We start from the raw sequence: 124,546 nt of genomic DNA on the forward strand, positions 1-124,546 counted from the left end.
TCTCTATGTATGTGTGTATGTATGTGTGTGTATGTGTTTGTGTGTATGTGTGTGTGTGTGTATGTATGTCGGTTTTTTGTATGTCTTTATGTGTATGTCTGCGTGTCTGTATGTATGTGTGTATGTACGTGTGTGCATGTGTTTGTGTGCATGTATGTGTGTGTGTATGTATGTGTGTGTATGTGTTTCTGTGTATGTATGCGTGTGCATGTATGTGTGTTATGTGTGTGTCTGTGTGTCTGCATGTATGTGTGTGTGTATTGTGTATGTGTTTGTGTGTATGTATGTGTGTTTTTGTGTGTATGTGTTTGTCTCTGTGTATGTATGTGTGTATGTGTTTGTGTGTATGTGTTTGTGTGTATGTCTGTGTGTGTATGTATGTGGGTGTATGTGTTTCTGTGTATGTATGTGTGTGTATATATGTGTGTTATGTGTGTCTCTGTGTGTCTGCATGTATGTCTGTGTGTATTGTGTATGTGTTTGTGTGTATGTATGTGTGTGTTTGTGTGTATGTGTATGTCTGTGTGTATGTATGTGTGTGTATGTATGTGTGTGTATGTGTGTGTATGTATGTGTGTGTATGTGTTTGTATGTGTTTGTGTGTTTACGCTCGCATTACACAAATGTGTTACAGGTCTAAGGCGTTCCTCGCACAGCATTGCCGCTTTATTATTGCAGTCGTTTACTGCCGTGCGCACCCTGAAAGTCGTGTGTGTCTGCAGCAAGCGCGTGTATGTGTACCTATGGACGCGCGCGCGTGTGTTGTGTAGGGGGAACGGTAGTGTAGTGCTTAGCGTGCTGTCTGTGTGTGTGTGTCTGTGTGTGTTTCTGTGTGTGTGCGTGTGTGGTGTGTGGGGAGCGGTAGTGTAGTGGTTAGCGTGCTGTATGTGTGTCTGTGTGTGTCTGTGTGTGTGTCTGTCTGTGTGTGTCTGCGTGTGTCTGTGTGTGTGTCTGTGCGTGTGTGGTGTGTGAGGAGCGGTGGGTGTAGTGGTTAACGCTACGCTGCGCTACAAACCCGGCGAACCGAGTTCCATTCCCGCTCACGGCCACCACCGGTGACGATTATTTGAACCTCCCCTAGGTCGACTCAGCCTCAAACGAGTAACTGGTGTGGCGTATTAACATCGCCACTGGGGAGACAAAGGCGGCCGTGCGTGAGTGGTGAGGGAGGGAGAGTGGTGAGGGAGGGACAGTGGTGAGGGAGGGAGAGTGGTGAGGGAGGCAGAGTGGTAAGGGAGGGACTCAGCCGCACAACGAGTAACTGGTGTGGCGTATTAGCATCGCCACTGGGGAGACAAAGGCGGCCGGCCGTGGTGGATACAAGTCCCGGGCGAAGCCGGGTAGTACAGCTAGTACAATAATATAAATATTAATTTTTTTATTGTTTTATACTTATATATTTATATTATTTTATTTTTTCCCTTCTACGTGACTTTACCGAAAGAACCAAGAATAACAACGACAACAACAAAACTCAACACAGTCGTCAATAACACTGTGGTCATAGACGGAAAAATATATCAGAGGCGACGTTTCAGGCAAAAATGGGTCCTGCTTCATGGCACACGAACAGAGAAGGCCCCATTGCCTGAAACGTTGCCTCTGATGGATCCATTTCCTTTTAAGGCCACGGTCTTATCGGTTATCGACGACTGTGCCGAGCGTATTTTTTCTTTTGTTTGCGAATCTGGTCGCGGACACAAAAGACATAGATCCCCCGTATAGCCTTAACAGACTTGGGGCAAGTGCTGTTAGCGATCACCTATGAAGGCCGGCACGTCACACGAGGCGGCCAGCACCACGCCCGGCCGCCTTTGTCTCCCGAGTGGCGACGTTTACTACACACCGCACCAGGTACACACACACGCGTGCATGCACGCACGCATGCACGCCTACCGGACTCTTGCTTGAAAATAAGAGGACGGGGGAAAGTGTGTTGTATAACCCAGAGGGTATGGTGGTGCTGTACTTTTGACGTCCAACAGTTCTCAAGCGTGCTCTCCGCGAGGGGCAATGCTCAAACGCGAGGTGGTACGTGGAGGGGTGAGAGCTGTTATCTGCAGAAACCCGGCGGCTGCTGAATGTGATTGAAAGTAAAATTGTGCGTACAATAAAAAAAACGGGATTGTCGAAGTGTGATTTTTTTTTTTAGAGGCATGTGAATGTTTGAGATGGGGAGTTTTTGTTCACAGTCAAACTCCTACTTTTTTCTCCGTTCAATTCTGTTCGTCGACTGGTTTTTGCACACACACACACAGAGAGAGAGAGACCGGCAAACATGGAACTTTTCTCCAACGTTATGCCAACGTTTGCGCCAACGATTCTAACCATTTTCCACCGTTGGCCCGGCGTTGGCATGTTGACTAGGAACTAGGGTTGTGGTATTTTTTTTCAAGGCGGCAGGGATTATCAATGCGTGTAGTTTTATGCGACTGACTAATTGTAAGTAGAAACCTTGCCTTAACCAGCTCCTTCTCTCACATCTCCTCCTTCCGAACTCCACCAATGAAGTATCCTAACGCATTACACGTGTGTAACACAGCGCGTACTGTTGAATACACAATACAAGATAATCATGAACATTGTTGAACCATAAACTATTTAGAACAATTTTTTTAACCAGGTAAGGCCTTTTTCAGAAGCGTCCTGGCCATCACAAATGACAGCTCAACGAAGTTGGCTTATCATCATCATCACGTGGAAATTTGTCGCAGCCAAATACGTGGCTTCGAAATGTGGAGAGAAAAATCGGAGGACCCGGAGAAAAATCCACGGAACCACGGCGAGAACATGCAAACTCCAAATACATAGATATCAGGGTCCACGACCTTTTGTATACCAGGCGAGGGAGTTCACATCTCGCCACCGAGCTGATTTATTTTCATTGATTTTGTACCTACGTGACTTTACCAAAAGAGCCAAAGAGTATGGATTCCTGCAGTCACGAAAGCTTCAATTCAAGACTATACGTGTCTCTCTACAAAAAGAAGTGTTTTTGGCACATCCTATCGACGAACAACTGTTGTATAGATTTGTTAACGTGCAGTTCTCCCAAAACAATCTAAACGAAACGTGAAATTCCACACACATTCGTCAATAACACTGCCTTAACAGGGAAAACAATGTTAATCACAGGTGACATTTCAGAAAATGGCCCTCATGCATAGCACATGAAACATGAGCCATTGCCCACAACGTCGCATATTATAAACTTCTCATTTGAAGGCCAGCGTTGTTATTATTATTGGTGATGAATGTGGTGAGTTTGCTTTTTTATTGTGTGTGTGTGTGTAACGCTGCCAACGCAAAAGCAACAGCATCACCAAATAATCTGTTAATTGAAACGTGAAAAATATTTGCAACGTCTCCACTTGCGTAAGCATTACCGTTCAGTCTGAATCGAGTGACATTCGAGCGTATGAATGCCGGTTATCCAATGAGCCGCGTGTTGTTTGACGTCCGATGTTTTCACTCCACGTGCTGGGAACTTCTTCAGGAGCAGAATTGAATTCTGAAGAAGCTCCCCAGCATGCGAGTCATGAACATTATTCTTACTTTCATGCACAGCTTAAAATGTGCTCAGTTCTTCCGCCTTACGGCAACAGGCGACATTAACGTCGCCTCGTTAAGAGACCGCACCGTAGAATTGACCGGGTGCCTTCACAGTGGTTGAACGGTTTTGCTTTCGTGTGAATCGGCTATGACATCACCTACATTGGCTACATTCCTTGAACGATCTCAAAGCCATGGTCCGGCGTGCCTCCAGCAAGGATTCTGTCATGAAAATTACGCCACCACCCGTGTTCCGAAGGAGGAAAACCGCTGACCCAAAACCCTAAACCCCTAAACCCCTAAATCCCGGCCTCTCATTTCTGAGAACCCTGCAGTGGATGCATCCACTTTGCTGTCTCTTAACATCGCGAAGAGACAACAATGACCGTTGCTGAATGATTATTCACCCGTGTTCTGCCAATTCAGAGCAAACGGAATGTTTGCCAGGTGCATAATTACAGCAACCTCGTGAGCGTTGAGAGCTTACACCGAGAACAGTCAGGGGAGTTGTCGATCACTCGTGGTCTTTTGAATCCATGTTTTGAGATCTCTTACCAACAACGAATCAATCTGCTCGGTGCCGTCAAGCTCGATACGGGGACTCCTCTACTTACGAACATTCGATTCACGAACTTTTAGAGATACGAACAAGCCTTGTCCGTATGTCGAAGTTGCCCGTTAGGATCGAGAGTCGTAAGTTCAACCGCACCGTTTAATAGATGGCGGTGGTGGCATCTACATCTGCAGAACACGAAAAACCAGTGGCATCTAAATCTACAAGACATTACACAACTTTTAAAGCCATTCCCCGTGTTAAGTGCACATGCCGTACAACATGTTTGGAATCGACAGGAGTAAAGTTGGACTTACGAAATAATCGACTTACGAACAGACCTCTGGAACCTAACTCGTCTCTGGATAGAAAACCGCTCCATTTTGTTAATTAAAGCAGATCTATATGTTTACATTTGCCCCCATTTTGTGAATCCGCTGCAGGATGAGGGCCTCCCCACGCCATGCGAGTTGTGTGGCTTCTTCGATCGTATTCCACCAACAGGGGGAGGCTTTCGTCCAGCAGTGGATAAATAATGACTAAGTATAGTTTAACACGTAGGGCTTTCGCGACCAATATTATTCATAATAGAGGCTTTTGGGTTAGATCGCGTTATTTATAAATGTGTCGTAACCCTCCACCACCCGACACGGCCAAATAGTAAAAAATGTGTCACGTTGACAAAAGACAAAATACTTCACTACTTAAGCCTACCGGTGTGTTCAAGAGTGAATGCACAGCATTGCCCGATGATGATGGATGTAATTACCAGCAAAACGTCGTACTCAAAAATTGTAAATGTTGTGGATTTACTCTTGAACACACCGGTGGACTAAAGTAGTGAACTATTTTGTCTTTTGACAACGCGACATATTTTTTACTGTTTGGCCGTGTCGGGTGGTGGAGGGTTACGACACATATATAAATAACGCGATCTAACCCAAAAACCTTTATTATGAATGGGTAAGCATGGTGATAGCCGAGCCGGTGGTGGCGCACGCCTGTAATCCGCCGCTGTGCATGCGGCAGAGGTTGGTAGATCACCACGGTGGCTAGGAGATGTTAACTACCTCGCCTGGTATGCAGGAGGTCGGGGTAGGATCCCGACCCTGACGTCTGCTGCATATTTTGAAGTTTGCGTGTCTCTCTCCCCGTGGTCGCGTGGATTTTTCTCCGCATCCTCCGGTTTTTCTCTCCACATTTAGAATCAACGTACGGCCACAGTATTTGACTGTTGCTCTACATTTCCACACAATAAGCCACTATGTTGAGCTGTCATTTGTGGCCAGGTCGCTTCTAAAAAAAAGCAGACCTCTGGTCTGGTACAGCACAGTGCGGACTCATGCCATTTGTCCTCTGTGTATGGGATATCGAGTGTTGCCCCCTCGCACGTGTGGGTGTTCCCCGGGCACTCTGGTTTCCTCCCACGTATTAACACTAAAACAATTGGCTGAAACAACTGAATACATGGAGAACTGCAGAGCTCGGGCAATTGTTCTTGCTTGTTCCTCAGCGATTGCGAGATTCAATTTGCATGAACGACGCTATGCGAAGGTAAACATTATTATAATGAACTTGATTTGAAGCTTTCGTACCTGCAGGAATCTATACTCTCTGGTTCTTTCGGTAAAGTCACGTAGATAGAAAAAATAATAAAAGAACACGACGTTTCGGTCGCAACACAAGCGTCCGTGACTTTACCGAAAGAACCAGAGAGCATTATGATAATGCTCTTTCAGGTAAGCCTGCATCCATTCCGGGTTTTTTTTTCCTGTTTGTCAACCCAAATGTGAAGTCAGCTGACCTTTCTCTGTGGCTTGTTTTAGTTGCAAGACTCATCCATATGCCCCTTGTATTTTCACTGTTGCAAATATTAGCCAAATAAATCCAAGAAAATAATAGTTCAGTTCACTTTGTTTTTAATTGCCCTGTGAGCCAATGAGCTCTTAAATCGTGTTTCGTCAACAAAAACAACAACAACAACGCCGCTTCTCCGACAAAAACGCAACAAGTCACAGTAATATAAATACAAAAATGAACAATAACAGATAAGTGACATTTTTAAAAAGAACCTAGCAAATCATAATGGCAATGTAAACATTAACTTTTTTCGAAAGGAAAATAAGCGAAACATAGATTATATTATCATCAAATACCGCGCTGTATCTAAACATATGTAGGGGTGTTAAAGAGAGGGCCCGTTATGCATGGCAGCCAATGGAAAACAAACACAGTGGGCGGGGCTACGTAAGTGCACGAGCAAGTGCCCTCTACGACGTCCGAGCCAGACACCCTGGGGGGGGCTGGTTCGAACGTTATGATCCCCCGGGGCCCCACCCCTCAGGGAGGGGTTGGGTATAAAAGGGGATGTTCAAAGGGCTCGAGAGAGTTATGTTTAAGCTAAGGGAAGAAGACTGAAGACGTCTTAGATAGAGCCCTGGACTCCCCTGGTTCGATGTCCTTTTCAGGGCCGGACAGGACTGAGCCAGCGGCGTGGTCCCGAAAGCCAGAGCCGGTGCTCTTGTAAGAGCTGGTCTGGAACTCCGGGTACCGGGCCCGACTTACCAGTGTCGGGCCAGTTAGCCTCCCCTAGCCCATTAGTGGAGGATTCGGGGCTAGGACAGAGTTAGCTAGGGGTGTATCCCGAGTTATACGGGTGAGGGGGCCGATACCCCCTCGAGTGTGTATATGCCCACTGTCGTATTGTGAATAAATATACGTGTGCCTCAACCTCGGCGTCAAGCGTCCTCACGGTACTTCAACTGGTGTCAGAAGTAATTCGAACATGGACACGCGGAAAACAGCGCGGGCCAAAGTACCGCAGGAGGAAGACACTGCCGAGATCGTCGAGCCCGAGACGGCTCCACAAGACATGGTGCAGCCGGGACCTGACGCCTCCTTACCGGGGCATCGAAATGAAGAGGGGCCGCAGCCAGACGCGTTACGGCTGGCTCATGGGAGGCTGGCGGAGCTGCTGTATGCCGCTGCCGCCACGCTGGAGACCATCACGCGACTAGGGGCCGGTGATCCAACACGGGGCGAGGCGAGCCAACGACCAGGGCGCCTTCCCGCCATTTCGGAGCAGTCCGAATTTGAAATTCCCGCCATCGACGCTACAGCTGTTCGGGGCGTGGCCAGCCTAGACATCCGCTCCGACATCGCCGTCGCTGAAGCTGCAGCGTCATCACAACCGCGACAGGCGATCCCATCGGCCGTTCGCACCGACGCACAGCCGAGTGGTGGTGACATCAGCCTGCGGGAGTCTACAACAACCGCTGCGCTTCATCAGAGACTGCCCCCGCTGAAGGAGTTCATCGGCGCGGAGGGAGACTGGGCCGGTTTTCGCCGATGTTTCCTCGCCCATCAGGAGATGGCGAAATGGTCCGATGAGGAGGCTCTCTGCGCGCTGCCGGCGCTCCTCGACGGCGACGCGCTCGCCGCCCTCACATCGGCGCCGAAAGAGAAGCGGTCTACGTTACCGATGGCACTACAGCTGCTGGGCGGAGTCTATGGACCATCGGCTGAATGCCGACAGCAATTTTAGGACCGCAAGCGGGGTGAGCTAGGAGTCGCCCCTAGCATACCGGACGAGCCTCCTGGCGATGGCTAAGTCGGCCTTCCCTCGTATGGACAACGACGGCGTGGACGCTATGGTCACGGAGAAAATCCTCCTCCTGGCAGACGACCTTGACATCGCTGTGGTCGCGCAGGAGGACGCGGAGATGACATTGCTCCAGGCGGCAAGGCTCCTCCACGCCAACCTCCTGTCGCTCCGGCGGAAAGCCAGCAGGGCATCGGCGGGGCGTGCGGTGGCTGCAGCCACCCTTCCGATGGAGGAGCTCTACGCCGTCGACCACCGACGGCAACAGGCGACGGGAGCACGGTCGGGCCGGGACGGGTCGGGCCGTTCCGACCATCCGTCACCTCCGACGGCGCTCCCGCGGTGTTTTAACTGCGGCGTCCGGGGCCACGTCGCCTCGGGGTGCCGCTCTCCTCGTCAGCGCGGGACGACACCTCAACGGGACGACGGGCCTCATCACAAGCTCCACCATCATAACCCGGCGAGTCGCGGCACCCCACACGTTTGGCCCACACACACGCCCGTCACGCACTCAAACACCGCAACGAGAGGGGGGCCGATATCGCGCACCACCGCACCATCACGCACCACTCCGGGTACTCATATCGAACCCGGCCAGTGGTCCGTGCTGGCCGATCGTGTGATAGCCGCATCGTCGGGGTCGTCGGTCGTTGTGGGGCACATCGACGGGGTTGAAGTGCGCATCCTGGTCGATACGGGAGCATCGGCGACCATTATTTCGGAGTTAATTTACAATATTCTCTCTGTCCAGAGCCGTCCTTTGATGCCTGTTAACGTACAATTCTATGCGGCTAACGGGGGCTCACTTGGCATCATCGGACAAATTCGTGCCCAAATTTGTATTGGGGAAATTAAATTGTCTGGGCCGATTTTTGTTTCCTCCTCGCTGGCGGTTCCGTGCCTGCTGGGGACGGACTTCCTGGCCAAAATGCCGATTAGGATATTAATCGACCAGGGATGTATTGAGCTCCCGTCGGGCAGACGCATGGCGTTTCTGCCATCGCCAGTTACGACTCGGACGGCGTTCGCGACGGTGCCGGCATTCGTAGAGAGAACGGTGCGCGTCCCTCCGGGGGCGCAAATGTTGATTCCTTTGAAACTTCGGCGGCCCTTCGCTAAGGGTATTGGGGCCCAAGGGGTTCTGCTGGGGCCGTCTAGGGCCGGGGTTAGTGGACCTCATTTACTTCCGGCCCAGACCATAGTAAGAGGGGACGGTGAACCCTTCATCGCGGTCCTCAATGTGGGCTCGCAGACGGTGGTGGTCCCACAGGGGACCGTGCTTGCTCACGCAACGCCGGTGCCATGTGAGGAACCCGTCGCAAATCACGTCAGCGTTGTCCCTGCGTCGCGACCGCATTCGGACAGCGATGAAGGGTGGCTCGAGGCGCTTTGTGCGGGATCGACGGACCTGTAAGATTCAGAGCGTCAACAACTTAAAACACTACTGCGGGAATTTTCCGACGTTTTTAGTCGGAATAAATACGATTTGGGTTGTACTCACCTGCTGCGTCACCATATTGACACGGGTGACAGCGCGCCAATTCGCCAAAATCCGTTTCGGTTGAGTCCCGCCGAAAAGGACCATGTCAAATCGGCTATTGATGACATGTTGGCCGCCGACATAATTTCTCCGTCCACCAGCCCTTGGGGAGCGCCGATTGTCCTGGTTAAAAAGCAGGACGGATCGTTGCGGTTTTGCGTTGATTTTCGGCGCCTTAACAAAATTTCGGTTGCCGACGCATACCCGCTCCCTCGGATGGATGAATCGCTGGACGCCTTGGCGGGAGCGCGATTCTTTTCCACACTCGATTTACTTTCGGGATTCTGGCAGCTTCCTCTGGACGATGATTCAAAGCCTAAAACTGCTTTCCGTACACTGCACGGCCTGTTCCAATTCAACCGGTTGCCGATGGGCTTACACTCAGCGCCGGCAACTTTCCAGCGTTTGATGGAATTGGTTTTGGCTGGATTGCAATGGGAGTCGTGCCTCATTTATTTGGATGACGTTATCGTCTTTGGTAAAACTTTTGATGAACATCTCCAGAGGTTGCGGGCGGTTTTCCTAAAGATGCGGGCTGCTAATTTGAAATTCAAACCCCAAAAATGCCATTTGTTGCGCGATTCGGTGCGTTATTTGGGGCACATCGTGGGACGCTCAGGTATTGCTACCGATCCCGCCAAAACGCAGTGTGTCAGCTCCTGGCCGACTCCCACCTCGGTGGGAGAGGTCAGGAGTTTCATTGGGTTCGCGTCGTATTACCGATGGTTCGTCGCTGATTTTGCGACAATTGCAAAACCCCTGCACGCTTTAACATCTAAAGGGGTTCGGTTCCACTGGGGTCAAGAGGAGGAGGCTGCTTTCTGCTCCCTTCGGGACGCCCTGGTAAAAGCCCCTCCCTTGGTTAACCCCGATTTTTCTAAGCCCTTTTTGCTCGACACCGATGCGAGCAACACGGGTATTGGGGGTGTGCTTTCCCAGGTGGTTGATGGCGTGGAACGGGTGGTCGCGTACGGTAGTCGGGTGTTGTCTCCTGCGGAGCAAAGATATTGTGTCACCCGTAGGGAACTGTTGGCAATTGTCTATTTCATCCAACAGTATCGCCCATATCTGTACGGTCGGCATTTCACCGTCCGCACAGATCATGCGGCACTACAGTATGCCCTGCGAGTTCAACAACCATCGGGACAGTTGTCTCGATGGTTGGAGGTTCTCCAGGACTTTGATTTTGAAACCACATACCGTAAGGGCGTTCGCCATACGAATGCGGCCGCTCTGTCGCGCATGCCAACCACCTCCAAATGTGCATGCCTCCTGGGGTCGGGACGTTGCAGGCCTTCAGGGGACGCATCGGTTCCGGTCTTGGCAGCCACCGACGACGACGAAACATTAATTACTAATTCGATCGAACAACAGGTAAGAGATTCCCTGTTGGGGTTGCCCGTCACTGAATGGGGGCGCCTCCAAATGGAGGATGCATGGGAAATGGTGCAAGGTCTGCTGATGCATTGGGACGGCAAATCCCAGCGACATCGGCTGGTGGTCCCTTCTGAGTTGCGAGGCAAGGTGGTGTGGGCCGCGCATGAGCGCCTATTACACCTGGGGACCCAAAAGACTCTTGCACTGCTACAACTTGATTTTTTTTGGCCTGGCATGACGAGGGATGTTGGGGATCTATTGGGATCATGCCCTCGGTATGCGCAACGGAAACCGCCGGCGCGGGAGTCTAACCCGCCCTTGCAATCGATCAAAGTGTCCAAAATAAATGAGCTTGTCGCGCTGGACATTTTGGGCCCATTTCCCGCCACCCCCAGGGGCAATAGGTATTTGTTGACTGGTGTCGAGTATTTTACGCGCTGGCCTATGGCCTGGCCCCTTGCCAACCAGTCGGCAGCAGCTATCGTGGAGGCCTTTGTTCAGGGATACGTCCTGGACAAAGGTGCTCCGGAGCGGCTGCTGACCGACCAGGGCAGAAATTTTTCCGGTAAATTACTCAAACAAGTCTGTGACCTCTTAGGCACGAAGAAAATTCGTACCTCCCCGTATCACCCGCAAACTGATGGAATGGTCGAGCGCCTGCATCGCACCATTATGTCAATGATGTCACAGCAGGTCTCGGACTCGCAGACTGACTGGGACCTGCATATTCAAGGGGTCTTGGCGGCATACCGAATGGCACCCCATGCAGCTACGGGATTTTCCCCCTTTTACCTCATGTACGGTCGCGAACCCGACCCGCCTGTTCGCGCCCAGCTGCAGATCCCCGAGCCGCAAGGGAAAACTAAATTGGCTGACCACGTCAAATTTTATCTGGCCAAATTAACAGAGGCGCGGGATGCTGCAATGCTAAACTCGGACCTCCGTCAAAAAGCGAATGAGCGCCTCAGGCTGGGTCGGGCGCACGTGATACAGTGGAAGCCGGGGGACAAGGCATGGTTGCACTGTCCCCAAGTGCCCCTGGCTACCTCCTCTAAGCTGGCGCGGCCGTGGCGGGGCCCTGTGGAGGTGGTCGAAGTTTTGCGACCACAGTGCGTGCGCATTAAATGGGGGAAGCGGCGATGGTTCGTGCACCCCTCTAGGTTAAAACCCTTCGTTGCGGTACACAAACCCACTTCACACATGCGTGGCCAAACGTGGGGGGGGTCGACCGTCTCATTGGGTCCGTCTCCGTCGTTCTCACCTAATGCCTTGCCGGCCGTGCCACCTCCAGGAGCATCAGGACTGACGGGCTCACGCCCGACCACCCCTCCTGGGGATACCGACGGTCGCGCGGCATCGGATGAGGACTCACTCCGGGACGGACAATTGCCACCTGACGGTCCGCCACCCGGGGTTACCCCGTGTGAGGGGCCCGCTGCAAGGACGCGCGCAAAAATGTGCAGACTGTTATGAGGCCGGAAGATGTGTACATAGGTTGTGTTCATCGTGTGTTGTGTGGGTGGTGTGTTCCCTGCCCATTGAAATGTACATACGTTGTGTTCATTGTGTGTTGTGTGGGTGGTGTGTTCCCTGCCCATTGAAATGTACATACGTTGGGTTCACCTGGTGTTGTGTGTATGGTGGGTTCCCTGCAAATTGTATATAGGTTGTTTTTTTACGGAATTCGTATTTATTCAAGGGGGGTGCGTCGGGTTGTTTTCTCTTCTTGCTGTTGCATTTTGTTGTGTTCTTGTTGCTGTTCTTATTGTTGAAAAATAGTGAGGCACACGCGCGGTCAAGGTGTAAATGCACTTTTATTGTCATTTTTGTATGTTGGCAGCCGGGACGGCTGCAAGCTATGCGGGGGGGGGGGGGGGGTGATGTAGGGGTGTTAAAGAGAGGGCCCGTTATGCATGGCAGCCTATGGAAAACAAACACAGTGGGCGGGGCTACGTAAGTGCACGAGCAAGTGCCCTCTACGACGTCCGAGCCAGACACCCTGGGGGGGGCTGGTTCGAACGTTATGATCCCCCGGGGCCCCACCCCTCAGGGAGGGGTTGGGTATAAAAGGGGATGTTCAAAGGGCTCGAGAGAGTTATGTTTAAGCTAAGGGAAGAAGACTGAAGACGTCTTAGATAGAGCCCTGGACTCCCCTGGTTCGATGTCCTTTTCAGGGCCGGACAGGACTGAGCCAGCGGCGTGGTCCCGAAAGCCAGAGCCGGTGCTCTTGTAAGAGCTGGTCTGGAACTCCGGGTACCGGGCCCGACTTACCAGTGTCGGGCCAGTTAGCCTCCCCTAGCCCATTAGTGGAGGATTCGGGGCTAGGACAGAGTTAGCTAGGGGTGTATCCCGAGTTATACGGGTGAGGGGGCCGATACCCCCTCGAGTGTGTATATGCCCACTGTCGTATTGTGAATAAATATACGTGTGCCTCAACCTCGGCGTCAAGCGTCCTCACCGGTACTTCACATATATAAGTAATTTAAATACAGCCTCAAAAACGATGGCATTCGGTCTGATTCTTGGCCACAGCCAACATCAGTGGTGAGCGATGTGTGAACCGGTTCTGGGTTGCACTTTGCAGAGACAGCATGTTGTGTACCCGCGTTCTACGGCGTGGGCTTTAATGCCGTACATTTTATGCACAACTGGAAAGATTGCGTAATGCTCCCCATCTTCCTTTCCATAAACACCTGTGCTTTTTTTTGTACCGCAAACACATTATGATTTTTTAGCAACAGCAGCGGTAGCGGCAGCGGCAGCCGAGTGGCCAATCATGCAAATCGGCCGCAATTCCGGAGCAAACAGCGGTGGGACGTGAGCCAAGCCTCGCGCAGCTGCTCCCCCGCAAGCCTCGTTTCGTCGGTTACAGAGAGGGACACCTTCCCGCGCGTGACAGAAATCGTTTCAAAAATGGAACAAAAATTCTGAGTGAGCCGACTTGACCGAAGCGATCCGCTCTCGACTATCATTGGCGTAATTCACTCACTAACAAGAGCAGTGTTGCCCCCCCCCGGAATGAGTACAGCGCTGACATAAGAAGTGGTAATCTTGGTTCTTTCGGTAAAGTGACGTAGAAGGGAAATAATAAAATAATAAAAATATAAAACTATAAAATTATCACGACGTTTCGACTGCAACACAAGCAATCATCATCAGGTGTGAAATCCACAGCAATAAAATTTCACACCTGATGATGATTGCTTGTGTTGCAGTCGAAACGTCGTGAGAATTGTATTGTTTAAAAAAAATGTATTTCCCTTCTACGTGACTTTACCGAAAGAACCAAGAATATGAATCCCTGCAGTCACGAAAGCTTTACATCAAAATAAGAATAGGCTTTAAACTTTCTGGAAATAAAACAGTTGTGTTAAGAAGTTCAAACACCAAAGAGAAACCTTTTTGCAAGGAATCACGTCTGCATTAACCACATTAACATGCAGTGACATGCAGATTAAAAAAAACACGCTCTGGTAGTATATGATGAATTGTCTCTGAAACGGATTGGTCCACACCAGAGACAGCTTTCTTTAGAGCCTCGTCTCAAACGGTGTTAGACCAGAGGACGCCAAAAGGCGAACAGCACAAAGGCAGTGCCACTATCAGAGCATTGAGAGCTGAGCAGCTACGTCATGGGAAACTTGTGTCAAAATATAAGAATAGGTTTTACCCTTTCTGGCAATAAAACAGTTGCGTTAAGATGTTAAAACACCAAACAAAAAAACTATTTTTCAAGGAACCCAAAGCGCATTTCTCCCCCTCCCCCGGTTCCCAGATCTCAGCCTGGCAAACCGCCCTGGTCACTACTGCAGGTGGATGTCGACGTTGACAATACGACACTCGCCGCCGCTCCGGATTTGTATCGATGAAATTGCTCGCGAATGAATTTGTTGGACAGCCACAGGGGAACATCAACCCACCTTCCCACCCCAGCCCCACATCCTCCTCTCCTTCCCCTCCACCGCTGGCAGATTTGTGGGCATGCTAGTTTAACAGGTAGGCTTTCGCGACCAATATAATTCATAATAAACGTTTTGGGGTTTAGATCGCGTTATTTATAAATGTGTCGTAATCCTCCACCACCCGACACGGCCAATCAGTAAAAAAGTGTCACGTTGACAAAAGACAAAAAGTTCACTACTTTAGCCCACCGGTGTGTTGAAGAATTAATCCACAACATTTAAAAATGTTGTGTACGACGTTTAGCTGGCAATTACATCCAGCAGATGTAATTGACACTTTTTTTAGTGATTGGCCGTGTCGGGTGGTGGAGGGTTACGAAACATTTATAAATAACGCGATCTTACCCAAACACGTTTATTATGAATTGTGGCCATGTTCTGGGTTGACCTTGTATCTCAAAGGGACAGCTGCCATCAGGACCCGTCCCCGTCCCCGTCCCCACAGCCACCTACATGGAACGCGCTACGAGACCGTACTGCATGAGCGAATGAGAGGGAGGTGCGTGGGTTATGAACATTAAAGTGACGCAGATGAATCGGAGAGGGCATCCCCCCGTATAGATCACCCCCCCCCCCCCCCGCTGATTTCTAATGATCCTCTTCATTTATTCTCAACAGGGGGCTTTGGATGCTTTGCGAGGGGGGGGGGGGGGTCTCGGTACCATTCGAGCTTGGGGAGAATCACAAGGGTTGAACGAGCCCGTTGAGACTGCCGTGCGGGAAGCTTTGTCGGCGTGTCGTTTTCGTGTGGCATCTATAAATGGAGCATCACCGCAGTTCACAGGGCCAGCGTTTCCGAAGAAAATCCAACGATTATTGTTTAAGCTGCTGATGACTTGTGGAGACACGAGAGAGAATTTTTTTTTTACGGAAATATTCATAGATGTTTTTGCTTAATACAATGTTGATATATTGTGGATAATTTCCTTGTTGTCATGTTGGGCTTGTCGTGCATCACACGGTGATGTATTATTTTTCTTTTCATTGTCATGTAAGTCCCCATTAGCCGGCTGACAGCGGCGAACGATACCTGGGTTCCCCCCCCCCGCCCCCCCGCGCCCACCCACTTCACCAACCCGCCACTGACCGGCGTGGTGAAGTATGGCCAAACGACCCCCACGATTAACATGCCGTGGGGGGCAGCCCTTCAACTGGCGGTTGGTTGACAAAGAGCCGAATGCGAAGAAGTGTCCCTCGCGAGTCTCACGCAACAATAATATTTGTTTGGCAGCTGTTGCGTTGTATAACCGGAACCCCCGGGGCAAGGTCAGCTCAGGTCACAGCCCGGAAATGTCAGGAACACGTTGGCCATACGCCCACAAAATATCCTAAAATGCCCCCCCCCCCACCCCACCCATCATCATCTCTCCACACACACACACACCTCCCTACCTATCTATCGCCTCTATTGACCACCGATACACCGCTGAAAAACAGGCGTCCGTAATTGAATGCAATTAAATTCCCTTACAGAAGAAAATTGCTCGGCTTAGTGCTGCCATTACGGCCTCCACGAGGAGGGCAGTAATGCACAATGATTTGTTAAAATCCACGTAAGCTCTAACTTCATGTTGTCAATTCCAGTTAATGTTATTTTGCCAGTTTTGGGATTAAGTGACCACGTTTCTAGTGGCCATTTAATAATTGTAGAGCTTCTTTCGTGCAATATTTTGCACTCCGATTGTACGTGTTTTCTCCAAGAAAATGTTGAGATAATTTGCGCGCGAAAAATGCTTCCGCAGATTTTTTTTTAAACGTTATTATTGTCATTGTTATTGTCGTCGTCACGGCAGGTGATGGCCTCAAATGGCACGGAAGCACTCGTATGGCTCAAATTTGTCAAAGGCCCGTGGTAAACACGCAAATAACTACTGTTATTTTTCAAAAGGGATTTTTAAATGAATATTTTTCATGAAAGGAACTTTTAAAAACACAAATACGCACCTGCCCAAACTGGCGTATGTGCTAAGGGTCATTTTTGGGACGACATTTTTTCAGGTATTTGTATTTTTAAGGGCCGGTTTTTAATTTTTATTTGTACATTCAAACGTTGGCATTTAAAATCACTAAACGTTAAATGACGCTCGTTTGTTTATGCTACAAAAAAGTGCATCATGAAATATGAACGTCTGCATTTTAAATGTGAGCATCGAATTCTAGCTGGAAAACAAATCGAATTCTAACAGATTTAAAATGCGCTATCAAGAAATCCGCGGAAGCATCTGTCGCGCGCAAATTATCAAAATTTTCCGTGAGAAAACACGTACAATCGGAGTGAAAAGTATTGCACAAAAGCAGCTCTACATAGCACATTTAAAATTTGATATTCCTCCAGCAATGTTGACTCCCTCGCCTGGTATGCAGCAGGGTTGCGTGTTCGATCCCGACTCCGATGATGCCTGTGAGCTGATCCGTGAGACCTCCGAATGGATTTTTCATCTCATTCCGATGGCACAATTGGACTAAAGGGGGGGGGGAGGGGTGAATGGGAGGGGGGCACAGAAGCAAAAATATTGAGGCCAAAACTTGATTTGTAAAAAAAAAAGAACAGAATTTGATAGACGAAACCCGAAGGTGGTTGGGTTGCTTTGGACAAGCTCCACAATGGGAATGTAGAATTTCCACCAAATGGGATGAACATCAACCCCCCCCCCCCGATCCTATTCTCTCTCAAATTAATCAGGGAGAGACGCCTTCTTTACACTGATTAAACAGAGCACGGAATTCGTTTTACCGTGACGGCAATATTACTCGGAAACATTCATAAGCAGACCACGTGATTTAAATTGCACACAAATTGGTAACGGCATTATCGAGAGTTGAAATCGGGTTAAAAACAATGGCAAAGGCGCGGCCCTGCAAGTGCCTCGCTCTCACCGCTGCTGGCGGAATGGGCCTCCATACTCGTGGGAGCTCTCTAGGGATCCCCTCCAGAGGGTATTTGGCCTTCTGCTCCATGCTTGCCAGACCACTTCGAAGAGTTAATAATAATAATTTCACTTATATATTGCTTATTCTTGGAAATAATAAAATAATAGTAATAATTAAACATAAGAAAATATTATGTTTTGTTTAATTTTATTATGTAATTTTTTTATTTATTATTTCCCTTCTACGTGACTTTACCGAAAGAATCAAGAATATGAATCCCTGCAGTCACGAAAGCTTTAAATCGATATATATCGGCTCTCATCAAGGATCTCAAAGTGCTGAGCGTAAACCACACTTTTACCCCACCGTACGTGACCTGCCGGGGGGTGGTGGCTGGGTTAAGAAATATTTCCCGTCGCTTGAACTGTGGTGCCGGGAGGTCAAATCGAATCGGCAGAGATCTGCGTTCCTAGTCCAGGGTGCTCACCGTTATGCCAAAGCAACTCCCGTTTGGCAATTGGCGTCAAGACGGTGACTGACTGCGATTGGATGGAGTCCGTGACATGTGCAGTAGCTTGTTTGGAGATTTACTTTATCCACGGCGTCCCAAAAAAAATTACTTATTCGGAAATCAAATATAAAGGACGCGTACATTTGTGGCCCGCTCGTTAGTAAGATTACATTTGGGGGGGGGTGGGGATATCGTATGCAATGTCATCCAGCCCATCGATTTTGCAAATAACTTCTCTTTGAATAAAAAGGGCACTTAATTCGATTTTAACACGAAATTATTGTTATAATTTATCAGAAGCCCGGTAGTGATGCTTAGCGGTGTAGAACAAAAACACTCCGACCAATAAAGCACCCACGCCCTGCGCATCATCGGTGCTGCAACTCTCATTTTCTAGCGATGTTCACAATTCCGAACGGTTTCACGCACGCTCATGCATTCTTAATCAAGCGTACGTACATTCGCTCACTTTGTAAAAGTAGGGTCACGTATTTTCCACCCGCGTTCAAAGCAGCTTGTGCTTTACGACTGGACATCTGTTAAAAGGAGCTTTATAGCACATCGGATTCCTCCAGTATAAATAAAGATTATGATTCTGAAATGCCCATGGTGTAACTGTCATTTTATGATGGTGTTCACATATTTGACATTTTCACATACTCGTCTCATCCACAGTCCCCAGTGAGTTGAATATGCGACATTGTACTGTTAACAGCAACAACAACAAAAAGCTCACCTCTAGTAAACATGGAACGTTGGGACAACATTGGGCCAATGGTTCCAACCACATGCCAACGTTGTGCAAACCAAGTGTCGTTGTTGGCATGCCAACCATGTATCAACGTTGGCATGCCAACCATCTGTCAACGTTGGCATGCCAACCATGGGTCAACGTTGGCATGACAACCATGTGCCGTTGTTGGCATGCCAACCATGGTTCAACGTTGGAATGCCAACCATGTGCCGACGTTGGCATGCCAACCACATGCCAACGTTGGCATGCCAACCACGTGTCACGTTGGCATGCCAACCATGTTTCGTTGTTGGCATGCCAACCATGTGTCGACGTTGGCATGCCAACCACATGCCAACGTTGGCATGCCAACCACGTGTCACGTTGGCATGCCAACCATGTGTCGACGTTGGCATGCCAACCATGTGTCAACGTTGGCATGCCAACCATGTGTCGACGTTGGCATGCCAACCACGTGTCAACGTTGGCATGCCAACCATGGGTCGACGTTGGCATGCCAACCACATGCCAACGTTGGCATGCCAACCACGTGTCACGTTGGCATGCCAACCATGTTTCGTTGTTGGCATGCCAACCATGTGTCGACGTTGGCATGCCAACCACATGCCAACGTTGGCATGCCAACCACGTGTCACGTTGGCATGCCAACCATGTGTCGACGTTGGCATGCCAACCATGTGTCAACGTTGGCATGCCAACCATGTGTCGACGTTGGCATGCCAACCACGTGTCAACGTTGGCATGCCAACCATGGGTCGACGTTGGCATGCCAACCATGTGTCGACGTTGGCATGCCAACCACGTGTCAACGTTGGCATGCCAACCATGGGTCGACGTTGGCATGCCAACCATGTGTCGACGTTGGCATGCCAACCATGGGTCAACGTTGACATTGTACCTACGTTCACCGAAAACAATTCCTGCACAAGACCAAGCTCGTATCGAATGAATTCTCAGGATTTAATAAAGGCCATTGAATTATTGATTCGTACCATGAATTATGCATTCATAATAACGATGTTCTTGTTTCCCATGCACGTCCGGGGATGTACGATTGATTTGGAGGTGAAGAGGACATGACGGCAGGGAGGACAAGCTCACACGGTGCTGAATAAAGGCTCTAAACGTCAAACAACACGGAGAAATACGTGTAACAAGCACACCGCCACTGTGTATTTGGAGTTTGCGTGTCTCTCTCCCCGCGGTCGCGTTGAATTTTTCTCAGGGTCCTCCGGTTTCCCCCCCCCCCTACATTTAGAATCAACGTCACGCGTATAGAATTATTTGGCTGCTATAAATTTCCGCGTTATTATCCACTTCGTTGGGCTATCATTTGTGGCAATGTCGCTTCTGAAAAAGAACTATATAGCTCAGTGGGCCTTACCTGGTAGTACAGTTACGAGCGGTTCCTGAATGCAGTTCTTCAAGAACTGCTGACAGTTTTTGCATAATGCGCAATGTCTGTGTGCCTTGAACACGCATCTGCGTGTTGTTTGAAACTCACGGGGTTTTTTCCGACCTGCACCATCATAACATTTTCTCATCATCTACAGGTTTGATTATTCTTCTTGGTTCTTTCGGTAAAGTCACGTAGAATGGAAATAATAAAGACAGCGTCTTTCTGACAGACATGTTCTTCACCTGAGGACGGCTGCTTGCGTTGTGACCGAAACGTCGTGAGAATTATTTAATTATGTTTAATTTTTATTATTTTATTATTTCCATTCTACATGACTTTACCGAAAGAACCAAGAAGATGAATCCCTGCAGTCACGAAAGCTTTAAATCGAAATTTAGGTTTGATTATTGTTTGCATGGCACAAGCCAGTGGGGGGGGGGGGGGGGGGCATAGTGCGGATATGGAGAACTCCGCATCTTCTATTCAGCGTTATTCACTAATTTTCAGAGAGGGCCCACTTTCGCCGATAAAACATCATCAGTGTGAGGGCCGCCACACATTAATTGAAACCATTGGGGGGTTTGACCACATGATAGGTGGGTTGGGGGGGGTGTTTTCACCATCTGTGTATCGTCGGAAGGGATCCTCACGTCAGTGAACGCACTCAAGGCCACCAGGGAGGGACACCCGAGGCCCGCGGGCCTTGCGATGAAGAACGCAGACTTCTATGGTTCCCAGAGGCAGACTTTGCAGCAGTGATATAATTTGCAACTATCGTCCTAATTAGGTTGAACACCGGTTAATGGTTGGTCTAATTTTTGCAGAAATATATTTTGATGGTGATCTAAGACAAGATGACCACGATTCACTTCTTCAGGTCCTGCCTGACCTGCAAGACTGTCGATGGGGTTAGGCCCCACGTTACTTACAGGAAGTGACCCACTTCTATCCACCACCAATGAGGTCCTTGAGATTTTTTGAGATCCGTCTTCTTCTTAGAATTCTGAGGTCAAGGCTCCAATCTATGGGGTGATCGGTCTTTTGCCAGTGCAGCTCCAAGACTATGGAACGCGTTGGCCTCTGACAATGAGACAATCAGAATTATGTTGTTGCTATTTAAATCTGCCCCTGAAAACGAACCTCTTTAAATTTTGATTCGAAGCTTTCGTGACTGCAGGAATTCATACTCTTTGGTTCTTTCGGTAAAGTCACGTGGGTAGAAATAAAATAAAACAAATCACGACGTTTCGATCGCAACACAAGCGGTCGTGTTTTGCGATCCAAACGTCGTGATTTGTTTTATTTAATTTTATTTCTAACTACGTGACTTTACCGAAAGAACCAAAGAGTATAACCTCTTTAAAGTTGCCTTTTCCCTGTTGTTTTGGTCGTCTACCGCTGGCTCTGTCTTATTTCCTGCTTTCCATACAAGGCACATTGGGATCCTTGGACGAAATGCGCCTTACAAATGTCAACTATTATTATGATTAGGAAAACGCCGATGGCGTTTGTTTTGCATATGTACAAATAGCGCGCGCGTGTGCCTTTTTTTGCTACTAATTTCTGCGTGTTGTTTGAAAAATTTATGGTTTTCCGGCCCGCACCATTATTCTGTTATGATGTGATTTTTTTTTTGTCTTGCCATTTGCGGATTTGCAGAAGACTCTAAATACAGCCACTGGCCCTGGGCCCAGATTATTCCTCATCTGGAGCTGTGTGTTCCTGCCATGCCCCTCCCTGTCCACTCTGCCATCTCATGCTGACCTCGTCAGCTGCAATGAGAAGTGCCTCTGATAGCTCTGCTCTATGTTACTCGTACTGGCAAAGGGCTGTGAATTTATAGACAGTCAAATAAACAAGTAGACAACATTACCCCGTTCACGTCTTTGCCCGTAAAGGTTGAGGGCTCACCAGGCGTTGATTCAAGCAAGGGCGACTCTGCTGATGAGGCACCGTTTGTCGAAGCCGGTCCAGAGTTTTGCTTGTCTTGAGTCAATGCTGCTGAAATTATGCACTCCCAGAAGAACGTGGCGGCTGATAGGTTGTGTAAGAAATACTTTCACGTGTTTTTTTTTGTATGTGGACAGGTAAATATGTGGGGGCATTGTCTGCTGAATTATTTAGCTTTTTGTATTATCCACACGTATTAATTTGCGTTCGGTAAAACTAAACATTATTTTTTTTTCATTGTTTTTATTTTATTTTTGAATGGTTTCTCTGTGACTCAGTATCTATGAATATGTAACTATGCATATGCCCATTTACGACTGTTCATCGGGAAAATTAAATTAATTGTAATTCTCATAAGGGTATCATGGTGCACAGTGCAGTCTCCAATGCTACCCACTCTATATCGCTCTGGCCTACTATTCATGTGCTATGAAGCAGGAACATTGCCTGATATGGCCACCTATCATATACATGCATTTCCATTGAAGGCCACAGTGTTATTGACGATTGCGTTGAGTTGTGTTTTCTATCTATCACTCTTGTACTGGTAGGAACCTCCTGGTTACACCAGCCCACAGGGGATTATTCTGTCCGTCCACCGTGCATCCAAAAATGGGAGAGGTGGGGCTGGGTGGGGAGGGTGGGGCTGGGTAGTGGGTGGGAGGCGTGGGGCTGGGTGGGGTGGGGCTGGGTGGGGAGGGGCTGGTCACCCCGTGGTGCCCTTATAAAACTCAACGTTTAACCTACTCACGCCGGCTTGTGCCCGCCCTCACAGTCGGCCATATTTGCAGAATACACCACGCCGCCGTTGACCCTGGCCATTGACCGAGCAACCCAACGTTCCTACCAGCTCCCTCCGCAGGAATGTGTTATATGCATGCATTTCCATTGAAGGCCACAGTGTCATTGAGTTGTGTTTTCTATCTATCACTCTTGTTTTTCTGCAGGGTATAAGCGAAGATTGTGGACGTGGATTGCACGGTCAAGCTAGAATGAGAATTAGAATATTTAGACTGCAGGAATACGATGAGCTATAAAGCTCTGTGTCGTAGATACGTACCAAGTATCAACCGCGTCACTTGCAAAGCGCGGCCAGGGAATCCAACTTGGGTTTTCCAGGGTCACGATACAATGCCCTGAATCAGTGCGCCATCACTCCCCCCCACACGCACCGCCACATAAACGCCGGCTCACGCACAACGCTGACCCAGCTCTCAGCGTCGAATTTACTTTCCCGTACCCTTTCAGTAGATTATAATAATAGTTAAGAGAGTGAAATGAATGAATAGGACAGGAAATATTTTGAAAGCGTTCATTCAATCTCCCATAAATCAAGCCTAATCTAATCACTTCCTCAAATGTTTTTTCACATTCTCTCTCTCTCTCTTCGCCCCGTCCGCCCGGCTCCCACCCAGCCTTCTAACTCCCTAAATGCAAAACTCAACCTCACATGAACTGTGCCTATTTGTGATGCACCTTATTGGCTTAGACGTAAGAATCACTAAATATTATGATTATTACATTCCTTCCAAGCCTCAGTGCCGTAATTACGTCATAAGTTATTCCGCAATCACTCGAAGCGCAAGCAGTCATTCTGATAATGAGCGGAATTGATGGTTCGACAAATGACCTGAATTGAAAATTTACCCCTTTTCACATTAATCCGGGTATTGTCTACGAAAAAGATGTACGGTATTGCGCCTCTAAAAAAACATTACTGTTAAAACACTATTTTTTTTATTTTACCAGGTAAGCACCCGCTGGGCTATACAACTCTTTTTTCAGAACAGACCTGGCCACAAATGATAGCTCAAAGAAGTGGCTTATGATGTGGAAATTTGTAGCAGCCATATACTCGAAACGCGCGATGTTGATTCGAAATGTGGAGGGAAAAAACCGGGGGACCCGGAGAAAAATCCACGCGACCACGGAGAGAGAGAGAGAGAGAACAACGCAGACTCCAAATATACAGCAGCAGGCGTCAGGGTCGGGATCGAATCCCCGATCTCCTGTATGTGGGCTCGATTCCCACATACGGGAAAACGATCTCGAGTCGAGAATCAACGACTCTGCCGCGCTCCTGCCGCCCGATTTGATCAAGGAAAGATTTACACGCGAGATGCAACGATGGTATATCTCTGAACGGGCGATTAAGCACACAACCTTGCCGTACTATTGCAGATCGAGAGCCCGTCAGCAAGCGCTTTGTCAAGATGCGTTATCGGCGATAAATAAATAAAAACCACGCAAGTCATTTATCGGGACAATTCATGGAATAATTTTGTGTGGTATCGTGGGACATTTTTTGCCAGTGTCAAAGTATGAAAAAAGGAAAGGGTTTACCCTTTCTGGCAATAATACAGGTGCAGTCTTAACTGACTGTGATGTTTCCATCCTACCTGCCTATGCCAGCTGTTATTTCCGACTCTGTGTGTGTGTCTCTCTCTTTATGCCTCTCTGTAAGATATCTCATGCTCAAATGTCCTTTGCATTGCACTCTCATGCCTTTGGATTGCACCACTCTTCGATCTTACATTAACATACCAATCTCTCACATTAACATAGCCACTTCCATGCCCTCGTCGAGGAGGCCGCTCTCCTATCTTACATTTGCGTGCTAATTTCTCACGTTAACATCACTAGCCCCGGCCACTTCTTTATGACCCTTGGGCTACACCCATTTCAAACCTTTTAAAACAGTCTGCCTCAGCAGCAGACCATGCTTTCCCACCTGATGACGGACGCTTGTGTTGCGCCCGAAACGTCGTGATTTATTTTATTTTATACCTATGTGACTTTACCGAAAGAATCAAAGAGTAATAATACGGGTGTTAAATAATCATCTAAAATAAAAACGATACCTTGCAAAATAAGATACCACCAAATAGATACCTTGCAAAATGTATTTATTTGGTGTTTGTCCATCTTAACCACCTGTCTAATTTCCAGGAAGGGTAGCACCTATTTTTCTTTTTCAGAAATGTTGTGTACGTTAGGAAGCACACTTTCAATTCAACACACGAGACTCTGAGCTTTGCTCTGTACGTACAGCATTCGCCACGTTGTCAATGCGGCAATTGTGATGTTCAAAACTCAATACGGTTTAAGTTTTGAGGCACAGACCCAGTTGTAGGTGGGGGGAAACGTTCATCGCCTAACTTTCGTCGCAAGCAAGAATATTCTGCAGTGCAAATTGAAGCGCCGATTTCAGGACGTGGGTCAAACACGACCACGTTCATTTTTGCAGCGTCACCACTTTGTCGATGTATCTTTCGCAAGCTTCTTAGAATCTGTTTCTAAGGAGTGTTTACTCTGCAGCCCGGAGTAAATCAATAACACAAGATGTTTGCTGACGATAACGACCACGGTGATAACGCTTTCTTTGTCCTTTGCAGATGTTTTAAATGATACCCGTATTCCTTCACGCAAATTCTGAGTTTTCAATGAATATCATCTCATAACACATATGTAGTGGTGATACGCGCTGGGATTAGGGATCGTATGCCAGCGCGTAATGATTGGCGGTGTATGTGGTGACGCGCGCTGACGGTGGAGGATCAGGGGTCAGCGCGGGGTCGTGGGTTACGGGGTACTGATTGGCTGTGTGCCGGTGACGCGCTGAGAGGGAGTGATCAAATGGCAGCGCGGTGTGATTGGTGGAGTAGTGTTAACACGCGCTGGGGAAAACGGATCGTAGAGAGAGCGCGTCGTGATTGGTTAACTAAGGAGCGATGCTCACGTCGACGTCCGCATCAGCTCCGTCTCCCGTGAGCAGGGGCTATAAAAGGGGATGCACACAGACGTAAGGGCAGTATGTAACCAGCGAAGAATGAAGACGGGGATGAAGACCTAGGGCCCTGCGGTACCTAGTCCCGCTGTCCTAACGGGACCGGGACTCTGTGTAACCCAGAGGCGAGTGTATTGTGTGTAGCCATAGGCATAGAGTCTACACGAGCCGAATGCATTGTGTGTAGCCAGAGGCATAGGGTCTACACGAGTCAAGTGTGTTGTGTGTAGCCAGAGGCATAGGTTCTACACAAGTCAAGTGTGTTGTGTGTAGCTAGAGGCATCGAGTCTACACGAGTTAAGTGGAGTGTATAGTCCAAAGGATAGAGACCACCCGTTGTATTGTGATACGTCAAGATTTAATAAAAGTGTGTTACCCGTCAAGAAGTTCCTGCCGTCAATTCAAATACTTCACATACATCGCTGAAATCGTGCGAGCGAGGCCCGAAAATTTGTAACAAACAATATTGGGTAAACATTAAAACATTAACCCGTAAAAACAAAGTTTTTCACTATAAATCCTTTATATGCGTGGCGGCTAGAGTCCTCTCGTCCTCTGGCTTGAGATGGCTGCCACCTATGGGTCAGATGATTGTCTGCCACCATTAAGCAATTGGTAATTAAATATTTTAAAAAAATTCCTAAAAAGTGTACAATTTTGGAAAAAAAATTTCACGAAAATAAATTGTCACGCACAACGAGTCTGTATACAAAATGTCAGCTCGATTGGATCACGGGAAGTGGGTTAAAAAGCGACCAAAAGATTTGCACGGTCGTAAGCGCGCAAGCAAGCAAGCAAGTGAACTTAATATAAAGGATTTAAAAAAACACGCTTACGTGTCGCCTAGGTGACACGTGTGTCTCTCCGCTCTTGGCAATTGTGCGCAGTTGCGTTGCGAGCTGCAGAGGCGATCCACAGCGACTCCATTGCAGCCACCCGTGACGTTGGGAAGGGAGAGTTCCTCGTTTTCGTGAGAGATCTTTGGCCATGCGACCCACGGGGGAGTGGGTGGGTGGGTGGTGGTGGGGGAAGGCAACGCGGTGGGTGGTGTGTGTAGCGCAGTATCGACTCGATAATCGCAACTCACGACTTACTCTACGGGACGTCTGGTAACAAAAAACAAATACCGTGTACAAAATCATTTGGCACGTGTCGTGTGACGACGGGTACAGCCAGATCCGACCGCTTCCGTTCGGTGCTCGCCGAGCTGCATTGGCTTCTGGGTATCCGAACGAATACATCGATGAGGACGCGCTAATTACGCACACGAATTGCTCGCCACAATTGAACCGCAATACCTCGCTCATCTCGTCAAGGAGCACAAACCATCATCACGCGAACTCCGCTCATCCTCGCAGCAGCAGCAGCAGCCATCAAACAAAGGCGGTGGTCACCACATCGTGCGGCGCTTCCAGATGTGCTTCCGCGGCCGTCTGGAACGCTCTCGCTTCCGATATTAGGAAGCCACTGGAGGCTGTGCACGTTTAAATCTAGATCGAAAACTCATTTCTTTAGAACTGCTTTTTTGTGTTTAGTTTGTTATTTTCCCCCCGCTTATACATCACCCACCATCAATCCACTGCTGGATTACAGGCCTCCCATAAGCCACCACGATATCACACGATCCCAGCGGTGTCATCACCCACGTGGCACCCTGCCCACGAGCCGATTTCATCGCTCCGTCTCCCACGGACGACGACGTCTCGAACGCCTAAATGTCGACGGGACAGAGCACAAGCGTCTAAATGCAACCGCATCACGAGACGCTGCGAAGAAATGAGCGAGCATCTTGATCGCACTGAGAGAATGGAGGCGGTTGGTCAAAAAATGGATAATGTTCCAAGTTGCTCATACAGATGGAGAGGAGTGAGGCGGGATGGGGGGGGCGGGGAGATGGAAGATGGGAGATCGGAGATGGGAGAGGGGAGAGGAGAGAGAAGAGAGAAGAGAGGAGAGATGCGAGATGACGGGGAGCTCTGCATGCTGATATGAGCTACCCGTCGGAGGCCGTCGGACTGCGAGAAGGGCTGCGTGCAGAACGAGAGAGAGTGAGAGAGTGAGCGAGAGAGTGAGCGAGAGGTGGGGGTTTACATAAAGCAAAGTTATTATAACAAAAATTACGAAATGATGAACGAAGCAAAGTGCCGACTACACCGAGCATCTTCTTGTTCCCACTGATCGTAAAAAAAGGAGAGATGCAAAGGGGAGATGGGAGAGGGGAGTAGAGAGAGGGGAGAGGGAAGATGGGAGAGGGAAAATGGGAGATGTCCAATAAGAATGTATGTGAGAAGCTTTACGCAGATCCATTCGCGGCTGTGTCGCCCTGACAGCGACGACACTGACCGTGTTTTACCCTGACGGATGACACAAGCCATGGAGCCAATTTGATTGCACGGTGTTGGGGAGTGGGGGGGTGGAATGTGGCTTCCAAATGTGTTCGGCTTTCTCCATTATTTGTTTTCTTCTCCAAAAAATATATAGATATATTTGCCTGTCAGCGGTGCAAGTTAAATTCGAATCGTAAACCCGCAAAGAGACAGACGACACGACCAGAAGGCCACAATGCTTGTATGCGAGTATCAACCGGCCCAAAAAAAAAACCCAATCATAAATTCAACTTGGAAACGCTCGCTCCCGATGGCACAGATCGACTCCAGAGGCGCGAGGGATCCGCAGAGCGACGGGAAGGCAGCCACGCGGGTGTTAACATCGGCCAATCCACCAGTGTTTGCACGTGGCAGGGACATCGCAGGGCCACCGAGAAAAATCGACGCGCGCGATGGGGTAAAACGACTCGAACCCCGTACAGACGGAACAGCCTGGAGTCCACGTGATTTGCCGTCACAGCCTTCTCCTGGCGAGAAACGGTGGTCACGGGAAGGGGATTTCACAGCCCATCTGTGCGGTGACCCACCAACCCTCGCTTCCTCCGCAGTGCTGGAGTGCTTCTGTGGTGTGGCAATACTAAGATTAGGTCGTCCGTGATAACCGTATCATTCGTTTTGCTAAATATTGTAACGTAGTGGTTATCGTTGCTCATTGCTGTGTTTTTCAATATTCCATATCTTGACAAAAATTCGGTTCACAACAGTAATTAAAGTTATAATATATATCGCCCTTAAATCAGTGTTTTTTGCAAGAGCTGTGTTTATATATTTTTGTAAGGATGTAATGATTAAAAGACTTGCGGCAGGCTTGCGCTAAGTGAACTGCAGTTGAAGGACGTTTACGCCAAATCTATTTCCACTTAAAACTACGGAAATTTTTATTTTATTTTACCAGGCAAGGCCCACTGAGTTGTATAGCTCGTTTTCAGAAGCGACCTGGCCACAAATGATAGCTCAACGAAGTGGCGTATCACGTGGAAATTTATAGCAGCCAAATACTCTGAACGCATGTTGATTCTTAACGTGGTGGGGGAAAACCCGAGCGAGCCGGAGAAAAATCCACGCGACCACGGGGAGAGAGAGAGACACGCAACCTCTAAATATACAGCAGGCGTCAGGGTCGGGATCAAACCCACGACCTCCTGCATACCAGGCGAGGTAGTTAACATCTCCTAGCCACCGTGATGATGGTGATGAGAGAGAGAGAGACAAGCAACCTCCAAATATCCAGCAAGCGTCAGGGTCGGGATCGAACCCACGACCATCCTGCATACCAGACGAGGTAGTTAACATCTCGCCACTTGAAGTCCAGCAACGTCAACAATAACGCAATTACAATGTTCCGGGAAACTGAAGTTGCAATCGTCGTCACGTCGTCACACGTGATATGACAGATGGTGAACCCTGTATCAGAATGCTTTAGTCGATCAATTCAGAATTGGACTTTGTTATTTCAGCCGCTTTCTCTCTCTCTCCAGTGTACAGAACGAGAAAAAAAGATGCTGGAAGGTGACACTGATGGCTGCTCTGTGCTTCCAGTGTTCAGAGGCCTGCTTAAGGCGCGGCTCCGGCTGGAGCACACGTACCACACACATGCCGGTGATGTGCACGTCTTCTTCGAACGCTGGGGAGCCGGGAAAGCCCCTCTCTGTACCAGCGTGGACGGCACCCTCGTGGTGTTCACCTTCTGAAGCGCTCGCTCGTCACCAGTGGCGTGCGCGATGACCACCACAGCCACGTGACTTTTCTTTCGTGTTGTGCGCGGTGCTTTTAGCGCCACAGCGCGTGGATTTGTAGCGTTCATTTTCATTTGTTTGCTGGTGAACTGTGTATTTCGAATCGAAATCGCCTCCAGTGCTGTTGCTGCTGGCGGCAATAACATTTATTTAAATGTCAAAGTCTCCAGCGTATGGCAAGTGCGTGCAAATCACACGTCCAAGTTAAAGTCTGTGAGCCACGCGATAGCTTCAAGGATGGAGCGACCAATACTGCTCAGTCCCGCCGGGGAGCGGCCGTAAGATGCGGTTGTTCGCGATAAGGTCCATTGTCTGGTTGGGGTGGCCGCAGTCGCACCGTGGGGGTCGTCTTTAATTCTCCACTCGTGGGAGGAGGTGTGTGCCCAGCGACTTGTTGCTGCTCCGACACGCGTTGACGGAGCGCCGCTGATTTCTTCGGCAGATCGTCACCGTGGCACGGCAATCGTGGGGTCGTCGACGCGGCTTGCCTTTGGAGTGTCCACACAACTCCACTGTGTTCGCCAGCGGTCTTTGATTGAACCACCGCGTAATGCGATTGTCTCGCACGATCCCAGATTCGGTGTCCGGGATTTCAAACGAGTTCGTGGAGGGATCAAGCAGGGTCTTGCTGTCATGGTAAATGTACACTGCCTCGGATTTGTTTTTTTCCAGCCGCTGAGGCCCTTTGAGCCAAGCGACTCTTTGACAAATCACCGATGCACCACCCCATGCCACTGCCTCCCGTAGGAGTTTACCGCTCACTGCCACGTGCAGTCCAATGAGACATTTATTGGACGACCGCGTGCTGCGTTCAACTTCAAGCAGTTTGAGTTGTCGGAAGCTGATATTTTGATGTTGTTGTTGTACAAATTGACTCGAGGGTTAAATCGACGTGACGAATGGAAACCCTGAAAGTCTGTAACGTTCCCCAGATTGTGCTTGTTGCCAGCCAGCGAACAAGATAGACACACTATTACTATAAGATTGACACACCATTACAAGCTGGACTCATTGGCTGAGCAACACAACCCGCCATTGTATCATCACCACCGCTGTCAATCGGTCACATTTACCCAAATTTATTTCGATAGTGATCCAAGATAATAGGACCACAATGCACTCATTCAGGAAATAAATGCTGATGGGTGTTTTTTTTTGCATATGCACAAATGGCTGGGTGCTTTTTGGACTTTTTTCATTTTGTTTGAAACAAATGGTCTTCCAAACTGCACTATTATTCTGTTAGGATGACGGGTTTGTCTCATAATGTACAGATTTTATTTTTGTTGTGTATGAGTCAAGGTAATGAGCCCCTCTGCATGGATTGTCGAACCCCATATCTACGATTCCTAGAGGCAGACATTGAAGCATTGAACATAGTTGACCACTATATACTCTAGATTTGAAGTTTTCGTGACTGCAGGGATCCATACTCTTTGGTTCTTTCGGTAATGTTACGTAGGTATAAAATAAAATAAAATCACGACGTTCCGGGCGCAACACAAGCGTCCGTCATCAGGTAGGACAATCACAGCAAGAAACAATTGCCAGAAACGTCGTGATGTTAATTTATTTTATTTTGTACCTATGTGACTTTACCGAAAGAACCAACGAGTACTATATACTCTGCCGATGAGTCCTAATGATGATGAAGCCAGTCCACAGTTTATCATTGATGCTGTCAATCGGTCACATTGCCTCAAATGTATTGTGATGGTGACCTAAAACAAGACGACCACAATGCACTACTTCAGGACCACAATGCACTACTTCAGGACCACAATGCACTTCTTTAGGAAATTCTGATGGGGTTTTTTTTGCATATGCGCACATTTCTGGGTGCTTTTTACATACTTTTTAGTATTCTTGAAACAAACTGCACAGTCAACTCACTAAAAATGTTTGACCCAATATGTGGCCTGAAATATTGATATAATTGCTCAACCCAGGCTATAAATGTTCTGATGCGTGCATTGTCTTTGTGCTGTTCCCCTTATGACGTTCTCTGGTCTGACACTGGTGAGACTAGGCCATAAAGAAGGCTGTCTCTGGTGTAGGCCAATCAGTTTAAAAGACAATGCATTATATTATCAGAGCATGTTTGTTTGCATATTTTGACACACATTTGTGTGCTTAATGCAGACTTGATGCCTTGCTAAGAAAGAAAATAAATTGAATGATAGAATACGACGTTTCGATTGAAACACAAGCAGTCGTCATCAGGTAGAACTAAATTTGGGAGAGAGACAAAACACAGACACGGAGACACATAGACAGACAGACAGACACACAAGCAGAGAGAGACAACACAGATACACACAAAGAGAGACACACATAGACACACAGACAGACACACGCAGAGAGAGAGACAACACAGAGACAGAGAGAGAGAGACACACATAGACACACAGACAGACACACAAGCAGAGAGAGACAACACAGAGACACACAGAGACACACACAACATAGACAGACAGAGACACAACATAGACACACAAACAAACACACAAGCAGAGAAAGACAACACAGAGACACACAGAGAGAGACACACAACATAGACACACAGACAGACACACAAGCAGATAGAGACAGCACAGAGACACACAGAGAGATACACAATATAGACACAAGCAGAGAGATACACAACACAGTGACACACACAGAGAGACACACAACATAGACACACAGAGACACACAGAGAGAAAGACACAACATAGACACACAGAGACCCAATGCCTCTGTGTCGTGGCCTATTTGGTGTTTGAACATCTTAACGCCTCCTGTTTGATTCCCGAGAGAAAGGAAACACCGATTCTTATTTTTCATCATTTTGTGACACTACTATACGTATACAGTGACTAGCTGTACTACCCGGCTTCGCCCGGGACTTGTATCCACCACGGCCGGCCGCCTTTGTCTCCCCAGTGGCGATGTTAATACGCCACACCAGTTACTCGTTTGAGGCTGAGTCGACCTATGGGAGGTTCAAATAATCTTGACCGGTGGTGGCCATGAGCGGGAATCGAACTCGGTTCGCCGGGTTGGTAGCGCAGCGTAGCGTTAACCACTACACCCACCGCTCCTCACACACACAGACGCACAGACTCACACACAGACTCACACACAGACACACACACAGACACACGCAGACACACACAGACACACACACACAGACACACACACAGGCAGCACGCTAAGCACTACACTACCGTTCCCCCTACACACCACACACGCACACACACAGACACACACACAGACACACACACACAGACACACAGACACACACACAGACACACACACACAGACACACACACACACACAGACACACACACACAGACACACACACACACAGACACACACACACACACACAGGCAGCACGCTAAGCACTACACTACCATTCCCCCTACACACCACACACGCACACACACAGACACACACACAGACACACACACACAGACACAGGCAGCACGCTAAGCACTACACTACCGTTCCCCCTACACAACACACGCGCACACACACAGACACACACACAGACACACAGACAGACACACAGACACACACACAGACACACAGACAGCACGCTAACCACTACACTACCGCTCCCCACACACCACACATGCACACACACAGACACACACACAGACACACACAGACACAGACAGCACGCTAACCACTACACTACCGCTCCCCACACACCACACACACACACAGACACACACACAGGCAGCACGCTAAGCACTACACTACCGTTCCCCCTACACAACACACGCGCGCGCGTCCATAGGTACACATACACGCGCTTGCTGCAGACACACACGACTTTCAGGGTGCGTAAGGCAGTAAACGACTGAAAGAATAAAGCGGCAATGCTGTGCGAGGAACGCCTTAGACCAGCAACACATTTGTGTAATGCGAGCGTAAACACACAAACACATACAAACACATACACACACATACATACACACACATACACACAAACACACAGACATACACATACACACAAACACACACATACATGCACACAAACACATACACAATACACACACACATACATGCAGACACAGACAGACACATAACACACATACATACACACACATACACACACATACATAGACACACACATACATAGACACACACATACATACACACAAACACATGCACACACGTACATACACACATACATAGAGACACGCAGACATACACATAAAGACATAAAAAAAAACCCACATACATACACACACACATACACACAAACACATACATACACATACATACACACATACATAGAGACACACAGACATACACATAAACACAAACACACATACACATGACCCGGCTTCGCCCGGGACTTGGATCCACGATGCCCCGCCGCCTTTGTCTCCCCAGTGACGATGTTCACACACGACAGCAGTTACGCTTTTGAGGCTGAGTGGACCTAGGGGAGGGCCAGGTCCGTTTCAAATAATCGTCAGCGGTGGTGGGCGTGAGTTGGAATCGAACTGGGGTCGCTCAAGCAGCTTAATGACTGTTTGTACAAAGAACATATAAAGAATCGATTATAATAACCAGGCAAGAGTCCACATTATAGACTGCCAGTACACGCACTCAGCTTCATAAGCAGGCTAGAGTGTACATGATAGAGTGGCAGTACGCTCACTGAGCTTAATAAGCAGGCTACAGTGTACATGATAGACTGGCAGTACGCTCACCCAGCTTAATGAGCATTTGTACAGTGAACATTAAAGTAATCGATTGTTGGCGCGTTGGGTTTAAAAGTAATATTAATAGCACACATTGTGGTGGGGGTGTAGTGAAGAGTAGGAAAAACTTTGATGAATTTACCTCAGAGTGGCGTGGTGGGTGTCGAGGCCTAGTAGCGTGCAAAGCCTGCGGCCTCGCCTAAAATTGTCGGCTTGGAAGAGGCAGGGTACGGGTGGCGTTCATTCCCCCCCCCCCCTAGCGCTTTAACAATACTGTGTAATGGCTATTATTTAATTAAATACGGAGCTTATGAAAGTGGCGAAGGCGTGGCTAGCCGTTGGCAGGGGCAACCGCCGTCCAATGAAACTGCAGCCCTTGGCGAAGGCGTGGCTAGCCGTTGCCAGGTCCAATGAAAGCGGCGAAGGCGTGGCTAGCCGTTGCCAGGGGCAACCGCCGTCCAATGAAAGTGCGTATGGGCCAAAGTCCACCCACACACACACACACAGACAGACAGACATGAACGATTTTATATATATAGACTAGCTGTACTACCCGGCTTCGCCCGGGACTTGTATCCACCACGGCCGGCCGCCTTTGTCTCCCCAGTGGCGATGTTAATACGCCACACCAGTTACTTGTTTGAGGCTGAGTCGACCTATGGGAGGTTCAAATAATCTTGACCGGTGGTGGCCATGAGCGGGAATCGAACTCGGTTCGCCGGGTTGGTAGCGCAGCGTAGCGTTAACCACTACACCCACCGCTCCTCACACACACAGACGCACAGACACACACACAGACACACACACAGACACACGCAGACACACACAGACAGACACAGACAGACACACAGACACACAGACAGCACGCTAACCACTACACTACCGCTCCCCACACACCACACACGCACACACACAGACACACACACAGACACACACACACAGACACACAGACACACACACAGGCAGCACGCTAAGCACTACACTACCGTTCCCCCTACACACCACACACGCACACACACAGACACACACACAGACACACACACACAGACACACACACACAGACACACACACAGACACACACACACAGACACACACACACACACAGACACACACACACAGACACACACACACAGACACACACACACAGGCAGCACGCTAAGCACTACACTACCATTCCCCCTACACACCACACACGCACACACACAGACACACACACAGACACACACACACAGACACAGGCAGCACGCTAAGCACTACACTACCGTTCCCCCTACACAACACACGCGCACACACACAGACACACACACAGACACACAGACAGACACACAGACACACACACAGACACACAGACAGCACGCTAACCACTACACTACCGCTCCCCACACACCACACACGCACACACACAGACACACACACAGACACACACAGACACAGACAGCACGCTAACCACTACACTACCGCTCCCCACACACCACACACACACACAGACACACACACAGGCAGCACGCTAAGCACTACACTACCGTTCCCCCTACACAACACACGCGCGCGCGTCCATAGGTACACATACACGCGCTTGCTGCAGACACACACGACTTTCAGGGTGCGTAAGGCAGTAAACGACTGAAAGAATAAAGCGGCAATGCTGTGCGAGGAACGCCTTAGACCAGCAACACATTTGTGTAATGCGAGCGTAAACACACAAACACATACAAACACATACACACACATACATACACACACATACACACAAACACACAGACATACACATACACACAAACACACACATACATGCACACAAACACATACACAATACACACACACATACATGCAGACACAGACAGACACATAACACACATACATACACACACATACACACACATACATAGACACACACATACATAGACACACACATACATACACACAAACACATGCACACACGTACATACACACATACATAGAGACACGCAGACATACACATAAAGACATAAAAAAAAACCCACATACATACACACACACATACACACAAACACATACATACACATACATACACACATACATAGAGACACACAGACATACACATAAACACAAACACACATACACATGACCCGGCTTCGCCCGGGACTTGGATCCACGATGCCCCGCCGCCTTTGTCTCCCCAGTGACGATGTTCACACACGACAGCAGTTACGCTTTTGAGGCTGAGTGGACCTAGGGGAGGGCCAGGTCCGTTTCAAATAATCGTCAGCGGTGGTGGGCGTGAGTTGGAATCGAACTGGGGTCGCTCAAGCAGCTTAATGACTGTTTGTACAAAGAACATATAAAGAATCGATTATAATAACCAGGCAAGAGTCCACATTATAGACTGCCAGTACACGCACTCAGCTTCATAAGCAGGCTAGAGTGTACATGATAGAGTGGCAGTACGCTCACTGAGCTTAATAAGCAGGCTACAGTGTACATGATAGACTGGCAGTACGCTCACCCAGCTTAATGAGCATTTGTACAGTGAACATTAAAGTAATCGATTGTTGGCGCGTTGGGTTTAAAAGTAATATTAATAGCACACATTGTGGTGGGGGTGTAGTGAAGAGTAGGAAAAACTTTGATGAATTTACCTCAGAGTGGCGTGGTGGGTGTCGAGGCCTAGTAGCGTGCAAAGCCTGCGGCCTCGCCTAAAATTGTCGGCTTGGAAGAGGCAGGGTACGGGTGGCGTTCATTCCCCCCCCCCCCTAGCGCTTCAACAATACTGTGTAATGGCTATTATTTAATTAAATACGGAGCTTATGAAAGTGGCGAAGGCGTGGCTAGCCGTTGGCAGGGGCAACCGCCGTCCAATGAAACTGCAGCCCTTGGCGAAGGCGTGGCTAGCCGTTGCCAGGTCCAATGAAAGCGGCGAAGGCGTGGCTAGCCGTTGCCAGGGGCAACCGCCGTCCAATGAAAGTGCGTATGGGCCAAAGTCCACACACACACACACAGACAGACAGACATGAACGATTTTATATATATAGACTAGCTGTACTACCCGGCTTCGCCCGGGACTTGGATCCACCACGCCCGGTCGCCTTTGTCTCCCAAGTGCCGATGTTAATACGCCACACCAGTTACTCGTTTGAGGCTGAGTCGACCTAGGGGAGGTTCAAATAATCGTCACCGGTGGTGGCCGTGAGCGGGAATCGAACTCGGTTGGCCGGGTTGGTAGCGCAGCGTAGCGTTAAGCACTACACCCACCGCTCCTCACACACCACACACGCACAGACACACACACAGACACACGCAGACACACACAGACAGACACAGACAGACACACACACACACAGACAAACAGACAGCACGCTAAGCACTACACTACCGCTCCCCACACACCACACACGCACACACACAGACACACACACAGACACACACACAGACACAGACAGCACGCTAAGCACTACACTACCGTTCCCCCTACACAACACACGCGCGCGCGTCCATAGGTACACATACACGCGCTTGCTGCAGACACACACGACTTTCAGGGTGCGTAAGGCAGTAAACGACTGAAATAATAAAGCGGCAATGCTGTGCGAGGAACGCCTTAGACCAGCAACACATTTGTGTAATGCGAGCGTAAACACACAAACACATACAAACACATACACACACATACATACACACACATACACACAAACACATATACACACATACACACACATACAAACACACAGACATACACATACACACAAACACACACATACATGCACACAAACACATACACAATACACACACACATACATGCAGACACACAGACAGACACGTAACACACATACATACACACACATACATACACAGAAACACATACACACACATACATAGACACACACATACATACACACAAACACATGCACACACGTACATACACACATACATAGAGACACGCAGACATACACATAAAGACATAAAAAAAACCCACATACATACACACACACATACACACAAACACATACATACACATACATACACACATACATAGAGACACACAGACATACACATAAACACAAACACACATACACATGACCCGGCTTCGCCCGGGACTTGGATCCACGATGCCCCGCCGCCTTTGTCTCCCCAGTGACGATGTTCACACACGACAGCAGTTACGCTTTTGAGGCTGAGTGGACCTAGGGGAGGGCCAGGTCCGTTTCAAATAATCGTCAGCGGTGGTGGGCGTGAGTTGGAATCGAACTGGGGTCGCGCAAGCAGCTTAATGACTGTTTGTACAAAGAACATATAAAGAATCGATTATAATAACCAGGCAAGAGTCCACATTATAGACTGCCAGTACACGCACTCAGCTTCATAAGCAGGCTAGAGTGTACATGATAGAGTGGCAGTACGCTCACCGAGCTTAATAAGCAGGCTACAGTGTACATGATAGACTGGCAGTACGCTCACCCAGCTTAATGCGTATTTGTACAGTGAACATTAAAGTAATCGATTGTTGGCGCGTTGGGTTTAAAAGTAATATTAATAGCACACATTGTGGTGGGGGTGTAGTGAAGAGTAGGAAAAACTTTGATGAATTTACCTCAGAGTGGCGTGATGGGTGTCGAGGCCTAGTAGCGTGCAAAGCCTGCGGCCTCGCCTAAAATTGTCGGCTTGGAAAAGGCAGGGTACGGGTGGCGTTCCTTCCCCCCCCCTAGCGCTCCAACAATACTGTGTAATGGCTATTATTTAATTAAATACGGAGCTTATGAAAGTGGCGAAGGCGTGGCTAGCCGTTGGCAGGGGCAACCGCCGTCCAATGAAACTGCAGCCCTTGGCGAAGGCGTGGCTAGCCGTTGCCAGGTCCAATGAAAGCGGCGAAGACGTGGCTAGCCGTTGCCAGGGACAACCGCCGTCCAATGAAAGTGCGTATGGGCCAAAGTCCACACACACACACACAGACAGACAGACATGAACGATTTTATATATATAGATGAACCTGGTCTATTGGGGGCCCCCTTAAATTTAAACAACAAGAATCCTCGTGTGAGACGACAGAAGAGATATCAACAAGACATATTTAATGTGTTGAGCTAAGAGACATTGGAGACACAAATAGAGATGTAGTGAGATGGGGCAATAGAAATGCAGACAAGATAAGAGGTTTAACACGTAGGCTTTTGCGACCAATATCATCCATAATAGAGGTTGTTTGGGTTAGATCGCGTAAATATATAAATCCAGAAACCTAGGCCGTCGCCTGATGAAGCTGGTTGTAATTACTGGCTAAACGTCGTGCTCAGATTGTAAATGTTGTGGCTTGGCTCTCCAACACACCGGTGTTGATGTGCTAGTATACTACACTATACACTACTATACACTACACTATACACTACACACTAGTGCTGTACTAGTATACTACACTATACACTACACTATACACTTCACTATACACTACTATACACTACACTATACACTACTATACACTACACTATCCACTACACTATACACGAGTGCTGTACAAGTGACGAATTGGCCACGTTTGGTTGACGTGACAACCCTTACTAGTTGGCTGTGTGTCGGGTGGTGGTGGGTTTAACGACACATTTATATATCTACGCAATATAACCCAAAAAAAACCTCTATTAAAGATACGAGATGAGAGACGTTCGTGGATTTAGTTTTTTTTTGTGTTCCAGTACGTGGCACCATCTTGTGGCATGTTACATTTGAATTTGGGCCGATATTCGACAAACCCCGACACTTGTTCATGAATTCGCTCTGCCTTGAGCTGCGGAGCTATTTTTTACACACTTTTATTTAACTCACTTCGTCTGTTGTATCCTCAAAAAGAAACATTGTAACTCAATTTGTACACACTTCCCAATGTGCTATCGACTGCAAACTTCGTATACAGTACACGGGAGAGACACTCACACAGGGCTGGGATGCAAGCACCGAACAAGTACAGCATTATTAAACCCAGAGTGAACAATCACGCGCATGAACGCGCTGTTCGCTCGAGGAACAACGACACGCGGGGTCGGACCTGGGCGGTGGCAGGGCGCTCAGCGCGCCGCGCTGTCAATCAGTTTGACTCCATGCCCGTGGCTCAACTTCATTAACGCACACTGACCGTTGTGTTGAAGCCGGGTTAAAACAACAACAAGAACAACAAACGAAAAACAAGAAAGCCCCATGCCAACACGGCATTGTGTGGAAGGGCCCCCTCATAGCGGGGTTATCTCCTGCAAAGTGTCACGGGTAAATGTGAACGAAGAGGTGAAGTGCCCCTCCCCCCTCCCCCTGTGATAAACAATCTATTTTTAGCGGCGTGCCTTGCTGCCACTTTCTCTAATTGTCCAGAGGCCCTGCTCCGTGATGGGGAAGGGGGGGGGCTTTCCATTTTCCACAGCCTATCCCTGATCATAAACAAGCTGCCATGCAGTCACCGTGAGTAAAACTTAAATGTAGTGTAAATTTCGATTTAAAGCTTTCGTGACTGCAGGGATTCATCTTCTTGGTTCTTTCGGTAAAGTCACGTAGAAGGGAAATAATAAAATAATTAAAATTAAACATATCTACTCAAACACTACATTTAACTTCTTGGTTCATAATAAAATAGTATTATTTTATTATTTTTTATTTTTTATTATTTTATTATTTCCCTTCTACGTGACTTTACCGAAAGAACCAAGACGTTAAATGTAGTGTTTGAGTAGATAAACTGCACTGTTTTGACTTTATTTTATTACCAGGTAAGGCCCACTGAGCAAGATGTCGTTATAATTGGTTTTTTTACCCTTCTATCTGGCAACAAAACTGACACCTTTTACAAGGAGTCATGTTTGCATAGACCGCAATACCTGCAGTCATAAATACAAACAAAAGACATAACTCTGATAATGTGCACTGTCCTTGAAGTTGATTGGTCCACACCCGAGACAGCTTGGTCCACACCCGAGACAGCTTTCCTTAGAGCCTAGTCTCACATGGGTTGGACAAGATGACGCCAAAAGGCGCTGTCTCAGGTGTGGACCAATCAACTTCAAGGACAGTGCACATTATCAGAGTTATGTCTTTTGTTTGTATTATGACTGCAGGTATTGCGGTCTATGCAAACATGACTCCTTGTAAAAAGGTGTCAGTTTTGTTGCCAGATAGAAGGGTAAAAAAACAATTATCATATTTTTACTGGCAAATGAGGTTCCCATAGTGAAGATGTCGTTATTTTTCAGAAGCGACCTGCCTTTCGCAGCAAATGATAGCTCAACGAAGCGGCTTATCGCGTGGAAATTTGTAGCAGCCAAAGAACTCTAAAACGCGTGACGTTGATTCTAAACGTGGAGGGGAAAAGCAGAGGACCCGGAGAACAATCCACGTGGTCACGCAGAGAGACACCGCCAACTCTAGATTTGAAGCTTTCGTGACTGCAAGGATTCATACGCTTAGTTTTTTCGGTAAAGTCACGTAGGTAAAAAATGAAATTTAAAATAATAAAAGGAATAATAGAAATAAAATAATAAAAAATCACGACGTTTCGGAGGCAACACAAGTCTCCGTCATCAGGTGGGACCGTCACAGCCAGATTTGCTGTATCAAGTGAGGCAATGATTCCAAGATGCAAGTTCTTAAATACAAGTTAAGGGGGAGGAGGGGGGGGGAGCTTATCAGAATGTGGTAGCCAATGAATGGGTGACAGCAAAATTTACCACATTCTGATAAGCTCCCCCCCCCCCCTCCTCCTCCCCCTTATCTTGTATTTAAGAACTTGCATCTTGAATCCCTGCCTCACTTGATACAGCAAATCTAGCTGTGACGGTCCCACCTGCTGACGGAGACTTGTGTTGCCTCCGAAACGTCGTGATTTATTATTATTTTATTTCTATTATTACTTTTATTAATTTTAATTTTATTTTTTACCTACGTGACTTTACCGAAAAAACTAAGCGTATAAGACACCGCCAACTCTAAGTATGCCGGCGTCAGGGTCGGACATCAAACCCACGAATCTCCTGTACACCAGGCGAGATAGTTAACATCTCAGAACCACGGCGCCACACTATTTACTCGAATGGGCGCAGGAAATTGCCAGACCTTGTGGATGCATTTAGGACAATGCCCTCATTTGCATAATTACCAAATGGCCTCTTAATGACGCCGACTAGCTTCGTGGTTAGTGCGCTTCTAAATTAACCAGCTTACTGGAAATTGGAAGTGTGATTTAGGTAACGGCTGGATGTTTCTTTTCTCTCTTTGTTGTTTTGGCTTTTATCCCCCCGCCCCCCCCCCCCCCCACAGTTGGAGTCAAAAGGTTAAAGTGATTTCCTGCTCCGATGGGCATTTGAGGCCGCTGCTCTTAGCCTGTTGACAGCTCTGAGCTCGTGGTGGAAACTCCATATTCCTATATCGGCGGACGGATCCATCCACTGTTGACTTCACCCATGAAGCGGTACATCCTCAACATCACAACCATTAACATCATCACCACCATCATGTAGATGTGTATGTTCAGCTTTCTCTCGCACCGTACGTAGCCAATCGTGCTAATCGGAGGTGCGGGGGGGGGACAACAGACTAACACACAAAAAGCAGTGCGAAAAACAATCGAGACGTGCATAGTAGCTCCAGTGGCTTCCTAATATCGGACGGAAGAGCGTTCCAGACGGCCGCAGAAGCGCGCATCTGAAAGCGCCGGGCGATGATGCAATGAGCGTTCACAGCCCTGAGCCAGTAGTGGAAACTCCATGTTGGGGACGGATCTATCCATAGCGCACTATTGACTTCACCCACTAAGTGGTACCCATTTTAACTACCCCGGAGCGATGATGGGCTTCGTCAACACCTAACCCCCCCCCCCCCCAGCCAGGAATTGATCTCGCAATATCTGAGCCACCTGACTGGCTTCACATTCCCTGATTTGGGGATTTAGTAAATCGGGACCAGTAACACAATACCGCTAAACCAGTCACGTAATACCACGATTGGCTTGCTCGAGTTCCCGCAATGCGCTGCTCGATTTGTCGACCTGGATGTGATCCTCTCGTTTCCTGTGGCTGGTGTCCATGTAGAACAAACACCATCACCTTGTATCGAGGTGGGTTGAACCGGATGACTGTTTCCCAGGAGCAAGCGGATCGCTGCACCGCTGCGATTCCTCCAATCGCGTTTGTGCATCGGGCATGCACAATGTACGCTGATTACCAGATGAATAGCCAAACCGGTAATAGATAACCATTGAAATGTATGTGAATTCATTAACACCCCCCCCCCTTCGCACGTTAAGGGCTCACAAGTGACGTCATCACATCTACGCCTCTATTCAAGGAACGAAACGGGAGGATTTCTCCACAAATCTGGCTGTCGGCTGATGATGCCGGTTGTAATTACTGGCGAAACGTCGTACTCAGATTGTGAATGTTGTGGATTCGCTCTCCAAAACACCGGTTAGTGCTGTACTAGTAATGAATTGGTCACGTTCTGTTTACGTGACAAACCTTACTAGTTGGCTGTGTCGGGTGGTGGCGGGTTTAACGACACATTTATATATTCACGCGATCTAACCCCCTGTAAAAAACCCTGTATCATAGATGATATCAGTTGCGGAAGCCGACATCCACGCGTTAAACGGCCATCGAATCACTGCACCAGATTGAATTGAATTAAATGATGACGTCACCCTGATGCTGCTGCTCTATTTAAGACCGGAAGCAACAGGAGAGCTTCACCATTCTTGCCCGTTGAAGCTGATTGTAATTATCAGCGAAACGTCAAACTACTCAAATTTTAAAATGCTGTTGATTCTCTCTTCAGCACACCGGTGGGCTAAAGAAGTGAATTATTTTGTCATTTGAAAAACGTGACACATTTTTTACTGTTTGGCCGTGTCGGGTGGTGGAGAGTTACGACACATTTATAAATAACGCGATCTGACCCAAAAACCTATATTATGAATAATATTGGTCGCTAAAGCCTACGTGTTAAATTGAGGCTGCCTTTAGTTTGGCTTAAATGAGCAGCGGGATAACGATCGTGTTGTGGAAGAGTCGCTGTAGATGTAGAGGGTGGGGGGGGGGGCTTTCTCGTAATCGCGGTCGGATTTCGTCAAGGGTCACATACCGAGGTCACGGAAATCTCAATTTTCACACAAAGGAGTGGATGGATGATTCGAATTTTTTTTTTTTAAGAACTCACCCTAATTAGGGAATACCAGTAACGTGACCCTGACATCCTGGAAAACGTTCAGCGTGGATGAGAGATGGTTTTCTGACCTGGCGTATGTCAACGGGAAGGAGATTCGTGATGTGTTCAAGACGCGAGCGATATAAATTGTTTTCATACCGGAAAAAAAATTAATCAAACAATGTAAAAAGGTAAAGGTGCAGCCCTGCAATGTCTGGCTCGTGCAATGTTGGTGGAAGGGCCTCCACTAGAGGAAGCTCTCTACTCTTCCAAGTATGTTGAACTCATTTCGCACCGTACGTAGCCAACCGTGCTTATCGCAGGTGCGAGGGAAAGGACAACAAACTAAACACGACAATCAGTTCTAGAGAAATTAGTTTGTCAATCCAGATGGTTTAAAAACGCAAGGCTCAAGCGACTTCCTAATATCGGAAGGAAAAAAAGCGTACCAGACGGCCGCAGGAGCGCGTCTGAAAGCGCGCTGACCAAACAAAAAAAAAACTTCAAAGACTACAAAACAACCTGCCATGCGTCGTCTCATCCCCGTCTCGACTCACTTGCCTGTCTCTCCGTGCCCTCCACTGGGTACCCATTGCCAGCAGGGTCACATACAAGATCGCCTGCCTCTGCCACCGCGCCTTCACACCTGCCTGCCCCCCGTACCTATCCTCACTATTGACGACTTGCAGCGCAGCACACGGCAGATGCCTGCGCAGTGTGACTCACGACCTCCTCTCGATACCAAGATCCAGGATGGTCATAGTGTCTATGCGCCGCTTCTCGGTGGCTGCCCCAACAGTCTGGAACGCAATCCCCTCTGCACATTCGCAGCATCACCGCAATCGTCTCCTTCAAGAGACACTTAAAAGCTCACCTCTACAGCCACGTGCTTTCGAGTGACTCTGAGCTTGGCTCCGCGCCTCTGAGTTGCGGCCGTTACGTCCGCAGATTAACGTCTTGACTACAGGTGGCATTGCCCCCACGCTTTTACCCGCCGCACGTGACCTGCCAATCGACTTGCTACGACGCACCCATTCACGCTGCTGGATGGACATTTAAGAAACTTTGCCCCATTGCTTCAAATGCCATGCGCGGAGGTCGAAACGGGTGACCTCTGGATTGCAGGTCCGTTGCACTGACCGTAACACCGTGGCAAATCCTCGTATATATTCTAGATTTGAAGCTTTCGTGACTGCAAGGATTCATATTCTTGGGTTGTTTCGGTAAAGTCACGTACGTAAAAATTTTAAATTAATAAAAGTAAAATAAAATAAAAATAAGATAAAAATCACGACGTTTCGGAGGCAACACAAGCTACTTGATACAGCAAGCGTGCTGTGACGATCAAGTAAATGATACAGCAAGCGTGCTGTGACGGTTCCACCTGAAGACGGAAGCTTGTGTTGCCTCCGAAACGTCGTGATTTTTATTTTATTTTTATTTTATATTACTTTTATTAATTTAAATTTTTTACCTACGTGACTTTACCAAAAACACCCAAGAATATGAATACCTCGTATGTATGTGTTAGTCTCGTTGCCTGAAACCATTGTGTCCGGAGCTTTGATGAACTCCCCACAATTGGGCAAAGCACAAGTTGCAAAAGCGAATTCACAATGTGAGCGAGTCATTTTGGCTGTGAAATTGGTGCTCAGCACCCTGGGAAATAATTCACGGGGACGCAATCTGATGATGTGCGTGACAGTTTCCCCGGCCCAAAGTCACAAACTTAAACTACGGTTTCGACTTAAACCACAATAATGTTGATCAATTGTATCGTTGTTGTTGCTTAGGTACTAAGGATTCCAGGTATCCGTTGCGAAACCGAAAATGGATCTGACTGATCGCTTATCTGGTTAAATCAAGGACACCGATGGAACAAAGGCTGATAGAATGGAAGGCCTTGTGAAGGATATTAAATTCTGAAACTCCCCCACCCCCCCTTGAGTAATTAAATAAATAATCGGCCACCAATCAAAAAACAACTTGACGAGGACTTATAAGAGGGCTGTGATACCGAATGGACACAACGCCGCCGTTCTGCAGGTTCGTGTCAAAGAAAGCTGAGCGCGAGTTTGCCGCAGAGAGGCGAAGGACCGAGAGGCAACTTATTTTCGGTCGAAACTTCCAGAAGAGGCTCAATCCAACCGCCATGGCGTGCAGGTAAGAGCTCATTCCGCCGTTTCACCTGCACCGCGCTCTCACTCGCTCGCCTACGGACGGGCGACGCCGTTACCTCGTCGCGATGATGACCTCTACAGACTTTGCTTTGGCCCTACGGGGAAATACTAAAAAAACAGTGGAACTCTCTCGCTGTCGGCAGTCGTACGCATTCCACCAAATTACGTTCATTAATTTTCACGCGGCTTCGTGCGGCGCGAAAGAACTTCAACATACAGCACAAACATACACACTGACCATAGACTAACACTGCCCATAAACTCAACACTGCCCATAGACTAACACTGCCCATAGACTCAACACTGCCCATAGACGAACACTACCGATAGACTAACACTACCCATAGACTAACACTACCCATAGACTCAACACTACCCATAGAGTCAACACTGCCCATAGAGTCAACACTAACCATAGACTCAACACTGCACCATAGACTCAACACTACCCATAGACTCAACACTGCACCATAGACTCAACACTGCCCATAGACTCAACACTGCACCATAGACTCAACACTGCCCGTAGACTCAACACTACCCGTAGACTCAACACTGCCCATAGACTCAACACTAACCATAGACTCAACACTGCACCATAGACTCAACACTACCCATAGACTCAACACTGCCCATAGACTCAACACTACCCATAGACTCAACACTAACCATAGACTCAACACTACCCGTAGACTCAACACTGCCCATAGACTCAACACTAACCATAGACTCAACACTGCACCATAGACTCAACACTACCCGTAGACTCAACACTACCCATAGACTCAACACTAACCATAGACTCAACACTACCCGTAGACTCAACACTACCCATAGACTCAACACTAACCATAGACTCAACACTACCCGTAGACTCAACACTACCCATAGACTCAACACTAACCATAGACTCAACACTGCACCATAGACTCAACACTACCCGTAGACTCAACACTGCCCATAGAGTCAACACTAACCATAGACTCAACACTGCCCATAGACTCAACACTACCCATAGACTCAACACTACCCATAGAGTCAACACTGCCCATAGAGTCAACACTAACCATAGACTCAACACTGCACCATAGACTCAACACTGCCCATAGACTCAACACTGCACCATAGACTCAACACTGCCCATAGACTCAATACTGCCCATAGACTCAACACTGCACCATAGACTCAACACTGCCCATAGACTCAACACTGCACCATAGACTCAACACTGCCCGTAGACTCAACACTACCCGTAGACTCAACACTGCCCATAGACTCAACACTAACCATAGACTCAACACTGCCCATAGACTCAACACTACCCATAGACTCAACACTAACCATAGACTCAACACTGCCCATAGACTCAACACTACCCATAGACTCAACACTTCACCATAGACTCAACACTGCCCATAGACTCAACACTGCCCATAGACTCAACACTACCCATAGACTCAACACTACCCATAGACTCAACACTACCCATAGACTCAACACTGCCCATAGACTCAACACTGCACCTCTGATTAGCGCTGTTGGCTACGCACGGTGCGAAAGAAGTTCAACAAACAAACAGACACACAAGGTAGTATCGTCAATACCCCAAACAGCCGGCATGCATCAAAATCGGAATCTGAATATTGTATTCATACTGGAGGAATCCGATGAGCTATGAAGCTATTTTTTCACACTTGTCCAGTAACGAATGAACGCGGATCAAGTGCTTGGGAACGGTATTCCCATACGAATCGGGAACTCTAAATCTCCATTGCTCCTTTTAAATGAAGCAAAAAAAAACTCTATTTATTCAATGGCTTTTCTTTCAGATCGATTCGATTGTATGGAGATTGTGACATTTTTAAGCAGTCGCTTCCCTGGGTCCCAACGATATCGTCAGTGGCCATTGTTGATATTTTCATTTTATCTCTGGTTTTATTGTGATTGTGATCGGCGTTTACTGCTGCGTCAGTGGTTTATTTTTAGATATACATTTAGTTTACCTGTGATGTACAGCGCTTCGAGATTACCAATTTGAAAGGCGCTTGATGGAAACTTAGTTTATTATTTTTATTACGCTATGATTATATCATGCTTGCATAGGATGCACGTGCTATGCAGAAGGCCCATTGTCTGAAACGTCGCCGATTATATACATGTGTTTTCCTTTACAAGCCACACACACGGTGTCCTTATTGACGATGGTGGTGAAATATTCCGACTGAATTGTACTCTCTCAGTGTGGCGAGGGGATATTTGTTATTAATACAAAAAATTAAAAATACAACATTCGCATATTTATCACCCCTCCACTTCCCCGCAATATTCCACGATAAAAAAAAAACCTGAAATATTCATGGGTTTAATTGTATAATATTACATTTGTCGCACGCGTATGTACATCGAAATGGGATTTTTCGCGTGGCATAACCGTGAGACGTTTCGCCAAGGCGACTGCAAACGAATCGACATTTTGGCGACGATCCATAAAAAAAACGTGCTCGTCATGGCGGTCTGCTAAAGCAACCGCGACGAGTCAAAGCGCGCGCATTTATGCAGGGTGATTAAAAAAGATGGACCCGATTTCAAAGCAGTATATTTCACGATGGCAACATGTTACAATTACACAAAAAGTTACAAACGGTTTAATGAGTTAAATTTTGATTCAAAGCTTTCGTGACTGCAGGGATTCATATTCTTGGTTCTTTCGGTAAAGTCACGTAGAAGGGAAACGAAAAAATTATAAAAATATAAAAAATACAATTCTCACGACGTTTCGCCTGCAACACAAGCAATCATCATCACGTGTGAAAAACACAGCAAGAAAATTTGAAATCTTTTTTTCAAATTTTTTCACACCTGATGATGATTGCTTGTGTTGCAGTCGAAACGTCATGAGAATACTATTGTTTTATATTTTTATTATTTTATTGTTTCCCTTCTACGTGACTTTACCGAAAAAAACAAGAATATGTTTAATGAGTTATCAAGTTTTACTAACCATTTTATAAATGCTCTATGTGCCCTCCACCTACTGTATGGACAACATCGAGACGATAGTTGAATTCGTCCCCAGCGCCTCTCAAAGTGTCTTCTTCCACTGAAGTCACCGCTGCCGTGATTCTGTTTTTGAGGTCATCCAGATTAGTCGCTAATGGTGGCACAAAAACAACACGGTCTTTGACGTATCCCCACAAGAAAAAGTCGCAGGGTGTGATGATGTATGGGGATCTTGGGGGCCAAGAGTGTAGCGCCAAGTCTTGGTGTCCCGTGAGACCTATCCAACGTTGAGGCAGTGCGTCTTGCGAATGACTGAGGCTAGGGGCTGTTTGTGCGCTGGGAGAGGCATCAAGCAGTAATCATTTTAAACGTTATGCCCCGCCCTTTCAAGTGGCAAGAGTTTCATTCATGGGCGTTTTGAGGTTGCAGAGATATAGCGATTTCAAATCGGGTCCATCTGTTTAAAATACCCTGTATAGCGTAACATTGGCGCACGCGCGCGCAGGTCACACGCACGCACGGTGGGCAGAAACTTCCGAGCAAAACGCGACGGGCAAAAATTTCCACCGCTACGAGACCACGGGGCCCCGCGGAGCTCCGCAGGTGTGAGGGGGAGCTCCGTGGGGTATCCGCGGAGCTCCGCGGGGGAGCTTTCGGCCCCTTTCGGAGAAAAAAAAAATTAACCCGTAAAAACAAAGTTTTTCACTATAAATCCTTTATATGCGTGGCATCGGGGCGGCTAGAGTCCTCTCGTCCTCTGGCTTGAGATGGCTGCCACCTATGGGTCAGATGATTGTCTGGCAGCATTAAACAATTGGTAATTAAATATTTAATTTTTTCCCCTAAACATTGTCACGCACAACGAGTCTGTGTGCAAAATGTCAGCTCGATTGGATCACGGGAAGTGGGTTAAAAAACGACCGAAAGATTTGCACGGTCCTAAGCAAGCAAGCGAATTTAATATAAAGGATTTAAAAACTTGCAATCTCTTCCATCCCTTAATAAAGCCAACCAACCGGCTTAAATAAAAAAAAGCCACCTAGGCACATCGCTCAGAAAGCGAAATATCGCGGGCGAGACGGACAATGTGCGCCACTGTGCGCGATTTATTACGCGCCCGGTAATTGGACGAAGATTAAATTTTGGGGGACTGCGAGATGAGAGGAGCGCTCGCAAGGCGCACAAAAGCCCCCACTGTGTAGTCAGTTGACGGCGCTCGGGGTAGGGGTTAGGGGGTTGCGGCTACAGGTGGTTGCCTAGGATGGAAAAAATTGCGGGAGAGAGGCGGCGGGGGGGGGGTGCAGGAAATTTATTTTAGAGGTGCCCCCCACTCCGAGCTCCCCACCCCCCCCCGCCCCAGTAGTGTTGCCACCTGTCCCTGATTTTCCCGGGATCGTGGTTGTCCGGATAGCCTGTCCTGGGAATGCTGCTAAGACTTGCCGGGATATTTAGAATCAACATGCGTTTATATTCTTGGTTCTTTCGGTAAAGTCACGTAGAAGGGAAATAATAAAATAATAAAAATAAAACAATTAAATTGTCACGACGTTTCTATTGCAACACAAGCAATCATCATCAGGTGTGAAAACCACAGCAAGAAAATTTGATGATTGCTTGTGTTGCAATCGAAACGTCGTGAGAATTTGATTGTTTTATTTTTATTATTTTATTATTTCCCTCCTACGAGACTTTACCGAAAGAACCAATAATATGAATCCTTGCAGTCACGAAAGCTTTAAATCGAACATGCGTTTGTTTAGAAGTTTTTTTTTATGGCTGATTCTAGAACTTTCCACGTGATGATGACGATGCTATCGGCCACTTCGTCGAGCGATTATACGTGGCCAGGTCGCTTCTGAGAAAAGAAGCGAATATGTCGGTGGGCTTCACCCGGTAAAGTAGATCACAATAAGTAATATTTAAAAAAAGTTTTTTTAAACACGCTATAATGAAATGTACCGTACTAATAATGGAAGAACTCCACGACTCCAGGAAGTGGCCCCGAAGCTTGCCATAACGTAAGGGGCCGTGGTCAATTACAGCCAACGTCAGTTGACCGTGGACAATTAGACCCGCCGCACGTGACCTGCCAATCGACTTGCTACGACGCACCCATTCACGCTGCTGGATGGACATTTAAGAAACTTTGCCCCATTGCTTCAAATGCCATGCGCGGAGGTCGAAACGGGTGACCTCTGGATTGCAGGTCCGTTGCACTGACCGTAACACCGTGGCAAATCCTCGTATATATTCTAGATTTGAAGCTTTCGTGACTGCAAGGATTCATATTCTTGGGTTGTTTCGGTAAAGTCACGTACGTAAAAATTTTAAATTAATAAAAGTAAAATAAAATAAAAATAAGATAAAAATCACGACGTTTCGGAGGCAACACAAGCTACTTGATACAGCAAGCGTGCTGTGACGATCAAGTAAATGATACAGCAAGCGTGCTGTGACGGTTCCACCTGAAGACGGAAGCTTGTGTTGCCTCCGAAACGTCGTGATTTTTATTTTATTTTTATTTTATATTACTTTTATTAATTTAAATTTTTTACCTACGTGACTTTACCAAAAACACCCAAGAATATGAATACCTCGTATGTATGTGTTAGTCTCGTTGCCTGAAACCATTGTGTCCGGAGCTTTGATGAACTCCCCACAATTGGGCAAAGCACAAGTTGCAAAAGCGAATTCACAATGTGAGCGAGTCATTTTGGCTGTGAAATTGGTGCTCAGCACCCTGGGAAATAATTCACGGGGACGCAATCTGATGATGTGCGTGACAGTTTCCCCGGCCCAAAGTCACAAACTTAAACTACGGTTTCGACTTAAACCACAATAATGTTGATCAATTGTATCGTTGTTGTTGCTTAGGTACTAAGGATTCCAGGTATCCGTTGCGAAACCGAAAATGGATCTGACTGATCGCTTATCTGGTTAAATCAAGGACACCGATGGAACAAAGGCTGATAGAATGGAAGGCCTTGTGAAGGATATTAAATTCTGAAACTCCCCCACCCCCCCTTGAGTAATTAAATAAATAATCGGCCACCAATCAAAAAACAACTTGACGAGGACTTATAAGAGGGCTGTGATACCGAATGGACACAACGCCGCCGTTCTGCAGGTTCGTGTCAAAGAAAGCTGAGCGCGAGTTTGCCGCAGAGAGGCGAAGGACCGAGAGGCAACTTATTTTCGGTCGAAACTTCCAGAAGAGGCTCAATCCAACCGCCATGGCGTGCAGGTAAGAGCTCATTCCGCCGTTTCACCTGCACCGCGCTCTCACTCGCTCGCCTACGGACGGGCGACGCCGTTACCTCGTCGCGATGATGACCTCTACAGACTTTGCTTTGGCCCTACGGGGAAATACTAAAAAAACAGTGGAACTCTCTCGCTGTCGGCAGTCGTACGCATTCCACCAAATTACGTTCATTAATTTTCACGCGGCTTCGTGCGGCGCGAAAGAACTTCAACATACAGCACAAACATACACACTGACCATAGACTAACACTGCCCATAAACTCAACACTGCCCATAGACTAACACTGCCCATAGACTCAACACTGCCCATAGACGAACACTACCGATAGACTAACACTACCCATAGACTAACACTACCCATAGACTCAACACTACCCATAGAGTCAACACTGCCCATAGAGTCAACACTAACCATAGACTCAACACTGCACCATAGACTCAACACTACCCATAGACTCAACACTGCACCATAGACTCAACACTGCCCATAGACTCAACACTGCACCATAGACTCAACACTGCCCGTAGACTCAACACTACCCGTAGACTCAACACTGCCCATAGACTCAACACTAACCATAGACTCAACACTGCACCATAGACTCAACACTACCCATAGACTCAACACTGCCCATAGACTCAACACTACCCATAGACTCAACACTAACCATAGACTCAACACTACCCGTAGACTCAACACTGCCCATAGACTCAACACTAACCATAGACTCAACACTGCACCATAGACTCAACACTACCCGTAGACTCAACACTACCCATAGACTCAACACTAACCATAGACTCAACACTACCCGTAGACTCAACACTACCCATAGACTCAACACTAACCATAGACTCAACACTACCCGTAGACTCAACACTACCCATAGACTCAACACTAACCATAGACTCAACACTGCACCATAGACTCAACACTACCCGTAGACTCAACACTGCCCATAGAGTCAACACTAACCATAGACTCAACACTGCCCATAGACTCAACACTACCCATAGACTCAACACTACCCATAGAGTCAACACTGCCCATAGAGTCAACACTAACCATAGACTCAACACTGCACCATAGACTCAACACTGCCCATAGACTCAACACTGCACCATAGACTCAACACTGCCCATAGACTCAATACTGCCCATAGACTCAACACTGCACCATAGACTCAACACTGCCCATAGACTCAACACTGCACCATAGACTCAACACTGCCCGTAGACTCAACACTACCCGTAGACTCAACACTGCCCATAGACTCAACACTAACCATAGACTCAACACTGCCCATAGACTCAACACTACCCATAGACTCAACACTAACCATAGACTCAACACTGCCCATAGACTCAACACTACCCATAGACTCAACACTTCACCATAGACTCAACACTGCCCATAGACTCAACACTGCCCATAGACTCAACACTACCCATAGACTCAACACTACCCATAGACTCAACACTACCCATAGACTCAACACTGCCCATAGACTCAACACTGCACCTCTGATTAGCGCTGTTGGCTACGCACGGTGCGAAAGAAGTTCAACAAACAAACAGACACACAAGGTAGTATCGTCAATACCCCAAACAGCCGGCATGCATCAAAATCGGAATCTGAATATTGTATTCATACTGGAGGAATCCGATGAGCTATGAAGCTATTTTTTCACACTTGTCCAGTAACGAATGAACGCGGATCAAGTGCTTGGGAACGGTATTCCCATACGAATCGGGAACTCTAAATCTCCATTGCTCCTTTTAAATGAAGCAAAAAAAAACTCTATTTATTCAATGGCTTTTCTTTCAGATCGATTCGATTGTATGGAGATTGTGACATTTTTAAGCAGTCGCTTCCCTGGGTCCCAACGATATCGTCAGTGGCCATTGTTGATATTTTCATTTTATCTCTGGTTTTATTGTGATTGTGATCGGCGTTTACTGCTGCGTCAGTGGTTTATTTTTAGATATACATTTAGTTTACCTGTGATGTACAGCGCTTCGAGATTACCAATTTGAAAGGCGCTTGATGGAAACTTAGTTTATTATTTTTATTACGCTATGATTATATCATGCTTGCATAGGATGCACGTGCTATGCAGAAGGCCCATTGTCTGAAACGTCGCCGATTATATACATGTGTTTTCCTTTACAAGCCACACACACGGTGTCCTTATTGACGATGGTGGTGAAATATTCCGACTGAATTGTACTCTCTCAGTGTGGCGAGGGGATATTTGTTATTAATACAAAAAATTAAAAATACAACATTCGCATATTTATCACCCCTCCACTTCCCCGCAATATTCCACGATAAAAAAAAAACCTGAAATATTCATGGGTTTAATTGTATAATATTACATTTGTCGCACGCGTATGTACATCGAAATGGGATTTTTCGCGTGGCATAACCGTGAGACGTTTCGCCAAGGCGACTGCAAACGAATCGACATTTTGGCGACGATCCATAAAAAAAACGTGCTCGTCATGGCGGTCTGCTAAAGCAACCGCGACGAGTCAAAGCGCGCGCATTTATGCAGGGTGATTAAAAAAGATGGACCCGATTTCAAAGCAGTATATTTCACGATGGCAACATGTTACAATTACACAAAAAGTTACAAACGGTTTAATGAGTTAAATTTTGATTCAAAGCTTTCGTGACTGCAGGGATTCATATTCTTGGTTCTTTCGGTAAAGTCACGTAGAAGGGAAACGAAAAAATTATAAAAATATAAAAAATACAATTCTCACGACGTTTCGCCTGCAACACAAGCAATCATCATCACGTGTGAAAAACACAGCAAGAAAATTTGAAATCTTTTTTTCAAATTTTTTCACACCTGATGATGATTGCTTGTGTTGCAGTCGAAACGTCATGAGAATACTATTGTTTTATATTTTTATTATTTTATTGTTTCCCTTCTACGTGACTTTACCGAAAAAAACAAGAATATGTTTAATGAGTTATCAAGTTTTACTAACCATTTTATAAATGCTCTATGTGCCCTCCACCTACTGTATGGACAACATCGAGACGATAGTTGAATTCGTCCCCAGCGCCTCTCAAAGTGTCTTCTTCCACTGAAGTCACCGCTGCCGTGATTCTGTTTTTGAGGTCATCCAGATTAGTCGCTAATGGTGGCACAAAAACAACACGGTCTTTGACGTATCCCCACAAGAAAAAGTCGCAGGGTGTGATGATGTATGGGGATCTTGGGGGCCAAGAGTGTAGCGCCAAGTCTTGGTGTCCCGTGAGACCTATCCAACGTTGAGGCAGTGCGTCTTGCGAATGACTGAGGCTAGGGGCTGTTTGTGCGCTGGGAGAGGCATCAAGCAGTAATCATTTTAAACGTTATGCCCCGCCCTTTCAAGTGGCAAGAGTTTCATTCATGGGCGTTTTGAGGTTGCAGAGATATAGCGATTTCAAATCGGGTCCATCTGTTTAAAATACCCTGTATAGCGTAACATTGGCGCACGCGCGCGCAGGTCACACGCACGCACGGTGGGCAGAAACTTCCGAGCAAAACGCGACGGGCAAAAATTTCCACCGCTACGAGACCACGGGGCCCCGCGGAGCTCCGCAGGTGTGAGGGGGAGCTCCGTGGGGTATCCGCGGAGCTCCGCGGGGGAGCTTTCGGCCCCTTTCGGAGAAAAAAAAAATTAACCCGTAAAAACAAAGTTTTTCACTATAAATCCTTTATATGCGTGGCATCGGGGCGGCTAGAGTCCTCTCGTCCTCTGGCTTGAGATGGCTGCCACCTATGGGTCAGATGATTGTCTGGCAGCATTAAACAATTGGTAATTAAATATTTAATTTTTTCCCCTAAACATTGTCACGCACAACGAGTCTGTGTGCAAAATGTCAGCTCGATTGGATCACGGGAAGTGGGTTAAAAAACGACCGAAAGATTTGCACGGTCCTAAGCAAGCAAGCGAATTTAATATAAAGGATTTAAAAACTTGCAATCTCTTCCATCCCTTAATAAAGCCAACCAACCGGCTTAAATAAAAAAAAGCCACCTAGGCACATCGCTCAGAAAGCGAAATATCGCGGGCGAGACGGACAATGTGCGCCACTGTGCGCGATTTATTACGCGCCCGGTAATTGGACGAAGATTAAATTTTGGGGGACTGCGAGATGAGAGGAGCGCTCGCAAGGCGCACAAAAGCCCCCACTGTGTAGTCAGTTGACGGCGCTCGGGGTAGGGGTTAGGGGGTTGCGGCTACAGGTGGTTGCCTAGGATGGAAAAAATTGCGGGAGAGAGGCGGCGGGGGGGGGGTGCAGGAAATTTATTTTAGAGGTGCCCCCCACTCCGAGCTCCCCACCCCCCCCCGCCCCAGTAGTGTTGCCACCTGTCCCTGATTTTCCCGGGATCGTGGTTGTCCGGATAGCCTGTCCTGGGAATGCTGCTAAGACTTGCCGGGATATTTAGAATCAACATGCGTTTATATTCTTGGTTCTTTCGGTAAAGTCACGTAGAAGGGAAATAATAAAATAATAAAAATAAAACAATTAAATTGTCACGACGTTTCTATTGCAACACAAGCAATCATCATCAGGTGTGAAAACCACAGCAAGAAAATTTGATGATTGCTTGTGTTGCAATCGAAACGTCGTGAGAATTTGATTGTTTTATTTTTATTATTTTATTATTTCCCTCCTACGAGACTTTACCGAAAGAACCAATAATATGAATCCTTGCAGTCACGAAAGCTTTAAATCGAACATGCGTTTGTTTAGAAGTTTTTTTTTATGGCTGATTCTAGAACTTTCCACGTGATGATGACGATGCTATCGGCCACTTCGTCGAGCGATTATACGTGGCCAGGTCGCTTCTGAGAAAAGAAGCGAATATGTCGGTGGGCTTCACCCGGTAAAGTAGATCACAATAAGTAATATTTAAAAAAAGTTTTTTTAAACACGCTATAATGAAATGTACCGTACTAATAATGGAAGAACTCCACGACTCCAGGAAGTGGCCCCGAAGCTTGCCATAACGTAAGGGGCCGTGGTCAATTACAGCCAACGTCAGTTGACCGTGGACAATTAGACCCAAGCCGAAACATAACATATCAAAAATATTGTTTAAAATATTTATTTTTTATGATATAATATAGTATTGTCATCAGTATGACATAAGTATACCAAGTTTGCAGTCGATACCACATTGGGAAGTGGGTTAAAATTGAGTTACAAGATTTGAGGATACAACAACAGACAGAGTGAGTTAAATTAAAGCATGTAATAAAATAGTTCAGTTAAAATATTTTGTTTTAGATTAAAAGTCGCGGATTTTGTCCAGCGCCTCATCACAGCGACGATGCACCCCCGTGGGAGGGCAATAAATTGACACGGATGTCCCCCCCCCCGCCACCCTTCTGCTATCACGAGATATTCTTCTTCCCACGATAAGGCCCGGGTTGTTCTTGTACCGGAGAAGCGCCAACCTTGAGTGCCCTCCCCCCCACCGTGTAACCCGAGCAGATCGAGAGCAAAGGGGCAGTGAGCGAGCCACAAAAAACAAAAGTCCCCCACGTGTAGCCTGTAACAGACTGCTGGGGCAAGTGCTGTTAGCGAGTAGCAGCGCCTATGAAAGGCCGGCACTGTGGCACACGAGGGGGTGAGTGGGCCAGCAACCACGCCCGGTCGCCTTTGTCTCCCTAGTGGCGATGTTTACACATCGCACCGGGTACTCATTTGAGGCCGAGTCGACCTAGGGGAGGCCCAGGACCGGTTCGAATAATCGTCAATGGTGTTGGCCGTGAGCGGGAATCGAACTCGGGTCGCCGGGTTCGTAGCGCAGCTAACCGATACACTACCGCTCCCCTACACACTCACACACCCACACTCACGCACACACACAAAGGAAAAGACACGCACACACACACGCAGCCCATGGCATCTTGCTCCGTGTCGCTGGGTATCTGTGACATTCCTGTGACACTGGAGCGGTCCACATGAACGATTTCAAAGTACGTGGGTGTCCATAAAATGTGCCGTTAATATAATTACGTAATTATAACGAGAGAGAGAGAGCGAGAAACAGAGAGAGCAGTTTTGAGGTGGAGGAGGGGGGGGTTCAATTAAAATGTCACGACAAACCGCAACGAGACTCGTCCCTTTAAACCCGCACGTGGCTCACGGTGGCAAGCGGCACGCCGAGACGTTGAGAGTCCACGGGCGTTCACCAACGTCTCTTTGGCGTTACACTCAGGATCGTTCGAGCAACTGCCGTTCGCGACATGGTGATTCTCTCACGAACTCTACGGGCGCCCTGTGCGTCATGCTTTAGCACGCGCAGAGGGAGAGAGAAATAAAAATTAACCCGTAAAAACAAAGTTTTTCACTATAAATCCTTTATATGCGTGGCATCGGGGCGGCTAGAGTCCTCTCGTCCTCTGGCTTGAGATGGCTGCCACCTATGGGTCAGATGATTGTCTGCCACCATTAAGCAATTGGTAATTAAATATTTAACAAAAAATTCCCTAAACAGTGTAAATTTTGGGAATTTTTTTTCACGAAAATAAATTGTCACGCACAACGAGTCTGTGTGCAAAATGTCAGCTCGATTGGTTCACGGGAAGTGGGTTAAAAAACGACCGAAAGATTTGCACGGTCCTAAGCAAGCACGCAAGCAAGCAAGCAAGTGAACTTAATATAAAGGATTTAAAAATGTCGGACACAATACCTCCCCAAAAAAAACTCAATCGGGATGCACGTTCGTGAGATTGCAGGGGTGGACCTGGCAAGAGACGTAACCATATTCATCATTCGCGGGGTCACATTTGCGAGAAAATATCACCATCGGTAGTTTTAGCGACGTCGCAGGGCACACGATGGGCAGGGAGGACTGCTGATGATGCCCGAGCGTCCCGCGACCTGCCGAACCTCCCAGTTAGACGCAGAGGTCGCAACCGGGTACCCGATACCCGTACCCTACCCGATACCCGGCTACCCGTACCCAGCCGGGTACGGGTACGGGTACCCGTTTGCGACCCTGGTGCGGCCGGGTACGGGTACGGGTAGACCGTGAGTCACTGGTGAGTAACCGTTTGTCACTCATTTCGGGTAGGGTACGGGTAGGGAATGGGTACCCGATACCCGTACCCTACCCGATACCCAGCTACCCATGCCCAGCCGGGTACGGGTACGGGTAGCCGTTTGCGACCCTGGTGCGGCCGGGTACGGGTACGGGTAGACCGTGAGTCACTGGTGAGTAACCGTTTGTCACTCATTTCGGGTAGGGTACGGGTACCCGTTTGCGACCCTGGTGCGGCCGGGTACGGGTACGGGTAGGCCGTGAGTCACTTGCGAGTAACCGTTTGTCACTCATTTCGGGTAGGGTACGGGTACCCGTTTGCGACCCTGGTGCGGCCGGGTACGGTTACGGGTAAGGAATCAAAACCCGTTTGCGACCTCTGGTTCGAGGGCACCACGGGCGGCTGCGCTGACGCCCTTCGTGGGATTCGCGGGTGGGGGGCAGCTGCCAGAATCGGACGATTAACTCTGCGCACACTGACGGAGAGTGGCGGGGGGGGGGGCGTCGACTGACCGCTGCTACGCTGTCCAGCTGTGCACTCATTGTCCATTGACATCAGAGGCGCAGCGATGGGGGGTGTATGTGGTGGCAGCGTTATGCGACGCATCGGGGGGGCCCAGTCGGGCTTCCTCTAGGTCAACTCAGCCTCAACTGAGTACGCGGCGCGGTGTGTGAACATCGGCACTGTGGAGGCAAAGGCGGTCGGGCGTGGTGTTGGCCACTAACCCCTTTGCGTGCCGTGCCGGCCTTCATAGGTGCTCGCTAACAGCACTTTGTTTATGTCTATACAACAACAACCGCCTTTCGCCACTAAGTGGCGGTGACGTCACCACGACGCTTGTGCCAGGCCATGTGCACCTTGAGGCCACGTGAAGTGTCGAACGCCCGCTGGCAGGAGGTCACGGGGCAGACCCAGGTGCCACGGGTCGACTGACTGAGATGACTGGCTGATGCACCACCTGTGCCCCCTACTGTACCAACTATATACACACACACACATGAAGGTAAAGGTGCAGCCCTGCAAACAAATAAACAAGTAACACTTTAAGAAGAGGGTTTTTCCCCTTTTTTCTGGCAACACAACTGAAAACGTTTTACAAGGAATCATATCTGCATTAACCACAATACTTGTGGTCATAATGCAAACAAAAGACACACTGATAATATATGCATTGTCCTTGAAACTGATTGGTCCACACCAGAGACAGCTTTCTTTTGAGCCTCGTCTCAATTGGTGTCAGATGCCTTTTGGCGTCGTCTGATTCCTTGCAAAAAGGTTTCAGTTTTGTTTCCAGAAAAAAGGGGAAAACTCCTATTCTTATATTTTGGTACTGGCAAAGGAGGTCAAATGATGAAATAACACTTTTAAAAAAATGTAATACTAACCATAGATGCCAAAAATAACATCGCTACAAATTAACAAAAATATATTTATAAAAATACACACGGCGTAAAATCGAGTAGCGCTACTGCTGGTGTCTGTGTTACTGAACACCAACCAGGATTGTTTACTCACTGACATGCGCATGAAAGCAAGACGCACAACAACTTACTTGTGAGTATTGTTACCTTTAAATCTTTTTTTATTAAACGCGTCACTGGTGAAGACTCTCTTCATCGAAACCCAATACTAAAATAACATATATAGTTATAGCCTAACATATAATTGTATATACGGGGTTTAAAAAAAAAACATTCGTAAGTTATTTCAGTAAAAGTGAGTCGGGAGAAACGAGGAGGAAGGTGGGAGCAGGGAGGGGGAGCAGGAGAGGGGTGGGGCACAGTCGTATCTTGCATAGCCCCCCACCGTTGAAATAGGCGACTGCTTCCCTCGATTGTCATCAACAGCCCCCCCAAACATCGTCACGGTCCCTGGGCACGGGCAGACTTAGCGGCAGGTGAGCGGTAAACAATAGCTGCCCCACCCCCCCAACCCCCACCAACAAAAACTAATCAAATAAACCACAGCGTTTCATCCACCGTGCAAATTATTCCGAGTAAAACATGGAACGGTGAGCCCACGAACTGTTCCGTCCACGTGCCAACGTTGGCACAATGCTACGCGTTTACTGGGATGTTATTACAAACGTGCACCCGATTGTAGTATTTTTTGGGGGGTTTACCGGCTATTTGTTCAGAGTTTAATACACATAAGAGGGTTTTCGCCACCAACATTATTCGTGACAATGGTTTTTGTTGGGTTAAATCGCGCAAATACAATTGTGTCGTTAACCCACCGCCGCCGCCACCACCCGACACAGCCAATTAGTAAGGTTTGTCACGTGAACAAAACGTGTCCACCATTGGAACCTCATTTGCCAGTAAAAAATATGATAATTGTTTTTTTACCCTTCTATCTGGCAACAAAACTGACACCTTTTTTTTACAAGGAGTCATGTTTGCATAGACCACAATACCTGCAGCCATAATGCAAACAAAAAACATAACTCTGATCATGTATGCACTGTCTTTGAAGTTGATTGGTCCACACCCGAGACAGCTTTCCTTTGAGCCTAATTTCACATGTGTTGGACCAGATGACGCCAACCCATGTGAGACTAGGCTCTAAGGAAAGCTGTCTCGGGTGTGGACCAATAAACTTCAAGGACAGTGCATACATTATCAGAGTTATGTCATTTGTTTGCATTATGGCTGCAGGTATTGTGGTCTATGCAAACATGACTCCTTGTAAAAAAAGGTGTCAGTTTTGTTGCCAGATAGAAGGGTAAAAAAACTATTTTCAAAACGTGTCCAATTAGTTATTAGTTCAGCACTAATAGGTGTGTTGGAGAGTAAACGCCCAACATTTGCAATTTGAGTACTGTGAGGTTTCGCTGGTTATTACAACCAGCTTCATCAGGCGATTTGTCAGAATTGTTTCTTCCCAATGTTGTGGGTTTACTCTCCAACACACCGGTGTGCTGAAGTAGTAACCACTTGGACACGTTTTGTTTACGTGACAACCCTTACTAATAGGCCGTGTCGGATGGTGGTGGGTTAACGACACATCTATACTTACGCGATCTACCCAAACAAAAACCTTCATTGTGAATATAGTAACAGGTTTTTACCCTTTCATCTGGTACAAAAACTTACACCTTTATACAAGGGATCATTTTTGCAATAACCACAACACAAGCAGTCAAAATGCAAACAAAAAGAAACAACTCTGATAATGATATGCACTGTCCTTGAAGTTGATTGGTCCACACCCAAGACAGTTTTTTCTGAGAGCCTAGTCTCCATTGGTGTTGGACCAGATGACGCCAAAAGGCGTACAACTCAAAAACAGCGCACTATCAGAGTATTGAGAGCTCGGGGTGAGCATTTACACTATGAGACCTCCTTTACCAGTATCAGAATATAGTAATAGGTTTTTACCCTTTTATCAATAAAATAGTGCGCTGTTTGCATTTTGACTGCTTGTGTTATGGTTATAGCAAACATGATCCCTTGTTTAACGGTGTCAGTTTTTGTACCAGATAAAAGGGTAAAACCCTATTACTATATTCTGCTACTGGTAAAGGAGGTCTCATAGTGTTCATTGTGAATGTCTATTGTCGGGCGCTATGCCTGACGTTTCTCTGTACGTGCTAAAACAGACACGCCAGGTTGTCCGTAAATGTTATCCACGCATTGTTAGAGAATTATCATTCGAAACGGCAGTTCGAACTCCGGTTGAAACAACCGGCCACATGTTCCGTGTTGTGCCAAGCGGAGCGAAACGTTGGACTTCGTACCGAACAGCACGCGGCGGTGGGGACCCAAACGCACAATCGAAGAGCCGTGCAACCACAAGAGCGAGACAAGAACAACAACAAAAAAACGTGCAGCGGTGTTAGGAATGTTCGTACATCATGGACAAGGCTCAGTATAATTGTTCATCTAAACATTTCACTTACCCACATGCCTTCCACTAGCAGCGGCCACCAAGAGCATGCCACGTGTTTAAATGATGATGACTTTGCACATGCTACGTGACCTTCACGGAACGGCATCTGGGTGGGAGGTTTTTTTTACTCAATTTTTTTTTTAAAGAGACGAATTGTTCCATAAAACTGCTTAAGCAGACGCAGCCTTGCACGTTTCTTTATCATTGTTACGTTCTCACTGATAGGCACTGGGATTGTACACACACACACACAAACAAGGGAATACATGACAAAGATGGCTTTTGTATAGAGCTTCGATACATTGTTGGGATCAGTTGCTGCCAGTGAATATCTATTGCGGAAGTTGTGGCGCGTGTGAGGTGTCTATGTTCAACTTCTTTCACACCGTACGTAGTCAACCATGCTAATCGGAGGTGCGGGGGGAAGGATAACAAACTAAACACGACAAGCAGTTCGAAATAAATTAGTGTTCAATCTAGGCGATTTAAAAGTGCACAGCTCCAGCGGCTTCCTAATATCGGAAGGGAGAACGTTCCAGACGGCCGCAGAAGCGCATCTGAAAGCGCGCGATGCGCTGACCACCGTCTTTCTTCGATGGCCAGCCAAAAGCCGCTGCGAGGATGACCGCAGTTCGCGTGATGGCTTATCCACCTTCACGAGATCAGCGAAGTATTGTGTTTCATTTGTGGCAAGCACTTTGTGCGTGATGAGTGCGATCTTAGAATACATTCATTCTGCAACCGGAACCCAATGCAGCTCGGTGAGCATTGGACAGACATGGACGGATACATGCCGCCAGAGAATCGCATACGCATATTCTTAGGTTTTTTCGGTAAAGTCACGTAGGTAAAAAATTTAATTAAAATTAATAAAAGTAAAATAAAAAATTAAATAAAAATCACGACGTTTCGGAGGCAACACAAGCTTCCGTCTTCAGGTGGAACCGTCACAGCACGATTGCTGTATCAAGTAAGAGAAATTCTAAGAGTACCCGTCCTTGTATATATACTGGTTGAAGGTGGGAGGAGCCATTGTGAGGTTCGGTGCGGCTGAAGCACGCTGCTAGGAATGAGCCTTTGTTGTGTAGACTGGTTGAAATGGGAGGTTTCAAGAGTTGTTAAGGTGCGGCTTATTTTACTTTTATTAATTTTATTTTTTTACCTACGTGACTTTACCGAAAAAACCTAAGAATGTGAATCCTTGCAGTCACGAAAGCTTCAAATCTAGAATTGCATACACGCTGCAGCTTGCTAATGTTTTTTTTTTGTCTGCCAGACGTCCCGTAGAGCAGTGAGTTGCAATAATCGAGCCTTGTTGATGCTACGCGGTGAAGGGGACTGCACCTACACGAAAGCCACCTTTGTCCGACACCCAGCGTGGACGTTGACACGCGCACCTGGGCTAGGCACACACACACACACGCGTCACGCATTGCCACGGAGTATTAACGGAGAAAGCTAAACGCAATCAGAACTCTGTTTTGTGGCTCCACGCATGAATAAAATATGTTTCAGTTCATCGGCCTGGAGGTGGTGGCTACGATGCACGTGGATGCCTGTCACGTGCATCTCCGACCAGCAGCGGTTGGCTAGGTGCGTGTGAAAAAAGCTCAACAAATATACATTCAACACCCGGCTCTGTGGAAGGCAGCGGCGAGGGTTGGCGGATGACTGCGCGAAACATCCTGCCCGTTAGCGTCGAGATGCCATTCCCCCGGTGGTCGCCAGCAGAAAATTCAGCACGGCAAAGTGTGGGCTGATATCGTCTGTCCCTTCTGTATGGGGATCGAGCTGTTGCCCCCTCGCGCACACGCCTTGGGGTTTTTTCAATTTTTTATATTATACGGGGTGCTCCAGTTTGCCTCCCACGTGTGTAAGCGCTCGTCGCTAATTTGCCTGAAAGCGTCTTCGTGTAAATGCGGAGAGCCGCGGCGCCATCGTCGGCACTGGCTCACCACCTCGCCCGGGCAGCATTCCAGTTTTTAGTCCGTGGTTCCTTCGCGAATTTTGAGATGCAATTTTGCACGAACGGCGCTCTATAAAATGCACCTTTATGTTTTAAGATGAGCCTATTGGTGTTCCACATCGATACGATATTTGTTTGAGCAAAGCAAAAACCTCTGCATCGAGTGTTTGACCTTCTGGGTCTCATCAGCCGAGTCGAGTTTTTGTTCTTGTTGGTAAATACACGCTGGCCGGATTTACGAACTGTAGTTGGCCAGAGCTCTCCGTATTAAAACACGGGAAACCCCGTTCGACGCAACAACAACAACAACAAAAAGGCCAACAGCGTAACATAATCTCATTACCTCGGTGCTTTTCAAGGCCACAAAGTCACAATGGCCCCAAGGTACACATGGGCGGTTTCCACAACCGTGACACACGCACACACACACACAAACGCACGCGCACGCACACACGCACGCACGCAACAACAACAACCGCCATTCGCCACTAAGTGGCGGTGACGTCACCACGACGCTTGTGCCAGGCCATGTGCACCTTGAGGCCACGTGAAGTGTCGAACGCCCGCTGGCAAGGAGGTCACGGGGCAGACCTAGGTGCTACGGGTCGACTGACTGAGATGACCGAGATGACACACACACGCACACACGAACACACACGCACACACACACACGCACACACAGACACACGCACACACACACACGCACACACACACACGCACACACACACACGCACACACACACACGGGGTTATTTATTCTCACGCCGCCGAGCAGGTCGCCGGAACAACCCAGCGTTGCGCTCGTCCGTCGATTAAAAAGAAAAAAATTGGCCGTTTCGCGGCCCACTCGCGGACCTTCGCCGCAAGTAAATTCATCGTCTGTAGTAGTAAACTCGAGGTTAACAGACACCCCCACCGCCCCCCACCACCGCATCATCAATTTCTCACGCAGAGGCTTTGTATTGTCAGACCGTAACGCCTTTTTAAAAAAATGCAAAATCACCTCCACTCAAGGGGAGGAGGGGGGGGGGACATCGAAAAGTTGTACGCTAAATTTTTTTTAAAAAACTCAAAGACGATGCAATAACGTTTTCAGTGAAAGCCGTGAGAAAATAGTTGAGTCTTGCAACACCCTTCCCGAGCGGTGCCGGATCACCGCCGGCGAAGGCGTTCCAGACCACCCCTTGGGGCGACGCGTGAGAAGACCCGAGGGCAAGAGCCGTGGCCGTGAGAGTCGTAGTAGCAGTAGTTGGGTCCTGCTCGGAGGATCAGGAACGGACAACCGTCTAAGTGATGAAACGTACACACACGAACAACGGAGCTTGCAACGGCGACTTAATGATTTTTCATAAAATCACGCGTCTCGAAGATTCTCCTGTTAGCTGCAACAACAACAACAAAAACGACACCGGAGTGAAGGAAAACACATTCCTGCGGAGGGAGCTGGTAGGAACGTTGGGTTGCTCGGTCAATGGCCAGGGTCAACGGCGGCGTGGTGTATTCCGCAAATATGCCCAACTGTGAGGGCGGGCACAAGCCAGCGTGAGTAGGTTAAACGTTGAGTTTTATAAGGGCACCACGGGGTGACCAACCCCTCCCCACCCAGCCCCACCCTCCCCACCGAGCCCCTCCCCACCCTCCACTCAGCCCCACCCCTCCCATTTTTGGATGCAATAATCCCCTGTGGGCTGGTGTAACCAGGAGGTTCCTACAGTAATATTGCATCCTTATGTTGGCTAAGTGAAGTGGTTAGCTGTGAACCTGGCTACCCGAGTTTGAATCCTGCTAAACGACCGATCACAGCGGCGGATATCTGAATCTGTCCTTAGCCTTCGCCTAGGTCAACTCAGCCTCAACTGAGTACGTGGCGCGGTGTGTAAACGTCAGCACTGTGGAGACAAAGGCGGCCGGGTGCGGTGGTAGCCACCCACGCCCTCGTGTGCCGTGTCGGCCTTCGTAGGTGCTCGCTAACAACACTTGCCCCAACAGTCTGTTACAGGCTATACGGGGGCTCTTTGTTTCTGTATATATATACACACACACACATAAAAAGGCAAAGGTGCAGCCCTGCAATTACTCCTTTACCCCACTGCTGGTGGCAGGGCCTCCAGTAGAGGAGCTCCACTCGAAAGCAATGTTGGTCGACTTTTCCATGCCGCCCAAGATATCTTGGAAGAGGTTGGAAGGACCCCCGCTTTAAATTTCGATTTAAAGCTTTCGTGACTGCAGTGATTCATCTTCTTGGTTCTTTCGGTAAAGTCACGTAGAAGGGAAGTAATACAATAATAAAAATAAAACATAATAAAATAATTCTCACAACGTTTCATTCAGACGCTGTCTTCCCGACAGACCTGTTCTTCACCTGAGGACGGCTGCTTGCATTGTGGCCGAAACGTCGTGATAATTATTTTATTATGTTATATTTTTATTATTTTATTACTTCCCTTCTACGTGACTTTACCGAAAGAACCAAGAAGATGACCCACGCTTTGTCCCGACCGCACGCGGGCCTGTCCATGGACTGAGCGTTGCTGTACCCATCGATAACCGCTGGCTTAGCAGGCGAAGGCCCGTGGGTGATTTATGAACCTGGCGCTACTGCTTCAGCTGCCGCAAGTCCAGCGTCCTGACCCACTCGCTGCTCAACGGCAGCGTCGTGTGCGCAACTGTCGGCGCGCTTTAAAAACGCCGTCGCTTCCCCCCGTGCTTAGTCAACATTCTGATTAACACGTGTGAGGCTTTCGCGACCAATATTATTCATAATCAACGTTTTTGGGTTTAGATCGCGTTATTTATAAATGTGTCGTAACCCTCCACCACCCGACACGGCCAATCAGCAAAAAAGTGTCACGTTGACAAAAGACAAATAGTTGACTGCCATAGCCCACCGGTGTGTTGAAGCGTGAAACCACAACATTTAAAAATGTTGAGTACGACGTTTCGCTGGTAATTGCATCCAGCGAAACGGCGAATTGCCCGATGATGCTGGATGCAATTACCAGCGAAACGTCGTACTACTCAAAAATGGTAAATGTTGTGGTTTCACGCTTCAACACACCGGTGGGCTAAAGCAGTGAACTATTTATCTTTTGTCAACGTGACACGTTTATACTGATTGGCCGTGTCGGGTGGTGGAGGGTTACGACACATTTATAAATAACGCGATCTAAACCCAAAAACGTTGATTATGAATAATATTCTGATTGTTTGAGGGCTCAGGGAAACACCGAGAATGCGGCGGTCACGTGGACAGACGCGGTGTCAAACTGACTTAGTTCGTACAAACCGCGAATGCATGTCAGATTCAGAATGAAAATATTTATTTATACTGGAGCAATCCTGTCCGCCTGATGATGATGATGCTGGATGTAATTACTGGCGACACGTACTGAACTTGTAACGAATTCATGGGATCTCCTTTGCCAGTACCAAAATATGAGAATAGGTTTTTCCCATTTTTTCTGGCAACAAAACAGCTATGTTAAGTAGTTAAAACACCAAACTGAAACCTTTGTACAAGGAATCATGTCTGTGTGGAACATTAGGAATGGATCAACATCTGCATTAACTACACTACTTGTGGTCAGAATGCAAAACAAAAAACATATGAGAATAGGTGTTTTGGTACTGGCAAAGGAGGTCCCATGATGTAGCTGCTCACCCCAAGCTCTCATTACTCTGATGGTGGCATTGTCTCTGGGCTGGACGCCTTTTGGCGTCCTCTGGTCTAACACCGTTTGAGACGAGGCTCAAAAGAAAGCTGTCTCTGGTGTGGACCAATCAGTTTCAAAGACAATGCATATACTCTCGGAGTATGTTTTTTGGTTTGCATTCTGACCACAAGTATTGTGGTTAATGCAGACACGATTCCTTGTAAAAAGGTTTCAGTTTGGTGTTTAACATCTTAACACCTGTTTTGTTGCCAGAAAAAAGGGGAAAACCCTATTATCAAAGTAACGAATTGCCATGTTCTATTTACGTGACAAACCTTACTAATTGGCTGTGTCAAGTGGTGGCGGGTTTAACGACACATTTATATTTACGCAATCGAACCCAAAAAAATCCGCTATTATGGAGGAATCATATGAGCTCTAAAGCTCTTTGTCCGTTAGGGGCTGATCAGAACGTTAAAACGACACTCGTTCCCACTCACGACTATACGCCGCCGTGTGCACAAGAGAGCCTTGCAACGTCGAGCATGACATGACCACGTCTGTTAAAAGTCTCCCAATCTTCAGAGCCATTTGCCCGCTCTCCGCAGTTTACGCGTTCACAAGGGGACAGCGACATTCGTGCGACAGGCTGTGATGTTGCCAGCTGCCCTCCCGGTGCACAGTGTAAATATTAAACTCCCGCATGTCGTAAATGAACGCGGCGCGTATTGCTAAGCGAGCAAACGTGCCAAGTGGCACATCAGCCGAGTCATCGCCCCTGGCTGTTAGCGTCGCACGGAACTTTTCGCCAGCGTCACAGCCAGTGACTGAAGATTCGGGCTGCTGATGCTGCTTCTTCTATTTTTACACGCTTTCATTTAACTCACTCTGTCTGTTGTTGTTGTTGTCGTTGTTGTATCCTCATATCTTGTAACTCAATTTCAACCAACTTCCCAATGTGCTATCGACTGCAAACTTGGTATGTCATATTGATGCCAATACTATATTCTATCATTTAAAAAAAATTGTAAACATTATTTTTTACATGTTATGTTTCGGCTTGGGTCTAATTGTCCACGGTCAACTGACGTTGGCTGTAATTGGCCACGGTCCCTTACGTTATGGCAAGCTTCAGATCCACTTACTGGAGTCGTGGAGTTCTTCCATTACTAGTACATTTCATAAAAGCGTTTTTTTGTTTAGTTTTTTATAATATTACTTATTCTGTTTGTACGGCTGCCGATGTAGATGCAAAGCAACGACTACGATCGTCACGTTCAAGTGTTCGAGCCCAGATAGCAACAGGGTCAGCAGCAGCGGAGTCGCGCATCGCTGTACTGTGAAGGTCGCTGATGCCATTGCATCGCGCCCAGCCACCGTCGCCGCCGTGAACATCTACCCAGCGCTGTTGATTTAAAGAGGTTGAGAGCCAATTCCGGTGCATTATCTCTGACGAGGAAGACCTGGCTGACCTTTGTTAGGCGTGCGCTGTTAAATTTCTGTGTGGGAGTCGTGGGGTTACGTATTGCCGCGCCGGGGAAATATTGCGTCCCGTTAGTCCAAAAATCCGAGGATACTTCACAGATAAAAAAAAAAGTTTAAACAGAAAAAAAATACAACACAATCACTATGATACCGCAAGGGCCTAACAAAACCAGCGCCCAAATCTGTCGTTACTGAGCAGAGCTTGGCAATGGATTCTTAAAATATACATTACGTTGTCCGCAAACACGTGAAATGAGCTTTATAGCTCATCGGATTCCTCCGTTATGAATAAATATTAAATATTCTGATTCTGTGTGGGTATCAGGTGGCCTGGAAAAGTAAGCTCCCTTTAATGCCTGGCTTTGCCAGCTTGTTGTCTGTCTGAATATCACGCTTACTCGGGGATTTGTATCAGAGCACCCAAGAGATGCATGATCTGTAGAGATACAGACAGCAATATATATCAGGCTGTGAGGAAGCCCAAAGATTACGAAAAAATAGAAATGTATATGATTCTAAAGCAGCTCATGCACCAATGCACATTGGGTGAATGTATGTATGTTGAACTTCTTTCGCACAGTACGTAGCCAACCGTGCTCATAGGAGGTGCGGGGGAAGGACAACAAACTAAACACAACAAGCAGGTCTCAAGAAAGGAGTTCGTCAATATAGATGATCGAAAAGTGCTCAGCTCCAGTGGCTTCCTAATATCGGAAAGGAGAGCGTTCCAGACGGCCGCAGAAGCGCGCGATGCCATTGACCGTGTAGTGGGGTAAAGTGTGCGTACTCCTCTTCTCTTCGAACACCTCTTCCCAGTGTGGAAGAGGAGGCCAAAAATACCCCCCTCGATGGGGCCCTCTAGAGCTCCCTCTAGCGGAAACCCTTCTACCAACAGTTACGTGAGAGTAGTAAAAACGTGCAGGGCTGCACCTTTACCCCTTGAGATTAGACTGCACGACAGTACGGACCGTCCTTGCATCGCCTGGCACGGGGCATGACCACAGCGGCCGCCAGTGCGTGCACCGATCAGCTGTTCGATTAATAACACTGGTCAACACAAAACACATTTTTTTCTGGCCTGGACTTTTGCAGCTGTTTTAGACTAATTTCAGGGTGCTGATTCCAAATCTGATCTCAGATTTGCTCTATCACATCTCATTTTATGCTATCGGCATACCCCATTTTCATTGATTTTACCCGAAATTAACTCTGTCACTTATGATTGCAAGTTGTTGCGAGTCAGTGACTGCATTAGTGTTAAAATATGGTGCTGTATTTTTCGGATAGTGTGTTTATAATATCATTTTATGTAGATATCCACATTTATTTAATATTTTTCTTCTGCAGTCTTTATTGAAAATTCAATATTTGATATCTGAAAAACATGATGGGATAGAAAAAAACTGATGCCAGATTTGGAATCAGCACCCCAAAATTACCTTAAAACCGTTGGAATACCTTATGCCACAAAAAGTGTGTTTGACCAGTGTTATTAACGCAGCGGAGCCGATTTCGATAAGAGGGATGATGATGACCTACCGAATTATCTGGGTTGTAAGATGCTCCGGCAAAGAAGGTTCACCCGCTCAAAACGTCATACAAATTCTGGTAAAGGGTTTTTTTTTGGGGGGGGGGGTAAATCGTGTAAATATCAATGTGTCGTCAACCCACCGCCACCCGACACAGCCAATGAGTGAGGGTTGTCACGTGAACTACTAATTGTCACCAAAGCCCCTGGCGGATGTATCTCACTTGGCACGTTGTGTTTTCGCGACAAACCTTACTTAACTAAACCATGTTTTATGTTGCCAGGTAAGGCCAAACTGAGCTATATTGCTGATTTTTTCAGAAAAGACCTGGCTGCCACAAATCTCAACGCAGTGGCTTATCACGTGGGCATTTATAGCAGCCAAATACTCCATAATTGGCTGTGTTGGGTGGTGGCAGGGTTAACGACACATTTATATTTACGCGATCTAAACCACACACAGACCGCTACCGCATTATAAGACGCACCTCGCAACATTTGCTCGAAAATACAGGGAAATACAATTGTGCCTTTCATGCGGGGAATAAGGTAAAAGCACACGCTAATAATGAGGGCAATTCCCGAAACGTCGCCTTTCATGTGTATCATTTTTTTAGCTCACAGTATTATTGATGTACGTGTTTTGCAATAATATTTACTGGTATAATCTTTACTGGGGATATATACTTTGCAACGCTCTTGAAGTGCTGTGGATAGTTTCGTTTGTATTGGAGGAATGGTTGACGGTCAAAAACTGGGCCGCATCCGCCCTCTTGTGGACATCATTGCGAACACCACCCGTATTGCCGACTACAGCCCCGTACTTTTAACAATGACACTCAACAAATTTTTATTTTACCACGTAAGCCCCACTGAGCTGTATATTTATTTTATCTGAATCGGACTGGGCACAAATGATAGCTCAACGAAGTGGATTATCACGTGGGAAATGTAGAACAGCCAAACATCGATTTAAAGCTTTCGTGACTGCAGGGATTCATCTTCTTGGTTCTTTCGGTAAAGTCACGTAGAATGGAAATAATAAAATAATACTCGACAGACCTGTTCTCCACCTGAGGACGGCTGCTTGCGTTGTGGCCGAAACGTCGTGAGAATTATGTTATTATGTTTTATTTTTATTATTTTATTATTTCCATTCTACGTGACTTTACCGAAAGAACCAAGAAGAACAGCCAAACACTATAAACGCGTGATGTTGATTCATATTGTGGAGGGAAAACCCGGAGAGAGAGACACGCAAACTCCAAATATACAGCAGCAGACGTCAGGGTCGGGATCGGGATCGAACCCACGACCTCCTGTACAGCAGGCGAGGCAGTTAACATCTCGTCACCGTGACACCCAACACAGTAATACCGTAACAATAAACTCGGTTTTCTATGGCGCAATGCGCACCAACTCAATCTCACGTTTTCTAATAAACGAAGTGAAAGAATGCCAATTGAGATGCATCCAGCATGGGCGTAATGGGCCCTTGGATTTGAGAAGGGCCTCCCACATATATATTTACAGTCAACAGATTTTCGACCTTATTCTGAAAAGTACTGAGTTGATGGTCTCAGCCTGGTACCCAATGACTACACACAACAAACTACGTGTTTATACTCTTTGGTTCTTTCGGTAAAGTCACGTAGGTATAAAATAAAACCTACGCGACTTTACCGAAAGAACCAAAGAGTATGGATTCCTGCAGTCACGAAAGCTTCAAATCAAGATTAAACTATGTGTTACAATTATTTTGTTTCCACTTAACCTCAACGAATACCATCGTTGAGAATTCAAACGTATAATGTGTATACACGTATACTGTTTATTTACTGCCATATGCCCAACATTTCTCACCTGCAGCGGGGTGGATGGGTAAGTGCTGCCCTCGTCTCGTGCTGGGTAAGAGGTCACGTGTGAAGCAGTGCCGGATTATCCTCGTAGCACAAGTAGCGACATATGTAGTAGTAGCTACGGGACCCGCACTTTCAAGGGCCCCGCGCTAAATGCTTTCAAGCTATCAATTCCGGTTCAGTGATTTTACACTTGCTCTATTACTATAGTACTATACTGCCTTCAACTTTTACGAACGGAGATTATTCTCTGTTTTTTAAACCCCAAAACAACCACGCAGCTGTAAATGAGATGAACAAATAATTTTTTTCTCGTGAAAGTAGCCGAAGTGGAAATAAAAAAAAGAGATGAAGATGGAAAGCGGCCAATGCAGCGTTCTTCATTTCTCAAGGCCCGCGGGGTGACTGACGGGTCGCCTGATGGCCTTTAACGCGGCCCCTGACGCAACTCCATCATCATCATCATCGTGCTACTGTCACCAACCCACAAATGGTTTCAACGGCGTGGCGGCGCTCACGCTTGCGATGTCTCATCAGCGAAAGTGGCCACCACCCCCAGCCTCCCCTCTCTGAAAATGTCGTGAAGATTTGCTGGGCTAATGGGTCCCCCCAACCCCCATGGTGCTTGTGCGTGTGTGCGAGCAGCCTCGAGATCGTCCTCGTGCTGGCTCTGCTCTTCTCCCCGAGTTCCCCATTCGCGATCGACACATCCGAGGAAGGTACATCGTGGACTTTGGTGGCCCCCCGTCCACACCGAAAACACGTGTGATCGTGTTATAAAGGGGTCCCGGGGACGTGAGACGCACCCATAGCCTTGTGCCCGGTGTCAAAAAAATAAAGAGTTAAGTAATCATTTACATTTCGATTTAAAGCTTTCGTGACTGCAGGGATTCATCTTCTTGGTTCTTTCGGTAAAGTCACGTAGAATGGAAATAATACAATAATAAAAATAAAACATAATAAAATAATTCTCACGACGTTTCAGACTCTGTCTTCTCGACAGACCTGTTCTTCACCTGAGGACGGCTGCTTGCGTTGTGGCCGAAACGTCGCGAGAATTATTTTATTATGTTTTATTTTTATTATTTTATTATTTCCATTCTACGTGACTTTACCGAAAGAACCAAGAAGATAATCATTTACATTTATAAAGCGTACTTAAACAATTGTTCTCATGGTGCTAAACAAATCTGCTCACACACACACACAAAGACAAATACAAAGATCCCCCGTATAGCCTTAACAGACTGTTGGGGCAAGTGCTGTTAGCGAGTAGCACCTACAAAAGCCGGCACGGCACACGAGAGGGAGGGGGGCCAGCACCACGCCCGACCGCCTTTGTCTCCCCAGTGGCGATGTTTTACCACACCGCACCAGGTACTCATCTGAGGCTGAGTCGACCTAGGGGAGGCCCATGAGCGGTTCAGATAATCGTCACTGGTATTGGCCGTGAGCGGAAATCGAACTCCGGTCGATGGGTTCGTAGCGCATAAACCAAAAAATAGTTTTTTTGTTGATGCTATATTTATCATTTTTATTCATTTGTACCTATCTACGTGACTTTACCGAAATACCCAAAGAATGTATTTTTTGCTTGTGTATTTTGCACGTTTCTGAAGATTCGAGGGAGCCCGATTCGACCAGTGACTTTGACAGCCACATGTCGTCCGAGTCCAGTGAACACGGAGGCGGCGGCGTCTGTGAGTTCCGTCACACGGCAGATTCTGGGGGGGCACGGGGGGGGGGGGCACGGGAGGGGGGGCACGGGGGGGTGGGGTGGGTGGCGCACCACGACCCTCGCTTGGCACGACAACTCCACGCCGCTCTTCAATAATCCGCGTCGAATTTCTCCCCCCCCCCTCCACCACCATATTTGCCACGTGTGTCTCTACGCGTAAAAGCAAATCAATTATCTACTTTTTCGAATCTTCGAACACACCCACCCCACCCCCGCCCCCCTACTAATATTCCTGCTAAAAGTCCTCTCCTTAACAAGGCATAATACATTTCGATTTAAAGCTTTCGTGACTGCAGGGATTCATCTTCTTGGTTCTTTAAAACATAATACAATAATATAATAAGATATTTTTTATTTTTTATTTTATTACTTCCCTTCTACGTGACTTTACCGAAAGAACCAAGACGAAGGCATAATAAGCCAGCTAACACGAACAGCGTGCTCTGATATCCGCCACGCTATTGATGCCCGTTTGATATGATCGCTATTGCTCCGGCTATCGCTGTTGGGGCTTTCTCCGCTGTCTTTAAAATTGTGAACCCTTCACAGGAAGAGAGATGGATAGAGAGAGAGACACTGAACCGTAGCTGTACGATACAGATGGAATCTTGATCGGAATCAGAATCTTGATTTGGTGCTGGAGGAATCCGATGAGCTATGAAGCTCTTTTTCACAGGTGTGTCGAGTATGGACCGGGGGGGGGGGGGGAGTCAGAGGGTTACAACAGCAAAACTAATACAACAACAAAGACGATAGCAGTGCAAAATAAAGACGAGAGTAAACGATATTGATTTAAAGCTTTCGTGACTGCAGGAATCCATACTCTTTGGTTCTTTCGGTAAAGTCACATAGGTAGAAAATAAAATAAAATAATTCACGACGTTTCGATTCCAACACAAGCAATCGTCTCCCCACCTGAAGACGATTGCTTGTATGGCGATCGAAACGTCGTGATCTATTAATTTCTCTACATACGTGACTTTACCGAAAGAACCAAAGAGTAAAGGTAAACAAGTCACTGAATATAAATAACCGTAATAAATACATTATATATAGATCTAAGCCCGATTTGTCAATATTGGGTACGGCAGCAACAGTGACAGCAAAATAGTCCCAGACCACACCAAGATGGCGCCACACAGCGGTAGGAGGCCCTCAATAAAATGGCCACAATGACATTGAATTATCGATAAGTGGTGCACTGACATTGAACTAAGCTATCGATGCATGGCACATTGAACTAAACTATCAATAAATGGCACATTAACATTGAACTATCGATAAATGGCACATTGATATTGAACTATCAGTGCATAACACATTGACATTAAACTATCAATAAATGGCACATTGATATTGAACAATCGATAAATGACACATTGATATTGAACTATCGATAAATGGCAGATTGACATTGAACTATCGATAAATGGCACATTGATATTGAACTATCGGTGCATAACACATTGACATTGAACTATTGATAAATGGCACATTGACGTGCAACTATCGATAAAAGTAGTTGGCGGGGATGTTGTGCAAATCTCCGTAGGAAAGGAAATGCGTCGAGCCCAGGAGCGAGGCCAGTATTCGTATGAAGAGGGGAGAGTCACAAATGTTGCACTGGAAGAAGTCAACTCTGCCCTTTGCGATATGAGTAGATGGGGTAGCACCTGGAGCGGACGCTGTTACTGCGGACATCGTGAGAGAAGGTGGCACCAACTGCTGGGACAAGATGAGCAAGACCTGTTCAAGGAATCTTCTTGGTTCAGTCACGTAGAAGGAAAATAATAAAATAATAAAATAAAACATAATAAAATAATAAAAATACAACTTTATCAAATTATATTATTTTATTATGTTTGATTTTTATTATTTTATTATTTTCCTTCTACGTGGCTTTACCGAAAGAACCAAGAAGATGAATCCCTGCAGTCACGAAAGCTTTAAATCGAAATCTGTTCAAGGAATGTTTACACAGAAATGCAATGTCTCGTAACGGATGATAACAACAACAACAAAACCGGCTTGTAGAAGGACAGACCTCTCATCACGCCTGTATTCATTGTTCATGAAGATCATTGGTACGCGGATTAATGAACACATTGGAGGCAACCGATCAGGGCAGCAAGCAGGCTTTAGGAAAGATTTCTCTACCATTTGAGCACACGCATACTATCAATCAGATTCTGGTAAAGACCAACAATGAATATCGATTAGCATTGCACCTCTAGCCTTTGCTAAACCACGGAACTCATGAGAAATATAACCATTCGTCCGTCCAAATCTCTCACCAACAAAGACCTAAATAAATATTTAGGAGTAATAATATCTCTTTACGTGAAGATAGTACCGAAATACATATTAAAAGGGGATTCCAATAAAATTCGCTTACAACGAAGCAATTGACAAATGGTCCCCGCTTTAAAATTAGCGCAGCGCAACACGCGACGCTCGTGCCGCAAGGAGGCATCCGTTAACCCCGTGACCTCCTACACGCGCACCGCACTCCCCAGGTTCGCGTGCTCTTCGCTAATTCCCCTTTGTGCTTTGCCTCAGACTCGCAGAACGGCGCAAACAACGGGCCCCCGTCAAACAACAGAGGTGCGTCCGTCATCCGGCTGTCAATGATTGTCGCCGCGCGTGAGAAGATTTGAACGTTGCCCACGGTTGTTCTCGACAGCTCCCCGACCGTTGGTTGCGTCCTTCAGGTTGCACCGCGTGCTAAACGCCGTGACCCCTGGCGTTTCGCTCGGCCTGAAGAAGGCCCCAGCACGTGCAGCGAAACGTCGGACATCACGCCGAACAAACTCGTGGTGCAACCCAGAAACGTGTTGATCCTTTTGTTACTTGACCTTGCCAGTATCAGTATAGAAGAATATGTTTTACCCTATCTGGAAATACAACAGTTACATTATGAGACCTCCTTTGCCAGTAGCAAGATATAGTAATGGCGTTTTACCCGTTTATCTGGCACCAAAACTGACGTCTCGGGTGTGGACCAATTGATTTCAAGGACAGTGCATATCATTATCAGAGTTGTCTCTTTTTTTGTTTGCATTTTGACTGCTTGTGTTGTGGTTATTGCAAACATGATCCCTTGTATAAAGGTGTCAGTTTTGGTGCCAGATAAAAGGGTAAAACCCTATTACTACTTCTAATAAAACAGTTGTGCTAAGATGTTTAAACACCAAACTTAAACCTTTTGCATTAACCACATATACGAACGAGTTAGGTTCCAGAGGTCTGTTCGTAAGTCGATTTGATCGTAAGTCCAACTTTACTCCTGTCGATTACAAACGTGTTGTACGGCGTGCGTGTAGACTCAACACGGGGAATGGCTTTAAAAGTGGTAAAATCTCCTGTAGACGTAGATGCTACTGGTTCTTCATGTTCTGCAGATGTAGATGCCACTGGTTCATCACGTTCTGCAGATGTAGATGCCACTGGTTCATCACGTTCTGCAGATGTAGATGCCACTGGTTCATCACGTTCTGCAGATGTAGATGCCACTGGTTCATCACGTTCTGCAGATGTAGATGCCACTGGTTCTTCACGTTCTGCAGATGTAGATGCCACTGGTTCTTCACGTTCTGTAGATGTAGATGCCACTGGTTCTTCACGTTCAGCAAATGTAGATGCCACAGCCATCATCTATTGCACGGCAGTGGATCTTACGACTCTCGGTCCAAACGGGCAACCGGACATACGGACCAGGTTTGTTCGTATCTCTGAAAATTCGTAGGAATCCCTGTACGTACGTACGTTGAACTTCTTTCGCACCGGTACGTAGCCAACCGTGCTAACCGGTGATCCGACCAGTTCAGGTGCGTCCCCAGGCAACGCGGACAGAGCGAACGGGGCGACGAGTGTCGCAGCGGTCGCGTGCGAGCCGGCGCATCGAAAGGCCAACTGACGACATTTGAACTGAATGCCTCGGTACCCAGACGCGCAGCAGGCAGGAGCCGAGTGGGCGTTCGGAGGAGAGGGCATCGACCGTTTTGGAATTGAAGAACCGCAGCGGCCAGGTCAGTCCCCAGGCCTCGTCGACCACCGCGTCACCCATTCGCAATGGAATCTGACGGAGCCGTGTGATGTTGGACTTCAGAATGTTCGTTTGTACTAGAGGAGGAATCCGATGAGCTGTAAAGCTCTTTTTGTCACAGATGTCCAGTGAGGCTGTACGCCGTATGGACCTGAAAACTTAATTTCTCTGTACAAGATTACGGGGTAAACTGTTTGGGTTCACAGATATGGATCCCGACCCTGACGCCTGCTGTTTGGAGTTTGCGTGTCTCTCTCTCTCCCCGTGGCCGCGTGGATTTTTCTCAGGGTCCTCAGGTTTTTCCCTCCACATTTAGAATTAACATCACGCCTTTCGAGCATTTGGCTGCTATGCATTTCCACGTCAATAGCCACTTCGTTGAGCTAACGTTTATGGAAAAATAAGTTATATTTAAAAAAACTATTATTTTAAACACGCTTTTATGAAATGTACTAGTAATGGCAGAACTCCACGACTCCAGGAAGTGGCCCCGACGCTTGCCATAACGTAAGGGGCCGTGTGGTCATTTACAGCCAACGTCAGTTGACCGTGGACAATTAGACCCAAGCCGAAACATCGGGTACGGGTAGCCGGGTATCGGGTAGGGTACGGGTATCGGGTACCTGGTTGTGACCTCTGCCCAGTGGCTTCCGAACATCGGAAGGAAGAGCGTTCCAGACGGCCGCAGAAGCACATCTGAAAGGGCGCAACGCTGTGCTGGCGGGGGAAGGACAACAAACTAAACACAGAAAAAAAAGAAGTTTGTAAAGAAATGAGTTTTCAATCTAGACTCGTGCAGTGTTCATCCCTACGTAGCTTCCGAGATCCCGAGAGGCTGGGCACATCCCGCGTGATTTGGTTAACGGGCACGTCGCCGCTGTCACTGCGGCGTGGATTGTTTCCATCGCCACGCGGCTGATCTCACCGCCTCTTCTCCAGCAGCCAACGAAGCCGCAGCGTCTGTTGGGGCAGCAGCAGCAGGAGGAGGAGTTGGAGGAGGTGGGGGAGCAGGGGCAGCTGGGGTTGGCGGGACAGCGGGGGACGTGGCGCGCGATTCCACGGGAGAGCTGCAGGGAGGGATGGCGACGGACACGGCCGGAGTTGGGGGAGGGATGACGCTCGATTATACGAGTCACGGTGCAGTTGGTGGAGCCGGTGGTGCAGACGGAGGAGCCAATGGAGCTGCTGAAGGAGCCAATGGTGTAGCTGGTGGAGCCAATGGAGCTGCTGAAGGAGCCGGTGGTGCGATTGGTGGAGCCGATGGTGCGATTGGTGGAGCCGATGGTGCGATTGGTGGAGCCAATGGTGCGATTGGTGGAGCCGATGGTGCGATTGGTGGAGCCAATGGTGCGGCTGGAGGAGCCGGTGGTGCGATTGGTGGAGCCGATGGTGCGATTGGTGGAGCCGATGGTGCGATTGGTGGAGCCAATGGTGCGGCTGGAGGAGCCAATGGTGCGGCTGGAGGAGCCGATGGTGCAATTGGTGGAGCCAATGGTGCGGCTGGAGGAGCCAATGGTGCGATTGGTGGAGGAGCCAATGGTGCGATTGGTGGAGCCAATGGTGTGATTGGTGGAGCCAATGGTGCAGCTGAAGGAGCCAATGGTGCGATTGGTGGAGCCAATGGTGCGATTGGTGGAGCCAATGGTGCGATTGGTGGAGCCGGTGATGCGATTAGTGGAGCCAATGGTGCGATTGGTGGAGCCAATGGTGCGGCTGGAGAAAACGGTGGAGCTGCTGGAGGAGCCAATGGTGCGGCTGACGAATCCGGTGGTTTCGTGGCGGGTCATGGAGGTAAGTCCGTCACAAAGGGCCCACGGTTTCTCGGGTGGAAAACGTGCAGTCCTGGCATTTGCCCACTCATCACCTCTGCCCTCCATTCCCTCACCACCTCTCCCCCCTCTACTTCATTCACATATCCCAACATTAACGCAGAGGGCTACTGGCGTGACGCGTTCGCGAACCTTCCAATCTGTCCAATTTCTCGTGAGCACGTGGGTGGCATTGTCTCCGTCGCCAATGAAACGGCGTGAATTGCCAAGCGAGTGATGGGTTTGACCGACCAACGCGCGGCACGACGCGTGACTGATTGTCCCTTCGGCATCTGAATCTGGCCCGTGCCGCCACTGCACCCCGCGTTGTGGCCTTTCTCCCACCAGGCCATTTTGGAGGTGCGGAGGCGACGGCCGATGGAGCGATGGGATATGGGAACGCGGGGCCCATCGTAGACAATTTCGGTAAGTCACTACCCGGCGGTTTGAAACCGTTGGGCCCAATGTTGGCCCAACGTGGGTAAACAACCACAGCAAGACTGCTGTGGTCATACAGTCCTCGGTTTCCACGGTGATGCAGTTTCGATCGCAACAGAAGCGGTCGTCGTCAGGCAAAGGTGATGACGATAACGACCGCTTGTTTTGCGATCGAAACGTCGTCATTTGTTTTATTTTATTTCGAACTACGTGACTTTACCGAAAGAACCAAAGAGTATGAATAAGAATTTTAATAATGGGTTCAATGGCACATTTATATTTAAGCGATATAACCGTCAAAATTACATCTATTGTGGAATTTCAATGAAGTCAAATATATATTAGCACGTTTCGTTCTGACATTGCGGTGGATAATAGCACCTCGTATTCAAATTGTCAGAATGTCAATCGCTTTTCTTAGTTCCTCAGGGTTTTGCACAAAAAAAGTGTGCATCAATTTGGCACATTTGCTCCACGTGACAATTTTATTGGATTGACTATGCTGGGTGCTGGAGGAGATCATCTTAAAACAAGAAAAAGTCATCGCACCTACACCCGTGACGATCTAACCCAAAACAAACTCGTTCTAAATCATGGTCGCTCCTCTCTTCCTGGTACACACGGAGCGTCAGCCCAGTGTTGTTCCAGGCTAATCCCAACGTTGGCGCGTGAACTGGGCCGTGGTTACAAGTGTAGTGACGCCGAATGGAGTCACTGGAGAGCGTGCCGCTGGGAGGTTGGTAGACGATATAATTATGGGTAGCAGCCCGTTCTACCAGTTGGACCTGTGGGCAAGGCACGGAGCCACCTGGGGGGATCCAGAGGGCGGAGCCTGGCCGAGGGCGGAGCCTGGCCGAGGGCGGAGCCTGGCCGAGGGCGGAGCCTGGCCGAGGGCGGAGTCTGGCCACGCTGGGCAGGATAAAAGGCGAGCTCCGACTCACAGTCGGGGCTGCTGCCATCTGCCACTCAGCGTGCCATCGTCGTTGTGATGTTCGCCTTCTGCAAGCTGTGGGTCTGGCAGCGTGTTGGCTGTCCCGACCCGGCGTGTGGTTATCCCCCAAGGCTGTGAAGGCCGAAATAAAAGAGAGAGAGTACCTCCTACTAGTGTCTGTGAATTAGCACACTACACAAGGATGATGTAGAACCCTGACGTACCGTGTACAATACCCTCTATACGAATTAAAGAGTGTTGATTCTTACACGTGCTATACACGAAAAACTAAGCTAACCTTAAATGGAAAGGAGTATGTTGCAAACAATTTTAACCTAACAAATGACATTGCCGTATAATTACGATTGTCTTATTATGGATGATATTGTGCCATACTCTTTGGTTCTTTCGGTAAAGTTACGTAGGTATAAAATTAAATAAATTAAATCACGACGTTTCGGGCGCAACACAAGCGTCCGTCATCAGGTGGGACAACCACAGCAAGAAAACAATTTATACCTACGTGACTTTACCGAAAGAACCAAAGAGTATGGATCCCTGCAGTCACGAAAACTTCAAATCTAGATTGATATTGTGCCACTTAATGTTAATGGATCTCTGTGTGTGTGTGGGTCAGGTTACGGTGGGGATGGAGGCCAGACCCCTGGCTCGCACGACGGGATCGGTGGTGCCGGCGCTGGAATTGACGCAGGTAAAATGATGAGTGGTGAGCGGTGGTGCAGCGGTTAGCGCGACGCTGCGCTACGAACCCATGGCCAACGCCAGTGACGATTATCTGAACCGGTCATGGGCCTTCCCTAGGACGTCTCGGCCTCAAATGAGTACCTGATGCGATGTGTAAACATCGCCACTGGGGAGACAAAGGCGGCCGGGCGTGGTGCTGGCCACCCACCCCCCCGGTCTTCATAGGTGCTTGCTAACAGCACTTGCCCCAACAGTCTGTTCAGGCTATACGGGGTATCTTTGCCTTTGTGTGCATTAAAGGCTCGTGGCGTGGATGCAGGGCAGTCGCCGGGTACTACGGCAAAAATACGACGTGCGCTCAGCGATCATCTCGCGTCTCCTCTAAGTGTGCACACAATTGGAACACCTCAGCCCGGGGTTACGGCCTATGTTGGCTGCCAAATCCAAAAGTACTGTTAAACGCTGGGGATGTCAACACTCGGTAAAGTAGACTAGTACCTGTCAAATAAGATGGTACAAATATGCGTAGTTAAATCGTTTTTACATGGTTAATAACATCTTTCCAATGATTGCTCAATTTGATTTATTTTCATTGATTATTATTTTATTTCTATTATTTTTAACCTACGTGACTTTACCGAAAAAACCTGAGAGTATGCGTTTTATTATCCGTTCTTTTCCCATTAAAACGATAGTCTTATATAAGTGTTAACATTTTTGTGAAGCACGCTATATATGCACATTAGTTGGCCATTTAAAGCCCCGAGTGTGCTCGTGACAAATGTGTTGAGTGTTTTTTCGCCGAATGCACGTTGCCAGCATTTTAACCGCGCGGGTGAAACCGCTGTCTTGATTACAATTCGCTAAAGATGACCCTTTTTTTACGGACACCTCGGTGTTTTATATATATACTAGCTGTACTACCCGGCTTCGCCCGGGACTTGTATCCACCACGGCCGGCCGCCTTTGTCTCCCCAGTGGCGATGTTAATACGCCACAGCAGTTACTCGTTTGAGGCAGAGTCGACCTAGGGGAGGTTCAAATAATCGTCACCGGTGGTGGCCGTGAGCGGGAATCGAACTGGGTTCGCCGGGTTGGTAGCGCAGCGTAGCGTTAAGCACTACACCCACCGCTCCTCACACACCACACACGCACAGACACACACACAGACACACGCAGACACACACAGACAGACACACACAGACACACAGACAGCACGCTAACCACTACACTACCGCTCCCCACACACCACACACGCACACACACAGACACACACACACAGACACACACACAGACACAGACAGCACGCTAACCACTACACTACCGTTCCCCCTACACAACACACGCGCGCGCGTCCATAGGTACACATACACGCGCTTGCTGCAGACACACACATACACACACATACGCAGACACACACATACACACAAACACACATACATACACACAAACACACATACATACACACAAACACATACACAGTGACATGCGTATTCCCATCGCGGGGCACGGGACGTGCCTCCCGGCAAATCCCTCGCAAGCGATCGTACACAGATGGACAGACAACTGAACAGTACGACGTTTGGCTGGTAATTGCATCCAGCATCAGCGAAAGGACGTACTCTGAAATGGGAATTGTTGTGGTTTTACGCTTGTACACACCGGTGGGCCAAAGCAGAGACTTATGAGCGTTTTATCAACGGGACACTTTTTGACTGATTGGCCGTGTGGGGTGGTGGAGGGTTACAACACATTAATAATTAAGGCGAGCGAAAGGCAATAAAGTTATTTGTGAAGAATGGTTGCGAAAGCGTACGTGTTACAAAAAGACTCACTTTACTTAAGAAGCAGGCTAATGTGTACATGATAGACTGTCAGTACAGCCACCCAGAAATATAACCAGGCTACACTGTACATTCTAGAGTGGCAGTACGCTCAGCCAGCTTAATGAGTATTTGTTGAGTGAACATTTAAACAAATCCATTATTGGCGCGTGTGGTTTAAACATAATTATACAGTAGTTGTTTCATGAGAAATGCTAATTGTTGTGGTTTTCCGCTTGAACACACCGGTGGGCTAAAGCAGTCAAGTCTTAGTCTTTTATGAACGTGACAATTTTGTGCAGATTGGGCGTGTCGGGTGGTGGATAAGGGTGACAACACCTTAATAAATAAGGCGATCTAAACGCAATAACGTTGTTTATGAATAATGTTTGCGAAAGCGTACGTGTTACAAATTGACTAACTTTACTTCCTAACCAGGCTAATGTGTACATGATAGACTGGCAGTACACCCAGCCAGCTGAATAAGCAGGCAGCAGTCTACATAATAGACGGGCAGTACGCTAAAGCAGCTTAATGACTATTTGTACAAAGAACATTTAAAGAATCGATTATAATAACCAGGCTACAGTCTACATTATAGACTGCCAGTACACCCACTCAGCTTCATAAGCAGGCTAGAGTCTACATGATAGAGTGGCAGTACGCTCACAGAGCTTAAATAAGCAGGCTACAGTGTACATAATAGACTGTCAGTACGCTCACCCAGCTTAATGAGTATTTGTACAGTGAACATTAAAGTAATCGATTGTTGGCGCGTTGGGTTTAAAAGTAATATTAATAGCACACATTGTGGTGGGGGTGTAGTGAAGAGTAGGAAAAACTTTGATGAATTTACCTCAGAGTGGCGTGGTGGGTGTCGAGGCCTAGTAGCGTGCAAAGCCTGCGGCCTCAGCCTAAAATTGTCGACTTGGAAGAGGCAGGGTACGGGTGGCGTTCCCCCCCCCCCCCCCCTAGCGCGCCAACAATACTGTGTAATGGCTATTATTTAATTAATTACAGGAGCTTATGAAAGTGGCGAAGGCGTGGCTAGCGGTTGGCAGGGGCAACCGCCGTCCAATGAAACTGCAGCCCTTGGCGAAGGCGTCGCTAGCCGTTGCCAGGTCCAATGAAAGCGGCGAAGGCGTCGCTAGCCGTTGCCAGGGGCAACCGCCGTCCAATGAAAGTGCATATGGTCCGGAGACACACAGACACACAGACAGACAGATTCACGATTTTATATATATAGATTTGTTTGTTAAATTTCAATTCACGCGTGCGCGTGTGTGTCAGGCCACGGTGCAGACGGCGGCGAGTCGCTGGGTTTATTCGATGGACTGGGTGATGCCGGCGGTGGTGGCGCTGGAATTGATTCAGGTAGAGTCATTTAACTCGCACAAGCCACGTGGCACACACTTGCGCCTGGCGACACGATCAAGCGAACCTCGTTGCGGAGGTTCGCGGTTAGAGCCCAGCGGCCGCCCCGGTCAGTGCTGCGGGCGCATCGTCCGTCAATACGCGCCCCTCCCGCCTCACGGTGAACGTTCATCGAGTTTTCTTGCGACGTCATTCGACAATCAGCAGGCCGTCGTGTGCCTGGCGCCGCGCCTCTGAAATTTGCCACGTTTGAAAAAGACGTGCCCCGCAAATTTCTCAGCTGCTCGCGAATCGATCGTCGTTCGCCACGGTCAGTCCGCCGCTGGATAAATGTTTCTCCAAACCCCGTTAATCGCGCGATGCAACAATTCGCCTCGGACCTTGCGCAGGAGGTGATCTCATCACTCCATGTCCCCGGCAGACGTGCTCTCGGAAGCATTCCGTTCCTTGTCTGCCGCTCGCTCGTTACGCTTAGCTATCGGCCATCATCACGCGATAGCCGCGACGCATCCAGCCCGAGCACATTCGCTCACTCTTCATTTCACTCGTCATCATCACGCGCGGTCCGCAAAGGGCCATCGCGCCAAACGTGTGACATCTTGTAGCGGCGTTCGCATCAACTTCTCTTGCTGCCACACCAGTTTCTCATACTATATTGGAAAAAGGTTTACTGGCTGGCTGGCTGTTGGGAGGGATGGACGGTAATGTCCAAGAGGCGTGCGGTGTGCTGCTCGTCAAGAAATCTCGCAAACCGCGGCACAAATCCATTGCCATTGGATCTGCACGGGTGCCTACTTGGCTAGAGGAGTGGCGGTGAATTGGGTGGCGCTGTTCCCTCCTCAGCGTTCCACGGAGAAGGAGCGCAGGGTCACCCACACGACGGGTCTGGGCCGCACGGCTTGGAGGCGTTGGAGGCGGAGAGAGCCGGTGAGCTTCAAGCTTTCATATTTTGCGAGTTTTCATTGACTCCGTAATTTCTTTCCCTTTACGTACGCTCCATGCGTAGCCAACCACGCTCGGACACAACTGACTTAGAGATTCACAGACTCACACAGAGACCAATACACTTACATAGAGACCCATATACTTCCATAGACGTCAATGGAGACCCATACACTTACATAGAGACCCATACACTCCCATAGACGTCAATAGAGACCCATACACTTACATAGAGACCCATACACTTACAGAGACCCATAGACTCACATAGACGTCAATAGAGACCCGTACACTTACATAGAGACTCATGAACTTACACAGCATTCCGCACACTTACGTAGACGTACAAAGACCCATAGTCTCACGAAGCTATAATTCCCACTCATCCAAGGGGAGGGAGGGGGGGGGCGCTTTTCGGACTTCCTCCCTCCATGAGCTTCTATTCTGCACCTCTTCTCCCGAGTCGCATCCACTGACCTCACAATCCCGTTCTGCCTCATCGTTGCAAACGCCCGTTGCCTCTTAATTTTCGTCACGTGGGATGGGATTTGGGGAGGGGGTGTGAAACGGAATTCAAATGATTGCGATTCCACTTCTCTCTCACTCTCTCTCAATCGCTCAGGGATGATGATGATCGTGGATGGCCAGACGCTGACACTCGCCGAGGGAGAAGATGCCGCTGGTGTTGCTGAAGGTGAGACATGCGCACGGTGGTGCAAGTTTTAAGTCACAGCCGCAGCGCTTATCATTATCATCCCATATGTAGAGAGACAAAAATGTTTGCTGGCTGGCTGGCCACGTGACACCCAGTGCTCGGTTCTGACTGGCTGGAGGCCATGTGCTGCCCAACACTCACTTCTTTAGAAATGCCTTTTTTTCACGTTCTGTAGATGTAGATGCCGCTGGTTATTCACGTTCTGCAGATATAGATGCCATTGGTTCTTCACGTTCTGCAAATGTAGATGCCACTGGTTCTTCACGTTCTGCAGATATAGATGCCACTGGTTCTTCACGTTCTGCAGATGTAGATGCCACTGGTTCTTCACGTTCTGCAGATGTAGATGCCACTGGTTCTTCACGTTCTGCAAATGTAGATGTCACTGATTCTTCACGTTCTGCAGATATAGATGCCACTGGTTCTTCACGTTCTGAAGATGTAGATGCCACTGGTTCTTCACGTTCTGCAGATGTAGATGCCACTGGTTCTTCACGTTCTGCAAATGTAGACGTCACTGATTTTTCACGTTCTGCAGATGTAGATGCCACTGGTTCTTCACGTTCTGTAGATGTAGATGCCCCTGGTTATTCACGTTCTACAAATGTAGATGCCACCGCCGCCATCTGTTGCGCGGTGGTTGAACTTACGACTCTCAGTCCGAACAGGCAACTGGACATACGGACCGGGTTTGTTCGTATCTCTTGTAAGTGGAATCTTAGTAAGTAGGGAAGTCCCTGTAAAGCACCAGTTATCGTTTCAGCTCGCCGCCGCTAAGTCGGAGGGACAAATTCTCAAAGGCCAAAAGTGTCGCGGTTCGAGACAATGTTTCACTTGGCGCTGCGCAAAGCATCTTTCAGGACAAAATCCCGAAAGTCTTCAGAGGGGTAGAAGCCGGGTGAAGTGGGGTACGTTGACTCCTCACGCTTCTGTGCAGCGGTGTCGCCTCCAGTCTCCGCGGCTCGACAACGCGCCGCAGACGCCGGCGGCGGCAGCAGTGAATGGAAGTGGGAAACCTCACCCATACGGTGAGGTGCACTCACCCCACTCGCACTCACCCCACTCACCCCAATCGCACTCACCCCACTCACCCTCACCCCACTCACCCTCATCCCACTCACACTCACCCTACTCGCACTCGCCCCACCCACACGGCGAGGTGCACCGATTACGAGTGAATCACCCAACATCGATGGACATTGGAAATCTCGAAACTGTTTCTTCGTCCTGTCCGTGAGCCAGATTCTCTGCCAGGGATCCCGGCTCTCCTCTCCATGGAAGATAACGGAGACAGCAAGGACATCGGCTCCCAGCACGGTAGCCCATTCGCATGCCAACCTCATCACACCAATGACAAAGACGACGGCTACGAGACGAGTCCAATCCCAGAACCGGCAGCCCTGAGCCCCCCGCTCTCAGCTCCTTTTATGCTCCCGGCACGGCCTGGCTCCGCCCTGGCTGCGCCTCCCTTCTCGAACCCGCCAGCAGGTTCCAGGGGCCTCCAGATGGGGTCCTCCGTGACCCTTGCCCCAGTTCCTCCTCCCTGCCAACACCGTGCTCACGCCCTCACCGGCAGTTTGTGCTGTCTGGCCACCACAGTTGCTGCTGCCATCCACCAGCCGGCGCTATTACACTACACATACATACCTCGTATATACCTCATCACACCTCTTACATACATATCGCTGCACCCCCCCACCTTCGTCCACCACTTTTTTTGTTAAATGATTTATTAAGAAAAAATAGAGAGATGAGACACTTCTAAAGGAAACTGATAATTATTTGAAAGGGCCAGTTGTAACAGATTGTAGAAACTAATGATATCCGTTGGTTCGGATGTGTTAAATGCACAACTTAAAACACAATTTTGAAGAAGAAAAGTTAATTAAAAGTGTTTTGAATTATTCGGGAAATAAAGTGTGTTTATATTTTTTTGAAAAGTTCAATTAAAGTCCCCTGGGTACTTGGTGAGTTGTGCGAACATTTATATATTTTTTATCACATGTGGGACTATCGTTTTTCCCGTGTACATTGTCACTCACGTCAGCGTGCGGTTATTTGTTGTGAATTCAGCTGGAGGAAAAGGCAGTTCTGTTCACGTTGCAGAGTTATATCAAGACGGCATCGAGTTCAAGACCAGGCCTATCCACACAGGTAAACACACAACTTATGATCGCACAAATTTATAACGTGCAATGTCGATGTTTTCCGTCTTTTATTTTGTTCGTTGCTGTGCTCACGCAGCACCACGCAGCAATCTCCCCTGTAAAATAGCCGGGCAACTGGCTAAACGGGACAATCCATGTGTAGAGTGGTGCGCCGATTAGCGGCGACCGCAGTGGGAAATTGCGTGTGCGTAAACAGTATGGGCAAGACGGTAAGACAGTATACACGGGAACGGCCAGAGGGGGAGATAGCTGGGCCAAGGTTCAGCAAGGAGAACCATCTGGGGACTCCCGGAACCCGCTGGAGAGTTCTAGAAAGGGGGCGTGGCCCGGGCGGAGCCACGGACACGCTGGGAGCATAAAAGGGAGCGGTGAATGGGACTTGGGGTGCCAGAGGGGAATCGTCTTCGTCGTCGCTGTCGTCTTTGCCACCGCTGCGTCGACGGTGCTCGCTCTTAGTCGGCCAGGTATCTAGGAATCAGCGTCAACGTCGCTAGACTGGCAGCGTTATATAAGTGCTACCGAGTTGCAGTCGTGCGAGTGTGAGTCCCTACAGTCGATGTCTCTGGAGTCGTTACATTGCACATGTAACGAATGCGATACTGAACTCAAACTGAGTCGTACTCTTTGGGTTTTTTCGGTAAAGTCACGTAGGTAACAAATAAAATAAATGAAAACAAATAAATGAAATCACGACGTTTCAGGCGCAACACAAGCCCCCGTCATCAGGTGGGAAAGCATGGCCTACTGCTGATGCAGACTGTTTTAGAGAAAACTTCAAATCTAGAATCTAACTGAGTCGCTCTTACGGGGTCGGCGTTGTAAATGAGCGGCTTACGGGTTTGCTGCTAGTTGCGGGGGGGGGGGGGGGGGGGTTGCGGCTCGTGCCCCACAGCCGCCCTGCTTAATACTGCGCACATATCGACTAAACCAGTGGGTTCTTAACCTTTACTGCAGCCTTGCACCCCCTTTGGTTCTCAATCGGTAAAAAAAACATTGATCACTTTAATAAATACATACATTTGATGAAACAAGAGTAGCTGTACTTAACGTGCCCGTGCTGAATTTGTGTTTCGATAATCTACCTTCTAAAAAAGACCTGGCCACGTCTCGCACCCCCAGGGGGTGCGTGCACCCCATGTTCAGAGCCGCTGGACTGAACAATACACCTCGTCAAGCTGCACAGCGGACATTAAAGATTCCCTTGATACCGGCAGAGCATTTCCAGTTGCCGCCTCTCCGCCATCGGTGCGGGAACGCTCTGCCGGATGACCTTCGGCCCATCCCGTCTCACGAAACGTTCAACAAAATCAAATTTTAAAAAAACATCATTGTTTCGGGCGAACGCTCTGGTCTACGTGGTAACCTGGTCTACGATAGAACCGCGTGCGGCTCGCGAGACGCCGGTTGGCCACCGCTGCTCTCGCCGCGACATTTGACTTTTGCAGCAAAACTTATCGCGACGCGATTTGTCCCTCGCGAAAAAAGGACCCGCAATCGAGCCATGTCATGGGTTGTGTATTGCAGAGCTAGAGTCAAGCCCAGCGCCGGAGGTCGGAGGACCGGGAAACGAGGCCCACACTCCACGTACAGGCAGCACTGGTGAGCACCACACACTTCCTAAGGGATCGCTTGACATCTATCTGCAGCTAAATCAAAACCAATCTAAAGTTACTACTTTTATTGCTTTATATTATTTTATTTTATTATTTCCCTTCTACGTGACTTTACCGAAAGAACCAAGAATATTACTACTTTTTGTTTTAGTTTTACCAGGCGAGGCCACACATACAGCTCTTTTTGCAGAAGCAACATGGCCACAAATGATAGCTCAACAAAGTGGCTTATGATGTGTAAATTGATAACAGCCAAATACTCTAAACACACGTCGATTCTAAATGTGGAGAGAAAAAACGGGAGGACCCGGAGAAGAATCCACGCGTGGCACAGGGAGAAAATGCAGACTCCAAATAAACTGGCGTCAGCCTAATCTCGTTTCATCGCTGTTTCTATTTATTTATTTCCTGATGTTGAACAAAGCCTGGAGTACATTCCACGGTGACCTCTTTTTGCTCACGCTGTGCTAGAAGTTTATCAATACATTTTCTTTTGTTTTTCTACCCGAAGGCGCCGATCGCGATGAGCCAAGCGTGCAGCCGAGCACAGCAGCAGCCACGCTCGCCGAGGAAGCGATCGAAGAGAATGTGGGTGAAGACACCACCAATCACAGTAAGCCGCTCGTTCCCATATCCGCATCACGTTACGGTCAAGTTCTCTCCGAAACGCGTATTTTTTCGCGACAACGGGGTTCGCCTATTCGGGAACACTTTAGGCACAATGCGGAGCGTGCATCATTAGAACGCGCGCTATTATAACGTGGAGAGTGCACCTTTACAACGTGGAACGCACGCCGTTACAACACGGAGCGTGCACCTTTACAACGTAACACGCTTGCCGTTACAATGCGGTAACGTTCTGCAGATGTAGATGCCACTGCTTCTTGACGTTCTGAAGATGTAGATGCCACTGGTTCTTCACGTTCTGTAGATGTAGATGCCACTGGTTCTTCACAGTTCTGCAGATGTAGATGCCACTGGTTCTTCACGTTCTGTAGATGTAGATGCCACTGGTTCTTCACGTTCTGCAGATGTAGATGCCACTGGTTCTTCACGTTCTGTAGATGTAAATGCCACTGGTTCTTGACTGTTCTGCAGATTTAGATGCCACTGGTTCTTCACGTTCTGCAGATGTAGATGCCACTGGTTCTTCACGTTCTGCAGATGCAGTTGCCACTGGTTCTTCATGTGCTGTAGATGTAGATGCCACTGATTCTTCACGTTCTGCAGATGTAGATGCCACCGCCACCATCTATTGCGCGGTGGTTGAACTTACGACTCTCGGTCGGAACGGGCAACTGGACATACAGACCAGGTTTGTTCGTATCTCTGAAAGTTCGTAAGTCGAATGTTTGCAAGTAGAGGAGTCCCTGTATACTAATTGAAGGCTTCACACGCACCCTTACAAGAGATCTCCCACGTTGCAAATAGCAATTATTACACCACAATCTCGACGACAGTGTGCTCCGAGTCACGTACAATAAAAAAAAAACCCGTGGACGGGCTTCGTACTATTGCGCAAATGCAAGTTTATTGCAATTAGTGAAATGTAAAATGACACAGCTTGTCGACAACATCTTGCAATGAAGTGACCATTTGTTTCGATACGTTATATTCTGGTAATGGTAAAGTAGCACAAGACTACTAATTTTTTTAACAGCATTCGTGTTGCCATTCTGAACTCTCACGCGCCAGGCAAGAGATTACATTGTAAGGCCTCTAAACTTATAGTCACGTGGTGGATGGCGTTCAACCACGCGGGTCATGTTCACGGGTGTCCGTTCAAGGCATTATTTCTTCGTGACACAGGTTTAACAATGAAAATGACTTCCGTGGAATTGTTCCGATGCTCCGTTCTTTAACGTCCATAGCTTGAGAACCATTACTTGTGTCAGCCATGATGTGGAACTTCTTTCGCACCGTACGTAGCCACCCGTGCTTATCAGAGGTGCGGGGGGGGGGGACAATAAACTAAACACAAAAAGCACTTCTAACGAAATTAGTTTTCAATTTAGATTTAAAAGTGCATAGCTCAAGTGGCTTCCTCATATCAGAAGAGCGTTCCAGACGGCCGCAGAAGCGCATCTGAAAGCGCGCGATGCGGTGACCCGTCTTTGTTTGATGGTTAGGCCAAAGTCGATGCGAGGATGACCAGAGTTTCTGTGATGGTTTATTGCACCTTGACGAGATCGGCAAGATATTCTGGTTCATTTGTGGCAAGCTCAATGTGTGTAATGAGTGCGACATAACGTATTCTTTCAGCAAACCGGAAACGAATGAAGCTCAGCAGCACTGGTCAGACACGGTCAGATCTTGCAGTTACCCGTCACATGACGTGTGCCAAATAAAATCACGGGGGTTACACACAGTCGCACGTTATGTTATCGTTTCAACGGAACGAGCATCAGATACCCAGGCCTAAGCGGTACAGTCGCTTACCTGAACGTGGCCAAACATCAGAACGACAATGAGACAAACGCAGAGAGTAGAAAATCACGCTCACCTCGGACCAATCACAATTTGCCAATTTGATGACATGATCCACAAAATACATTTTAAGGAATGCTTTGGGCAAACGTGGGGTGAAGAATCCACTTCTTTGCACATCAGCCAAGTCGACACTACTCACTAAATCAATTCCCATATTAATTAAATTGTTCTGAACCACGGAACGAGAGTATAATCGGGTAACCAATTAGTTATTTTTTTAAATAAAATTACTCAGCTATAGACCGCAAAAAAAACTACGCAGGTTTGAAATGTGGATCGCCAGAAAGATCTGTACGGGGAATGATACGGTATTCTGAGCAGTGCTGACCTAGAGATGTCTGTCTGGCAAGCCGCTCCTCAATACTTTTGACTGCGACGGTAGTGTGTGGTGCAACACAAAGCAAACATTCTTTCTTAACACTTTTGAACCGAATCGGACGGTTCATGCAGATATTTAAAATGCAGTAAAAAAAACATAACACCAATCATTTACCCAGGATATCTTCACCAAGCCTCAAAACATGTTTAAGCAGCGTCCTGCGTTGGATGTTCGGTCAAATACAAGGGGTTGCCATATGGGAGGAAATTGGGAATACACGGGGAAAACCCACGAATAGCAGCGGTAGCACCCAACGCTACCACCTCCTGGCCACCAAAGATAAAAGAATCCCCCTCATAGTCTGAACAGACCGTTGGGGGAAAGCACTGTTAGCGAGCACCTATTAAAGCCGGCACGGCACACGAGGGGCTTGGTGGCCGGCAGCACGCACGGCTGCGTTTGCGTCTCGAGTAACGGATGTTTACACACCACACCAGGTACTCATTTGATACCGAGTCGACGTCGCAGAGGGCTCAGGACCAGTTCCAGACAATCGTCACTGGTATTCTTAGGTTTTTTCGGTAAAGTCACGTAGGTAAAAAATTTAAATAAAAATTAAATAAAAATCACGACGTTTCGGAGGCAACACAAGCTTCCGTCTTCAGGTAGGACCGTCACAGCACGATAGCTGTATCAAACGTCGTGATTTTTATTTAATTTTTATTTCATTTTATTAATTTAATTTTTTTACCTACGTGACTTTACCGAAAAAACCTAAGAATATGAAGCCTTGCAGTCACAAAAGCTTCAAATCTAGAATCGTCACTGGTGTTGGCCACGAGACGGAATCAAACTCGAGTCGCCGGGTTCGTAGCGCGGCGCGTTAACCGCTACACCACGGGCTCCCCTCCCGGCCTACCTCGCCGTCTCATACTTGCCATCTCTTGGTGGCCACCTATCGAAGGGCTAGCCAGGCACAACCAACCTTGGTTTCCGAAAGCAGATGACATCGGCTACTCTTTAGGGTGATTAATGGTGTTCTGATCAGATTTGTGAGGATTTTCTTGACAGTTTCCACGTGAATCTCACCTGGATAACACTGAGTGGTGGGAATATGTATTATATTGAATGAGCCCGTGGAGATTTTTTTTTTACTTTCAATAAACAGTGCTCAATACAATTGTATAAACTTCATATGCTAAAATGTACAGGTACTATTTGTTAAATATTACAAAAAACAGACGAACATTTCTCTATGTTTTGCTGACAATGTTCTCTCCCCCCGCTCGAATCACATAATCCAGAGGTGGTCGAATAGTGAAATCAAATGGGAGCTGACATTTGCAAAATGTGAACGTACAGCCCTTTTGTCAATCCACTGCTGGATGAGGGCCTCCCTACGCCGTCGGGGTTTTCGGTTTTGTTTCGCCATACTTCGCCGTGGCGGTCAGCGCGACTTGAAGGTGGGGGAAGCACAGATGTGGAAACGTAGGAAGCACATGCCAACAAATTAATTTGCCGCAATGCCCTCCGCTACCCACCACATAGCCCCGCAGAAACCTATCGCAACCGGCTGTGCGTGGCGGTCACCCTCCCCCACACTAAAACAGGCTCAAGCCTGCTTAGCTTCCGAGATCTAGTGAGACTGGACACATTCCGGGTGATTTTGTCATCGCACCCACATAAGTGGACGCTGCTAAACACTCACATCTTCTCACGATAAACAAATTTGTGTTACTTCATCAATTAAGCAAACAAATAGAACACAGTTTTTTAAAGATATCTGGCTATCCATAGTTAGACGTATTGTTAATTTTTTTTTGTACAATTTGCAGGTTATTTACAAAGATTGCCGCAGATCACAAGGATGTGCAATGGTCCGCTCTTGCAAAATACTACACAGGGGTTGTTACCGTCTACGTTACAGCTATCGGTGTGCTTTGGTAATCTGCTGTATTAACTACCGGGAGGAGAGGAGAGGGGGCTGAATGATCATGGAAAAATATAAATAAGCCGAACTCCATTGAGTGTCTCGACATACAAATAAAAAATGTGTTAGTCCAGAGGCCTATTGGCTTCCCAGACCGGATTTGACCTTCACTATGGCAACACATGAGTGTGTAGGGTATTTAATTTAGCATTTTGTGTGTGTGTACCATAGAGGGAGGCTGAGAGAGTAATGTAAGTCTGGGTCTTCCCGGCCACAGTTATACCCACCCTTCTCTATTGCTTGCGAAACACGGAGCACCACCCAGGAACATCTGCACCGGTTTGAAACGTTCAGGCTGACCTGCCTACGATCCATCCTGGGTTTAACCAGGCTAGATTGTGCGAGGAGTTCACAGATCCTCGAACGATCTGGACACAGTTCCCTAAGTGAGCTCCTCCGGCAGGCAAGGCTGCGTTGGCTGGATCATGTAGCCAGCATGCCTAGCCACCGTATCCCCAAACAGCTTCTCTTTGGCCGGATAGAGAGGGCTAAACCGGCATGGCATGGGCTTGAGAAGAGATGGACTGATGCGGTAAAGAAGGACGTGGAACCGATTGGACTTGCCGACGATGGGCACCACCTGTCAAGATCGGCCTCCGTGGAGAAGGCTGGTGAAGGATGCGGCTGGGCAGTTGAAGGCAGCCTCCCTCCAGCAACAACAGAGGGTGGAGGGGTGATGCTCGCGGCAACGAGCCGAGCGCCTGGCGGCTAAAACGCGGCAAGCTGGCCACAGTGGAGAGCACGTGGTGCAATTGTCAGTCATCTCAGTAAGTCAACCCATGGCAGCTGGGTCTGTCTCATGACCTGCCTGCCAGCCTTTACAGTTTACCTATCCTGGAAAAAGCACCGTGGTGATGTCACGGCTACTTAGTGGCAAATAGTAGTTGATGTTGCTTTTTGCATTGAATGGGGTCACGTATTTTATATGGAGTGCTCTCGCCAATACCATCTGGTATTCCAGCAGCATGTTTAACAAGCCTGACTGCTGATGTGACTGAACATCGACATCTGTCCATAGTTTAGCTTGCTTAAACAAATGCTGCTCGATAATGTTGGTCTGCAACGCTAATAGGCTGATGTACTAATACATATTCATGTTGAAATGCCGACTCAGAAAAATGGTTCAGTCGCGCATGTCGGTGTTGAATAAATACCAAAAGTTGATTTCAAATCGATTAATGTAGAAAACCACATGGCTTCCTTTTTCTAAGTCTTATTTCTATTCGCAGACTCTTCTGCGCTTACATGCTACACAGTGATAAAATCCACGTCCAAATGTCCACTCGCTAAAATCAAGTCTCTAGCACCTTCCCTTGACCTAATCGATGTCCCGAGCCTGGACGAACAAAATGCGAGAGCCCATTTAAGCGACGCCACTGCGAAGGGTAAACGGGACCCAGTGTAGGGCCGTCTCCGACTGGCGGCTTTCTGCAGGCCCACCTTGTTCGCAAAAACTAAAATATCCGATCGCCCTCTTCCACGGTACGTTGCGACGATACCTGTGCGGGGGGGGGGGGATTGGCGGCCGCTAATCGTCGCTGACGGCGATGTCGTGCAGCGTCTTGTGCAGCGCCAGTCGCGCCCGCTCCCTTTTCCGCGGCGGCATCTCGCGCAGCGACATGGCGATGTACTTCCCGAAAATGTCGTCGGCGCTCTCCGTCCCCCGCCGCGACCCGCCGAGGTGCGTCATGGCCGTGTTCAGAAGCTGCTCGGCGCGGACGCTCCCAACTCCCGCCCCCCCGCCGCCTCCAATTCCCCGGCCTCCCGCCCCACCTCCGAGTCCTCCGACATCGCCGATGACATCGCGTCCGCCTCCTACGCTGCCGCCCCCGCCGACGACGAGCCCGTCGTTGCGCAGCTGCCGCACGCAGCTCAGGGGTTTGGTGTCCTCGTCCGACAGGCAGCTCGTGCCGCTCATGCTCTGCGCCGAGGGCGAGGCCCAGGGCGGGCAGGGCGAGGGCATGGCCTGCAGCGACGCGGCCAGCTCCGTGGGTGAGCGCGCCGGCGACGACGGCGTGTTGGGCGAGGGCGCGGCGGGCGTGGGAGCGTCGGTAACAAATTTGTCCAGCTGCAAAGAAAGACGAGCGTTAGGATAACATTTGCAAGAGGCTGTAGACTATTGATTTTTTGTCGTAATTTGTCCCCAACTTTTGTCCCGATTGCACTATTGGAGTCACGTCGCAAGACGAAGAATCCATTAGGATCTTGACTTAAAGCTTTCGTGACTGCACGAATTATTATTCTTTGGGTCTTTCGGTAAAGCCAAAAGAACAAAGAGAGATATATCTATCTATCTAGATATCTATCTAGATATATAGAGATTCCCCTGACCGAGTGCGGCTGTGGGAGCGTTACTACTTGCCGCCGACTGGTTGAAGGTGTACCGTCCGCACCGCGACTGCATAGCCTCTCGCAAGAAGCCGAGCCGCTCAAAGTGATGCCACTTGGGGTAGTATCCGTTTGACCGGCCACTTCCCATCCGGTCCGCATCCTCCACCTTCTTCACCTCTCTGAAATAGATGCTCCGCAAGTTCTTCCATTTAAACTTGATCTCTTCCCCTGCGAATGAAGATGACGTCAAATCATTTCGCACCCTGCAGCCATTTTTTGTATGCTATTTTTATTTTGTTTTGCGCCGTTGAGAAACGTGACGTCGACGGTACAGCATTACGTACGGTTTGTGTGCCCATGTGGTGGTACTACTGCCACTGTCACCTGGTAATTTTGTTTTGTAAAGTGGGACCTTAAAAACCCTGTAATACCTCTGCAAACCTAATCATGTTCTAAAGTAGTCTCCAACACATTGGAGTGCTTAATCGGTGATTAACTGGCACGTTCGTTCAGATGATAACTTTATTAATTGATCCTTACGGTAGTACCCCGGGGTACCAAATAATACAAAATGGCAGAGGCAATTAAATATTTTATTTCAGGGACACTATTTTTTTTCCAGGGGTGGACTTAACTCCGCGACTGGGGTACCAATCAATCCGAAATCAGTGCCACTCCGCGATGTTGAAACGCAGCGAGGACGATTGCGCTGAAATCCTGAACGCTCGCAGTACGCACCGTGGTGGTGCATCGTGTACAGTTCGTCGAGATGAGTCGATTGCCGCATAGCCGACCATCAACAGACTAAAAATGACTGCATCACGGACATCATGCGAGAGCCGGGGTACTATCATACCCCGGGGTACCGCCATAAGATTCAATTGGCTGCTTCAGGCGGAGGAGGCTATACGAAAGACATTTTAACATTTTAACTTCGCGATCTTCTGACCCGAGAATAAATTATTCATCGAAATATTGGTTGCGAAAGCCTACACACGTTACATTTAATGTAATCGATTGCCGATCAGTTGTGATAGATCATGCCCATTCCTAAACAAATTATAGAACTTTCAGGCTGTCCCATTAAGGTGCCATCCGTTATTAAAAAAGTATAAACTAAACAGGCCAAACTGCGTGGTTGCAATGTTATCAACATACAGATAGTCCCCGAGTTACGATGGGTTGACTTACGATATTTCGATCTTACGATGGCGATAGCCATACGACAAAATTTTTAAATTATTTAAATTTCGCGCGGCAGGCAAACGCAGCAGCATACGAGGTACGATACTGTACGTTGGGACGCTGCCGGGATGTGCGCATCTCCCGCACTTATGTGATGCAGATAGGATTGTTTCCTGAAAAAACTTTCTATTAAATTGCAGTTCATATAGGTAGGCTAAGAATTTACCTTTTTTTTTACCTTACATTTTACTGTGCAATACAGTATTGTAATAAATACATACAGTGTATAGTTTATACAGCACGGTACTGTAAATTGCTCTGTTTTGCTACATTATCACCATTTTTTAAGACTCCTGGGTAGGCTAGGCCATCTTCGACTTACGATATTTTTGACTTACGATGGGGTCGTCGTAACGCATCTCCATCATAAGTAGAGGACTACCTGTATTCCTTATATTTACGTGTGTATACCACTAGGTGTCAGACAAGAACCTGCCATAAAAAATGCCTTGGAAATGTTGATGTTGATTCACCCGTAAACCTTGTACCGTCTCGAGCATTCTGATTTAATGCCTAACTCGGCATGACCTTCGGTAATATTATTGCACATTTTTGTTTTGTTACTTCGTCAAAATTATGCTCCCGGTAACCAGGGAGAAAATGTTTGAAGTATTTCCACATTCTTGAACAACATTATTCCTTATTATCCCTCTGGCGTGCGTACAATTCATCGGAGAGATCGGCCCCCGTGGAAATGTGAAACTCCCATCGCTGGCTCATGGCTTGCAAACATAAAATCAGCACCTCGCCAGTCCTCGTTTGAGTTTGAACAGTGAACATCAACACTGTCGGGTGTCCCACCATTGTTGCCAGACTCAGAAGTCCCACCAGTGCTACTAATGTGCGGCACAAGCCGCTGGGCGACTGGATTTCAAACTGGATCTCAACAAAATCACCGTTTCCGGCGACTTAATGGGTCGTCGACGATTTTGGGTCGAAATTTGAGTCAAGAATCAACACCTTTCTTTTTTGGTATAATGACTGCTGTACCATTTTTCATATTTATAGATTTGTTTTTGTCTTGCTTTCAGTGGGGTATTTTTGTTACTTTAGCCTAAATGTAACATCAAAATATGATTGGTAAAGAATTTTCATTAATTAAAATATAACCAATTCTCACATGCACAATCTGATACATGTATCATGAGCCGACTAATACATTTTAATTGATGCATCATTTCTTACCTAATTCTAATATAAAACTAAGATCTCAAAGCACTGTACAAGACACCGCAACAGACACTCAGCGTGACTATTAAGTAAATTAAGTCACGCTGAAACGAAAAGCTAAGCGATGGAAAAATTACGAAAAATATACATTCAAACAAAAATCCACTTGCTGAATTAATTGTCACGGCAGATTTATTTTTACAGTCGCTCGTGACTGGGTTGGGAACAACAAACTTGTTGCGCGCGAGAAGCAGAGGCAAACAGAAGGACGAACGAACACGTGTGACACTTTTCTTGCCTGTGAAGGGTACCCCGTGGGCATCACCGCCCAGCTGCTCGCAGAGTTCATTCATTTTTCTGTTGCGTTTGTCCCTCTTGAAATAATCTGGGTTCGAAGGATCCCACATGAACCGGTGATCTGCGTAGAGTAAACAAGAAAACATTTAATGCATTGTGAGATTTCAATTTGAAGAAGCCCGGCTGGATAGTAAGCTTGCCACTCGGCCTGTTTGGCGCAGGCCACAGGAGGATTCGTGCAGCAGCAGCTGCTGTAAAGTTGATGTTTCATTTGCCATAGTTCACAATAGCAAGCCGTTGTCTAAAAGTTGTCATAGCCAAAAGGACAAATGTGAACATCACCACCTGTTAAAAATTGTTAAAAAAGATAAAATATAATGCCACTACCACTGCAAAATCTCGACGTTCACAATATCATGAACATTTCTCTCCGTTTGAAATTTGTCATCAAAATTAGTAGGAGTCAGGGTTTGTTGGCACATTTTGTCAATTTGACAATAATCCACAGCTATAATTTTAGAAGTTTTAATTTGGGCCACAAGGCTGGCCACATAATGGCTCTCTTTACAGAATAAGATCCAAAACTTCCTTCCAGCACCGACAAATTGTGGTCGTAGTTATCCAGATTGGACTGTATCTCAAGATGGTGCGAAATATGGAGAGGAAATGGTTAGAATCAAGTCAAGTTTATTGGTTAAACCAGGTGAGAACTCAGGAGACCAGGAGAGTCTCATTTATATGTTTGGAGGGATTATTTAATGGGTTTGGAGGCATTATTGGACAAGTGGGGGTAAACAGCAGTGGGGGAGGGGGGGGGGTAATGGGGCCATGTCGAATATCGTCAAAAAATACGAGAGCAACTGCATGTGTGAAAAGCAAATATGAAATTAATCAATTATGTGGGAGGGGGCATAATGTTTATGGGCAGGGCACAGGAGGTAATCAGAGATGAGAATCTAACTTCATCCTTCACCAAACTAACCAACCAGACAGGCATTGCACACCTCATATCCTGCTATATTCTTTAAAACAAACAAAGTTTTTCTGTATTCATATTCTTACGCTCACGTGACTTTACCGAAAAAACCTAAGAATATGAATCCTTGCAGTCACGAAAGCTTCAAATCTAGAAAGTTTTTCTGGCTGAAATTCCAAAATTACCCACAAATCACTCAACAGGGATGATACGCAGCAATCATCGCCCCCCTTAATCACAGACTAATGCCAGGTGCTCAGTCACCCTGTGCCTCGCAGGGACATCTGCAACTGGGGGTGCCCTTTGGCAATGTGCTGAAACGAGACTTAACGTCCATTGTATTGCTGAGACATCCCACAGCATAGGGCGCTATTTCCAAAAAAAATAGAATGTATACATCTATACACGCTCATGTGAAAAAGAATTCACAAACTATAATAGGAAAAGGAAAGGCAAAAGACTAGAATGGGCATTCCATTTAGGCTATTTTATATTCTATGACCATTCATTTTTGGTCTGTCAATCATCTCAGTCTACCCATGTTCTATGGTAACTGGAACTGGCAGTTATTTTAAACAATGACTTCATCAATTACACATGAAGAGCTGGCCTTTGTAGCCGTCTCATCCGAAATTGATTTTCGCAGCATGGCTTGTCATTGATTTTCCACAAAACCTCTCTCAATGGCAATATTTCTCCAGAATGGTTGATGACCTCCACTCCTCAGTACCTTTTAGTCGACTTTTAAATATTATATACCACCCTCTTCATAACAGCAAATCAAACGGTGCACGTAACATTATAACCGATCGCATTTGGCAATTGCACTCCACGTGATGAAATACGGCGCTAAAAAAAAAAATTCGCTGAGCACATCGTTTGAAAGTAGAGTCTATTTGCACTGCGTATAACTAAGTTGGTAGGTCTAAACATTTGTTATGAGTCCAGTCCATCACGAACGTGAACTCATCACACACGGTAAGCCCTTTGAAACTACAGTACACTGTTTTTAAGTCTGTTGCAAGACTCAAGGATGGATCCCGAACATCTGCTGGTAACTGGTTGCGCAACCCATCTAGATTTGAAGCTTTCGTGACTGCAGGGATCCATACTCATTGGTTCTTTCGGTAAAGTCACGTAGGTAGAAAATAAAATAATAAAATTATTTTATTAATTTATTTATAACCATCAGCTGCATCAAGTGAGCAGCTGATCTGGCTGTGACTGTCCCACCTGATGACGGAGACTTGTGTTACCTCCGAAACGTCGTGATCTTTATTTTTATTTTATTATTTTTATTAATTTTGATGTTTTACCTACGTGACTTTACCGAAAACACCTAAGAATATGATTCCTTGCAGTCACGAAAGCTTCAAGTCTAGAATTAAAGCCTCCAACCCTACCTACTGCGCACGGCGTTACCATCCCTAGCGTTCCAGCGCTGTTGCTGCTGCCATCCCCATCATCTTACTCCCTGCGCACGAACCACAACCAACTGATCCCGTCGCTCGCTCCATCTCCATGGTTGATGTCCTCTGGGGGCGCATAGCCCCTCGGCGTAATCTCCCCCAGGGGCTGACCACCGGCACCCCCCCCCCAACCAACACGAAATGTCATCGTCAGTCGTAGTCAATCCACTGCTGGGTGATCCTCCGATGTTATTCACCGAGCACCTGCACGCGAGCTGATTTCATCGTTCCATCTCATTGGACGCGCTCTCAGAAACGCGACACGAAAATTATATTCCAGGAAAACCAATCCCTGCTCACTGACTGCCATTACAATCGATTTTGATCACAAGTAAACCCATGGAAATTGCTTGTAAACCCATGTGGAACCCATGCCAAACCCGTGTAAACACCCATGTGAAAACCCATATAAACCCATGTGAAAACCCATATAAACCCACGTGAAAACCCATATAAACCCACGTGAAACCCCATATAAACCCACGTGAAAACCTATATAAACCCACGTGAAAACCCATATAAACCCACGTGAAAACCCATATAAACCCACGTGAAACTCATATAAACGCACGTGATCACCATGTGAGTCCCATGTAAACACCATGTAAAAAAGACCCGTTGAAACCCCACTTTAATCCCACGTAATTCCCACGTCAACCCATGTAAACGCACGTAAACACGTGAATCCCACAAAAACCTGCACGCACGTCCACAAACCCCTACAGACCCCATATAAACCCCCATCCACGTACGTTATACACCCCGTGGGGCTTGCTATCCGTGCGTTCACGGCGCGTGCGAAAACGCTGCGCGCTGAACACATTACGCTCGTGGAGTGTCATCCTCCTCCACTGCTGTTGTTGTTTGGTATTTAACGATCATCACCATCATCACCATCACCACCACCATCATCACCATCACCACCATCACCATTACCATCATCATCACCACCACCATCATCACCATCACCACCATCATCATCATCACCACCACCATCATCACCATTACCACCATCACCACCACCACCATCATCATCATCACCACCATCATCATCACCACCATCATCATCATCATTTGGTGTTGGCTACGATCCGCACCGTGGAACCACTCGATGAGGAAGACCTCCTGGCTCGCATCCCACACGGACCTCACTCGGCCCCCTCCTCCTCCTCCGTTGCCGCAGCTCATGGCCCATCCGCGGCTCCGCTGCCGCTTGTTGGTGCCCAGGTAGGCGGCAGCCACGATGCAGGCGGCGGCCGCCAGCTTCGAGTCCTTCTCCTCCTCCTCCTCACCCCCCCCTCCTCCTCCTCGGCCATCTTCACGCCGGTTAGAGGGCGTCCTTCCAGCTCGTCCTTACTCACTCGTCCGCTACCACCACGACCACTACCACCTCACTCACTCGTTCACCACCACCACGACCACCACCACCTCCCCCCTATCCACTACCACCTCCTCACTCACTCGTCCACCACCACGACCACCACCACGACCACCACCACCTCCCCCCTATCCACTACCACCTCACTCACTCGTTCACCACCACCACGACCACCACCTCCCCCCTATCCACTACCACCTCCTCACTCACTCGTCCACCACCACGACCACCACCACCTCCCCCCTATCCACTACCACCTCCTCACTCACTCGTCCACCACCACGACCACCACCACCTCCCCCCTATCCACTACCACCTCCTCACTCACTCGTCCACCACGACCACCACCACCTCCCCCCTATCCACTACCACCTCCTCACTCACTCGTCCACCACCACGACCACCACCACCTCCCCCCTATCCACTACCACCTCCTCACTCACTCGTCCACCACCACGACCACCACCACCTCCCCCCTATCCACTACCACCTCCTCACTCACTCGTCCACCACCACGACCACCACCACCCTCCCCCCTATCCACTACCACCTCCTCACTCACTCGTCCACCACCACGACCACCACCTCCCCCCTATCCACTACCACCTCCTCACTCACTCGTCCACCACCACGACCACCACCACCTCCCCCCTATCCACTACCACCTCCTCACTCACTCGTCCACCACCACGACCACCACCACCTCCCCCCTATCCACTACCACCTCCTCACTCACTCGTCCACCACCACGACCACCACCACCTCCCCCCTATCCACAACCACCTCCTCACTCACTCGTCCACCACCACCACGACCACCACCACCTCCCCCCTATCCACTACCACCTCCTCACTCACTCGTCCACCACCACGACTACCACCACCTCCCCCCTATCCACTACCACCTCCTCACTCACTCGTCCACCACCACGACCACCACCACCTCCCCCCTATCCACTACCACCTCCTCACTCACTCGTCCACCACCACGACCACCACCACCTCCCCCCTATCCACTACCACCTCCTCACTCACTCGTCCACCACCACGACCACCACCACCTCCCCCCTATCCACTACCACCTCACTCACTCGTTCACCACGACCACCACCTCCCCCCTATCCACTACCACCTCCTCACTCACTCGTCCACCACCACGACCACCACCACCTCCCCCCTATCCACTACCACCTCCTCACTCACTCGTCCACCACCACGACCACCACCACCTCCCCCCTATCCACTACCACCTCACTCACTCGTCCACCACCACGACCACCACCTCCTCACCTCGTTCAACCGACCTCCTCCTCCTCACTCACTCCACCAAACCAACCTCCTCCACCTTCTTCTATCTCACTCCACCACCACCTCCTCACTCCACCCCAACCAACCTCACTCCACCAGCCAACCAACCTCACTCCTCACTCCACCACCACCACCTCCTCACTCCTCCACCTCCTCCTCACTCCACCCCAACCAACCTCACTCCTCACTCCACCACCACCACCTCACTCCTCCACCACCACCACCTCACTCCTCCAACCAACCTCACTCCTCACTCCACCAGCCAACCAACCTCACTCCACCACCCACAAACCAACAACCTCCTCCTCCTGTGCGTAAGGAATCGACAGCAAAACAACATCCGGATCGAGGAGCGTCGATTAACGAGCGATCGATTCCTCCGGCGGTTTGTTTGGGTTGGTGTCGTTTGGGACGATTCGTCGATTCCGCCCGCTGACGAGCTACAACTCAACGGGGATTGAAGCGATTCCAAGCGGTTGTTGATTAAGTCGACCGTCGATTCCGCCGGGGGGTGGAGTTATGGAGGGGGGGTTGTTTTTTTTGCGTTAATTTCGGAAACGATTCGCGAATTCTTTCACCGCGGACTTCACGATTCGTTCCGCAACACAGAACACATGGAACCGATTAACACGCGCTCACAAGCGACAAAGTAAATCGAATCGATTCCAATGTTGTGAAAGCCTATCGGCAACGTAGGGGAATCGGAATCGATTACGAATCGACTTTGGAATTCACAAATCGCCGAGCTTCAAGTTATCACCTTGCCCGGAGTAATCTACGTGTTAACTCTTAACCCCATGTGGTCCATCAACGAGAGCGCAGTTTGTTACCGTCCGCTTAACGTGTTGCGGTGGGGCTTGTGTTGAGCAACCGTTTCAAAAAGACTCGAATAACGAGATGCGAGAGAGGAATCGATGCCTTGTCCCTGCTCACGAGATAATCGAATCGGTGGTGGTGGTGGTGCGTGCAATTGAAGAAGGGGTCATTGCCCGAAACGTCGCCGATTGCATAGCTGTCAACCCGTGCGGTTGACCCCGTATTGTTGTACAGAGAAGTGTGACTTTTTAGGTCCACACGGCGTACAGCTGTTTCAATACGGGCAACATTTTTTTCCGTCTTATTTGTGTTTTGTGATGGGACTCTGTAGGATGAAAGTTGAGATTTTAAAGGGGCACGGGGTGACCAGTAAGGTCTGAATTGGTCTGTAATCAGGTAATCACTTATAGGGGTTGACATTTATACTGGTAGGAACCTCCTGGTTACACCAGCCCACAGGGGATTATTGTGTCCGTCCGTCGTGCAGGGAGGGGCTGGGTGGGGAAGGAGGGTCTGGGTGGGGAGGGGAGGGTAGGGAGGGGCTGGGTGGGGTGGGGAGGGTGGGGCTGGGTGGGGAGGGGCTGGGTGGGGAGGGGCTGGGTGGGGAGGGGCTGGGTGGGGAGGGGCTGGTCACCCCAGTGGTGCCCTTATAAAACTCAACGTTTAACCTACTCACGCCGGCTTGTGCCCGCCCTCACAGTCGGGCATATTTGCGGAATACACCACGCCGCCGTTGACCCTGGCCATTGACCGAGCAACCCAACGTTCCTACCAGCTCCCTCCGCAGGAATGTGTTGTAGTGGTGGTGAGTGTACTTGTGGTGATTGTCTATTATTTGTGTTTGTCCCTTGTGATGGGACTCTGTAGGATGAAAGTTGAGAATTTAAAGGGGCACGGGGTGACCAGTAAGGTCTGACTTGATCTGTAATAAGCTCGGGCACTGATAAAGGTTTGGCACGTTTGCAGTTGCTTAATTTTGCTTCTCAGACCCCCCCACACACACACGGCGGTGGTGTTATTGATCCACGTGTTGAGATGTTTCCTCATTGTGTTTTCTGCACCATTTCCAACGCAACCAGCTTCAGACAATCAGTTTCACTTCCAGTGGTACCGTACTTGTATACTGTTGTCATCAGTTCCCATACCTGTCAATCCCTTATCAATGCCTTCCTCATTACAAACCAATTTAGACATTATTGGTCACCCCGTGCCCCTTATACATCTCGAAGTTCATCCAACAAAGCCCCTCTATTGAAACGGCTGTACGCCGTATGGACTTAAAAACTCAATTTCCGTGTACAAGAATACGGGGTAAACCCGTGTGGCTTGCGAGGGCTATGTGTGCTGGGAAGAGGACAACACAAACTTAAGACGAATCGAATTGGTGGTGCGATTGAGATGGAATTCCCCCGACGACCCCGATAATGGGGGGAATGGACGGATGGAAAATGATGATGGACTTGCTCCTCCCAGCATTCACGGCTTATTTCAACTACGAATACTCCATCGAGATCATTAGTATCCTCAGATTGTGCATTGCTCACTGTCACCACGGTCTAGGCCACGCACTTGGGGTGATCTTTGCAATTGCGGGCCACTTAAACTCAGGAACTCCTTGCCTCTTCGAGGTCTTCCAAGGATACTGCACATCTTCACATCGCCACGATATAAACGTATCTATCTAGATTTTAAGCTTTCGTGACTGCAGGAATCCATACTCTTTGGTTCTTTCGGTGAAGTCACGTGGGTGAAAATTTTAAAATAAATAAACGTCGTGATTAAATTTATTTTTTCACCTACGTGACTTTACCGAAAGAATCAAAGAGAAGAGATTTTAACTACCTCGCCTGGTATGTGTCTCTCTTCCCGTGGTCACGTGGATTTTTCCCTCATTTAGAATCAACAGCGTGCATTGATGATACGTCACTTCGTTAAGCTATCATTTGTGGCCAGGTCGCTTCTGAAAAAGAGATACAGATCTCAGTGGGCCTTACCTGGTAAAAAAAAAAAGTTTTAGTTTTAACAGTGTATATTATAGATGCACCGCCCTTTTACTTCTTGTTGATTCCAGGCCACATCCAACCAACGCATGCTCTTACCACTGCTTCCAAAGAAGTTGATCCAACTGATGAACCTGGTGAGTAGACTCTTAAAGAGCTCAAAGCCCTTGCACATAAACGTACGACATTTGAAGCCAAAAAGTTGACTGGGAGACCCACGTGATTTGGCTAATGCAGCTCCTTACTATTAAAATTCCTTCCCTTTATTACTGCTAACCCTACTTCCTCCCTTTATTACTGCTAATCCTACATAATACACGAGCATAATATGACTTTGAGACCCCCCCCCCCTTCACCTACACATTCCACAAGTAGTGACTAATCCCATATCTGCATTTTCCATAAATATGCTAAATTCCTGTTGATATGCAAATTCATTTGTCAAGGCTCCCTCCTCTTCTAACCCAGCTTAAATATACGCTGCCAAGCTTGGTGGTGTTCATTCAGACGCTGTCTTTCCGACAGACCTGATCTTCACCTGAGGGCGGCTGCTTGCGTTGTGGCCGAAACGTCGTGAGAATTGTATTTAATTATGTTTTATTTGTATTATTTTATTATTTCCCTTCTACGTGACTTTACCGAAAGAACCAAGAAGATGAATCCCTGCAGTCACGAAAGCTTTAAATCGAAATTTGACCCACATGATAGTCAAAAAAACCAATTAGAGTGGATGTTTATAGAAAACTCTTCTTACTCTTTGGTTCTTTCGGTAAAGTCACGTATAAAGATAAAATAATAAATTAAATAATAGCATACGACGTTTCGATTGCAACACAAGCAATCATCATCAGGTATAAATGAAATAGAAACAAAAATCTAACCAGAAACATATAAGCAGACAGATATCACAGAGATACATACAGAGAGAAACAAACATATCTCTGTGATATCTGTCTGCTTATATGTTTCTGGTTAGATTTTTGTTTCTATTTCATTTATACCTGATGACGATTGCTTGTGTTGCAATCGAAACGTCGTATGCTATTATTTAATTTATTATTTTATCTTTATACGTGACTTTACCGAAAGAATCAAAGAGTAATTCCTGCTGTCACGAAAGCTCCAAATTAAGATTAAAACTCTTGTTGTTGTTGATGATGCCGTGGTGTCATGGTTTGCTCACTGAACTTGCAAACCATGAATCGCTGGTTCGATTTCCCTGCGCGGCAGTTTAAGCAGTGGTGCAAGTTTCTTGTATGCATATTCAACTTCTTTTGCGCCGTACGTAGCCAACCGTGCTAATCGGAGGTGCGGGGGTAGGACAACAAACTTCACGCAAAAAGCAGTCGTGAAGAAATGTGGTTTTCAGTCTTAATTTAAAAGTGCACAGGACCCAGTGGCTTCCTTGTATTGGGAGAGCATTCCATACGGCCGCAGAGGCGCATCTCAGAGGTCGCAAACGGGTTTTGATTCCTTACCCGTACCCGGCCGCACCAGGGTCGCAAACGGGTACCCGTACCCTACCCGATACCCGGCTACCCGGCAGGGTACGGGTAGGGTACAGGTATCGGGTACCCGATTGCAACCTCTGGGATGAAGCCACGTTGCAGGCGCGGGTGGGTTGATTCTAGGAACTTGAATTGTGAGAAGAGACAAGACGTTGGGAAATGAGTGACAAACGATGACTCACCAGTGACTCACGGCCTACCCGTACCCGGCCGCACCAGGGTCGCAAACGGGTACGGGTAGCCGGGTATAGGGTAGGGTACGGGTATCGGGTACCAGATTGCGACCTCTGGCGCATCTGAAAGCGCGATGCAAGTGATTGGCTTGTGGATTAAAGTGTGGGTACTCCTACCTCTTCGAAGACGTCTTCCCAGCCGGGAAGAGGAGGCCAAAAATACCCACCTCGAGTGGCCCTCTAGAGCTCCCTCTAGTGGAAGCCCTTCCACCAGCAGTTACTACATTAAAGTGCGGTGTTAATGAGTAGTAAAATAATTTGCTTGAATCGAAATGTCTCTGATAGCCACCGATTGCATCATTCACCGCGATGTATGCATTGTTTTCGTTACAGGTTAGTTACTGATCATCAATGTAACTGGCTAGAACCTGGCACATGCGGCTTATTCTGAAATAAAAATCTATTTGCTGTCATAAACGCATTTTATTGTGTTTTGGAAGGATATATATATATGTGTACATCTGTATTCAAAACAAAACTTTATTCAAACGCGAGAGTGATTTGTAAAGCTGATAATGTGTCTGCTGGTCCCAATCAGTGTTTTGTGTCTGTAAGGTATTTGTTTCATGTCTGTGTATCAGTGTGTTTTGTGTTCATGATGCTGACACCTGGTCTGGAGTGATTGGAAGGCATGGGCCAGATCAGCTCAATAATAACGGTAGGAGGCTGCTAGATTTTTGTGCAGCCCATGGGCTTGTAATTACCAACACGCTCTTCCGGCATCGGCGCATCCACACAACATCATGGATACATGCCGGGTCCAAGCAAGAACATCTGCTGGACTACATAGTGACGGACCAGCGAATGCGAGCCCATGTCCTTGACACCAGGACCTACCGTGGAGCTGATCTGCCCTCTGACCATCGACTAGTCATCTGTAAGATGCGCCTGCCTTTCTTCCACTCCGGTGGTGGGTGTACACCCAGGATCCCATTCCAACCAAAAGTGGCCTGGTCTCAGTTAGCTGATGAAAGTTGCAAGCGAGAATTTCATCATCGCTTGCAGCTGGGGTTGGCATCGTCCCCTACTCCACCTGATGTCGAGGGTAAATGGGCGAGGTTTAAGACTGTGACTCATGCAGCTGCAATGGCTGCTTTGGGTACGCGGTCCAGACCTCCCCAGAAACCCTGGCTGACAGAGGAGGTGTTCAGGTTAATTGAGAAAAAGCGACAGGCCCACTCTCATCGCCTACAGCATCCCACGTCAGAGAATGAGGAGGTTTACCGCAGCCATCGCTCGGAAGTTCGGAGAGCCGTAAGGCGCTGTAAGGATGGGTGGTGGTCGCGGGTTGCTGAGGAGATGGAGTCTGCCTCAGTGGCCCGTGATCACAAATCACTATTTAACTCCATCAAAAAAGTAACCTGCAGCGCCACACCTATTACCATCATTAGAGGAAAAAACGGTGATCCAATCTCCGACCCCCAGGAACAGGTTTGCAGATTTGCTGAGCATTTCTGTGAGGTCCTGGGGGAGGGAAATTCTCTCAGCCAGGAAAACATCATGGCACAAAATGGTGATAACCCTGCTGAGGCTGCGGTGCCTCAAATATTGGAAGAGGTCACCCCCTGTGAGTGGCTGGCTGAGGTGCCAGCTGTTGAGGAAGTACTGAGGGCGATCCGGAGTCTGAGACCAGGGAAGGCACCGGGCAGAGATGATCTCCCAAGCGAAATGCTGAGGGAGGGTGGCGTTTGTGCACAGACTGCCCTATATGACATCATAACAACAGTCTGGACCACTGGACGGGTTCCGCAGGACTGGAAGGATGCCCTGGTGGTCCCCCTCTTTAAGAAGGGGGACCGTACCGACTGTAACAACTACAGGGGCATCTCACTCCTCAGTGTGCCGGGTAAGGTCCTGGCAAGGATTATTCAACATCGCCTTGCTAGGCACGCTGAGGAGAGGCTTGCGGAGCCCCAATGCGGTTTCAGGAAAGGGCGGTCCTGCACAGATGCCATATTTTCTGTCCGTCTGCTACAGCAGAGGTGTAGGGAATTCCAAAAAGACCTACATCTCTGCTTTATTGACCTGGTCAAGGCCTATGATACCATCAGTAGGACTGGGCTCTGGGTTGTTCTTCGTGCTTTCGGAGTCCCTGACCCTCTGCTCACGATCATTAAAGACCTTCATGATGGTGAGCGGGCCCGGGTAAAACTACGTGGCCGGGAGTCGGAGCCTTTCCCTGTACACCTTGGGGTGCGACAGGGATGTCCTCTGGCTCCCACATTATTTAACATCTATTTTGACCGCGTAGTTCGTGAAGCCTTCAATAGCTGTACCGGGGGAATTTCCATTTGGTACAGATATAATGGGAGGCTGATCGATGCCCGGGTGCGATCAAGGGATGGCTCCCTATTGGTCAACCACGTTATGTATGCCGATGATTTGGTAATAGCTGCTCATTCAGAAGAGGAGTTGGAGACGCTGCTGCTGAGACTGGAGCGTGCCACTAAGAGGTGGGGCCTTACCATCAGCCCCACCAAAACTAAGCACCTGCCTGGGTATTTTGTACCATCGGACACTCCACCCCCACAACTCCCAATTGGTGATGGGGCAGTTGTGGAGAGAGTGGAGAGTTTCCCATACCTGGGCAGTGTGCTTATGACCGGCTCCAGTTTATCAGCAGAGGTCTCACTCCGAATCAGTCGAGCGGCAATATATTTTCATCGGTTGCGTAACGCTGTGTGGAAGCTACCTGGTCTGTCGCTCCGCACGAAGCTTCAGGTCTTCTCGGCCACGGTCATTCCCTCCCTTCTCTACGCTTGCGAAACGTGGACCCCCCTGGTGGAGCATCTTCGCCGGTTGGAAACATTTAGGCTGGCCTGCCTACGATCCATCTTGGGTTTAACCAGGCTGGATTGTGTGAGGAGCTCACAAATCCTTGAAAGATCTGGGCAAAGTCCCATCAGTGAGCTCCTCCGGCAGGCAAGGCTGCGTTGGCTGGGTCATGTAGCCCGCATGCCCAGCCACCGCATGCCTAAACAGCTTTTGTTCGGCCGGATCGAGGGGGCTAGATGGGCGCGGCACGGGCTGGAGAAGAGATGGAGTGATGTGGTACAGGAGGACGTGGAGCTGAGTGGACTTGCCGATGACTGGTACCAGCGGTGTCAAGATCGGCCTCAGTGGAGGAGGCTCGTGAAGGACGCTACTGGGCAGTTGGAGGCAGACGCCCTCCAACAACAACGGAGGGCGGAGGAGCGACGCTCACAACAACGAGTGGAGCGCCGGGTGGCTAAAGCACAGCAAGTTGGTACAGTAGGGGGCACAGGTGGTGCATCAGCCAGTCATCTCGGTCATCTCGGTCAGTCGACCCGTGGCACCTGGGTCTGCCCCGTGACCTCCTGCCAGCGGGCGTTCGACACTTCACGTGGCCTCAAGGTGCACTTGGCCTGGCACAAGCATCGTGGTGACGTCACCGCCACTTAGTGGCGAATGGCGGTTGTTGTTGTTGTTGTTTGTGTTAGGAAGCCATTTGGTTAATTTTGTGTATTAGCAAGGATTTGGTACATGTTGCATATTAGTGCACTCTGTGTAAGCCATTTGTTTATGTTGTGTAATAGTATGTTTTGTATTAATAATGCCTGTTTTTTCGCATTGTATGTTCGTGTGATTCGTGTTCATAAGGCACGTGTGCCATGTGTATTCGTGTATTTTGTCGTTGCAATATGGCGCAGATGTTCCCTTCGCACATTCGAAATTTGTCCTGCACGGTATCCATGCCGCAATCTGCAACTTCACCCCCCCCCCCCCACCTTCAAAAGGCTCTTGTGGGGCATGCCCCACAGCTTAAAGAGCCGCTGCCCGAGCGAGAGACGACGCTCACACTGAGCGAATGAAATTGTTTACCTGTAGAAGCTGAGACAGAGGCGGGATCCCACCACCATCAGCAGCAGCAGGCAACTTCCCAGGCTGCGGCGTCCGAGCAAACGCAACAGAATGTGCCGGAGCCTCACCGCGAAGGTACACGTGCAGGGGTAGCAGCGATATAATCGGGATTCCTCCGGTATAAACAAATATTATGATCTGATTCTGACATTGCAGTAGAACCTTTCAAAGTCGGCCTTCGAGTTGACCAAACATCCAAAATTAGGGCCGTAGAGCTTTGAATTCTCTTTTTTTGGGCGCTGATTCTGGCCGCCTTCCCTGCTTGTCTGTGGGGTCCCGCGCCTCCGTGTGAAAACCGTTCATGTTGCAAATTTTACAGTGTTTTGAGATGCAAACTTACATGAATGACGTTGCAGAATATACACATGTTCATTTTAGGGAGAGCATTTCCAGTTATGGGGGGATTTCCAGAATTCTTGAAATAATGAAGCCAAATGTAATTAAAATCACATAGGTTTTCAGAACCAATATAGGATTATAATTCATTGTCGATTTATTTTGGTTAGGCCATGTAATGATCTGGCCATATTTGTGTCGTTAAGACCTTCCACCACCCAACATCGCGAAATTAAATTGTCACATGTAACCGGTCCAGGTGCTATTCTATCAGATCACAGGTAAGTTTAAGAACAATTTTCACAACCAAATTAAACAATTAAATATACGATTGACCTTAAGCTTTCGTGACTGCAGGAATTCATTTTTTGGGTCTTTCGGTAAAGTCACGTAGATAGGTTCAAAGAAAATAACAAAAAACTACGACGTTTTGATCGCAACACAAGCATTCGTCATCCTGACGTCGAAACGTAGTTTTTTGTTGTTCTTTTAATTTTCTTTCAACCTATCTACGTGACTTTACCGAAAGACCAAAGAATATAAATACATGATGTTTTCGCTTGAGACTGCGTCAAGCATCACCAGGACAAGATCCAGTAAGTTGGAATAAATATCAAGGAAGAAGCCAGACTGTTTAATGTCACATGGCCCAGCGATAATAGCGAAAAAAGAGATTCCTTCATCCAGCAGTGAATGGGGAATAGTGCAAGTGATTTCATTGTTTCCACGTTGGGAACAGATGCCGAAGAGGAGGAGGAGGTGGTGACATTCCTCCCAGCGGCAAGCTCCATGCGGCGGACTGTGCAGCAGACCACATCGTCTGGGAAGTGATGTCAAGAGTAGGTGTGTGAAAGCATGACACTTGACGTTTCCTGGAGCCAGGATGCCCAAGTCACGTGATTACAATTGCCCACAATTGCTTTGTCCACATCTGAGCATGTAGTTGTGCAGCAAGGCCATAAAACAGCATTATCACGTTCCTTCGGAGTGGGCAGGTAGGAACTTGGTTGGACAGCGCATTCGTGCACGACAGAATGCTCGCGGTCACGTGACGCACTTCAACCAATCCGGGAGCGTACTACATGTTTGGGAGGGGCTATGCACGACAGACAAATAATCCCTGGTGGGCAGTGTGGAACTGTTGTTCCTACCTGTATCAGGATTGTAACAAGCAATCATACTTCGCAATTGTCCACGTGATATAAGTGTGTTACTCTAAATCGCTGGGATCACTTAAAAGTCGAGTCTGCTGTAAGCAACTGGTTTGCTACTACTGTAGTTGCAGAGACATTTACATTTAAGTGACATGGTTGCATGCAACTGATCAGACAGGTTTGGGACCTGGCTTTTTACACTGAAGTTTCCTACTTTGCACCTTGTTTTCATGTAAACACTTTCCTATTGCCCATTGTTATGCCATCACGAAGTAACCGCAGAGCAGCGCAATGCTTTGTGAGTGAATGATCCACGGAGCAGATATCACAGGGCTGCCTCTGAGATATTTTCAAGTGATCTCTGGTTCACACAGTAGAGGGTAGCACTTTCCCACCCACAACACCAGGGTGTTGTTGCTGATGGTGGTGTTGTCGAAGGTGCTGGAGTAGACCTACATTTAAAATTGTGACTACGCTCGATAAACCCAGTTTAATTACAGGCGTCGGCCTGGATTCGAATCCGGGCTCTCAATATTATGGTTCACCTGAACTTGTACACGCAAGCTATATTTTCTGTTTTGGCTGTAGTAAAACTATGCGACAGCAAGTGGCAATGTGAACGCCTTTGTGAAACGATATTTTTTGTATCCGTCTATTTAAAAAAAAATAGTAATTAAAAAAAAAAACTATTTTTCAAACATGCTTTCATGAAATGTACCGTACTCGTAATGGCAGAACTTTACGACTCCAGGATATGACCATGAAGCTTGCCATAACGTAAGGGGCCGTGGTCACTTACAGCCAACGTCAGTTGAGCGTGGACAATTAGACCCAAGCCGAAACATAACATATAAAAAATAATGTTTAAAAATATATATTTTTTTATTTTTAATGATAGAATATAGAAACTTGGTATACATAAGTATACCAAGTTTGCGGTCGATAGCACATTGGGAAGTGGGTTAAAATTGAGTTGCAAGATTTGAGGATACAACAACAGCAGACAGAGTGAGTTAATAAAAAGCGTGTAAAAAAAAAGCTTCGTTTTAATTCTTGTAAAAAATTGTTTTCTCTGCAGAGGCTGGGCAAGCAGAGGCTGGGCAAGTCGGTGGAGCCAGAATACCACGTTCTTCTCACACGGAGCACAAACGATATTGCCACAGCACCTCTACTGCTATGTAAACTTAACTGGCTATAAAACATTGAACGTAGTAGGCATATTTTCTTTACTTGCAGACAACTGTTTTAATTGAAGCAAAACTGGACCTTCATAATTGACAGTCACTGGCTTTGCATTGTAAGTTATGTCCGGGGTGTTTTACCATGAACTCTGTGACACAGGAAATCAAACTGCTTTGTGGCCAGTGTAGCACTTGTATAAGTCAGCTGTGTTGTGTTCATATACTCTATGTGACAAACATAACATTTGGAAGGGAGTTGTTGCATTTGATTAAGATAAATATTGGTCAAAGCACCTGAAATGCACATCGAGATTATATCGTGGCAGTGTGTGCTGTGGTAATGAGATGTTTACCGGCAAATGAATTTGACGATTTGCAAACATTTATAGGAAAACGTCCACATATTTCTGTATTCTCAGGATTATAAGATTCTCTGGAAAGGAATACACCCCTCAAAGCTTTGGCGGTCACTTTAAAAAAGTGGATTTTACAATTTTGAGAAGATTACTTAGCCAGTTGAAATATATTGGACTTACAGTGCCTAAAACTACTAAGTGGCCACCAAACCAGCTTTCCTCGAAGGTTGTGCATATCCAGGTATAAATATTGTGGTCTGGGAACTGATAAAGTCACAGGACTGGTCCAAATGACCGTTTTCATTTAAACCACCACTATGCGGTCGCACAGACTCTAAAACGCGAGCAAAGATTTGCCATCTCATTTAACTGCGGCCACAATCGGACACTGCCCAAAAGAATAAACTAGCTTTGGTAGGTTTACACAACTATAGAGGTGCTGTCACAATACATTTCTCGTTGTCGCTGCAGAATGTTAATTTGTCTTTTGTAGCCGCACGTTTTTATCTGCAAATGGAGGTTATAAATTTTGCAGTTGATTACGAAACTACCGTTTTAATTTTACATCTAAAACAATAATCTGGTACACTTTTATGACTATATGTTAGTTGGATTCAACGAAGGTATTCCCATATACGTGGCTATCTGGGTTGCAAGTCTTGTCCTGCTGTACACAAGTGCCCTGCTTTGGTTAACACAAAACCGTTTTTCTGACAGGAAAAACCCAAGTACAAAAATTACTTTAGATTTAAATAATTTATAATCATAGCAACGTTACTGATTTTTACGTATATGAAATTGTATTTTCTGCATAATAACACGTACATTTTCAATGACTGTGCTGGACTCCACTTTGCATATTTTGCGATGTGTTATGCATAGACAATTTTAAGCAGTGTAATTATTTCTTTATCTGACGTAGTTTAAACTTGTGTAACGTTAGTCTTTATACGGTAGGTGAATGTTTAAATAAATACATGGCCTCTCATCTCAAGAGGTTGTTTCCAGTCCACGATGGTGTGAGGTCTCATATATCGAAGCGCGAATTAGTACAATAAACAGACTTTTTGGGGGTCACTATTGACCCAAGTCTACAGTGAAGTTTAATGGCTGTACGGTGTTAGGAATTAAAACATAATAATTAAAGATGTTTCATATACCGTATATTCAAGATTAAAGGATGGTCCGCAAAGTAAGACCCACCCCAAATGTTGGGGTCATTTTGAAAAAAACTGGGTTTTATAATCTGCAGAATATAGTACCATGGGGAGCCATTTTCTAGAAGGTGAAAATAAAAATGATACTTTAACATGGGGAGAGCTTTTCTGGAAGATTCTGAACATTTGTTGGTGGTATCCTATACTATGGGTGATGATGTAGTATGATTACACTTGCTTAACCATGAAAGCATGAGGCTCATGACGTTTTGCTATGGAGCGTCGTCTTCTGGAAGATGATTCCGAACAACTAGATTAAAACATGTCTTCAAGAAGACAACATTCTGATGATAAGATGCATCGCCAACTTTTGTTTTGAAATGTAAAAAATGTTCATCACATTCTGGAGAAGATAGTACTTTACTCATGGTGTATACATCATTGTATATCCATTCAGTCCGCCGTGACATGGCTGAAAAACTCTGCAAGGAGGCGCTCAAACCCGCACTTCATTCAAGCCGTTAAAAATAAACCAAAATACATCGTTATGAATAGTTTGCTATTTAAAAAGAACATTGATTTGAAAGAATCACGGGCCCATTAGAATCTTGCCACATGCATATAAACCGTTGTTGACGATCATAGAGAATCAAATGATAGTCGAATTGGAGGCCAACCAACGAGACCAAATATTTCAAAGAAAATTGTGTTTTTCCTACACCATTTACCACATACTACGTCATAACAAGACGCCCAAATCCCTTATCTAATTCCATTGTGGATTAATTTTGTAGACTGAAAATGCATTTGAGTCGATGAAACGTACACGTTCAAGTTGCATTTGTTTTAACCAAGTAGGGAGCTGGATAACCAAAATGACATGATAAATATGATGCAAATAGCCATATACCTGTCAACCCCTTATCAGTGCCTACCTTATTACAGACCAATTCAGACCTTATTGGTCACCCCGCGCCCTTATCAATCTCAACGTTCATCCTACAAAGTCCCATCACAAGGGAGAAACACAAATAGACCAAAAAATGTGCCTGTATTGAAACGGCGGTATGCCGTATGGACCTAAAAACTCAATTTCCCTGGACAAGAATACGGGAAAACCGTATGGGTTGACAGTCATGTAGCCATCAGATTGTACAGGGAATGCCACATGCACAGCTGATGTGTAATGCCATGACGGCTGATCTGTATGGCTGCAGCACCTGTGGCTGCGGTGAGCCTGTGGTCTTAGCTGGGGGGAGCCGATCATCATCATCAACAAATAATAACCGCCGTTCGCCACAATGCTGGAGGTGACGTCCCCACTGCGATTGTGCCAGGCTAGGTGCACGTTGAGGCCACGTGAAGTGGGGGAAGGCTCGCTGTTGGCAGGTCCCAGGTGCCATGGGTTGACTGACAGATGCACCACCTGTGCTCCTATCAGACAACATTGACTCGAGCCCCTGATCTTCCACACACGAGTTAATATCCTGGTGACACCTCGAGGGTGACTTTGCCATGGGCTTCCCATACGGGTGAGAGATAAGGTGACATCGGGCAAACTATGTTAATCATAATCGGATTCTTTATACTGGAAAAATCCGATGAGCTATAAAGCTCTTTTTATTAATTAAACTTTTTTACAATTTTTTACCTACGTGACTTTATCGAAAAAACCTAAGAATATGTCCAATAGGGGCGGGTCAGAACGTTACGACACACAATACAACAACACTAAAGGAGTGAAAAGTATAGGAAAAGTAACATCACTCAAAAATATACACACACAAAATATACAAATACAACTCAACAATTTCTTGTATCTTGATTTGAAGCTTTCGTGACTGCAGGAATCCATACTCTTTGGTTCTTTAAAAGTATGTCTCAACAGCAGACCATGCTTTCCCACCCGATGACGGACGCTTGTGTTGCGCCCGAAACGTCGTGATTTAATTGTTTTCATACCTACGTGACTTTACCGAAAGAACCAAAGAGTATGATTATTTGTATCTTGCCAGGTAAAGCCCGCCGAGCTATTAGCTTCCTTTTCCGAAGCAAGCTGTCCATCACAAATAGCTCAACGAAGTGGCTGGCTTATTGTGTGGACATTTATAGCGACAACATAGTTTAAATAATCGAAGGCAAAGGTGAGCTCAGCACGAAGCTGCCTCCAGGAAACCCCGAGTTAAGCTGTTGATGAAGAGTAACAACCACAGCACATATAATTTACATCGATGTGGTTGAGCCAAATAGATTATTGAGTCAAGAGTAGCTGAGTAATGACGAAGGCTGCAGTGAACTCGAGCATCATGACAGCATAGCTGCCAACCCATACGGTTTACCCCGTATTCTTGTAAAGGGACATTGAGTTTGCAGGTACATGCGGCGTACAGCCGTTTCAATACGGGCAAAAATATAATTGTCGTGTATTTGTTTGTGTTTCTCCCTTGTGATGGGGCTTTGTAGGAGGAACGTTGAGATTTATAAGGGCACGGCGTGACCAACAAGGTCTGATCACTAATAAAGTATAGATTTTACCCTTTCTGGAAATAAAATAGGTGTTAAGATATTCTTGGTTCTTTCGGTAAAGTTACGTGACTTTACCGAAAGAACCAATAATATGAATCCCTGCAGTCACGATAGGTTGAAAGCTAAATTTAGGTGTTAAGATGTTAAAACACCAAACAGAAACGTTTTGCAAGCAATCATGTCTGAATTAACCACACATACTTGGGGTGAACATGCAAACAAAAAACATGCTCTGGTAATACATAATGCATTGTCTTTGTGCTGTTCGCCTTTTGGCGTCCTCTGGTCTGACACTGAGACGAGGCTCGAAAGAAAGCTGTCTCTGGAATGGACCAATCAGTTTCAAAGACAATTCATCATATATTACCAGAGCATTCTTGATTTGAAGCTATCATGACCGCAGGAAACCATACTCTCTGGTTCTTTCGGTAAAGTCACGTAGATATTTAAAAAAATAAACACATTCCTGCGGAGGGAGCTGGTAGGAACGTTGGGTTGCTCGGTCAATGGCCAGGGTCAACGGCGGCGTGGTGTATTCCGCAAATATGCCCGACTGTGAGGGCGGGCACAAGCCGGCGTGAGTAGGTTAAACGTTGAGTTTTATAAGGGCACCACGGGGTGACCAGCCACTCCCCACTCAGCCCCACCCCTCCCATCCAGCCCCTCCCTCCCCACCCAGCTCCTCCCGCACGACGGACGGACACAATAATCCCCTGTGGGCTGGTGGAACCAGTGGGTTCCTACCAGTATAATTTATTCTTACTCCACAGCTCTGGTACCGTGAGCATAAATAACGCATTGCACATACTGTATTAGTTTATATTACAGAATTATAATCGCACTACAGCAGTAAAGATTGTTTAGGTAATGATGCATTGCCATTGATATACAAATATAATTAACAAAACAAAAGCGTTAATAACACCGTGGCCTTATAAGGACGTTTATATATGTGTGTAACGTCTCGAGTAATGCTCCTTCTTGAGGGCCATCGCCCGAAACGTCGCTTAAAGCTTCCACCTCTGCGCCCATTGTGTGTGTATTGTGTACAGGGTGTTTCAGGCAGCGTTGTTAACGAATGTGGACGAAACCAAGTCCCCCCCCCCACCTTAACATGGTGGGGGGGGGGGTCACACTTTACAAACAAACCACTGCCCGCATCTAATATAAAACATTCTAACTTCTACGTAAACTTATAAGCGCACACTGTTGCGCCTTTGATTAAATTGTAAACGAAACGAGTACAAAACGGTATATAATGCAAGTACGTATCCGACTAAAATTTCGATTTAAAGCTTTTGTGACTGCAGGCATTCGTCTTCTTGTTTCTTCCGGTAAAGTCACGTAGAAGGGAAATAATAAAAGAATAAGAATAAAACATAATAAAAGAATACAATTAATAAAATAAATTAAATT

At 47.5% G+C, this 124,546-nt stretch overlaps 2 protein-coding genes across 7 annotated transcripts; one reads left to right on the forward strand and one right to left on the reverse strand.

The window, feature by feature from the left end:
* Nucleotides 1-46,609: 46,609 nt before the first annotated feature.
* On the forward strand, nucleotides 46,610-93,565 carry LOC133356009 (uncharacterized). 4 transcript variants are annotated; one of them, XM_061573501.1, is made up of 17 exons: nucleotides 46,610-46,990; nucleotides 53,135-53,251; nucleotides 75,355-75,428; nucleotides 76,329-76,409; nucleotides 79,007-79,051; nucleotides 80,395-80,475; nucleotides 81,435-82,283; nucleotides 82,649-82,726; nucleotides 84,307-84,381; nucleotides 87,488-87,571; nucleotides 88,415-88,498; nucleotides 89,136-89,207; nucleotides 90,166-90,256; nucleotides 90,471-90,545; nucleotides 91,335-91,382; nucleotides 92,921-92,995; nucleotides 93,521-93,565. In XM_061573501.1, exons 1-14 carry the CDS (start codon nucleotides 46,848-46,850, stop codon nucleotides 90,511-90,513), a joined length of 1,917 nt encoding a protein of 638 aa, XP_061429485.1. In that variant the 5' UTR covers nucleotides 46,610-46,847; the 3' UTR covers nucleotides 90,514-90,545; nucleotides 91,335-91,382; nucleotides 92,921-92,995; nucleotides 93,521-93,565. The 4 variants fall into 4 exon arrangements, with proteins under 4 accessions (XP_061429485.1, XP_061429484.1, XP_061429483.1 ...); XM_061573499.1 differs by having other exon boundaries at nucleotides 46,611-46,990; nucleotides 81,432-82,283; XM_061573502.1 differs by having other exon boundaries at nucleotides 46,612-46,990; nucleotides 52,882-53,251; nucleotides 81,432-82,283.
* A 949-nt stretch (nucleotides 93,566-94,514) lies between these two features.
* LOC133355767 (uncharacterized) lies at nucleotides 94,515-106,724 on the reverse strand. Of its 3 annotated transcripts, XM_061573102.1 has the most exons (5): nucleotides 106,394-106,724; nucleotides 105,314-105,511; nucleotides 102,853-102,972; nucleotides 100,171-100,367; nucleotides 94,515-99,876 (listed from the first exon to the last, which is right to left on the reverse strand). In XM_061573102.1, exons 2-5 carry the CDS (start codon nucleotides 105,372-105,374, stop codon nucleotides 99,337-99,339), a joined length of 918 nt encoding a protein of 305 aa, XP_061429086.1. In that variant the 5' UTR covers nucleotides 105,375-105,511; nucleotides 106,394-106,724; the 3' UTR covers nucleotides 94,515-99,336. The 3 variants fall into 3 exon arrangements, with proteins under 3 accessions (XP_061429086.1, XP_061429087.1, XP_061429085.1); XM_061573103.1 differs by lacking the exon at nucleotides 105,314-105,511 and having other exon boundaries at nucleotides 106,444-106,724; XM_061573101.1 differs by lacking the exon at nucleotides 105,314-105,511.
* Between the last annotated feature and the right edge of the window lie 17,822 nt (nucleotides 106,725-124,546).

Source organism: Lethenteron reissneri, chromosome 52, assembly GCF_015708825.2.
Source record: "Lethenteron reissneri isolate LAM-NWPU_2019-01 chromosome 52, ASM1570882v1, whole genome shotgun sequence".
NCBI classification, from domain to species: domain Eukaryota; kingdom Metazoa; phylum Chordata; class Hyperoartia; order Petromyzontiformes; family Petromyzontidae; genus Lethenteron; species Lethenteron reissneri.

What these genes read in the sequence shown, in the direction of transcription:
- LOC133356009 (XM_061573500.1), top strand. Translation starts at nt 46,848, where the DNA reads ATGGACACAACGCCGCCGTTCTGCAGGTTCGTGTCAAAGAAAGCTGAG. An exon ending in CCAACCGCCATGGCGTGCAG is followed by an intron (nt 53,252 to 75,354) that starts GTAAGAGCTCAT and finishes GTGTGCGAGCAG; the next exon opens with CCTCGAGATCGTCCTCGTGC. An exon ending in GCCCATCGTAGACAATTTCG is followed by an intron (nt 82,727 to 84,306) that starts GTAAGTCACTAC and finishes TGTGTGGGTCAG; the next exon opens with GTTACGGTGGGGATGGAGGC.
- LOC133355767 (XM_061573101.1), bottom strand. Translation starts at nt 106,484, where the DNA reads ATGAGCTGCGGCAACGGAGGAGGAGGAGGGGGCCGAGTGAGGTCCGTG. An exon ending in CCTCATCGAGTGGTTCCACG is followed by an intron (nt 102,973 to 106,393) that starts GTGCGGATCGTA and finishes TACTCTACGCAG; the next exon opens with ATCACCGGTTCATGTGGGAT. An exon ending in CCACGGGGTACCCTTCACAG is followed by an intron (nt 100,368 to 102,852) that starts GCAAGAAAAGTG and finishes CTTCATTCGCAG; the next exon opens with GGGAAGAGATCAAGTTTAAA.